This window comes from Moschus berezovskii, chromosome 8 (assembly GCF_049115385.1).
Source record: "Moschus berezovskii isolate FMDL1 chromosome 8, NW_MosBer_1.0, whole genome shotgun sequence".
Lineage (NCBI taxonomy): Eukaryota > Metazoa > Chordata > Mammalia > Artiodactyla > Moschidae > Moschus > Moschus berezovskii.
Window position 1 is genome coordinate 107153214 of NC_142467.1, and position 141986 is coordinate 107295199.

At 49.9% G+C, this 141986-nt stretch overlaps 5 protein-coding genes, 1 non-coding gene and 1 pseudogene across 7 annotated transcripts in view; 4 read left to right on the forward strand and 3 right to left on the reverse strand.

Annotated features, from left to right (window-relative positions):
- Positions 1-11562: 11562 nt before the first annotated feature.
- Positions 11563-13423, reverse strand: JUND (JunD proto-oncogene, AP-1 transcription factor subunit). Its single transcript, XM_055430685.2, has one exon. The coding sequence runs from the start codon at positions 13273-13275 to the stop codon at positions 12232-12234; it is 1044 nt and encodes a 347-aa protein (XP_055286660.2). The 5' UTR covers positions 13276-13423; the 3' UTR covers positions 11563-12231.
- A 16295-nt stretch (positions 13424-29718) lies between these two features.
- Positions 29719-41966, reverse strand: LSM4 (LSM4 homolog, U6 small nuclear RNA and mRNA degradation associated). Its single transcript, XM_055430703.2, has 5 exons — positions 41792-41966; positions 37471-37512; positions 34869-34967; positions 32160-32343; positions 29719-30350 (listed from the first exon to the last, which is right to left on the reverse strand). The coding sequence occupies exons 1-5, from the start codon at positions 41792-41794 to the stop codon at positions 30259-30261; spliced, it is 420 nt and encodes a 139-aa protein (XP_055286678.1). The 5' UTR covers positions 41795-41966; the 3' UTR covers positions 29719-30258.
- A 16278-nt stretch (positions 41967-58244) lies between these two features.
- PGPEP1 (pyroglutamyl-peptidase I) lies at positions 58245-94739 on the forward strand. Its single transcript, XM_055430702.2, is given in 6 exon segments — positions 58245-58360; positions 60359-60411; positions 80518-80634; positions 85719-85951; positions 90192-90372; positions 90374-94739. Coding segments are annotated over 6 exon segments (735 nt in total). The 5' UTR covers positions 58245-58326; the 3' UTR covers positions 90491-94739.
- Positions 69359-69465, forward strand: LOC129559637 (U6 spliceosomal RNA). The gene has a single exon (XR_008686589.1). It is a non-coding gene; the product is annotated as a U6 spliceosomal RNA (small nuclear RNA).
- LOC148777188 (coiled-coil-helix-coiled-coil-helix domain-containing protein 2 pseudogene) lies at positions 70781-77216 on the forward strand (annotated as a pseudogene).
- A 39744-nt stretch (positions 94740-134483) lies between the features above and the next one.
- GDF15 (growth differentiation factor 15) lies at positions 134484-139223 on the forward strand. Its single transcript, XM_055430690.2, has 2 exons — positions 134484-136928; positions 137977-139223. Exons 1-2 carry the CDS (start codon positions 136646-136648, stop codon positions 138618-138620), a joined length of 927 nt encoding a protein of 308 aa, XP_055286665.2. The 5' UTR covers positions 134484-136645; the 3' UTR covers positions 138621-139223.
- A 2363-nt stretch (positions 139224-141586) lies between these two features.
- LRRC25 (leucine rich repeat containing 25) overlaps positions 141587-141986 on the reverse strand; it is a 4019-nt gene continuing 3619 nt past the window's right edge. For both annotated transcript variants that reach the window (XM_055430691.2, XM_055430693.2), the window contains exon 3: positions 141587-141986. This exon is cut by the window's right edge and continues 38 nt beyond it. In XM_055430691.2, coding sequence (XP_055286666.1) covers positions 141886-141986 — 101 coding nt within the window. In that variant the 3' untranslated portion in view covers positions 141587-141885.

Consider the following 141986-nt stretch of genomic DNA (forward strand, 5'->3'; position numbering starts at 1 on the left):
ACGGCATGTGGGTTAAGTAGCTGCGGTGTGCCGCCTTAGGGGCCCCCATGGCATATGGGATCTTAATTCCCCGATCAGGAGCAAACCCACATCCTCTGCATTGGAAGGTGGATTCTTAACCCTGGACCACCGGGGAGGTCCCAGGACTTGACTTTTAAAAAAATAGCCCATACAAACACACACAACATACACACACTGGAACAGGCATAAAAAAATCTGGAGGGATAAACATTAAATTGACAAGTGATTGTGTGTGTGTGTGTGTGTGTGTGTGTGTGTGTAAGGAGTAGGCTCGAGGGGTACTTTAATAAACAGAATTTCACTTAAAAAATTAGAATTTGGCCTTTTAGTCAAGGTGGCAGAAGAATATGATGTGGGAACCTGGCCTCCTTCATTCCTTCACTCAAACATAGAAAGAATGATGGAATATTTTAAAACAATGTTACATGGTGATCATTGCTTAATGCAGAGAAACATCAGATCACTAAGTTGTAAACCAGTAACTAACTTAACACTGTGTGTCAATTACACTTCAAAAACAAACAAACATGGACTTCTCTGGTGGTCCAGTGGTTAAGACTCCACACTTCCACTGCAGGGATCTCAGTTTCAATCCCTGGTCAGGAAACTAAAATCCCACATGCCTAGTGGTGCAGCCAAAAAAAACCCAACAACAAACAAGTAAACTCATAAGAAGAGAGGTCAGATTTGTGGTTACCTGAGGGAGTAGGGTAGGGAGAGGGGGAAGTGGATGAAGACAGTCAAAAGGTACATACTTCCAGCTATAAGATAAATAAATATTAGGGGTGTAATGTATAACATGATTTAAAAATACTGTTGTATGTTGTATATGAAAGATTTAAGAGCGTGAATTCTGAGTTATCATCACAAGAGAAAATAATTTTTTCTTTTATTTTGTATCTATATGAGATGATGGATGTTAACTAAACATTTTTTAAAAATACATTTATTTATTTAAGGCCATGACTTGTAGCATGTGGGATTAATTCTCGAAGTGAAAGTGAAAGTCGCTCAGTTGTGTCCAAATCTTTGCAACCCCATGTTCTATACAGTCCATGGGATTCTCCAGGCCAGGATACTGGAGTGGGTAGCCCTTCCCTTCTCCAGTGGATCTTCCCAACCCATGAATGGAACCGGGGTCTCCTGCACTGCAGGTGGATTCTCTACCAGCTGAGCTATAACCAGAGATCAAACCAGCCCTCCCTGCACTGGGGGCTCAGAGACCTAACTGCTGGACCACCAGGGATGTCCCAATGCTCACTAAACTTCTTGTGATCATTGTTTCATGATGTATGTAAGTCATTATGCCATACACCTTAAATTTACACAGTGCTGTATGTCAGTTATATTTCAATAAAACGGGGGAAAACTTTTCTTTAAAAAGAAAACTATACCTCAAAAACAAAACAACTCACAAAAAAAGAAAGAAAGAAAGTGAAGTTGCTCAGTCGTGTCCAACTCTTTGCGACCCCATGGACTGTAGCCCACCAGGCTCCTCCATCCATGGAATTTTCTAGGCAAGAATACTGGAGTGGGTTGCCATTTCCTTCTCCAGGGGATCTTCCTGACTCAGGGATCGGACCAGGGTCTTCTGCATTGAAGGTAGATGCTTTACCGTCTGAGCCACCAGTTACCATAAAAAAAGGAAAATAAAAACTTTGTAATGTCTTTTAAAAAAGAAGAAAAAAGAAAAACATTACCAAAATATAGCTCTCACCAACAGATATTATGCAAATACTTTAAAAAAAGACCAGTTATCAGAAGAATACTACTATACCCAAGTAGGATTTATTCTAAAGATGTAACAATAGTTCAGTATCTTTAGATTCCCAAGGTAATTCATTACATCTAGGAATTTAAAAGATAGCCATATGGTTTTCCAAATAGCACCCCAAAGCATTTTCCCAAATCCATAGCTATTTATAATAAATATTTTTTAAATAGATAAGATAGTACCTAAAAATGGTAAGTCTAACCACAAAACCATAACAAATACCATTATAAAATTGAAATTCTGAAGTCATTTTTGGTAAAGGAAGGAGAAAGATGTTGCCCACCCTTGCTGTGGGCATTATTATTTTTGGTAATTACAGAAAAAGGACGATAACAAGGACTTGAACAATCAGTGTAAATGTTTGAAAAGAGAGCTTAGCAGGAACTATCAACTTAGAAGATCCAAGAGATTCTAATTTTTAAAAGCATATATGTATACACATACAGAGCACATGTATGTGTATACATATCCCATCGTTCCTAAGGCACATGGCTGCATCCAAAAAAAACAAGCTGAAAATGGAAATGAGAAAAAAAATTCATAGCAATGTCCAAAACTATACATTCCACAGGAACAAATATTACACAAAAGCCAAAAGAGTTACGTGAAGGCTAGGAAAAGAGACAAAAGATCTCTTGGAGGCTTTTCTCTCTGCATCACCTTCATATAGAGGCCAAAATACTCTTAAGTGATTTTGAGGAATATGTAAAGAGGTAAGCAAATAATCAGAGCATACATTAAATGAAAAATGCAAGTTACAGACTCTGGTCACCCTAGCACCTGATGTACCACCAGTTTCAGAGAAAGAAATAATTCCTATAACCATTATTACAGAATGTCACAATTCTCAGACTATAATTCATGTCCAATTAGAATCTCAATGTGGAGTTTTTTGGAAATACTGAAATAATTTCAGTATTCAGATGGAAGAGTAAGTGAGAGAAGCCAAAAAGATCATAAGAAATAACAGTAATAAGAGAACTTTGACTCGCCAGATGCACAGACTTAAAAGCCACCATCATCACAGTATGGTTCACACCCATGACTAGAAAAATAGACCAGTGGGACAGAAAAGTGAAACCAGAAATGAATACCAATGTACCAATGTACCAATGATAGTTCAGTTCAGGAGAGGGAAATTCTGTGTTTTTATAAATGGCACAAGGCAATCTATCTGCAAGAACATATGCTTGGGCCTCTACCTTATACCATATTCTAAAAATTTCAGATGGATTGAAAAATTATAAGAACATTTATTATGTGTGTATAATCAGTGAGATGTTATGAAACTAAACAGGAAACCCAAAAGCTTCAAAAAAGATAAACATATTTGACATCATAAAGACAAAAAAAAAAGTGTATGACTAATGATGCCATAAATAAGGCCAAAGTACAACAGACTAGGAAAAAAGTTTGCAATGCATGTGGTAAAGAGTCCAAGTTACTATTCTGCTAAAACAGAAATACCCATACTTTTGGAAGACTATGACAGTATCCAGAGTCTCTGCAACTTAACATTTGCAATGTCTGGGATATAATCCAAAATGACAAGAAATTTGAATAAACTAAAAAAAATGAAACATTCTCATGAGAAAAGTTTATCAATGGAGTGTAACCCCAAGAGGCCCAGTTCTTGTAATTATCAGACAAGGATTTTAGAGTAGCTATTGTAATTATACTTAATAGGAAGACATGCTCATAAGGAATGGAGGAGGGGGATCTCAGTAAACAGAAAAAGGAAGATATTATAAGAGAACCAGGTAGAAATCCTAAAATTAAAAATATAAAATACCTGGAATTCAAAAAGTATCTGGATGGGCTAAAAAGCAGAGTGCAGATGATAGAAGAGTCAGTGAGTTTGAATATAAATAGATAGAAATTATCCAGCTTGAAGAACACAGAAGGGATAAAGAATGGGCCGTAGAGCAAGCCTTAGGGACCTATGGGACAATAGCAAATAAATGTAATTGGGGTCCCAGCAAAAAGGAGGAGGGTATAAAAATATGTAAAGAAATAGTGGCCAAAAATCTGTTGACAAAAAATGTATAGGTTTAAAAAGCTCAGTAAACCCTAAACAAGATAAGCACAAAGAAACATACCTGGGCTCAACACAATCAACATCCTGAAGATCAAATCTTGAAATCAGTCACAGAAAAATAACAGATTACAGTGGAGCCATGATTCAGCCAACTTCTCATCTGAAACTATGGAAGCCAGAAGACAGTGGAACCATATTGAAGCAAGTCTGGGCCCAATCAGGAGATCAAAACCAACCATAGATTAAATGAGGGAAGGTTAGTGTAAAGTACTGTTTATGACAATAAAACAGTAACTATAAGGTAAAAAGAAACTCTAATGTGGTTTCCTAGGGTTGAGCTATATCTCCAAAGAAAGGCAAATTATGGAGAAATTCAGACTTCCTTGGAGAAGATGTGGTATGACTCACCAGGCAGCAGAGATACCAGCCGGTTTGGCCAGACTGAAGCAGGTCTGGAGTTTCCAAGCAAGCAAAAGCACCCTCCCCCGTGAAGTGCAGATGGGGGAGCCGGTGATGAGTGACTGGTGATGTGAGCACATATCAGGAGTCCCGTCGCTGGTGGAGGCAGAAGGTCTGCAGAGCGTGTGGGCTACCATGAGGACTTTGATGTCAAGAAGGCTACAGAAGGGTTTTCACCAGGCCAAGCCAGCAAAAATCTCAGAAGTGAGGCAGATTCACCAGGAATCTTCACACTTCTACTACTGACCCATCCTGCAACGTCTCACCAGCACCCTCTACTAAGAAAGATTAATATTACACTCACTTGAGACAATGAAAGGAACTCCTTTATTACAGATAAGGTACATAGTGAAAGGTACATTTGGAGGTAAGAGGTAATAGATTGAGGATTGACATGCACATAATTAAAGAGCTGAAAGAACAACAACGAAACACTGCCAACTGATAATTCTATACCTAGTGAAAATGTCCTTTGGGAATAAAGTTAAAGACATTTTCAGGTAAAATAAAACTAAAAGAATTTGTCACCTGTACATCTGCATTATAAGAAATGCTAAGAAACTTCTTCAAGTTGAAGGAAAATTATACTTGAGGGAGATATATCTGGGGAGAAATGAAGAATACATAAGGGATGATGGATACCCACATAAAGAGGAAAGACTATTATTTTCATCTTTAAAAAAACACATATGGCAGTATAAGCAAAGATTAACACATGGTCTTATGGCATCTATAATCTATGTAGATGTATTTCACATGAAAAATAGAGAATAAACAACAATGTTGAGGGTAAAAGGACCTATATGGTTGGAAGATTTTTACATTTTAGATGAAGTAGAACAACAGTAACTCTAATTCAGTTATGACTTAAGGATGTTTGTCAAGGATTACAATTCCTTAAGCAGCCCCTAAAAAGAAAAAAAAAAAAAAGGCAGTAGAATTTAAAACAGAATTCTAAAAATGATTAAAAAAAAAAAAAGGCAGAAGGGGGGATGGAGGAATAAAATTCAGAGACCACAGAAAGAACACTAGTAAAATGGTATATTTAAATTCAATCATATTAATCACTGATATCGTAATGGACTAAATACCTTAAGACAGAGATGATCACAATCAATTTGTTTTCAAAGACCCAAGCACCACCTCCTTTCGCATTAGACATTTTGAGTTCACTTGTGTGATGGTCTGAATATCTGGCCCCAAGATGGGCCAGGCCCAGGCACAATGGGCATCAATGGGAACTGACTCATAACAGTGAACTGGCCTGAGGCTGGTTCCCCTGGGGGTCTGCAGAGTCACTGTCTCCATGTCACAGAGGAGGAAACGAAGGTCCAGAGAAGCCAACATACCATGTCTTACTTCCTTATATCGTTTCTTATTTGCCTCCCCTATTAGACTGTGAGCTGACCACCAGGTAGGACCCTTTGTCTGCTTTTGAGTCCCAGTGTCTAGAACAGTACATATATATAGTAGGTGTCCAAGATATATTTATGGGGACACTTCCCTGGTGGTGCAGTGACTGAGACTCTGTGCTCCCAACGCAGAGGGCCCGGGAATTGATCCCTGTTTGAGAAACTAGATCCCACATGCCACAACCATGAGTGTGCTTGCCTCAACTAAAGATCCTGCATGCCACAAGGACGATCGAAGATCTCGAGTGCCGCAACTGAGGCCCAGCACAGCCAAATAAATATTTTTTTAAAACAGAGAGATTTACGGATAAATGGAAGAATGAATGGAAGGATGGATACATGGATGGACCAACAGATGGATGGATGAATGTGGCCCAGCATTCAGAACTTGGAGACAGCAACTTCAGGATCTGAATTGGTCCATCTCAGGTTCCGAGGTTTCCTCAAGCACATGATTCAGCTGCTCCATAAATCAATCAGAATGAGACAAAGGAAGGACAGGGTGACAGAAACAGGATGTCGAGAAATGAGAAGAAGGAGTAAGAGCCGCAGACACGTGAGCTGAGTGGCCAGTTGGGCAGTTTTGAGTAAACCCCTCTGGCTCTCCATTTAATGCCACGTGAGCAAAGACCACCTTCCCAGGTTCCCAAGAAAATGTGACAGGCTCTCCAGGCTGGGTCCCCAAGGCAAACAAACTCAACATCAGGCCTTTGGGGGCCCCTTGCACCTTTGCTGTGAGGGGCTGTGGGGCTGTCCCACCTCTCAGAGCAACCTGGAAGGCCCAGGAGAGCCCTGAAGGCCGTGGGGGCCCTGGGAGAATGACCAGGTCTCCACGTACCCACCCTTACCAAGCCCACCACCAGCCTCACTCACCTGCCCGTGAAGCTGAACCCACCAGCCCGAGTGGCCAGCCTTGGGGCGCTGGTACCACAGTGGCTTTGTGACTCACAGCCAGGTTCCGGCCAATCCCCACCAGTTCCTGATGGGAGGGGGTTCTAGAAGGCTGACTCAGGGGGATGGGGGAGGGGGCAGGACCCAGGTCAGGGCTGAAGGGTATGGTGGTTGCTACATCTTGCCTGCCTGTCCCAAATAGAAAAGTTAGGGCTCTGAGCACAGAGGGGACCCCAAACTCTCCCCCTTCATGTGTCCGGAGATGGCCTCAGTCTGTCTCATCCCTTGGACATTTGCTAAACACCTACTCTGGGCTGGGACATTTGTGCTGGGGACACAAACAACTCAAATAATTTAGGGGTGTGAAACTGTTAGGAAGGAACCTGTTGACTAAAAAATAGTCACAACCTGTAAATAGAGAATTGTTCTATTTGGTAGGAATGTTAAGGACACCGAGCCCGGGAGCCAGCTTCTCAGTAGCACTGAGAAACTGCTCCAAGGAGGCGGGAGGGGGAGTCAGGTTATATCCAAGGTTGCGACAAAGGGAGCAAGTAGTCAGAGCATCAAAGATTATTGTGAAGTAAGAAAAATCAGGTGTCAAGTTAAGGAATTTAGCACACTATGTAAAAGATGTAAGCCTGTGGGCTCACTGAAATGATTTCTTTCCTATGCACCCCAGCCATCTGGGGCCAAATCCTGTTTCCTTGTTCACTGTAAGGGGTGGCAGGTGTGGCAAATGGCTGCTTCTTACATTCCCCCCCCAACCCCCCACCACCCAGCTCCTCAGCAATCACCATGGGGGAAAGTTGCTGGATTGCAGGGATCTTGTTCCCTTCTGGGGGCCCTCAATTACATTTAGAAGCCAGAAATTGCTGATGGCTGTGACATTTCTTGCCCACTGGATTCAGAAGGAAATATTTCATTTCACAAACCAAAGAGCGGGTGGGATGGGCTGAACCCCACAGAGAGAGAAAAAGAGTTGACTGGGGGCCTGCTGGGAGAACGGCATCCCAGATGGATGGCAGGGCACAGGCAAAGGCCCTGAGGTGAGAACAAGCTGGTCACGTTTAGGGAACATGGTAAAAGCGTTAGTTGTTCAGTTTTGTTAGACTCTGCCACACTCCTGGACTGTATCCCACCAGGCTCCTCTGTCCATGAATTCTCCAGGCAAGAATACTGGAGTGGGTTGTCATTTCCTACTCCAGGGGATCTTCCTGACCCAAGGATCAAACCCAGGTGTCCCGAACGGCAGGAAGAATTCTTTACTGTCTGAGCCACCAGGGAAGACCATAGAGAACTGGAGGAGGCTAAAGCTGTTGAGGGAGGGAAAGGAGGGTAGGGAGGGTGATATATAGGTGGGGCTTCAGAGAGGAGGATAGCAGCTTTCGTTTTGTTGAGAAGGGGCAGGGAAGCCATGAGACGGTTTAAAGCAAAGGAGCACAGGCTCTGGGCTCCTGCTGTTGAGGATGGGGGCTCCTTAGGGGAGTGCCAGGTCCAGGGCCCCTTGGGAACTTACCATTGCTTGGCAAAAGTGGGCACTGATCCTGAGCCACAGTCCTGGAAGGGGAAGTGAGGCCACCGTCCCCAGTCACCACCTGGGGCTGGGCCAAGGCCTGGTGTGAATCACTGCTGGCTGGGTCCCGGCTGACACACACTTTGGCCTCAGCTCAGCAAAGTCCTGCCAAAGCCACACAGCCTGGCCCACAGGCCTCTGGCTGGCCTCCCTGGGGAGCCTGCAGGGTGGGGGAGACATCCAAGCAAGAGGCCATCAGGGATGCTCAGCCTTCCTCTGCAAAGACCCTGTCTTTTCCATGCTGTGGGTGTGGTTCTGGGCAAAACCAGGGACATGGCAGTTGGACAAAACTTCGGTCTTTTGTTTCAGCAGTCACCAGGATAGCTCCTATCCAGGCCCTAAGAGAGCCAAACACAAATCCAGGGTGATCAGGGCAATAATAATAGAAGTACAGAGCACCAATGGAGCCCCATAAGGGCACCTGCAGCAGAGGCTGAAAAGTGGAGAGGAGCTGTGTGGCTGAGGGAAGAGGTATATCAGGCCCTGCAGTTGTGCAAAGGCCCTGAGGCCAGAAGGAAAGGCAATAGTTTGGGTGGGGAGGTGGAGCCTGGAAAGAGACACCTGCCCAGAGCCAAGGGCAGTCAAAGCCTTTTTTTCCAGAAAAGTATCAAGTAGGGGTCAGACCTGTGGCTTCCAAAAAGCTCTTCACGGCAGGTGCTAGTGAAAAGTCTGGGCTTCCCCCGAGCCCCAAGGTCCTTCAAGGGAGGTAAAAGGCGCTGCCATTTAGCAGGGAGGTGTAAGACACACCTGATCCTTTTTTGGCTGTGCTGGGTCTTAGTTGCAGCCTGCAAACTTTCAGTTCTCACATGTGGGATCTAGCTCCCTGACCAGGAATCCAACTTGGGTTCCCTGCCCTCTGAGCATGGAGTCTTTATCCACTGGACCACCAGGTAAGTCCCAAGATACATCCGGTCTGTGTCCTTGGTTTTTAGCACACAGCTTCTAAAAGTTTGGTGAACTCCCGGAGTGATGTGTCTTTTGTATGCTAATAAGAAAAGCAGTGGCCCAAGGCACTAAAAGAGCTTCAGAATGGGGGCTGGTCTCCAAAAAGACCAAGGTATGATTGTGCTGTGCGAAGTCTTACAGTGCAACCTCATGGACCTTAGCCCACTGGCTCCTCTGTCCACGGGATTCTTCAGGCAAGAATACTGGAATGGGTTGCCACTTCCTACTCCAGGGAAAGCATGATTAGGTGGTTTTAAGTTTCAGACCCCACTTCCCAGACCTCCTGGGAAGGGAGATGGCTGGATTTTGTGGTAATCCCCAAATGCCAGTGATTTCATCCCATTGGTGAACACATGGGATGCTCAGATGAGGTGCCTAGAGAGGGCAGGGAAGCTCCCCGCCCTTCCCCCATGCCTTGCCCTGCTCATCTCTTCCGTGTGCTTGTCCCCGAGTTGTTTTCTTTATAATCAACTGGGAATAGTCTGTGAGCTGGGGTCTGTGAGCTGTTTCAGCAAATTACTGAAACTGAGGAATGGGTAGTGGAAACTCTCGGGTTTATAATCAGTCGTTAAGAAGTATAGGGGGCAGAGAACTTCTTAGCATCCAGTGGTTAGGGTGCTGCACTTCCACTGCAGGGGGCACAGGTTCAAATCCTGGTTAGCATGCTCGGTGAGGCCAAAAATAAATAAATAAGTAATTTTTTTAATTAAAAAATAAAGGAGTATAGGTAGTAATCTAGGACTGATCTGAAGTGGGGCAGTCTTGAACTTGTCACCTGTGCGGTCTCTTCTAACTCCAGTAGAGAATTGTAGGATAACCAGTTGGTGTCTGGAGTTGGAGAACTGGTTGGTGTGGGGAAAAATAAAACAAACATGCATTTGATGTCAGAAGTGCTGTGAGTAAAAGCATTTCAGGGGGCGTCAGCAGATCTTGTAACCTCCGTGGGGTCCCCCTCCTCTCTAGATTTGGGGCTGCACAGGGTGCACCTTGCCTGACAACTTTTTCTCTACTGTTTGTCTCCTGACCACTTCCAACTTCTGACCTGAGACATGTTACCTGGACACAGGAACACATCCTTTTTCACAGCATAGGAGGTACAGGCCAGAGCAGGGAGGGAGCTTGGCAGAGGGTTACAGTGGCACTCTGGCATTCAAGCTGGGACCCAAGTCTCCTGAAGAGTGAGGCTCTGCCCTCCAAGCATGTTTCTTCTTGGTCCCCTTTGTGTGGACACTCCAAGCTCCGTTATCAGCCCTCTTCTCGCTCCAGGCCCCTCTCCTGAAACGTCGGCCTGAAGGTGGCACCAAGGAGAGGTCACATGGTAAACAAACCCCAAAGCAGCTCGCAAAGCCTTGAAAAGTGGGCAGCCAGGGTGAGCTGGAGGAAAAATGCGCTTGCAGGTGGAGGCCCCTCTCTGCTGATGGCCAAGGGGGACTGTGGGCACAAGGCCTTCCTTCTCTGCCCCTGTTTCCTCATCTCTAACACAGGCATGATTTGCCCACCTTCCCTAGCAGGGTTGGGCACACAACTGGAGTTCAAAGCTCACTTGCCCTGTGTCCTTGGCCACCAAAGCTCAAGTCCCTAGGGACCCCAAGTGAGGCAGAAGCCCAAGGTCTGGGGTCTTTTGCCCCCACAATAGGAAAGGTCAAAGCAGTCAGGGGAAGAGGGGAACCTGGCAGTCAAGGCTCCAGAGATGAGAGGTCCAAGATCCATACATCCCGGATGTGACCTCAAGCCAGTCACTCAACCTCTCTGAACCTTAGTTTCTTCAAAACGGGAGAGTAGGATGTTGGGGGAGGGGTGTTTCAGAAAGTACTTGAAAAATCCTGGATTTCAAGTTAGTGCTCTAACAGGGAGGTCTCACAGAACCTACCCACAACCCAGGCCTGGAGGAAGACAGCCTGGGTCTGAGGTACCTGTGTCAGCCTTTCTTCTGGTCCTGAGATTCAGGTTCCCATCCAACAAATGATAACACAAGCTTAGATTGAGCACCACCTGTAAGCCAAGACCGGTTCTGTAAACAAACTCTCTTAATCCTCACGACTTTATGGGACAAGTTTACGATTGCTCTGCCCATCTTAGAGACAAGCAGACAGCAGCCCGGAAAGTTCAAGTTTCTGCCTTTCACTCAGTCTCGGGCTGGAGTTGAACCCCGCTTCCCTCTCGCAGTCCCTCCTACGCAAAGGGGACACCCGCGGGCTGGCTATTTCCAAAGGCAGGTTGCAAACCCCAGTGTCCCCCACCCAAGCCGACAGGAGTCGGCCCGGCGCCCAGGGGCGCCTAGATGGCGCTCGCTGAGCGCCAGATGTGCAGGCTTTTCCCGGACGCCGAGGCCGGCCTCCTCCGAGCAGAGGCGGAGGGAGGAGAAGGAGGCAGGAGCGGATGGGACCCGGCCAGGCCCCGCCCACCCCGTCAGGCCCCTGCAAGAGAAGAAGGAGGCGAAGAGCCGAGCTGGCGTTAACGAGACTTTACTGAAAACAGAACACCGGGCGAACCAAGGATTACAAACAGGAATGTGGACTCGTAGCAAAACAAAACAAAAAAACAGAGGAAAAAGGGCGGGAGGAGGGGGTGTCGGAGGGATGGAAGGGGAGGGGAAGCGAGAGCGAGGAAAGGGGAGGAGAGAGGGTTTTTTTTTTTTCTTCTTCCCATTTCCTTAAAAAACCAACACAGGAGAACACACACACACACAACCAACGTTTGTTCCCGAGTAGAAACATAAATAGGGCAGAATCGAACACTCTGTTCTTCTCTCTTCCAAAGTCAAAAAAAAAAGGTAAAAGAAAAAGGAAGCGCAGGGCTTGAGGCTGCGCCCCCTCGGAGCCTCCTTCGGCGGCGGTGTGTACAAAGGGGCGGCCAGGACGCGCGGGTTTGTGCAATACGGGGTGACCGCGCGCCCGGGATAAAGGCAGCGCAAGAGCGGGGCAGGGGAGGTCATGCGCTCACCCCCCCGGGAGCAGGGGGTCCAGCTTGTCGAGTCTGAGGCGCCCTCTCCGAGTCCTGGCACCCTGCGGGGGGGGTCCCCGGGGCCGCGCCCTCTCCGAGTCCGGGGCGCCCACGCCCCCCCCCACGCGAGCCCGCCTCTCTGGGAGGGGGCCGCGCATGCGCCCCGTGCGCGGGCTCAGTACGCGGGCACCTGGTGCTGGGGCAGCAGCTGGCAGCCGCTGTTGACGTGGCTGAGGACCTTCTGCTTGAGCTGCGCCACCTGCTCGCGCAGCAGGCTCGCCGTGGACGCCAGCTCCGTGTTCTGGCTCTTGAGCGTCTTCACTTTCTCCTCGAGGCGCGAGATGCGCTCCAGCTTGCGCTTGCGGCACTTGGAGGCAGCGATGCGGTTGCGCAGCCGCTTGCGCTCTGCCTTAATGCGCTCTTGCGTGTCCATGTCGATGGGCGACAGCGGCGGGCTTTCGCCGAAGCTCGGCACGTCGGGAACCGTCTGCGGTTCATCCTTGAGCGCGGCCAGGCGCGGCGGCCCCAATGTGCCTGGGGGTGGCGGCGGTGGGAAGGGCACAGGCTCCGCGGCGAAGGCGACCGTCGCAGCACCCCCAGCACTCCCGGTGCCGCCCGCGTAGCTGCTCAGGTTCGCGTAGACGGGCGCCTCGGGCGTGGCCGCTGCTGGGGCCAGCTCGCTGGGAGGCGCGGCGCCCGCAGCCGTGCCCGAAGGTCCCCCGGCGGCGGCTGCAGCGGAGGCCGCGCCCGCGCCCAGCTGGTTTTGCTTGTGTAAGTCCTCTAGGGCCTTGACGAAGCCCTCGGCGAACTCCTGCTCCTCGCTGGCCGCCACCTTGGGATAGAGGAACTGCGTGCTCGTCGGCGTGGTGGTAACCAGCCCGTTGGACTGGATGATGAGGCGCTCGAGCTCGGGCGAGGCGAGCTTGAGCAGCCCCAGGTCGGGCGAAGCAAGCAGACCGTCGGGGGGCGCCGTGCCCGGGGCGCCGTCGGTGCGCAAGGGGCCCGGGGGCGGCGCGGCCGCAGGCTTGAGCGCTGCTGCCACCTGTTCGCTCAAGCTCAGCGTCAGCGCGTCCTTCTTCATCATGCTGCCGGCCGCCGCCGTCGGGGGCGCCCCGGGGAACAGACGACCCGGGGACGCGAAGCTGCCACCGCTGCCACTGCTACTGCCGCCGCCGCCCAGGCCGCTCAGCGCCTCATCGCCGTAGAAGGGTGTTTCCATCCTCCGCCTCCCCCGCCGCGCCGGCCCGGGGGGGGGGAGTGGCCGCGGCCGCCCGGGGGCCCGCACCCCCCCCGTCCGCTCGGCCCTGCGCCCGCCCCGGCCGCGGCCGCTGCGCCCGGCCCTCCACTGGCGGCGGCTCCTGCGCCGCGCAACCCGCGCGCCCCCTTATAGCCTCGGCCCGGCGCGATGAGCTCACTGTCCCCGCTCGCCATTGGGCACGAGTGACGTCTCTAATTTGCATGATGGGGTGGGGCCAAGTCAATGACGCCCCCCTTATCCCCCACCGACTGCCGTTGTCCGGGTGACGCGCGGTAAACGGCACAACAGCGCGCTGCCTTGTGGGTTGACGTCATGGGGGCGGGCCGAGCACCAGGCCTGGTCACTCCGCCCCAGGAGTGCTGTGTACGACCAATGCCCCCAGCGCCGCCTCCCGCCAAGGCACGTCCCGGGTGGCGTGATGGGCCCGGCCACCCGGGGCCCGGCCTCCCAGAAGCCCCGCCCCGCGTCCGCGCGTGGGGCCCCGGGCGGGACGGGGGCGGTGCCGGCCTCCGGGGACCGGAGGGGGATGGGGCTCCGGATGGATAAATAACTCCCTGGCGCCTCCTGCTCCACTATGCTGTGTTTCCCTTATCGCGCCTAACCCTGGGCATTGTGCGGACCTAAGGGAGCTGTGCCCGGCAGCTCGCCCGGAGAGTGGGCCAGGTCTGTTTCCAGCTTACTCCCATCCCGGTGTATTTGCCCCAGAAAGACTGGGGAGGGGAGAAGAGGTTCCAGCCAAAAGTTGTTGGAAACGCTTTGATCCTGCTACTTTTCATAGGGTGGGGTCTAAATCACGGAGTCCGACTGCCTGACTTTACAGACGGGAAATTGAGGCTCTGCGAGGTGGAGTGACCTGCCTTCGAGGCCAGAGCGTGACCAAGCCTGAGCTCTTATCCATCCAGTAGAACCCGGGCATCCATGCCCCTGGGCAGCGGCTTACGTTTTCACCTCTGCGTCTGCCAGAGCCTCCTGTGGGTACCCCGGTGGCTCCCGGACTGGGCTGTTAAGTCAGGAATCCCAGCTGGTAATTATTACCTGTTAATTACTACTATGAAGGCTTCCCTGGTGGCTCAGAGGTTAAAGCGTCTGTCTGCAATGCAGGAGACCTGGGTTCGATCCCTGGGTCGGGAAGATCCCTTGGAGAAGGAAATGGCAACCCACTCCAATATTCTTTCCTGGAGAATCCCATGGACGGAGGAGCCTGGTGGGCTACAGTCCATGGGGTCGCAAAGAGTCGGACACGACTGAGTGACTTCACTTCACTTCACTTCACTACTATGATTGTCAGGTCAGGCTTAATGGGCCTCCATAAAGACTGGCTGGGGATGGGAATATGAGGGGGGTGGGAGGGGCCCTCCACCACATCCCAGGAGATCCTTGGGACATCTGGGTCTGACCTACGACCCCTGCACAGAATCCCTCCATGGCTCTCATCATACACTGGATGGCGCCCAGTCCATCACCAGTTGGTGGAGGGCTCATACATTCTTTTGTTCTTTCCAATGACACCCTCTAACCTTTCACTCGCACCCTTTCTGAGCTTTGTCTTCCCAACTCCTTGCTGCCCTCAGGGCCCTAACAGGTGCTGGCTCCCTTCCCCCAGTGCCAACGGCTGGTCCTCAGAGAGGCCCCTCCCACTCACCTTGTTTCCATTATACCTAGAACCATCCACAATGCTAGGGTGGACCATAAGTCCCAGGAGGGCAGGCTATCTTGGGCCTGCTGGGTCTCCAGCTTCCTGCATGGGGCCTAGCATCCAATAGCCAGTGTTAAAGGAGAGGGCTGGTGGGGTTGCTGTGGCACTTTCTGGCCTCAGTTTGTCTGATTGGCCTACGGACACGAACACCTGGTCTTCTGTTTCCCTTCCTCACCTGGCCTTGCCCCTAACTGGGCTGTGGAGCAAGAAGGCCTTGAGGGAGGCTGTCACCGTGAGCAAGAGGCCTGGCCTGGCTGGTGGAGAGTTGGGGGTATGGATGTGTGTCTGTGTACCCACAAATGTCTGTCTGTGCCCACATGTGCCTGTATGTGTTCGTGTATGAACCCAGGTGTGTTCACACACAGGAGTGGGTGTCTGTGCTTGTGTGAATCCATACATATGTGTATGTGTGTGTGTGTGTGTGTGTGACTGTGTATGTGTATGTGTTTCCAGGCATGTGGGTTTCTTATCCTCCAGTCGTGTCCTCTCGGGTCCCAGTCTGGCCAAAGGGACCCCTAAATCAAGGGGCTGCAGCCCCTAACCTATAACCAGCCCCACCCTAGGACTCTTCTCTGGGCCTATGCAGTGGGGCTAGATTGAAGGGGATGGGGCCATGCTTCTCCCCAAGGCAGGAGGGTGAGTGGGTAGCCTAAGGAGGCTCCCCGCTGACCTTGGGCCTTGACTTTGATAGGTAAGAATGGTCTGGTGAGCTGCGGGCAGGTAGCTGAGAGGGTGACCAGCAGACAGGCTTTGGAAAATGGAGCAAAGGAAGGCCAAGGCATATTACCTCTCTGTATTTACTGCTTATGAAAATGGAGCAAATAATCCCACCTACTTCATAGAGTATTGTGAGTTCTATTGGAAGTATTTGAACAAACAGTAAGAGCTAAATAAATGTTTTCTGTAATTGTTTTATTATCATTTGGCCAAAGTTAACTGCAGTTCTTTGGAGTACCCTCAGCCTGGACTGCCCTTTCTTAGCCTCCTGGCAAACTCCTACTCATCCTTCAAAACCCACCTCCAGTGTCCCCTCCTCCAAGAAGTCTTCCATCACCATGCCTACAGGGATTTCCCTAGACCCTTCTATCTGACTGAGTCCTGCCCACTCTCTATGTCTAATTTACTCTGCCCCAGGAGGGTCCTTGAGGCTAGATGGGCTGTCTTAGCTGCGCTTGGCAGCCTCTGCCATCCTTACTCTCCAATACCTACCCCATTAGGCTCCTGTGCTGTGACTTGCCATTCCTTGTGACCCAGTGTCCTTCCTCATCCTCTCCTTTTTCCCTCTGGGACACCCCAGTCCTGATCCTCCTTTTGGGCCAGGGATTGACCCCCCAGAGCTGGGGTGCAGCTGTTTCCAGCTTAGTCTTCCCAGACTAGGGGCTCCTCGGGCAGGTCAAAGAGGGCCTGAAATCCATCAACCAGTCCCAGGCAGTGAACATGGGCTATCTCCCATTCATTCATTCATTCCACATACACTGACTGAGCACTCACTGTGAGCCTAGTGATGGGGGAACACATGAATGACATAAACGCCAGCAACCGCTCAGGCACAGTCTGAGGGAGGAACCTGACAAGCACAGCTTCAAGAAGAATAAATGGTCCCTCCTTCCTGCAGGATGCAGGGGGAAGTGGTTTTAGAGTTGAGTACTCTGGGAGGGTCACCCCAGGAGATGATGCTGAATTCAGGAGGAGCTGGAGCAAATCATGAGATGATTCATTTGAGGGCAGTGTCCCAGGGAGAGCAGCAAGTGCAAAGGTCCAGGGGCAGAAACCTGCTGGCCACATCTGTGCAGGGTAGAGAGGGAAGTGAGGCTGGATTCACTGAGCCAGGGAAAGCCAGAGGGAGAGATGGTAAGGGTGGCGGTGACAGATGAAAGTGCTTCCACTGAAACCCAGGTGCTATTTGAACTTTGGGAAGTGGTAAAAGATAGGGAAGCCTGGCATGCAGTCCACGGGGTCCCTAAGATTCGGACACGGCTGAGCGCCTGTCTCAAGGGCAGAAGTGGCAGATGGAATTGAGGGACTAGACAGTAAAAGGGCTAGGTTGGGACACTTCATTTTCCCGTTTATTCTCCCTGCAGTGTCTTAAGTCTTGGGAATTATCCCACCCCACCCCCCACCCCCAGCAGGGTCCAGAGAGGATGCGTGACCTGCCCTGGGTCACAAAGCCGAAGCTGAAGCCCCATCCCCACCCTAGCCTTCCAAAGGGAGGCTGGCTGATCTTAACGGCCCCCTCGCCCGTTTTCAAATCTCCCGGCTCTGGCTTCTCCCCAGCGCGAAGAGATTCCTCTCTTGTTTAAAGGAACCTACAATTCGATTTAATGTTTAGTGTTCATTTGAAGATCGAGACCTAAAATCTACTTAATAAAACACAAAGCCCCAAAGAAAGAGAGTTAAGGAGGAAGCCGAAAGGAGTGAAGCGGAGGGGTCCTGGGGCAGAGGGTCTTGCCAAAGACAGCCCCCAGGCGCTCGGGACCCCGTGGGGGCGGGTGGGCCTCCTGCCTACAGAGTCCCCGGTGCTTAGGACCCAAGGGCTGGTGGGGGTGGAGCTTGAGGAGATCTTCCCCAGTGACAGGACCCGTGGATCGGCCGGGGGAAGGGCGCCGGGCTCGGGCTGGGGGCGCGTCTGGCCCCGGCGCATTCCAGAGGATCGGGTTACTGGTGCAGGCGGCGGCCCCTCCCCTCCTGCCCCGCTTCCGCCCTCGCCTGGAGCGGGAACGGCAGTCATCTCCCTCGTCCAGTGCAGGTGTTTGTCCGGTAGCTGGGTGAGGACCCAGCCCCAGCCCTCTGGCTCTTTCCAGTCTCACAAGACCATTTTACAGGCGAGGAAACTGATGCGCCGCCGGCCCCCTTCAGCACCAGAAAGACATCGTAAAGACCGGCGACCCTGTTGACTGTTCCCCGAAATTGTGATGTCCCTAGGCTCCCAGAAGGGCCGCTAAGTCCAATATATGTTGATTGATTGCCCGTACCAAGTGAGCCCTGAAGGACTATGGGACAAGAATAAAATAACTTAGGCCACGCTGACCCCCAGGACAGGCAAGGACTCCTGCATTCATCCAGTGAACATTTTATATACATTTGCTGAATACCCATGCCCAGGTTCCCAGGTGGCTCAGTTGTAAAGAATCTACTTGCCATTGCAGGAGACAGAAAGAGATTCCTGTTAGATCCCTGGGTGGGGAAGATCCCCTGGAGTAGAACATGGCAACCTGCCCCAGTATTCTTGCCTGGAAAATTCCATGGACAGAGGAGTCTGGCGGGCTACAGTCCATGGGGTCACAAAGAGTCGGACACAATTAAGCACAAAGCACAGGCCTAGGTGAGTGCACTTGCTGTATACACAGGCCAGGCCCAATGTATTCACAGGTGGACACTGGAGAAACAGATTTAAGGGTCAGATGTCACAAGACCAACTTCAGAAGTTGATTTTTGCTTTCGGCCAAGCTGAAGCATCATCACTCACCTACCACCCTCTACTGAACAATTGCTGTCTGCCAAGGCCTGTGCGCTGGGGGAAGGTTTAGGGCCTTCCCTTATCACCTCTAAGCTGACTAGAATCTCACGGGGGATGGGAAAGCACCACCGTAGCAGAGAAGCTCACTCTAGGCCAGTGTCACCATTTTTGTTCCTTTAAGTCGACCCCTTTTCAGCTTTTACTTCAGTAAATACAGTTCAAAAGGGAAACTTCGAGTCACCACCAGGAATGTAAAACCAGTTTCTCTTGCCATAAATAGAAGGAAACCGAAAAACGAAGAAATGAGAGCAAAACTCAGGCATTCCCTCCTCGGGGACACTCTGGGTCGATTCCAGACCCCAATTGTTCCAGTATCCAAAAAATATTAAAGGCTGGGAAGCCCCAAACCAAGAAGACAGGCATGTGTGTTCACAGGGCAGGAAGGGCTGCAGGGACCCACACAGCAGTCTCCAAGAGGGGGGTCAGCACACAGTAGCAGCTCAATAATGTGCCCAGCCTGGGTGACAAGCACCCACTATAATATGTGTGGGGTTTGCCTGCATCAGCCGGAATCCTCCCAAGGTCCTTCGAGGTACTGAGCTGTTTGGGGGGCAGGCGGGACAGATGGCAGTGGCAGGCAGAGGCCTCTTGGGTGTGTGTTGTCAGGGGTCTCTCTGAGGAGGCTTCAGGTTGGTTAAGTGGAAGCTCTCATTTCTGCCTAAAGACCTTGGGGTTGCCCCACCCACAATACCGTGGGACCCACATCCTTCCCAAACTACCTGGGGTTGGGGAGGGGGGATGTCAGGCCTGTCTGACTCTGTGACCCCATGGACTGCAGCCTGCCAGGCTCCTGTCCTTGGAATTCTCCAGGCAAGAATACTAGAGTGGGTAGCCATTCCCTGCTCGTGGGGATCTTCCCGACCCAGGGATCAAACCCAGGTCTCCGGCATGGCAGGTGGCTTCTTTACCATCTGAGCCACCAGGGAAGTTGGGAATAAATGGATACAGTAACAAATAATTGAACGAGTAAGTGTATAATTTAGTGAAGTAATGAGCAGATGCTTCCAGGAGGCCAAGATGGGAAACCCACTCTTGACATTGTTCTTTAAGAGCCCCACAGAGGCACCGCGAAGAGGGACACCTGTCCCCATTTTTCACATAAGTAAACTGAGGCTCTGAGCAAAGCATAGGTCCAGACTTTGGAGGAAGACTGGAATCCAGGTGAATTTCTACGGGCAGACAAGGCTCAGGGAGCTGGGCATCTTGGGGAGATGAGGCTGGACGTGGGGCTGTAGGGGCCTTTGGGGGAAGGCACCACGTCGGCAGCTCTACAGGATCCTGGCCCCTGTAGGGGAGCAGATCCAACGGGGGTGAGGCAGCAGGGAGGAGGCGGCGGGGCCCCCAGGATGGGGAGGAGCAGGCGGAGTCAGCGTAGCTTAAGAAGAGGCCCCAAGAAAGGAGCAGATTGGGGGCGAGGGCCTACATATGGCGTATGTATAACGCCAGTCCTGCCCTTAATGGGCGAGGGGGCAGGACGACCCTTCCTCTGAACCTGAGGACGTTCTTCCGAACCCCCTCGCCCGTCGCCTCCTACCCCTCCCCCCAGGCCCCGCCGCCGCCGCCTCTCCCCGGGAGGAAGTGGTGAGGATGCGGGGGAGGGCCCCCCATTCTCACTTCCCCTGGGGCAGGGCGGGGCCTGCAGGGTTCCCTTCCCCGCAGCAGGAATCGAGGGCCCCCCACCCCCGCAGACACACAGGGCTGGGGGCCAAAGTGGGGCTGCCCGAGCTGGGACTGGGCCAGGGTTGCACGCCCGCCACGCCCCCACCCCACCCCGGTAACATGAGTTCTCTAGGCTTTGACGGCTCTCCTCTTAAATATGGGGGTAAGAAGCTCGACCTTGAAATACTGAATTGCTGGGTGAGAGGTCCCCGCCCCGGACCTGACGAGTCCCCCCGCCCTATCCATTCCCCACCCCCACCCCCGGCCCGGGGCGGGAAAACCCAGCCGGACAAGGACACGCCCAGCCTTGGAAGGGTCAGGGCCGGGCCGGAGGGAGCGACGTCGCAGTAAACACGGACTTGGAGGGAGGAGGCAGGCGCATTCCGCGGCGCAGGCAGAGACCTGATCCCGAAGGGGCCTCTCGGCTGGCCTCGCGGCTGCGCGGCCCAAAACCTGCCTCACGTCGGTCCCCGCAGCCTGGCCCCGCCTCTGGCCGGGATCGGGGAGAGAAAGGTGGTGGGGCGTGGAGGCTCGGCGCAGCGGGCGGCAGTGCAAGGGTTAAGCCCTGCGGCGACCGGACTCAGGCGTGGGGGTGGGTGGCGTCAGCGCCGACGTCAAGGCTGGAGGAGCGGCATAGCCGCCGACGCTCCGGCCGCCCGGCCCGCGCCCCCGCCGCTCGGGAGGCGGCGGGTGTGGCTGGCGGGGGAGGCATACCCCCGCAGTTTCCCCCACGCGGTGCAAAAAGACTGGACAACTGAGGCGCGAGAAGGGGCGTGGCCTCCCTGGCATCGCCGCGGGTCCCTGGGCTCCGGGCCCCCGCCCGCCCCTGTCCCCCCGCATCCAAACCGCGACTCCCCCGCTTCGTCCCCCGACCCGGGGTCGCCTGGCTGGCACGGACTGATATTTTAGTTTTGTTCTCCAGCACGCGGACAAAACCGCCTAAATACTCGCCGGGCGGCCCCGGGCGGTGCCGTGCTTAGTCGCCACTTCAACGTGGGCCTCATTTCTCTCCACCCGACAATGGGGAGCGAGCTGACGTTTACGGCGAGTGCCCGCTCGGCCTCAGGGAGGGGGTTGGGAGGGGATTCCCACCCCGAGGGGCGGGGACGGGAACCGAGAGCCCAGAGGTACGAGTTGGGGACACTAGCCAGGCGAGATTCGAATCCCCCACTGGCTCCCGGCCCCCCCTCCTTACCTCCAGCCCTCTCTGGTCCCTCTCCCTCCGATCTCTTCCTCCCTTCCACTTCTCCCCCCTCTTCTCCTCCTTCCCATCGCCCCGCCACCCCCGGGCTGGCTTGGCCTCCCCGCGGGGCCGCTAATTAAATGCAGGGCTGGGGAAGGGAGGACCGCACGCCTTAACCCCTTCCATGCCGGGCCTTGGAGCGCCTTTACTGCCCGGGAAGGAGGGAGAATGTCAGCTGCCAAACTCCCCTCCGCACAGAACTTCAGGCCCCGGGACGAGCCCATCTGATCAATGGGCTGTTGTTGTTTAGTCTCTAAGTCAAGTCTGACTCTTGCGACCCCATGGACAGTAGCCCGCCAGGCTCCTCTGTCCATGGGATTTGCCAGGCAAGAATGCTAGAGTGAGTTGCCCTTTCCTTCTCTAGGGGATCTTTCCCACCCGGGGATGGAACCCGAGTCTCTTGCATTGGCAGACAGGTTCTTTACCACTGAGCCACCAGGAAAAACTGATGAATGGATCAATCAAGGCTTAGGGGCTGGCCCCAAGATTCTCGACAAGGCAGACTCTTCATGGCCTCCTAACAGGAGGGCTGGAGCCGACAAATAGTTGGGAGGGGAAAAGGACTTACAGTGACTGTGAAATAAACAAAGGGAGAAAGGCAGAGATGGAGGAAGAGCAGGAGAGGGAGGGAGGCAAAGTCTGGTGGAGACAGAGACCAGAGAGAAAGGAGGCGGGAAGAGAGACCCGTTACAGAAGGCAGAAGACACAGCAAGAGGCACTTGATTGTTATAAAATCAGGCCAGTTTTCACTGGGATGCGTGGTTCTTGGCTGGGGATTGGAACCAGCCTTCAGCCTTGTTGGCATGATGAGAAGGTGACATTATAAAACTGTACAAGAAAGATACTATCCGAAGTGACTGTCCGAGGGCAGCCTAGTTGGAGCTAGTGAGGACATGGTGGCCCTAGCGATGCTCAGTGTATGTGGTGATAAGGGATTCAGGAGGCCACCTTGCGAGCTGGACGCCTCAGCTACCCTGGAGACTCACAGGGCAAGATCCCTGATGCTGGCTTCTGGCTGCGGCCTGGCTGTTCAGTGACCTCAGACAGTGCTTTGTGGCCTGAACCACCCAGGGAGCTGTAACTCTCTCTCCCAAGTCCCCAGCCTGGCCCTGCAGCTCTGGGTCAGGTGGAGAGGACCCAGATACTGGCATTTCATGGCCTGGCTTCCCCTTCCCTCGGCACACTGGCTACTGCCATCGTTGGATAGACCGACACTCTGAGAGGGGCCTGCATTCTTGGGGTGGGAATATCTGAAAAGATAGGTAATATAATATCTGGCAAGAGCTGTGAAGAAATCTCACCAGGAGTAGGGGAGTGGGGAATACAGAGGGTCCATGACATCTGCAAGGAGGCACCAGGGAAGGATGTTCCTAAACGCTAAGTTAGCAAGTGCAAAGGCCCTGAGGTAGGGATACAGGGTGTGTTGGAAGACAGTCAAGGAAGAGGCTGGAGTGGGGTCAGGAAAGGGGAGATGGGGGAAGGTAAGGGCAGGGGCGAATCACAGGGGCATCCATGTTGTCGGCAGCTGGGGTGGGGGTAGGTGGAGTCCTTGCCAGCTCAGGTGGAGCCTGTGACTACCCTCCCTGCCTCCATTTCCCCACCGGTGCCCATGTTCCTGAGGATGCAGGGGAGACACAGGGAGCACAGAGGCTGCCCAGGGTCACAGGGGTCCATCTGCTCTCTGTGAGTGCCCCCTGGCCTCTTCACATGCCCTGCGGCTCCCTGCTCAGCCCATCTCCCTGTCACCCCCTAGCTCTCTGCCCACTGCTGCCATCCAGCCACCTAACCTTTGCCCATGATGTTCCCTCACTCGTGCCCACAAAACACTCTGCAGCCCCCCTATCTAGCCAAGCCTGAAGACTTTCCCTCGGCTGGCTTCCCAACCCCACTGGGCCCCTCACTCTGCCCCCTCACCCCATGTTTGGCTGCAAGCTCTGCAGGGAGGGGGTGGCTTAAGAGACAGAGAAGCTGACAGATGGCAGGAGGTGGGCATTGGGGTCCTTGAGCTCTGCCCGCAACCTGGTTAAAAATAGCTGCCCCTCTGCCCCAGCCCCCTGTGAGGAGGTGGCAGTGACGGTGGCTGCAGTGATGGGGGATGTGCCCCGAGGAGCATCCGGCAGGGCCCGCGTTGCCATGGTGATGCTGACTCAGAGGCAGAGGCAGGTAGCGGCATCTGGTACCCGGCGGCCGCCTCTGCACGCAAGGCACCCTGCCCAGCCCCCACCCTGCAGCCTCCACTCCACTCATCTTCTGAGACTAGAGAGGAGTGGGTGAGGCCCTGTGGCAGCTGGTTAAGTTCCTCCAGAACCCCCAGCCAATCACCTACTAGCAGCGGGGAGATCATGATCTCACCGCAGTGACTGGGTACCAGCTCTTCTTCCTCCTTCCATCCACCTGTCATCCTTTCCATCTGTCTGTCTGTCCATCCATCCATGCACCACCTGTCCATCCATCCCTCTGTTCATTCATCCACCTAACGTGTATGGACCACTTCCTGTGGGGCCACACTGTTCGCCCCACAGGGCAGTTACCTCTTGTCCATGCAGTCAGTGTCAGAGAAGGGTCTGGGCTGAGAGGACGCTGGTGAAGACCCTCGGCCACTTGGTCCCAGGCCTCAAGATGCCGAGGCCCTCTTTTCTCCCGTCTGCTGTCAGTCTCCCCCTGTGCCTGTGTCTCTTTCAGTCTCTCCATCTCAAAGTACAGCCCAGACCCTTCCCCACAGCCCTCAGGCCTCACGGCTGCGCCCGCCTCGCTCTCCACTTGCCCTGCTCTAGCCGCGCCAGCCTTGCTGCCTTTCCTCCAGCGCATCAGCCCATTCCTACCTCGGGGCCTTTGCACACGCTGCTCTCTCTGCCTGCAAGACCCTTAGGGGCTTCACCCGGTATCTGTCTCGTGTAATTCTTGGTTACCCCCATCTTCAGAGTCTACAGACCTAAGAGATGGCCTGTTGTTCCTTAGGTGTAAACACAGAGGAAACACTCAACCCACAGTCCAGGAGATGATGAATAAATACAGTGTATCCGGTCATATGGCATATTATTCCGCCAAAGAGAGGAATGAAGCGCTGATACACACTGCAACACATATGAACCTTAAAAATCCTGTGCTGAGTGAAAGCAGCCAGATGCAGAAGGCTACATAGGATGTGGTTCCATTTATGTGAAATGTCCAAAACAGGTCAGCTCATAAACACGGCAAGCAGATTAGTGGCAGTCAGGGGCTGAGGAGCAGGGAGTGGGGTGATGACAATGTTCTGGAACTAGGTACAGGTGGTGGTTACACAACATCATGAATGTACTAAATACCGCTGAACTGCTCACTTTTTTGTTTGTTTGTTTGTTTTTAATTTGGCTGTGCCAGGTCTTAGATGTGGCATGCAGGATCTTTGGTTGAGGCAAGTGGGACCTAGTCCCTCCTGACCAGGGAAGGAACCCTGGCCCCCTGCACTGGGAGCACAGAGTCTTAGTCACTGGACCACCAGGGAAGTCCCTGAATTCCTCAGTTTAAAAAGGTTGATTTTATGTTACTGAATGTTACTTCAATTGTTTTTAAAGCACTTTAGGTAAAAACTGTCTCTGTGTTAGCTGCTTGGTCGTGTCCAACTCTTTGCAACCTCATGGACTATAGCCCACCAGGCTCCTCTGTCCATGGGATGTCTCAGGCAAGAATACTGGAGTGGGTTGCCATTTCCTTCTCCAGGGGACCTTCCCAATTCCAGGGATCGAACCCGGGTCTCCTGCATTGCAGGCAGATTCTTTACCTTCAGAGTCATCAAGTGTGGACTTTAGGCAATAATGCTCAACTTGCTGTGTCTCCAAGACACCCAGCATGTGCCTTCCCCAGGGCCTTTGCACCTGCTAGTCCCTCTAGCTGGAGGCTTCAGGGGATAGAGAAGCGGATCAGATCCCAGTGGGCCAAGCCACTCTCCAACTCTAATCATTCCCCTCACCTTCCTGGGGCCACAAGAAAAGTCAAGGGGCTAGGTGGTTAGGATGGAGTGTGCCCGGGACACTGAGTGATTAGGGTGATGTCAAAGATATTTGGGTGTGTTGGAGGGGGACAGCCTGCTCCCTGGGGGAGGGAGAAGGACCAATAACCTACATGGGGTCCCAAAACAAGTGGACAGGGGAGGCAACAGAATTGGATTCAGCTGGGGGCCCTGTCCTAGGAGCCTGCTTCCAGCAGCCTCGTGAACACAGACAGCAAGATCCATTTTCTAATATTGAAGGAAAACTGCTGAGTAATGAAGATCCCCCTGATCCATGTTGTTGCATCCTGGCCTCCCTCTCCAGGAATCGAGACTTCTAAGGGTTGTGGAAAAGGCTTCGCCCTTCCAGAGAGTTCTGGGGAACCTTGTGGAGTCTCTCCATGGCAACAGGGAGGAAGCAAGGCCACCTCACCACACTTGACAGGGATGTGGGCACTTGGGGACCTCCCACAGCCCTGCTGGCTGGGGAGGCGTAAGCTGCTGGAGGGGTGTAGCGTGGAGGGACGGGCCCCAGGGTGCTTACAGGGATGGTTTTCCAAGGAACAGAGAAGGGAACGAGGGAGGAGAGATGCATGCCTGTATTCCCCAAGTATTTTTAGGCACTGAATGCTGCCCTGAAATATTCCACGGCCACTCCCAAGAGTGAGCTGGGTGACTATTTTGGTGCCTGGTTCCAGCGGGCGCGGAGTGGGGGTGAGTCATCCCTGGGTGGTTGGGCCCAGACCAGGAGGGGGGTCTCAGGGCAGGACCCAGGGCCTGTAAGGTGACAGCTTACGGACCTGGGGCCAAGCATCTGGTGTCGGCCTTCAGTGCACAGAGGACAGTGGCCCAGCCCCTCCTTGTGGCGTGGCACCACTGCCCAGGTCCCCAGTCAGTCACGCTGCCCCCACAGCTAATGGAGATAAAGAGGGTCCCAGGTGAGGTTTCAGACACTCCACAGGTGCCCAGTGAGGGACTTCTCTGGTGTTTTCAAGCAGGAATGAGGGACTTCCCCAGAGGTCCAGCGGTTAAGACTCCACGCTTCCATTGCAGGGGGCACGAGTTCAATTCCTAGTATGAAAAAAAATTTTTTCTTTTTTAAAGCAATTGAGGAGCACTGGCTTATGTCTGAGGCACAGTGGGGTTACACTTCCCAGCGTGTGTCCTGGGGTAGATGGCTCACCCTCTCTGTCTTTGCACACGGACACTGCCTGTGCCCTGCTCGGCTGTTACTGGGATCAAGCCCCTGGGTCTGTTCATCCTCACTTCACTCCCTAAGCAGGCCCCAGAGTCTCAGGAGTTTTTGTGTTTACTGTTCCCTCTACCTGTTGTTCCCTGCTCTCTTCCGAAGGCCAGAGGCTTTTTTTTTTTCAGACTTTTTTGATGTGGACCATTTTTAAAGTCTTAATTGAATTTGGACAGTCTTGTCCCTGCCCCTTCCCCCACCACCTCTGTGGCCTCTCCCTTGGGCTGACCCCACCCCCACCCCAGCACTGCTTCCTCTGGTCTCTTGCCTTCCACGCTTGCCTCAGTCTGTTCTAGAACCTTCTGTGGCTTCCTATCTCACTCAGGGCCTGCACCTGCCTCATTTCCTGTCCTCTCACTTTGCTCCTGTCACCACCTGGCACAGGACCTTTGCACAGACTGTCTCCCTGTCAGGAACACTCTTCCCCCAGGGGTATGACTCCTTTGCCTCCCTCCAACCCTTTTCTCAAATGTCGCCCCTGGCCTGCCCTGACCACCTCTCTTCCCCACCCTCATTTTCTTCTTGGAATTTATGCATTTGGCCTGTTCGTTGCCAGCTCACCCTCCTGGAAGGTAAGGGTCACTGTGGTGGGGGACTCTGTTTAATTCACAGCTTAGTCTCCAGTGCCTGGGATGCGGTTGTGGCCCCAGTTCCTCCACCCCCAGCCAGACCTCTGTTCCCGTTATGGCGAACAGCTGCCCCCATTAAGACTGTCCGAGTGGACATCAGACCACCTCCCGTACCTCCCACAGACCAAGCAGCCTGGTCCACGGAGGGCCGTCAGAGGACACTGAGACAGTGAAGGGCGGGTAGGGACACACAGGCAGGACATGCAGACCCCAGGGCCCAGCTGCATGGGTGGGGAGGACACCTGCCATCAAGCCTGCCTGGAGAAGTGGGAGGCAGCCGGCTGGGGGCAGGGCTTCCAGGGCTGGTGCTGGTGGAGCAGCAGGTGAAGCCCAGTGGAGGGGGAATCAGTGCTGAGGGGCGTGCAGGCCGGACTGACAGGAAGGCAAGAGTCGCCCTCCTGCCCACTACTACCTGGGGGGGCTGCTGCTTACGGCTGCCCACTGGCTCCAGCTCCCTGAAATGGACTCATGGCCCCAGGTTGAAGCAACAGGGCAATCCAGGCGGGCCCCAAGCTGAGTCACACCTGGGTGTGTGGGCCTCCCAGCCTGACAGCTGGAACAAACTCCAAAGGGAGAAAGAAGGTCTGCTGGCGAGAAACACCTACACTTCACCACCTACACTTCAGGCAGCCCACAGGCTGCAGGTCATGCAGCAGTCAGCTGATGGGGGCCCAGCCCCCCGAGACAGGCCATCAGGAGGGCAGAAAGAAGGAGGCTGACCTGTGGGAACCAGGCCGGCACTTTTGGTTTCTCTTCTTGTTCAGGGCGTTGAGGTTGGTTTCTTGAAACCAACCAGGAAGAAGAACTGGAAAACCGGGCTATCCAACTCGGGAGGACGGAGCCTTCCGGAAGCCCCTTGGCACCTAAGCGGCCAGTGCCGGGGAGGCGGCTCACGTCACCAGGGGCTCGGAGAAAACTGGGCCGTGAGCCGGGGCTGCCCGGCTGGAAAGGTCAGGGGCGGCTGGCGCGGCTGGCGGCGCGGGGAGGAAGCCGCGATTACGCACGCCGCCGGGGATGCGCCCCTGTGTGGAGACGGGGCGCGTCGGAGACCCAAGACCTTGAGCGGCCAAGGGGCCCTTGGGAACGTCTGAACATGTTCTTCGTCCAGAGCTAAGGAAGAAAAACCAAACCGCGAACAGCAGGGAGGGGCGGGGCAGCGAAAGGGCTTCTCGTTCACAGCGAGGCAGAGCCCCCGGCTTTCATCAGAGCCTCACAAGAGACATCACACCCCTGGCAAGTGGAAAACCCAGACTCCAGGCCAAGGCCCCCAAAGGCCACTATGGTATTGTGTCCAGGGCTATGGGGGAGGGGAGTTGTGAACACAGGCCCTCCCTCCCCGCCATTCTTTTCGTGTCTTCCTACCAGCCTGGCCTGGCACCGCCCTCGTCTCTGAGGGAGGTGGGTTCCCAGGGCCCAGGTCACACTCAGACCCGGCACCCCTGTCCCCAACCTATGCCAAAACAAGGACTCAGGCAGCAGCAGGTCCCTGGAGCGGGTGCAACAGGAGAGAAGCAATGATGAGGTAGTGGCAGGGAACAGCATTCTCCAGATAGGATCAGACTGAGAAATCTTAGAGAATCTTTGAGATAGCTAGGCCAGTACTTTGCAGACCTAAGTGGAGTTTGACAGGCACCACCATCTTTTCTTCCAATCACTCTTCAGAACCGGTCTCAACACGGTATCGATGACAAGTAGAACCCCAGGCCAGGTAGACCTCACATCCATGAGTGAGTGAAGTCGCTTAGTCCAACTCTTTGCGACCCCATGGACTGTAGCCTACCAGGCTCCTCGGTCCATGGGATTTTCCAGGCAGGAATACTGGAGTGGGTTGCCATTTCCTTCTCCAGGGGATCTTTCCGACCCAGGGATCGAACCCAGGTCTCCTGCATTGTATGCAGACACTTTACCGTCTGAGCCACCAGCCTCTTAACACCAGGCTGTGCAGGAATATTGGTCAAAGGACCACACTGCCGGAAGCATTTTGCACAAGTGCTGGCTCAGCGTCTCAGGCAAATCGCTGAGTCGTGGACAGGCAAGGCCTTGACTCTAAGAGGTAAAAGGTTCACGAAACCCTTCCTTGTGTGTTCCTGGAGGCAGCTCCCTATCGCAGCTTCTCAGGGAGCTCTGGTGTGAACAGTGCTTGCAAACAGGGACAGAGGGTGAGGAGAGGCAGTGTGGGTGTCCCACTGGCTCCTGCCTAGGACTTCCCTCCCCCACCTCCCTACAAAGAGGGGAAGGGGGTCCCCTACTGCCCAGACCCCCATCTGGCCTTCCACCTTTTGTAAGAGGCTGCTGAGGGTCATGGGAACCAGTGTCCCACTGAAATGCTTCCCCTTGGTGAGAGGCCACAGGGTGCAAAAGGAAACTTCTTGCGTGGGGGCTGTGATTTCCTGAGGACACTACTACTAGATGCGCCCAGTGGTTCAAAGGAATTATGGATTTGGCAGTTTGTAGTTGTGTTTGTTTTTATTTTTGTAAGACAAAGAGGGAGAGAAGAACGGACGGAGCAGGGCCCAGCGTCATCCCCCAGACAGCTTCTGAGGCATACGTTTGCCTGGGTTCATTCTGAAAAGGCAGATTCAGGGTCCATGTTTCAGGAGACCCTCCAGGCTGTCAATCTCAGTGCAAATAGCTGAAAATAAAAACCTCCCGTGTGTTCACCACTCAGAATGCGAAACAAACCTGTTTGGAAAATGCCTGCCCTTAAAACAAGAGTGAGGGCTTTAAAGATGCATTAAACACAGAATCTTCCAGGATTCCAATTGGCTGAGGCTTCACAAAACCAGAAGCACAGAATAACATTTCCAACCATAGAACTGCTGGCTAACAAACAAGGAGGAGGATCACAAGATGACAGGCGGGGGTCCTCCCCGACCCCTGCCTCTTTTTTTTGTTCTGAACAGTCATAAACTGGAGAGCAGGAATGCAGCCTCGGGGTGGGAGCAGATGCTCGGTGCGGCAGCCCAGTCTCGGGAATGAGGGGCGGCTCACTGCTTGCCCGCCTGTCTGCCTGGCTTCTTTTCTGGTTGACCTCTGCCGGTCCCGGGGATCCCACCTCGGCCGCGGCCACCGAACACACCTGTGGGACAGAGGAAGGGGCTTCAGTAGAGCTGGGCTGGGAGGGTCTCTGTGGGCAGGGGCCAGGAACTGGAACGCTTAGACTACAACCAAGTCGTTGAACCCCTCTGAGCCTCAGCTTCCGCCTCTGTAAAGTGGAGGCAGTGACTGTACCTTCAGTGGGACGAGCAGGCTGAAAACCTGAGGTGGAGCGGCTGACCAGGGCTGGGCAGGGGTACTGCTCCACGACATTCTCAGTGTGACAAGGGATACCAGACCAGGCGCCCCAGGGGTGCGAAGGATGCCAAGGAGGACAGAGGTTGGCACCAAGTCATACTGGGGCTTGTGGCTGGGGGGGGAGGGATGATTCCTGGAAGAGAGGGCTGAGGGTCAAGATGGCGGTGGGGGATCATCAGCAGGACAAAATCAGAAGGGTTTCCAGGAGAAGCATGTAGTACAAGCAAGGATGAGGCCTGGACTCAGCCCAAGGGTGGAGCACTGATGCTCAGCTGCATGGCTGGGGCTGCACGGGGGACCCCAGCCTGCCTTGCTGTGGCACCACCCACATCTGGCCCTGGAGAGAAACAATGGCCTGGGGTGGGGTTTCTGTGTGTCCAGCCCAGAGAAGGGGTGGGGGAGCCTCCTGAGCTCTGACCTCTGCAGCCAGAGGTGGGGCTGTTTCCGAAAGACATTTTACGTGGAGCGCACAGCACTGCGGCTGGGGACGGTGAATAGCCCAAGGTGGGTGCAGCCCCTGACCAGGAAGTCACAGAAGCAGCAGCGTGGCCTTCCAGGGCCCCCTTCCTCCACACACATGCAGGGGACAGAGCCAGTGCTGCCAGGGTCTGCCTAGCCGAACCTCTAACGGAGCAAGACCCAGCTTGGCCAAGGGGAGCCCGGTCATGCAGGGGCCCCTACGCAAGCAAGCTGCTCTCCCTGTCCTCCCTGCTCCTTCAGGCAGTTTACTCGACAGTGGTGGCACCTGGGTGGAGAGCCTGGCCCTGGGGGCAGGTCCTGGGGCCCTGCTCACCCCCATCCTGGGCTCTTCTCCACCTGGTGTGCCCTCTTCTTTTTTCTGTTACTCAAGCCTCAGCTCAGGGAGGGCTCCTATGTCCTTCCTGGCTCTGCCTATAAGCCCCCAAGGTGGGTTCCCAGAATCTGGCATACAAGCCCCTCCAGGTGGGCGAGACAAAGCCAGGTCCCTCCAAGGACGGAAGTTGGGTGGGGGAGGTGGGGAAGGGTGGGGCCCACAGCTGGCCTCTGGGCTCCAGCTCTAGCTGACTGCACGTTTAGTTTTATGCTAGATTTATGATTTTAGGGTGGTGCGGGGTGATCTACCCAAAAGGCGTGACCTCAGTTTTGTCTAAAGGAGTCACAGCAGGGAAGGGTCCCAGGCTGGGCACCATGGGGATCGTCTCCACAGGGGGGGAGACTGAGCCTTGCCAAGGGGCCCAGAGCAGCTACCAGGAAACACAGGCAGGGCTCAAGTCCCAGGTCTGCGTGGGCACCGGGTGAGTCTGCCGGGCGGCACCTGGAGCTGAGGGAGCACCGAGAGCCACTGTGGGGAGGAGGGCCCATGGTGCAGGGATGGGTGCGGCGAGCACTGACCACCAGGACTCAGCTGGGCTCCTGGGGCGGGGGCCATGGGCCACACAGGCGTGAGCCACATCCCCCAGTGCCATGGAGGAGGGGCTCAGAGCCAGGCCCTCAGCAACACGGCGACAACAGTGGAGAACGTCAACACCGGGCCGGCCAGAGGCCGTGCACGGCAGCCTCCCCCCGCGGGGAGGCCCCGGCTGCCTGCCAGGGGAGAGGGGAGAGAAGGGCCTACCTCGCCCGGCACCCCCAGTCCCGCGGCCCTTCTGCTGCTTCTGCTGCTGCAGGCCGCCGCGGCCACGGCCCTTGGCCACCACCTCCTCCTTGACCATGTCGATGATCTCGTCAGGGATGCGCAGGTACTTGATGGTGCTGCCGCGGATGTAGCACTCGGGCATCCGCCAGAATTTGTCCCCATCCTGCAAGAGAGGGGAAATGTGTCAGAGCCATGGGGAAGGACGTGCAGACAGCCAGGGCAACATCCATCTTCTCGGGCTCCCTGCACCTGGCATCGACCCGCAGGGTGAGGTTCTTCCTTCTGCACAGGACATGGGAGGGGCTGCCCTCCAGCAGGCTCTCTCCAGACCCTTGGCAGCCCTTCACGCCTGAGGGCGGGCGGGGCAGGTCCACGTGAGCAGCCTGTGTCCTCAGCCTGTCCTCTGGTGGGGGATGCAGTCCAAAGCCTGGAGAGGGGTGAAGCTGCCTCACGGGCCAGGTACTGTCATAGCCCAGCTCCTCCCCCTCCTGCCCCCAGCCTTCTGAACTCTCCTGGAGTCCGCTCCACACACCGTAACTCATTCATTCACGCAGTGTCTTGTGGCAGGGTCTGAGCTGGGCATGGGCCACAGGTGAGCAGGACATGGAGCCTGTGTGGTGGGTGAAGAGGGCCAGGAGGGGGTAGAGAGGCAGCTTTGGGGCCAGCTGGGGCAGCACCCAGTGTTGCCAGTTTACAGGGGAGCTCATGGAAGCTAGAGAGACAAGGGCACTTGTATAGCTGCAGACTCTTGAGCAACGCCAACCTTGAAGTTTTCAGGATGCTGTCTCCCCCAGACCCCCAAACACCCTGTGACCAGCACAAGGCCTCGCCCCACCCTCCTGCTGCCCTTGGGCAGGAGCCCGGGACCTCGTCCATCAGATTGCTTCTCCCGCCCCACCCTTGCTGGCCCAAGCCAACCCCTCCCCCCATACCCCTAGCAATCAGACCAAGACATCTCCCTGCTCAGATCCCAATCGGGGCCCCATTGGCCAAGGACAAGGTCCAGCTCTCAGTGTGGCTCCAGAGGGCCTGGGATCCAACCCCACTCTGGCTGCCCTCTCTCGGCACTCAATGTGCCTTCCAGATGGAACATTCTGGAACACACACAGTGGGCTTCTGGCCTCCAGCATTCAGCTCATGCTGTTCCCGCCTTTTCATGTCTAGCTAACTGCAGGCCTCGCTTGCAGCCTCCTTGAAGCCCCCAGTCTTCCTGCATGACATCATCGGTGCCTGGGCCACTTGGCCCAGACCAGTGCAGGCGCTCGGTGGGGATAAGTGGAATGTCTGAGGGCCAGCTCTTCCAGGGAATACACAGAAGAGCCCCCGACCCATCCAGGAGCCCCAAGAGGCCTCAGAGCATTCCTTTCCCAGAAAGGGCAGGCGAGTGGCCAAGTCCGTGGGGATGCAGAGTAAAGTCAGGCAGAACGATCATTCTGTGGAAGCTCAGGGCTGGGACCGGGGGCAGCCATTCAGCATGAGGCTTTTCCCCAGCCAAAGGCAGGCCCAGCCCAGCGTACTCCTTGGGAGAACCAAGCTTATGTGCTTTCCACGGGGGCAGCTCGTGCCTCCAGACGCTTGCTCTCCTGCACACTCTCAGCCCCTGGGGTCTCTCTATCCGGCTGCCCGAGGGGAGAAGGGGCTGCTATCACCTGTGAGGAGGCCTAACGGCCTGCATAAGATGGTTCCTCACACCGTTTCTCCTCCCAATCGCTGGGTCCCGAGGGGAACCCTCCAGGGGGAGCCATGTGTCCAGGCTTGGCTATGGAGGCAGGACTGACCTTGCCCCAAGACCCAGTGATTGGCTCGACGTCCTCAAAGTGGACAGAAACCTATTGGCTGTGTACAGAAGGACATGTGCCCAGCTGTACACCATGGCGCCATGTGCCACAGCCACAATGGAAATCCCCAGCCACCTGCCACCTGGAGTTCAGTCCCAAGAAGTAAGTCACAGAGCTGAGGAGCTGAGGGGGAGAGGGGGTGGTCCTCCCACCTCCGTCTGCCTTCTGGGGCAGGAAAGGTCCCAGAGGATGAGAGTGGCTGCCTCGTGCTCTGCTGAATGCTGGCGGGGCGAGCCCTGGAGGTACCCTGTCCTTGGCTCAAGACAGCCTGGGCCTTCCAGCAGCTTCTTCCCCGTAATATGGGGGCTACCTTGGGCAGGTGATGGAGATGGGAATCAAGGGGAAAGGAAAGCACTAACTAGCAGAACCCAGTGCAGGAAGGGGGAGGGAGTCTGCCCTGGAGGCCACCCCCTCCTCCCTGTAGGGAACAGGTGTATAGCCAGAGGCACCCCTAGGCCCAAGTCCTTCCTGGTCAGGAGTGGCACTGGGGTTGGGGGGAGAAGGAGCAGCTCAGTACCTGCTGGGCAGCATCCACAGGTGCAAAGTCCAGAGCACCAGAGACTTGGAGCCTTGTCCCTCTGCCCAGCTCCACATCCAGCCCAGTCCCTCGGGCCCCGCCCCTGGCAGGATGACCTACAGTAGAGGCTGAGGTGTGGGCCTCAGCCTCCCAAAAGTCCAGGAAGAGGGCTTGTTACCAGACTTGGAAGTGAGAACACTGAGGTTCTGGAAGGTCATCCCAGGTCCCAGTGCACGACCCTGGCCACACAGCCTCCACTCAAGATGTCCCCCAGACCAGCACCACCTGAAGGCCCCCAGTCAGGGGTACAGGCTGAGGGCACAGGGCACTCACCCTGGACGTGCAGATCACCTCACGCAGGTTGATGTTCATCCAGTTGTCACAGCTCACCAGGTGCCCATTGTATGTCTCCCCATTTTTGAGCTCCACCAACTGGAGAGAAACAGGTCCCATATCAGTTACATTCCCTGAGGAAGGTGCAGACCTACCCTGAGGACAGGTCGCCACCATCGGGCCTTGCTCAGACACGTCCATGGCTCCTCTTGGGACCCAGCGGGCACAGCGCACGGTGCCCAGGCCCCCAGTGGCCCATCTTACAGGAGATGTGCTCTGCTTTCTCAGTACACTTTGTTGGACATTGTACACTTTCTATGATGAAACCGTTTTCCTGTGTGTGGAAGAAATGAACAATACCCACACATCTTTAAAAGAATGAGTAATGTTAGGGTAACAGGGTGGCCAGGTGCCCAGTGATGCCACATGTGTGATCTATGGTGGTCTGGAGATAGTCTTTCGTTGTAGGAATTACTTGCCTGTCTTGATGTGTTTCGGGAAAAGCACCTCATTCAGAAGACATGCTTTTGCTAGGAAAAGCCTGTCTTAAAAAAATGTCAACTCAGAGAACAAACTTATGGTTACCAGAGGGGATGGGGTCGAGGAGGGATGGTTAGGGAGTTTGGAATCGACATGCACACACAACTATATTTAAAATGGGTAACCAGGAACCTGCAGTACAGCACAGTGCTCTGTGATGACCTGGATGGATGGGACGGGGTTGGGGTGGGGCGAGGTCCAAGAGGGAGGGGATGTATGTATACATACAGCTGATTCACTTCATTGTACAGCAGAGACTAGCAGAGCACTGTAAGCCAATTACACTCCAAAACAAACAAACAAATTGAGCAAGGATCTACTCTATAGTATAGGGAATTCTTTGCCTAATATTAAGTAACAACCTAGATTGGAACAGAATTTTAAAAATAACAGATCCCTGTGTATACATAACTGAATCACTTTGCTGTACACCTGAAACTAACACAATGTTGTAGCTCAACCATATTTCAATATAAAATAAAAATTAAAAAAAAATAATCAACTTTTGGGGCTGGAGAGGCACTGGGCTGCCCAGACACCACCTCTGCACCGTTCTGTGGGCCAGGCCTGAGCACTGGCATGATGCCAGGTGCTGGCATGAGAGCCAGCGGCAGCTCAGCCCATGCCTGTGACTTCCTACTCAAGTTCCTGCTTGTGGGTGACCAGTGACGTGGACGAGGGTGAGACCCTAGTAGGCCTGTAGGACAGCTCAGCTGAGTCCCCAGATGGCCACCGCCAGTCACCACATGCTCTCCCCTGCCTTCCATGGTGCTGGAGACATTCTACAGCTACTCTGCCTGTTTCCCTTGGCAACCACATTAAGGTTTAAAACACAATTTAGAAAGTCATCACTTTCAAGTTTGAAAAAATTAAAAAAAAAAAAAATCAACTCAGCTATCTGCCCAAGAGAAATGAAAGCATACATCCACAGAAAAATGTGTACATGAATGTTCCCAGCAGCTCAAATTTTCAGTAGCCAAAAAGCAGAAACAACCCAAATGTCCATCATCAGGGAACAAATGGATGTGTGTTAGCTGCTCAGTCGTGTCTGACTCTGTGACCCCATGAACTGTAGCCTGCAGGGCTCCTCTATCCACGGAAGTCGCCAGGCAACAATACTGGAGTGGGTTGCCATTCCCTTCTCCAGAGGATCTTCCTGACCCAGGGATCAAACTCTGGTATCTGGCACTGCAGGCAGACTCTATACCATCTGAACTATCAGGGAAGCCACCAGGACAGATGGATAAAGTGTGATATATCTACACAGTGGACTATCACCTGGCCATAAGGAATGGAGCTCTGACACACGTTATAATGCGGACAAGCCCGAGAACACCATGCTGAGAGAGAGAAGCCAGACACGAAACGCCACGTGTTGTGTGACCCCATCTGTGGGAAGTGTCCAGAACAGGCGAGTCTCAGAGACAGAGAGCAGGGCAGTGGCTGCCAGGCGCGGGGGAGGGGCTGTGGGGGTGGCTGCCAGCAGGGACTCGGCCACCTGTGAGGTGACAGGATTACTCTGCAACGACACAGAGGTGATGGTTGCACAACACTGTGAACATGCTGAACGTCCCTAAACTGTCCACCCTGAAAAGGCTGAACTGCATGGTTGTGTCAATAATATCTGAATTAAAAAACGGAAAGACAACAGAATATATTGACAGATATCACACTCTATCCCAAAGGAACAAAAGCACATTAGGGAATGTGTATTGCATGAATCCACCCACATTTAAAACATTCATTCATGCTTATACACACGTTAAAAGTCAAAATGAGTAAATAGCGAAGAATACACTGTTGGAAGATTAACGAAGAGGGGCTTCCACTTCCTCCGAATCTCTAGTATTTGACAGTTTTAATAAATATGTATGACTTGGAACAGGAGCAGAAATGACACAGGCCCTGGCGTGTGGGAAGGAGAAAAGGACAAGCTGCTGCTTCGTGGAAAGGCAGGAGGCGGGCTTGGCTGGAAGCACCTCACCCTTTGCCCAGTGTCACTGTCCCTGTGCTGAGGCCGGACCCTGATGAAAGGCACCACTCCAGAGTGGCACATACTCACCATTGGGTGATTCTGAGCCGTTTTCAGCAGTGACAAGGGAAGCTGAAAGGCAAACAAAAGCGCATGACTTGTCTGGCTCATCAGCACCGTGGAGCCCCGGCCTCTAGGCAGGGCTGGCATATCCCTCAACAGAAACACAGCCTCTGAACTCTGCCCAACCCCAGGACACATAACCAGTGGCCTCCCAGTTTAGCACCGAAGTCTAGAAAAAACCTCATTTCAAAAATTCTGCAGCTGGGAAGACCCTGGCCAGAAGGATATTAGATCTTTGTCCTCCCTGCCTTTTGACCCTCCCCTGAAGTCTTTCAATAAAATAGCTGGATCTCTCCCCTGACAATCTCAGCAGCAGCTGCCCTCTGGTGCTGGGGCTGATCATTCTGGGTATTTCTCTGTAGCTCATGTTGTATGTAGTCACACCTGACAGGACCAGGCACAGCCCTCCAAGTTTATCACCAGCATCATGGCACACGGGTCCTGCTGCTGCTTGCGTGTTTTGCTCTGCTGATGTCTCAGAGATACGTCCAGGTTAACATGTGCAGCTCTACCTAAGTCTTTCATTTTCAGTATGGTAGATGGTTATCATCACACCCACTTTACAGATGGGGATGATGAGCTTAGAGACTGAGGAACTTGCCCAGCACTAGAGACCTAGTGAGAGATGGAATCTGGATCGACCCTATCTGTCAGAAGTCAGCTCATGCTAGGCCCACACCTTGGGGGGCAGCCCTGACTGTCCCCTGGCAGAGTGATCCATCAGGCTCGGCTGGCCTCTTGATCTAAAGAGGCGACATCTGAGCTGGATATTCGGGTGGAATTTACCAGGTGAGAAGAAACATTTCAGAAAAAAGTCTGTGGTTACTGCAAGGGACAGCAGATAAACAATGGGATTTAAAAACTCACCCAGATAAGGGAAACTTTCAAGATAGTTCTGTTTCCTTTATTACTGAATTTTTTTCATTAAAAAAAACCATATAGTGTTAACTGGGGGGAAAAAAAATCAGTTTTCATTTTGGAACACAAATCTTGAGCCTTACTCTGGGGCCTGTCTCTGGGCCTCCAGAAGGGTGACTCAAGGGGCAGTGCTTGGGTTCAGGGTCCAATGGCAGCCTATCCAGCATAGGCAGGTGAAAGTTCTAGAGCAAGGGTCCCCCCAGACAGGAAATCACCTCAGGGAAAACCATATCATGCTCCAGTAACTGGGGAACTCTAAGTTGGCCTGACCCGTAGGAGTTCTTTGCTGGAGAGTCCCAGCCTACCCTCAGGCTCCATCCAACAGGGGGCAGCTGTTTCTCCAGGTGCTGGGAGCTGAGCCTCTCTTTCAGGAGGCCACAAATGGCCCTCAATCTCCAGAGGAGGGCTCCCTGTGGAAGGGCTTGGAGGGAGGGGAATTCCACATCCCATGGGTCTTCCCTACAAGCCACCCGGGGGAGGTCCAGCGGCGGCAGGAAGCTAGGCCCAGGCCCACTTCCTGCACAGGCTTCCTGGAAGAGCAAGATAAGAAGGAAGAAAGGGCCATGTGGAAAGGAGGTGGTTGTTCCCAGAAGGGCGGGTGGGTGGCCAACCTGCCCTCTGCTCTGGAATGAATCTGTGTGAGGCTGCCCGAGTGCAGTGAGTCGGAGGCTCAGACACACATGCAGCAGCCACACACCCACATGGTATTTACAGCGGCAAAACCTTGCACTCTTCCTGGGCAAGCCTGTTCTCTTGTGTCCACAATGGGAATCTGGACTGGGGCACACCTAGGTCCTCCTCCCAGATCGCCAGGTTAGCCCCGGAAGGCGAGAATGAAGATGGACCCTGAGAGGTGGAGGGAGGGTCAGAACAGTCCAATCAAGGAGCCTCTACATGAGACAGCAGCGGCGACAACAGGAGGAACCTGCCCAGGGCCACAGAGCAAGGTCCTGGTAAAGCTGGGCAGAGTAGGCTGATGCCTGTCAGCAGGGAACCCACAGATGTCCTTTTATGGCACACAGAGCCTGTAAGCTGGTCCCTCTCAGGCTGCCACCCTGTCCCAGCTACCAGCAGTGCAGACCTGCAGGACCCACAGCCTCCGCAGCTGTTGCTGGCAGTGTGCCCTTGGAGGATGGCTGCAACACAGATGGGACCAGCACCTGCTCACAACCCTCCCCTGTGCACCCGCTCCCTAGGCAGCCCACTGAGCCAGACCCGATCCAACTCCAGCAAACCGGCCCACTCTGCGCCTCACACACCACGCCTGGTGCTGCTGGCAACCTTTGTTCCGAGGTTCCCTCTGAGTGGGGTGCCCCGCCCCCAGCTGGTGACTGTTCCCTCAACCAGGTCCTCATTATAACCCTGTGGAGGGAAGAAAGGAGGCTTCCACCTGGGTCACCCTCTGCTGCTTCTATTACAGGACATAGCTAGTCTCTAATTAACTTGTTTATTTATTATGTCTCCCTGGCTAGACTGGAAACGCCAAGCCTCCTGCTAGACTGGAAAATTCAGAGGGTGTGGACTTTGTCCAGCACTGAACACCCAGTCAGGCACACGAGAAGGTCTCAGTAAATATTTGCTGAACAAATACAGCACACACCACCCCCCGGAGGCACGTGGGGCGGGGGGATTCCTGCTCCACCCTGCAAAGAAAGGGGAGGCTTAGATAGGGAGAGGTGGAGCTGGGACAGCCCAGGGCCTGGAGCCACAGTCACATCTTACCATCTTCTACAACCCCAAACTGTGCTAAAGACAGGGGTGAGGGGAAGGGGACGATCCTGATGAATCTGAAAGTCAAGGGGAAGGGAGGCAGCATGGGTGGGGGATGGGAGATGCTTGAAGGTGCCAGGGAGACAGAAGAGGACTGAACACTAGGTTCTGGGGGAGATACAGTCCTCTGGAGTCAGGGAAAAAAGGCTGAGGAAAGAAAGGCCTTTCTTTGGCCTTTCTCAGAATGCCTGGGGCCTGGTTCTCAGGCCTAGACCTAACAGTATCCTGAGGCTCCCAATTCAGGAAGTTGTTGTAGAAAACCCACTCCTTCACCCAGACCTCTGCTTCTGGCCCTGCAGGGACCACAGGGAAAAAGCCTTGTGGACAGCCTCAACACTCCCCAGAAGGCAGGAACAGGCTGAATGACTCTGCCCTTCACGCAGGCACTTCTCTAGCCTCTGGGACTCCCATGAGAAGAAAAAGCAAAAACCCAGTCTCCATAGAGCTTAACACATGGATTTTTCCAGTTTTGCTCATTCCCTGAGACCAACTCTACCCTTGAGCAGAGAGGAACCAGCTCCCTTCTCTCCAGCCTTACAGTGACCAGGAGAAATTTAATGAGCCCTCATCATAGTCTCAGAGAAATGTGCAGCGACCATCTTAGAGCAACCTGGGTGCTGACAGGCCAGGTACTCTCTCAGGAAGCCCTCAGTTCTCAATTCCATTGTGGGGCCACAGTTTCCCTGTCATACACTGGGGGGTACATGCACTCTCTGGTTTAGATCTAGAACTTGTCCACAACTTGTGAATAGTATGCCTTTGGAGAGGTTTCCTGTCAGGGTCTCAGTTTTTCCCTCTGTGAACTGGGAGAATAGCCCATTTTGGCTCAAAATGACCCTTCTTCCTAAGAACCGCATCCTGTGTGACCCTGGGAAAAGCAAACCCATCTCTGGATGTTTCTCACCCTGAAAAGGAGAGGCACAGGAGATTGTGCGGCTAGCATCCTAAGGGACTTGTTGTTCAGTAGCTAAGTCGGTCCGACTCTTGCGATCCCATGGACTGTATCCCGCCAGACCCAACGGTTCACGGGATTTCTCTGGCAAGATACTGCCATTTCCTTCTCCAGGGGATCTTCCTGACCCCGGGATGGAACTCGCGTCTCCTACACTGACAGGAGGGTTCTTCACCACGGAGCCACGAGGGAAGCCCTTACAAGCTCTGAAATTCCCCAAGTTGGCTTAATCTGAGAACGCACAACGGGTGTCTACTTCCTGGAGCTCTAGCTTTACATTCTACGAGGTCAGACTGGGTCTGATGCACTCGGAGCCACTTCCCTAACTGAGAAGTCATTCTGTTTCATTCACTGGCGTTCTGGGAGCGGGGGGGTTCCCCTTCCTCTCCGGCCTCATTTTTCCCACCCAAAAACTGAGAAGACTGCGGCTAGATTGCTATGCTACGATTACACGTTCGTCCAATCCTCTATTCCCCTGAGACCGACGTGCCGGGTGTCTTGAGAGAAACTCCTGCATTTTTCGGCCTGTTTCCCCCGCTCCGACCGGGTGGCAGGACTCGAGGCCCGGATAACACACTCGCTTTGCATCGCCCCTGCCCCAGCACCCGCCCCGAGAGCCCTTGGCGGCCGGCTCCCCCGTCGCCTCACCATGGTGTCGGCAGGGACCGGCCTCCCCGGCCACTTCCGCCACCGCCGCCGCCGCTCACGTTCCCGCCGGTAGCCGCTGCTGCGCGCCACTAGGCTGAAATAAAGTGGCAGCGACGCGAGCCAGTCAGAGCGGGGCTCGTGGGAAGGACAACCAATCCACTCAGAGTAAGGCGGGGCCTACTAAGCCCGAGGGGCGGGCCGGGCCGTGTTCTCACCAGTGAAATAAGGCCCAGAGTCGTAAAGTGCCGCCGTGAGTGCTGCAAAAGGGGGCGGAACAATATGTGCCCGAGCAGGAGGCATTGTGGGTAAAGGCGCTTGCGCAGGTCAAGCGCTCGAGAATCTCATCGGCTCCGCGCTGTGGGCAAAGCCGGTTATTACTTCCAATTTCCTTGAGAAATGGAGGCTCTTCGGTTATTATCGGTTATTATTGGAATGTGCTTAATGTCTGCCTTCCCGCCCCTTTTCTGATTCTCATTATTGTTGTTCAGTCGCTGAGTGTGTCGGATGCTTTGCGACTTCCATGGACAAACTCATGTCCATCGAGTCGGTGATGCCATTCAACGATCTCATCCTCTGTCGTCCCCTTCTCCTGCCTTCAGTCTTTCCCAGCATCAGGGTCTTTTCCAGTGAGTCGGCTCCTCGCATCAGGTGGCCAAAGTACTGAATCTGAAGCTTCAGTATCAGTCCTTCAAATGAGTACTCAGGGTTGAGGATTGACTGCTTTGATCTCTGCTGTCCCAGGTGCTCTCAATAGTCTTCTCCAGCACCACAGTTCAAAAGCATCAATTCTTCCGGTGCTCAGCCTTCTTTATGGTTTAATCCTCACATCTGTACATAACTACTGGAAAAATAGCTTAGACTATACGGGCTTATGTCGCCAAAGTGAAGTCTCAGTTTTTTAATACGCTCTCTGGGTTCGTCATAGCTTTTCTTCCAAGGAGCAAGTGCCTTTTAATTTCATGGCTACAGTCACCATCTTTTGGTAGGCTGGAATCCTGGCTTTGTCCCTCGGAGCCTTAGTTCACCTCCCTTTAGAATGGGCATAACGAGTTAACTCACTGGAAAAGACTCTGATGCTGGGAAAGGTTGGGGGCGGGAGGAGAAGGGGACGACAGAGAATGACATGGCTGGATGGCATCACCGACTCTGTGGACATGAGTTTGAGTGTACTCGGGAGTTGGTGATGGATAGGGAGGCCTGGCGTGCTGTGATTCTTGGGGTCGCGGAGAGTCGGACACGACTGAGCGACTGAACTGAACTGAACTGAACTGAATGAGTGCTGTAGAAGGTTGCAGTGAGGAGGAAATGAGGTAAGCCATGGGAAAGCACATAGAACAGGGTCTGCTTGATACATACAGATGCACAGTATTTATTGAGCACCTCCTAGGGGCCTGCTCTGGGAAAAACAAAGTGAATAAACCAGACAAAACTCCTGGCCCTCCCAAGACTTAGGAGGGGTGATAGCTGGTAAACAATACAGATTGGCAAATATATTAGTTCCCTTGGGCTGCCATAACAGAGCAATCAAACTGGGTGGCATAAACCACAGAACTTGATCGAGAAGTCTGAACTCAAGATGTGGGCAGGATTGGTTTCTTCTAAAGGATCTGAGGGACAATTCATCCCAAGCCTCTCCCCCAGCAATCCGCAATCCTTGTAGTTCTTGGTTATAAACATGTCACTCCAGTCTCTGCCTCTGTCATCACATTGGCTTTTCTCTTTCCTCTTCTTTTCTTATGAGGACATTCCTTTCTCTTATTGTGTGCTGTGCATGCTAAGTTGCTTCAGTCGTGTCTGACTCTTTGCCACCCTATTGACTGTAGCCCTCCAGGCTCCTCAGTCCATGGTATTCTCCAGGCAAGAATACTGGAGTGGGTTGCCATGTCCTCCTCCAGGGGATCTTCCCGACCCAGGGAATCGAACCTGCGTCTCTTATGTCTCCTGCATTGGCAGGTGGGTTCTTTACCACTAGCGCCACCTCGGAAGCCTATCCACCCTAAATCCAGGATAAATTTCACCTTGAGATCTTGATTAAATCTGCAAAGAATGTATTTCGAATAAGGTCATATTCACAGATATGGGGGCTAGAATTTATCTATGTTATCTAAGATATGTTAGAATGTATCTTTTTAAGGCCAATTCTCAACCCACTACATCAAGTATTAGATATGATTCCTTTGAACATTGACATTTATTTGAATAGTTGCATATACTTTCACGTGCATATACTTTCAGTATACATACTCGTGAAATAGGTGACCGTGCATATACTTTCACACACTCGTGAGCATGTCTGCAGCCTGAATTTCCAAGAGAGATCCAGCTGAGTGACCATCGAGTATTCCTTTCTCTGTTTGGCTTCCACACTTGCCTTGACTCAGGTTTACAAAGGAGACATAGGTGTCCTTCTCCAGGACTACCCTTTTCCAGGCCTCCTTAGTGTCAGCATTGACCTGAGAGATTTTTCCTTTCTTTTTTTTGGGCAGCGTTGCATGGCTTGTGGAGTCTTAGTTTCCCAATCAGAATTTGAAACCAGACCCTGAAATGAAAGCATCAGGTCCTAACCACTGGACTACCAGGGAAGTCCCGAGAGCCCAAAGCCAAGCTCTTCCAGCTGAACAGACCCTCTCAAAGCTGGCTCAGGGAGCCCCTGATGCTCAGCTTCTCAATAAAAGATTCCCCTGCATCAGGTATCAGAGACCTGGGCAGAAGAGGATGAGAACTGCCCAGCCACTCCCACCGGGCAGGGCACGGTCTGGGGGTCAGTTTTGTTATGAAGGGACTGAGCGGCTCAGGCTTGTTCCCTCCCTTTCTTCTCACCAAAAACAAGAATACAGATTTCATTTGTGATAGGGTGGTTGTTGTTTAGTCACTGAGTCGTGTCCGACTCTTTTTGCGACCCCATGGGCTGTAGCCCACCAGGCTTCTTTGTCCATGGGATTTCCCAGGCAAGAATACTGGAGTGGGTTGCCATTTCCTTCTCCAGGGGATCTTCCTGATCCAGGGATTGAACCCAGGTCTCCTTCATTGGCAGGTGGGTTCTTTACCACTGAGCCACCAGGGAAGCCCTATGGTGGGGTTACATCCCAATAAACCCATCGTAAGTTGAAAATATAATAAATTGAAAATATATTTAATACATTTAGCCTACTAAACATTGTAGCTTAGTTTAGCCTAACCTATCTTAAATGTGCTCAGAACACTCACATAAACCTACAGTTGAGCAAAATCATCAAACACAAGCCTATGATAATAGTGTTGAATGCCTTATATAATGTATTGAACACTGTGCTGAAAGTTAAAAAAAAAAAGGTCAGTGTATCAGTTGTTTATCGCTGTAACCACATGACTGACTGGGAGTGGAGGCTCGTTGCTAGCTGCTGAGAATCACGAGAGAGCATCTTACCACTTATCGCTAGTCCAGGAAAAGATCAAAATTCAAAGTTTGGCTTCTATGGAATGATTGCTTGCCCACATCATGAAGCTGAAAATTCTGAAGTCAAACTATCACAAGTTGGGGACTGTCTATGATCATCTCTACCAATCAGGGTTACTGTGTGGAGTGATCAAATGTGAAACCCATATAAAGATTGAAGCAGCAGATAGCCCTGGACCCACAATTGTCTTTCATGTCTTTGTTTGGGGTCTTCCCTCCCTCAGAAGCTGACCCTGAGATAGAGTACTCAAGGGATGACCCTAGGAAATCCACACTGGGGGTGGAGCCCTGAGACAGGGAGGGAAGGATCCCTGCAGTGGACGCCAGTGAGCAGATGACAAAGGGGGCACCTGAAGGTTAGTCCAGCTGTGGACCTTAGGGAGACTACATAAGAGCTTATGTCTCAAAGAGGTCCCACCCAGGTCAGGGCAGTTTTTCTTTTCCTCTCTATCTCGGGCTTGGGGGTGGTCCCAGGGGTGCTGGTGAGGTCTGGGACGTGTTTAGGACATTAGTAGTGGGCAACAGTGATAAGTTACTGGGTCAGAGGGATCGGCGTGACCAGCCAAGCTGTTTGGCAAGGGCAAAGGCCGCTTTGATGCAAACAACAGAAACTGGGTCACATGATGTGCTCCAACGTCAACATGGTGCTGGCAGAAAATTGTATGGTCATTCACCTCTTCCTGACTTTTCTAGATCTTTCTATGTGCAGTCGTTCTCCTTTTGCGCAATTGATAAACTCCTATTCATCCTTGAAAACTCTGCTTGGGTGACCCCTTGTGGCAGACTATGGTTACTACAGTCTTGCTCAGCTTTTTCAACATCAGTTCAGTTCAGTTCAGTTCAGTCGCTCAGTTGTGTTCGGCTCTTTGCGACCCCATGAACCGCAGCACGCCAGGCCTCCCTGTCCATCACCAACTCCCGGAGTTCACTCAAACTCATGTCCATCGAGTCGGTGATGCCATCCAGCCATCTCATTCTCTGTTGTCCCCTTCTCCTCCCACCCCCAATCCCTCCCAGCATCAGACTCTTCCAGTGAGTCAACTTGTCGCATGAGGTGGCCAAAGTATTGGAGTTTCACCTTTAGCATCTGTTCTTCCAATGAACACCCAGGATTGATCTCCTTTAGAATGGACTGGTTGGATTTCCTTGCAGTCCAAGGGACTCTCAAGAGTCTTCTCCAGCACCACAGTTCAAAAGCATCAATTCTTTGGCAATCAGCTTTCTTCACAGTCCAACTCTCACATCCATACATGACCACGGGAAAAACCATAGCCTTGACTAGACGGACCTTGGTTGGCAAAGTAATGTCTCTGCTTTTTAATATGCTGTCTAGGTTGGTCATAACTTTCCTTGCAAGGAGTAAGCGTCTTTTAATTGCATGGCTGCAATCAGCATCAACATAGTGGTGGCCAATAAGAATTCAACCCTAAAGGAAATCAGTCAGTCCTAAAGGAAATCAACCCTGAATATTCACTGGAAGGACTGATGCTGAAGCTGAAGCTCCAACACTTTGGCCACCTATTGCAAAGAGCCAGCTCATTGGGAAAGACCCTGATGTTAGGAAAGACTGAGGGCAGGAGAAAGGGGCGGTGACAGAGGATGAGATGGTTGGATGACATCACTGACTCAATGGGCTTGAGTTTGAGCAAATTCCAGGAGATAGTGAAGGACAGGGAAGCCTAGTATACTGCAGTCCATGTGGTCACAAAGAGTCAGACACGACTTAGCAACTGAACAACACCACCAAATCAGTTCTCTGTCCACCTGGGCAAAGTGATTGGTTTAGTAGGAGCAAGTGACCAACCAAGGCCAATTAGACTCTCCCTTGAAAGCGATACTGAGGGCTAGAAGGGAGAAAAGCACTTTCTATAGAGGTTTTTGAAAGTGCAATAGTGAAAACCCGGGGCTATTATGACTGATCTTCTGGAAGAAGCTCTCTACTGATTGAATCTAACACGCACAAGAACTTCTCTGTGGAAAAGAGGCATGTTCTCAGCTCCTGGATCCAGCTACACCTGAAGTCACAGGTATACTTTCTACATATATGAATACAAGTAGTTGTCCTTTGTTGCTTAATCCACTTGGAGTTTAGACTTTGTCCCTAGCAATTGGCAAACCCTCCACTAATGCATAGCTGCTCTGAATTCTTGAGTGACTGTCCCCCAAAATCTAACCATTCCGTTTCTTATACTTTGAACTTCAGCACCTTGTATTGATTGAAAATCAGTCTGGTTTGGCCCAGGTTGTAATTGCTTGTTTGCACAGTTAATCTTTCTTGATCCTGACTTATAGGGACAACATGAGAGTTTGCATGGGCCACTGTTTGAGGCTGTCAGCACAGTTTTCCCTTCCCCTTTATCATGGACACATGACACAGGTTCAGCCAATCAGAGGTCTTCCCTGGGAAGCTTCTGGAATCGCAGAGCTAGAGTAACATGAGTCAGGTACAGACATACCCATCTTTCCACTTTGGCATCTTGGCCCTGTTTAATCCTAGATCCAGCTGTAGCTGAGACTTCATAAATTGTAATCTTTTCCTATCCCTTGAAAATACTCCTCCATTTTTTGCGGTCCAGTTTAAATTATATTTCTGACAGTAGAAACCTAAAGAGTTTCTGCTAAACCTGTCAAATTAAAAAAGATACACTAGAGACTTCCTAGGTGGTCCAGCAGTTAAGAATCCACCATTCAATACAGGGGACAGGGTTTCAGTCGCTGGATCTGGGAACTAGGATCCCACATGCAGCAGGGCAGCTAAGCCTGAGTGTGCAACCAAGACCCCACGCAGCCAAAAATAAATAGATAAGCTAATTAACCACCCTCCACTTTAAAAATGAGGGGAGGAGGATTGTAAAACTCAGTGCTGACAAAGTGAAACTGGTAGACATATATTTTCTTTTAAGTGGAAGAAAATGGCATTATGTTTCAAAATCCATAAAAGTGTCACACCCTGCAACTCAGTAAGTCATTTCTGGAAACTTACACTAAGGAGGTCCTGCAAATGAAGGGAACTGCTCTGTGCCAAGGCCTTGCAGCAATGTCACCAATTTTAAAATAGCAGAAAGAATATAAATATCTAACAACAGTGGACTAGTTGAGTAAGCTATATTTCTTCCACTAGACAGAATATTTTCCATTCATTAAAAAATTATATTTTAATCCTCCCCACCCCTACCCTGGGGTGGGTGCAGTGGGCTGAACTTAGTGGTTAGATTTTAAACAATAGAGAAAAGGGAAAATAGAAACTCAACAGCAAAAATACTAGCAACGCCTCCTGTAGTGGGCTGAATGTGTGGTGTGCATGTGCTCGCGAGCTTGGTCATGTCCGACTCTCTGTGACCTTATGAACAGACTTGCTCGCCAGGCTCCTCTGTCCATGGATTCTTCCAGGCAAGAATACTGGAGTGGGTTGCCATTTCCTTCCAGAGGATCTTCTCCACCCAGGGGTCAAACCCATGTCTCCTGTATTGGTAGGTGGATTCTTTACCAAGGAGCCACCTGGGAAGTCAGTGGGTTGAATGGTGGCCCCCTAAACACATGTCCAAGTCCTGACCCCAGTACCAGTGAAAGTGACCTTATTTGAATAAAGAGTCTTTTCAGATGTAATTCAGCTAAGGAGCCTGGGGTCGTCTGGGATTTAGGTTGGAGCTGGAACCCAGTGACTGATATACTTCTAAGAAAACGCAGAGGGAGATTTGAGACACAGACAGAGAAAACAGAGGTGGAGGCCGGAGTGATGTGGCCACAAGCCAAGGGATACCTGGAGCCCCCAGAAACAGGGCGTGACAAAGAAGCATTCTTCCCTACAGCCTCTAGAGGGAATGTGGCCCTGTCAACACCTTGCTTTCAGACTTCTGGCCTCCAGGAGTGCAAGAGAAAAAATGTGTGTTATTTAAGCCAGAGTTTGTGGTCATTTGATATAGCAATCATGAGAATCTCATACACTGCCTTAATCAAGTAATTCAGATTATATCACTATGACAAGTCATGTGGAAGTTAGGGATCCCTGATATGGCGAGAGGAGAAGGGTGCCTCAACTCTGTGGTTTTCCTCAAACTCCCATTCTAATCATGACAAGGACATCAGACAGACCCAGATCGGGGGCAGCCTGAAGGATGCCTGGCCTGTCCTCCCCAAGACTTCAAAGGTCATGAGCAACAAGGAAAGCTCAAGGAGCCGTCCCAGCCAGAGGAAACTGGGGAGGTGTGATGACTTAATGGAACAAGGTTCCCTGGCCAGGGTCCTGGACATGAATGGAAGAACTGGTGACACCTGAATGAGGTCAGATGGCTGGTGGACAGCAGTGCGCTGGTGTCGGTTCCTTAGTTGTACAAACATTAGAACTGATCATCTAAGCTGTTCCTATGTGGTGACTACGGGTGAAGAGATAGGGAACTTGCTGTGTTGTCTTTGCAACTTTTCTGTAGATCCGAACTTACTCCAGTATAAACAACTTATTTAAAAAGTCACATAGGGGACTTTCCTGGCAGTCCGAGCTCCTAATGCAGGGCACACGGGTTCAATCCCTGGTCTGCATCCCTGGTTCAATCCCTAAGATCCTGCATGCTGCATGCCTCAGGGTGCAAAAAGACCAAAAACCGAAACAAAATTTCAAAATCATATGACCAAAACATGGAAGCAATCTAAATGTCCATCAACAGATGAATGGATAGAGATGTGATATATTGGATATATAAATAAATAAATAAAATGGATATGACTCAGCCATGAAAAGGGCTTCCCTGGTAGCTCAGCTGGTAAAGAATCCATCTGTAATGCAGGAGACCCCAGTTCAATTCCTGGGTCGGGAAGATCTGCTAGAGAAAGGATAAGCTACCCACTCCAGTATTCTTGGGCTTCCCTGGTGGCTCAGCTGTAAAGAATTCGCCTGCAATGTGGGAGACCTGGGTTTGATCCCTGGGTTGGGAAGATCTCCTGGAGAAGGGAAAAGCTACCCCCTCCAGTATTCTGGCCTGGAGAATTCCACGGACTGTATAGTCCATGGGGTCGCAAAGATTTGAACACGACTGAGCAACTTTCACTTTCAGCCATGAAAAAGAATGAAATAACACCATTTGTAGCAACACGGATGGACTAGATATTATCATATTAAGTGAAGTAAGGCAGATCAAGACAGATATCATATGATATCACTTGTATGTAGAATCTAAAAAAAAAGATACAGAGGACCTTATTTTCAAAACAGAAATAGACTAATAGACATTGAAAACAACTTATGCTTACCGAAGGGGATAGCGGTAGTCGGGGGAAGAGATAAATTAGAAGTTCGAGATTAACATATACACACTACTATATATAAAACAAGAAAACAACAAGGACCTCCCATACAGCACAGGGAACTATACTCAACATCTTGTAATAACCTATAATGGAAAAGAGTCTGAAAAAGAATGCGTGTCTATGTATAACTGAATCACTTCACTGTATACCTGAAATACACAGAACATGTTAAACGAAGCACACTTCAGTTTAAAAAGGCAGCTGTGCGGTGCATGCTGCGCGCAGGGCAGGTTGTGACGTTATGCTGAGATGCGCTGTGTAGGGGAGCTGTGATGAAGAGGAGGAGCTCTTCTGCGAGTTCGGGTCATTGAGCGCAAGCCACTGGAGCCCCCACTCTCCTTCATGGTGCCTCGCCATAACGGTTTCACTCGCCTTCCCCACAAACCCCTATCAGTAGATTGACTCTACTGTGTGCATGCGAGCAGACCCAAGCTTGGTTCACTAACAAAAGCGCCCCTTCCACTTTCTAGCCTGCGACCCCTAAAGGACTCACAGGTATCAAGACCACCTGGAGTAAAAAAAAGCATTCACCTTTTTAAATGTGCATAGCCACCCACTGTCCCTCTGCCTAATTTCAAAAGGCCATCCACGTCCCTGAACAGGGCCCAGTCTGCCCTTGACAGAGTCTAAAGAAAGGAGCCCCAAGGAGGAGTCATGGGGTCCTTTGGGCTTCCGCTCTCTCCCTTCTCCCCCAAGGCCACACCCAGCAGGAGCTGGCACCATGAAGAGTCTTAAAGATCCCGGGGGTAGGATCTGAACCCAGGTCCAGTCCCAACCTCCCCAGCCTGGCTGGCTGTGGCCGTGTGTCTCTAATCTCCCAGTGTTGTCACAGTGGGAGTACACAGGAAAATGCAGCTTCCTTCCCAAGCCAGCCTCCAGCGTGGTGGGTTCTGTTCTACTTAGCACATTTATTGAGCATCTACTGCGTGCTGGGCCCTCTGTACAGCGGTGACCAAGTCACACCAGGTCCCCGCCCTCCCGGGCTCACAGTCCAGAGGGAAAGACAGCCTGTAGCTGCATAATCGTATGAATAAGCGTGAAATTACAGTAGTGACACATGTTAAGAGAGATTGGAGATGGTATCTGGAGTGAGGGCATGTGGAAAACACTGGATAGGCTGTGGGTTTGTTGATCAACTAAGCAATACACCACACTCATCTTTCCATATTCAAATGCTCAGACCATTCTATTAAAAAAACACTGTATAGTACAGGGTACTATATTCAATATCTTGTGATAAATCATAATGGAAAAGATATGAAAAAGAATGTATTATATATATGTATGTATAACTGAAATCATTTTGCTGTACAGTAGAGATTAACACAACATTGTCAATCAACTATACTAAAATACATTAAAAAAAAAAATATGTCCCACAAAGACACACTGACCACATTTTTATCTACGCTGCTGTTGCTGCTGCTGCTAAGTCACTTCAGTCGTGTTCGACTCTATGCGACCCAATGGACAGCAGCCCACCAGGCTCCTCTGTCCACGGGATTCTCCAAGCAAGAACACTCCTATTAGAGACTTTACCTTCCTTCCCAGGACTCACTGGGGCCTTGGCACTCTTTGATCCTCATTTTACAGATGAGGAAACAGGTTTGAAATGTGAAAATAATTCACCCAAGAGTGCACACCATGTTAGGAGCCAGGAAGAATTTGAACCCAGGACAGTTTGCTCTAGCCACTATACTTCTTGCCCTCTGTTCTCTCCCTAAAAAAAAAATGCATAATAGTTTTAAGAGGGACAGTTCTCTTTTTTAGGAATAATTCTTGACAAAAGAACTCTTTTTGTTTGTATTGTGACTCTGTGGCATTTGGGATCTTAGTTTCCAGACCAGGGATGGAACCCATACCCCCTACATTGGAAGTGCAGTCTTAAACAATGAACTGGCAGAGAAGTTCCTGAAATGTTTTGTTGTTGTTTTTCTTTTTTAACAACTTTGGGGAATAAGATGTGGGCCCTGAGTCTATTGGGCTTTCCAGGTGGTGTGAGTGGTAAAAAACCCACCTGCCTATGCTGGAGACATAAGAGATGTGGGTTTGATCTCTGAGTCAGGAAGATCCTCCCTGGAGGAGGAAATGGCAACCCACTCCAGAATCCTTTCTTGGAGAATCCCATGGAGAGAGGAGCCTGGTGGGCTACAGTCCACAGGGTCACAATGAGTCAGACACGACTGAGCGACTACTATTTGGGGGCTTCCCTGGTGGCTCAGAAGGTAAAGAATCTGCCTGCAATATGGGAGATTTGAGTTTGATCTCTCAGTCAGGAAGGTCCACTGGAGAAGGGAATGGCACCCCACTCCAGTATTCTTACTTGGAGAATTCCATGGACAGAGGAGCCTGCTGGGCTACAGTCCGTGGGGCCGCCAAGAGTCGGACACGACTGAGCGACTCCACTTAACAAGGAAGATTGTTCTGACACATGCTTCAGTTTGGAAGAACCTTGAGGACATTATGCTAAGTGAAATAAGCCAGGCACAGAAGGACACATACTGTATGATTCTGCTCTTACGAGTTTGCTGCTGCTGCTGCTGCTAAGTCACTTCAGTCGTGTCCGACTCTGTGCGACCCCATAGACGGCAGCCCACCAGGCTCCCCCGTCCCTGGGATTCTCCAGGCAAGTAGTCAAACTCACAAAGAAAGTAGAATGGTAGGTGCCAGGCACTGGGGAGGGGAGAATGGGGAGTTGTTGCTTTTTTATGGATACAATTTCAGTTTTGCAAGATGAAAAGAGCTCTGGGCCTTCCCTGGTGTTGCAGTGGGTAAGAATCTGCCTGCCAATGCAGAGGACACAGCTTCAATCCCTGGGAAGATTTCACATGCTGCGAGCAACTAAGCCCGTGCACCACAACTACTCAGTCCATGCACTGCATGCAACTACTGAAGCCCGCCTGCCCAGAGCCCGAGTGCCACAGCAAAGAGCAGTCCGGCTCGCTGCGGCCAGGGAGAGCGCCCAAGCAAAGCGATGAAGACTCAGTGCAGGCAAGCAATAAGAGTTCTGAAGACTGGTTGCACAACAATGTGAAGAATGTTCTTTTAAACATTGCTGAAACGTACACTTGAAAATGGTCAATTTTATGTGTGTTTTACCACAATAAAAAAAAAAAAAATCTAGGACTTCCCTGGTGGTCCAGTGGTTAAGACTCCACACTTCCATTGCAGGGGGCATGAGTTCAATCCCTGGTCAGGGAACTAAGATCCCATATGCCATGTGGCATGGCCAAAAAAAAAAAAAAATCTAGTGGTCTTTTTCAAAGAAGAGTGTCCATATCATCTTTATTTCTGAGTAGTACAGTTCACTTGCTCTTTGTGACCCTATGGACTGTGGCACGCCAGGCTTCCCTGTCCATCACTAACTCCCAGAACTTGCTCAAACTCATGTCCACCGAGTCAGTGATACCAGTGAAAGAAATGTGGCGGGGTCTCCCTTCCACCCCCACTTTCACCTCCCCCACATCTTGGTTCCCTCCCCAAAGTCCCCACTGTTATCAGTTTCCTACTCTTCCTTCCTCAGATGCTTTCTGCATTTGCAAGCGAATCTTTTCTCTGACATTTGTATTTCACTCCAACAATGCTTCCACACTTTAAAAAAAAATCATGATGACAAAATACACGTAACACTTCAACCACTTTAAAATGTATAACCCAGTGGTATCAAAGACATTCACCATGTTGCACAACCATCGCCCCTTATCTAGTTTCAGAATGCTTCATCTCCCTCAGAAGAAACCCTGTTCCCATTAGCACTAGCTCCTGACCACTGCTAATCCACTATCTGCCTCCATGGATCTCCCTGCTCTGGACATTTTGTATACTTAGAATCATACACTGTGTGACCTTTGCTGTCTGACTTCTTTAACTCAGCATGATGTTTTCAAGGTTCCTCCAGGCAGCAGCATGTGTCCTTGCTCCATTTACTGTTGAGCAGTATTCCACTGTTTAGAATGATGGAAAGTAAACAGTTTTTGTTTTAATCTGCTAATGAGCATTTGTTTTCTTTTCTCCCTTTTGGCGATCCTGAACTGTACTGTCATGAACATTCAAAAACTTTCACAGTATTTGGACACTTATTTGTAATTATTTTGGGAGCATCCCTAGGAGTAGAATTGCTGGGGCCTTCAGTAACTATGTTTAACCTCTTAAAGAACTGCCAAACTTTTCCACAGTAGCTATGACTTTGCAGGAGTGGCTTTCCAATGTAACCATCTTTTTTTTTAAAAAAGCTCTCCATCACTCCCCTTCCCTTTACCTAGGGGTGTCACAGGCACTGTGCTGCTGGTTACACTGTTGCTAAGCCAGACTGTGAACTCACAATTTGGCTCTTCCAGCCAACTTTCTTTCACTCTGCTTGTCCCTCTCTAAGGACTCAGTTATTCCTGATCCAAGTCCCAGCCCCTTCCACGTATGACGGGACAAGTGACTTAGCGGCTCTAGATTCCTTTTCCTCACTTGCAAAATGGGCTAAGAACAGTTCCTCCCTCCAGGGGTTTGTGATATTAAGAACAAACACACACTAGGGACTTCCCTGGTGGTCCAGTGGCTAAGACTTCGTATTCCCAATGCAGGGGGCCTGTGTTTGATCCTTGGTCGGGGAACTAGATCCCACATGCTGCAACTAAGTGTTTGAATGCCACAGCTAAATATCCTGAATGCCACAACTAAAAGCTCCACGTGCCACAACAAAGATTGGAGATCCTGAGTGCCGCAACTAAAATCCAGCACAGCCAAATACATAATTTTTTTTTAAGACCTTCAGTTCAGTTCAGTTGCTCAGTCGTGTCCGACTCTTTGCGACCCCATGAATCACAGCATGACAGGCCTCCCTGTCCATCACCAACTCCTGGAGTTCACTCAAACCCATGTCCATCGAGTCGGTGATGCCATCCAGCCATCTCATTCTCCGTCATCCCCTTCTCCTCCTGCCCCCAATCCCTCCCAGCATCAGAGTCTTTTCCAGTGAGTCAACTCGTCGCATGAGGTGGCCAAAGTATTGGAGTTTCAGCTTTAGCATCAGTCCTTCCAATGAACACCCAGGATTGATCTCCTTTAGAATGGACTGGTTGGATCTCCTTGCAGTCCAAGGGACTCTCAAGAGTCTTCTCCAGCACCACAGTTCAAAAGATCAATTCTTCAGCGATCAGCTTTCTTCACAGTCCAACTCTCACATCCATACATGACCACGGGAAAAACCATAGCCATGACTAGACGGACCTTTGCTGGCAAAGTAATGTCTCTGCTTTTTAATATGCTGTCTAGGTTGGTCATAACTTTCCTTCCAAGGAGTATGCGTCTTTTAATTTCATGGCTGCAATCAGCATCTGCAGTGATTTTGGAGCCCCCAAAAATAAAGTCTGACACTGTTTCTACTGTTTCCCCATCTATTTCCCATGAAGTGATGGGACCAGATGCCATGATCTTTGTTTTCTGAATGTTGAGCTTCAAGCCAACCTTTTCACTCTCCTTTCACTTTCATCAAGAGGCTTTTTAGATCCTCTTCACTTTCTGCCATAAGGGTGGTGTCATCTGCATATCTGAGGTTATTGATATTTCTCCAGGCAATCTTGATTCCAGCTTGTGCTTCTTCCAGCCCAGCGTTCCTCATGATGTACTCTGCATATAAGTTAAATAAGCAAGGTGATAATATACAACCTTGACGCACTCCTTTTCCTATTTGGAACCAGTCTGTTGTTCCATGTTCGGTTCTGACTGTCGCTTCCTGACCTGCATACAGGTTTCTCAAGAAGCAGGTCAGGTGGTCTGGCATTCCCATCTCTTTCAGAATTTTCCACAGTTTATTGTGATCCACACAGTCAAAGGCTTTGACATAGTTAATGAAGCAGAAATAGATGTTTTTCTGGAACTCTCTTGCTTTCTCCATGATCCAGCGGATGTTGGCAATTTGATCTCTAGTTCCTCTGCCTTTTCTAAATCCAGCTTGAGCATCTGAAAGTTCACGGTTCACATATTGCTGAAGCCTGGCTTGGAGAATTTTGAGCATGACTTTACTAGCGTGTGAGATGAGTGCAATTGTGCGGTAGTTTGAGCATTCTTTGGTATTGCCTTTCTTTGGGATTGGAATGAAGACTGACCTTCTCCAGTCCTTAAAAAGAAAAAAAGAACACTAGTGATATGCTTAAACGGGGACTGCACCCAGTGAACACGAACTTCTATCCCCAGTCACTCGCGACAGTAGCATGTGACTCAGTTTCTCTGATCACCATTAACTCTGAGTGTTAACAGTGTCCCTTTATTTCCCCAGTGCAATGGGGGGAAAATGACACCCATTGTGGTTTCTCTCTTTCCACAGCCCCGGCTTCTAGCAATGCATGCACTTCATCCCAGACACTTATTACACGTTTGAATGATAAAATCTGAAAGATTTTAGTTCTGTTCTCTTCTTCCCATTGGCTGAGGTCTCACTCCCAAGCCAGCCCAGGCAAGATCTCAGATTTTCTGAATTCTACCTGAAGCTGCCAGAGACTAAAATAGCCACTAAATATGTGATCTCGGGCTTGAGCTTGCAAACAAGGCTTCGGGCAGTTCAGAGAATGCTGCATTGGGTATTCTGAGGCCTGGGTCAGAGACAGACAGTCCTTGGTCAGCACCCTGGTTAATCCAGGCCAAGGCTGCTTGGAATGAGAGGTCAGTGACCCAACTCCAAGGTCCAGCCCTGTTTCTAAGGATGTGGCCAGAAACTCAGCATTATTTTTCTGGCTATCTTGGGAGGAATTCTGACCTCTGATGAACGTGGACTAGGGACCTACTGTGTGCCAGGCACAAGGCTGTAATGGAGACATGCCCCTGCTCTGGAATTTAGGGCAGGAAGTGGGAAATAAACCAGAACAGCAGTGCCTCTAAAGGGATGATTTCTGAATGTGATTGCTGCTCTGAAGAGAGTGAAACAAGGAAATGAGATGGACCTACTAGGGTGGTGGTGAAGTGGGGTAGGGATTTCAGCCGAGGTGAGGCGGACACCTAGGAGGAGTTTATGTTCCAGCTGAGTTCTGAAGGAGAAGCATTCAGTTTCGCAGGAATCTTCAGAACACGTTCCAGGCTGAGGGGAGCAGCAAGTGCAAAGGCCCTGAGGTTGGGCCCTTGGAGGATTGCTGGGGTTAGAGCAGCTGTGTACTGGAGAAATAAGCAGGGGAAGGCCTGGTCTCCCGGGTCACATCAGCCTCCTTAGCAACGTAGGAGCCTGCTTTAGGCACCACCCAGTTGTGCCGTGTTTTCCCTTTATTTCGTTCTCCCCCTCAAACTCCTGGCCTGAATGCCGCATCTGTGGCCACAGGAGGCTTTAGGTGAGTGGCTTTCCGAACTATGCCTCAGTTTTCTCTGTCAAAGGGACGGAGAAAAGGAGCCTTACTCACAGGGAGATGGGAGGCGGGCTCAGATACAATTCACAGCAAGCGATCAGTGAACATTTGTGGACGAAATGATCAGCTCGTCCCCAAGGCATGACTCAGTGAGTTCGAGAGGCCACAGCCTGCGAGACGAACCGTCCGAATCCTGCAGGTGGGGAAACAGGTTGGGGACCAAGAAGAGCCACTCACTTCTCAGCGGAGAGTTACGGACGCGGTGCGCGCGCTGCGTCTCGGGCCCGGGCACGCGCACGCCCCGCGGCCCGGACGGGGGCGGGGCCTGGGGCGGGGCGGGGCCGGGCTCGGGGCGGGGCCGGGGCCGGGGCCTGGGGCGGGGCCGGGCTCGGGGGCGGGGCTGCGCGGGCTCGAGCGGCGGCAGCTGACTCGCCAGCGCGGACCGGGAACCGGTCAGAGGCGCAGCCTGAGCCGCCATGGAGCAGCCCAGGAAGGCGGTGGTGGTGACGGGTACGCGGGCATCGCGCGGATGGCGGCCGCGGCGGCGGCGGCCCGGGGCAGGGCTGGGTGGGGCGGCTCGGGAGGCGGCGGGGCGCGTCGCGGGGAGGGACGCGGCGGCCCGGGTGGGGCAGGTGCTAGAAGTCGCCTCAGGTTTGGAAGGTGTCATCGCCCGCGGGAGCCCAGCGCAGTCCGCGCGAATCGGAGAACGTGGAGAAGGGGGCGCCCCTGTGGTCCCGCTGTCAGGGGTCGGGGCAGCCAAGGACGTGGGGGTCCTGGCAAACGCCCCGCACGGAGCAGGCCCCTGGGCGTCCTTCCTTCACCCGTTGGGGACAGCCACCCTCCGGACACCTGTTTGTTGTGTCTGCGCTCCCGAGGTCGGGTTTGTCACCGCCCCCGGTCCCAGGGGACAAAGGCCGATTTGCGGGCAGGAAGTGCCCTGGTGACACATGAACGTCTTGTCAGACACTGCTCCCCGAACCCTGCGCTAATAAGGGGCTGCGCCCCCGAGGCAGGGGCAGGCGGAGTTCGGGGGACCTCGGGTGCCTGCCGTTCTTCCGGTTGTTTCAGGGACTGTCTTGATCAAAATCTTTCCTGACCGGGCTGTTTGTGGATAAGCCTGCTCCCCCTACGCCCCCCCACCCCCGACTCCTCTGTCACCAACTCCCCGAAACTAACTGCGCCTCCCCCTCTGGGAGACTCCGCCTCGGAGCCTCGTGGGCGTCAACTTCCGCCGGGCCTCTGCGGAGGCTGGGAGGGGGGACCGTCATGAGGGGTGAGAGGGAGAAATCCGGCCAAGATTCAAACAGGTGCTGTGTGGCCCAGGAAGGTCCGGGCTGGTCCTGGAATTCCTAGGAAGATGGAAGGAGCCACTTACCTGGCAGGTGTGTCGTTGCCAGAGGGTCACTTTCCCCTGCAGCCCTCCTGTCTGTGCTTGTTTATTACTTTAGGGCTGACTCTGCCGGCGGCCCCGGGAGGGACCGAGGTTATTACATCTTTACTGTCTCATTTTGCAGAAGGGGAAACCGAGGCTCACAGAGGTGCCCTTGTTTGTCAGTGTCTGAGCTGGGACCCATATTTGGTCCATGCAGGAGGAGGAAAGGGGTAGAGAGATTCTGACCCTACTTGCGGGCCCCCTGCTGTTCCAGGGCACAGTATTCCTCCCAGGGCCTTGGTACCACTTGGGGCACACTGCCCAGCTGGAGTGACCCATGACATGTGATCAAGGACAGCCTCTCTTCAAGAGATTTCTTTTTTAGATAGTGTGTTTGGGTTGGTCAGAAGAGGCAGGCCACAGACTCTGCTGGGTCAGGGTTTGAATCCGTGCGCTTCCGTCTTCTCCCTGTGTGGCCTTGAACAGCTAGCTGGTCTCAACTCTGTGTGCTTCAGTCAGGAAACGCCCTTGCCTGAAAGGGCGGCACAGGGGGCTGAAGGCCACAGGGCATGCAGAGCACCCGGCTCACCCTCAGGTACAGTCTGGTTTGTAAACAAACGGGCCCAGTGACTAGGGAGGAGGAGGATGGGATGGTGCCTGGACAGCCTGATCTGGGAGATACCCACGTACATTCCTTAGGGGCCATTCCTTATCAGACTGTGAATCATGGAGCACCTCCAGCCCTGTAATTCCAGAGTCCAGGAAAGGTGCACAAAGACAGTGATGAAATAGTTATATTTGGGGGTCAAGGATAGGGGAAGAAACTGAGAGGGGAGCACAGTCAGCCTTTTCTGGAGCGAAAAGGGGGCACCGGCCCCTTGCCGGCAGAAGGTCAGGTGAGAGTGAGAACAAGCAAGGACTCACAACTTCAGTTAAGAACAGTTCTGTGGCAGGGCGCTCTGAAGGCACCACCGGGTGCACCCCAGAACTCGGACCAGGCCCCTGACATTGTCCCAGGGGCTTGCTGCTCCCGAAGCTCCATGCTCCGCTCTTGTGGATACATGCAGCCACCTGGCCCTGGGCAGGCCAGGAGGGGCCACTGTGTGGTGATGTGCTGCTTTGACTTTTTTTTTCAGGATTCGGCCCTTTTGGGGAACACACTGTGAATGCCAGCTGGATTGCAGTCCAGGTAACTGAATCCAGAGGGGAGGAATCAGGCTGGGCTTTCCCTGGCAATATTTGGTGCCAAAGAAATCAAGAAACCCACGAAGACAGCGTCTCCCATGAAGCTTCCTGGAGAGAGATGTTACCAGTCTGATAGATATTCCTGCTCATATAGTTACTGCTGTAATGTTTGTTGAGTGCTTGCTCTGCGCAAGGCATTTTTTCTGCTGAGAGCACTGAGTTCTTCCAACAACCCTTCAGTTCAGTTCAGTCGCTCAGTCGTGTCCGACTCTGCGACCCCACGAATCACAGCACGCCAGGCCTCCCTGTCCATCACCAACTCCCGGAGTTCACTCAAACTCATGTCCATCGAGTCAGTGATGCCATCCAGCCATCTCATTCTCTGTCATCCCCTTCTCCTCCCGCCCCCAATCCTTCCCAGCATCAGAGTCTTTTCCAGTGAGTCAACTCGTCACATGAGGTGGCCAAAGTATTGGAGTTTCAGCTTTAGCATCAGTCCTTCCAATGAACACCCAGGATTGATCTCCTTTAGGATGGACTGGTTGGATCTCCTTGCAGTCCAAGGGACTCTCAAGAGTCTTCTCCAGCACCACAGTTCAAAAGCATCAATTCTTCAGCCATCAGCTTTCTTCACAGTCCAACTGTCACATCCATATGTGACCACTGAAAAAACCAACACTTAGGTGTGTTTATTCTTGTAACCACTTTACAGATGAGGAAACTGAGGCCCACAGAGAGTTATTTGAGGTCATCCAGCTCAGAAACCAGAATGGTCTTTCTTGAAAAGTGTCCCATGCCCCAGCCAGGTTTAGGGGGGACCAGGCACGGACATTGGGAATTGTGGCAACCTTGTCCAGGGGATTGCAGTGATCCTCTGTGTTGCCTCCTGGCAGCTGAAGGAAGCAAAGGCTGCATGTTGAGGGCGGGGAGGGGGGAGTCCTCCCCGTTGTCCCAAGCCTTCTAGTTTCTTTGTCAGCTGGGGCATTTGGAGAGACAGACTGGGGGACAATGGGCAGAGAGGAAGAGAAACGTCTTCTCCGTATATAAATCAGATCTGCAGAGACCGGAGCCAAACTAGTGCTAATCCAGCCCATTAGCTGCTTGATTTAAAGCACCCCCCGCCCTGGCTTTCCACTCCAGAGCCCTGAATTTGGAGAAAAAGCCAAGTTGAAACCTCAGTGTGTCAACACCTAGTTGGGAAACCCCCGCGTTTTTTTTATCACCCTTTTTCCAGACCTCAAAATCTCAGCCACATTCATCTCTCTTTTTTAAAAAATTTTCACCCCACCTTGGAAGCAGGACAGAGGGATGGGATCCCAGGGACTCCACAGATGGGAGCGTGTCTGAGGCCCTGGTTGTTGCACCCGCTCCCTGGAGCCCCAGACAAAAAGGAAACAGCGTGTTTCTCAAGGCGTGTGTGTCTGGCTTTGTGCAAGTTTCAGACAGGAGCCTTCACGGGGCTGAGTGGATACAAAGCCGTGTGTCTGAATTCCCGGGCCCCCAGACACTATGATCTGCATCTAAATAGGAGAAAAATCAATTAAACAATCTTTGGAAATCCCTCGGAGCATCAGGATGGTGAAGGATGGCAGCTTCTCCTCCTGCTGCCAGAGGGGAGATCCACTTTCTATTTCAGTCAACCCTGTCTCCAGACCTCGCCTCTAGAAGTCTTTCAGTTTTCTTCCTTTACTTTATGAGACAGCAAAGAGGGTTCTCCACCATTGCCCAGCTAAAAAGATGCCAACCTTCCCAGACCTGATCGTTTCCCTTTTAAAAAGCTGGAGCCACCCCTATGTACCCTGAGTGCATGCAGCTGTCTAACTCCATGACGTTTGACACCTGTGCACCTCTGTGGCGCCTGAGTCCAGATTGAAATCTAGAACATTCTCAGCCCCTTCTCTGTTCTTCTGCATTGAAGAAGCCCCTTATGTCCTTTCCCAGCTACTCCCACCACCCCCTGCCCCCCACCCGGGTGCAGACCTCTCTGCAGACTTGATGGCCACCATACGTGCGTTCTGCCTATTCTAGAACTTGGTGTCAATGCAGTTGCAGTTGGGGCCCATGCCTTTGCACTCCAGTATTCTTGCCTGGAAAGTCCCATGGACAGAGGAGCCTGGTGGGCTGCAGTCCATGGGGTCACAAAGGGTCGGCCATGACTGAGCAACTAAACAGCCACCCACACCTTCTGTGCAGCAGGACATCTGCAGCATCCACCCATGGGGTGACTTGGAGCTGCTGGTGGTGCTTTTCAGTTACTCTGATGGAACGGATGTGCCCGTGGGAGGCGTGTGGCCACTGGATGGGTTGAACCCATTCCTCAAGAAAATATGCCTAGGAGTGCTCTTGCTGTGGTTCAGACATTAGCTGTGGGCAGCCACTGATGTCATCACCTCGAGCTGAAGATGGGTGTTGGGTGAGGCGGGGTGAGCAGCACTCACCTCCTGTCCCAACTGCTTTTCCCTGAAGCCTGAGCTGCCGCCTGGGGAGGGAACTCATCCTCCTCTGTCAGGGACCAGATCACTCCTCTCGGTCTTTGTCTTCCACGGCTCTCTGTCGGCTTCTCTCTGGGCGTCTCTCTCTCTGTTTCTCGCTCTCTGGACCTCTGTCTCCCCCCCTCTCTTCACGGCTCTCCTCCCTTCTGTCTCTCCCTTCCAGTTTCCTGTGGCCCCTCTGGTCTCTGTCTCCCCCATCTCCCCCTTCTCCCCCATCTCTGATTCTGCGCCCTCCTTTCTCTCTCCCTCCCTCTGCTTCTCTCTCATCTGACCTTCCTTCTTCATGCCCTGGGTGAAGTTGTGCCCCAGCAGAGAGTGACTTGTTTCCCACCAGCTCCATGGGGGAGGTTCCGGGGACAGAGGGGCGCCGCCCCCTTTCCTCTGGCCCAAGATGCCGCTGCCTCTCAGCACCTCAGGCAGGAGGGGAGTGCATTTCCCAAGTGTCACATCTCCTCGCAGGTCTTGGGTGGTTAGCGTGGGATGCTGGCTGTGGCTGTGTCTCTCCCTAGGAGGCTCAGATGGGTGTCAAGGGCTGGGACCCCTTAGCTTGGGGATGTCTGGAGCCTTCCCTGACAAGGAGGAACTGGGTCACAGGTCCTAGTGATGTCACGGGACAATTACTCCCACAGTAAGTCTAGACAGACCTGCTAAGGATATTAACCAGGGAACAAAGGGGGTCTTTGTTGTGGGGTCAAGGGAATCAGTCAGACGCGGCCGAGCAGCGGGGTCTTGTGAGGTAGATGTGGTGTAGACAATGTGTTGTCTGGGGCGCCCAAGTCCCTTTCCGTTCACGGTATGTGCCTGGCTGACTCGGGGTGCACTGCTACCCTCCCCGCCAGGAGAACCCTCCAGACCTTTTGGAGCAGAAAGTATTCAGAGGCCAAGAATTTAGCTTTTCCTAACTTTTCCTAACTTCAGATGAAAAGTGTAGCTATTCCTCTCCCACCCTTGCCCTTCTTAAAATTGGGGAATCATTTGTGTAAAGTCATGTGCCCATGTCTTCAATGCCCCCATCACTTTGGTGAAAAGTACTTATACCTAGGACTTCCCTGATGGTCCAATGGTTAAGACACTGCGCTTCCACTGCAGGGGACTTGGCTTCAATTCCTGGCCAGGAAGATCCCCATATACCGTGCTGTGTGGCAAAAAAATTAAAATAATAAAGTATCTATGCCCATGTCACTAATGCTTTGAGCAAGATAGTTGTTTGATTCCCATCAACCCAGAACACTGTTTCCTGCTCAGTACCCTCCCCCTGCCCCATCTCCTCACCCTGCCCTGTAGGCAGCTGCTTCCTGAGCTCTGTCACCACAGATGGGTGTTGCCTGCTCTCAAGCTGCAAGCAAAGGAGGTGGTCCGTGCAGCAGGCTCCGTGGTCCTCTCGCACTGGCTGCTTTTGCTCAGCCTGCACTGGTGTGTCTGTGGGGGCAGGGACAGCTGTCTTCTCTCCAGAATCCCCCCCTTCCCCTTGGCACTGGCACTGGGGCCTTCAGAGTTTGTTCCCCAAGAATAAAGCAGCAAGGATGCCCCTCTCAGGGCCTTTGATGAGCATGTGGATGCCTCTCTGGGGATGCTGGCCAGGTGAGGTGGTGTATCTTCAATGATGATTTTCTTTCCTTTTTAAATTTCAGCTGCGCTGGGTCTTCGCTGCAGTGAGGAGGCTTCTCTAGTTTCAGCGCAGGGGCTTAGTTGCCCTGAGGCATGTGGAATCTAGTTCCCCAACCGGGGATCAGAGCCTTGCTTTGGAAGGCAATTCTGAACCACTGGACCAGCAGGGAAGTCCCAGGGATGGTTTTCTTAGTTTATTTTACCCCCAGCTGGGGAGGGGTAGGTGGGGACCCAGAGGAGATGAGGAGAAAAGGTTAGAACAAGAAGGTGACCCACTCCGCGACACCCTGCTGGCACCAGGCGGGCTTTGAATCACCAGCAGTCGTTCCCACTAATGCTCGGTAAACACCACCCAGTGGGAGTGACCCTTGAGTTCCTCTGTGTGGATGAGGGTGATCAGCATGCAGGAACCAGTCTGCTAGGTGAAGGGAGAGGGGCAAAGAGAGGAGCCATAGGGTGGGGCTGCTGCGTGTCTGTCCGGCACATCACATCATGGTGGCCACTGAGAGGGTTCCTGTGCCCTCTAGAGTTTCCCTGGCTGGGTTCCTCACCGAGTCAGCAGCATCTTCGGTCTCCCAGCCCCCCACCCACCAGCTGACTTGCCCGCACATTGGGTGGCCTGTCGCGTGGACAGCAGTCTCGCTTTGAGGACAAGTCCCCAAGCGAAACTCTAAATGAATAAAGGTAATCCTTTGAAGTCCTCACTTAACCTGGGGGATGGATTTTTTCCTTTAGGATCCTTTTAAAAAATTATTTATTTTCGGCCGCACTGGGTCCTCTTTGCTGCGCGTGGGCTTTCTCTGGTTGTGGAGAGTGGGGCGCCCTGCTGGCTGTGGTGTGCGGGCCTCTCACTGCAGTGCTTCTCTTGTCGCCAAGCACAGGCTCTCGGGCTCAGTCTTCAGTAGTCACGGCACACGGGCTTAGTTGCTCTGCTCCATGTGGATTCTTCCCAGACCAGGGATTGAACTGGTGTCCCCTGCATTGGCAGGCGGATTCTTTCTTAACCATGGGACCACCAGGGAAGTCGTGGATTTTTTAAATTACTGGCCTTTCATCTTTTGTTGCCAGAAAGGGCTGCCAGGTCCATTTCTGCAAAAAAAAGCCAGAGAGGGGACAGGAAAATTTCAAGCTGTAAGGGGCAGGAAGGTAAGGAAAAATAAGGTTGTTGTTGACAGGATATAAAGATAGATGAAATTACTTACCTTATGTTGAGAGAAGGTCTTTGCTGGAGATTTCTCCTCTCAGCAGTGGTGGGAGAGAAAGCCATCTTTAACCCCATTCATTAAAAAAAAAATTATTTTTTGACAGGTTATAAGGATAGTGCAAAGAAGTCTTTTCACACCCAGAGTCCCCAAATGTTAACATTACATTGCATTTCTCTATAGATAATTCAACCCACTCCAGTATTCTTGCCTGGAAAATCCCATGGACAGAGGAGCCTGGTAGGCACAAAGAGTCAGACACGACTGAGCGACTTCACTTTCACTTTCATGCACTGGAGAAGGAAATGGCAACCCACTCCAGTGTTCTTGCCTGGAGAATCCCAGGGACGGGGGAGCCTGGTGGGCTGCCGTCTATGGGGTCGCACAGAGTCGGACACGACTGAAGCGACTTAGCAGCAGCAGCATGGATAATTAGGGGCTTCCCAGGTGGCTCAGTGGTAAAGAATCTGTCTACCTATGTAGGAGACTTGGGTTAGATCCTTGGGTTGGAAAGATCCCTTGGAGAATGAAATGGCAACCCACTCCAGTATTCTTGCTTGAAAAATTCTGTGGACAGAGGAGCCTGGCAGGCTACAGTCCACGGGGTCACACAGAGTTAGACATGACTAAGCACATAGATAAATAGGTTAGGTAGATAAATATAGTTTAAAATATTTTCTTACTGCTAAGTAATTTTTTAAGTTGTGGTAAAATACATATAACATAAACTTTACCACATTAACTGTTATTAAGTGTGCAGTTCAGTGGCATTAAGTACATTCACATTGTTTTGCATCCATCACCATCATTCATTTCCAGAACTTTTTCATCTTCCATATTGAAACTCCGTTGCCATTAAACCCTAACTCCCCATTCTCCCCTCTCCCCACAGCCCCTGGCAGCTATCATTGTACTTTCTGTCGCTAAGACTCTGACTACACTAGGGACTTCATATAAGTTGAACAATCCAGTTCTTTCCTTTTGTGTCTGGCTTATTTCATTTAGCGTAATGTTTTCAAGGTTCACGCATACAGTAACGTGTCAGAATTTCCTTCCTCTTTAAGGCTGATTAATAGTCCATTGCATGTATATACCACATTTTGCTTGTCCGTTAATGGGTCAGTAGACACTCGGGTTGCTTCTAAATTTTAGCTCCTGTGAGTAACACAGCTATGAACATGAACAGGGGGTACCTCTTCAAGACCCTGCCTTCAGTTTCCGTGGGCACACACCCTGAAGTGGCATGGTTGCATCACAAGACAATTCTGTGTTTCATGCTTCGTGTTATTTAGGAGTCAGTTGCAGACACGAGACCCCTCTATCTTTAAATATGTCACTGTGTATTTCCTCAAACACAACCTCAGCACAGTGATAGAAATCAGACTCCTTGAACACTGATACAATTCTATAATATACAGTTCTGATTCAGATTTTGCCCACCATCCTATTAAAATTCTTCATGGCAAAAGAGAATTCTGGATTGTGCATAGGGTTCAGTCGTCCCATTTCTTTAATCCCTTGTGATCTGGAAAGTTCCTCAGTCTTCCTTTGGGTCTCACGGATGATGTTGTTGGCTAAGAATGTCCCTCGGGGTGGTGTTTCCTCAAGACTAGACCAGAGGCTGTGTGTTTGGGGCAAGAATCCCACAGAAGTGATGTTGTGTCCTTCTGCAAGGATGGTATCAGGAGGCCCTGGATATTCTGATGACTTGTTACAGGTGAGAGCTGATGGGTTTATTCTCTGCAAAGTTACTTTCTTGCCCTTTGTAATGAAAAAGTATCCCATAGAGAGTTACATCGAGATCATATTAGGATCTCCTGGGGAGTCTCACCTCAATTAGTTATTATTTTCCTATGATGGTTACCAAATGATGGTTTTCTAATTCCTTCTTTCCTTTGATACTTTTTAAGGCTTTCTACTGGAAGTGTATTTGTATCTGTGTGAATTCATGGGTACTGACTGTCCTTCACAGATGATAATCTCTTACTCTCTTAATTTTTAAAATTATTTTTTCTTTGACTATGCCCCGTCTTAATTGCGGCACATGGATCTTTGTTGCAGTATGCAGGATTTTTAGTTGTGGCAAACAGGATCTAGTGCCCTGACCAGGGATGGAACCTGAGCCTCCTGCATTTGGAGCACAGAGTCTTAACCACTGGATCACCAGGGAAGTCCCTCTCAATGTTTTAAAAATTTTTTATTTTATACTGGATTAGAATTGATTGACAGTGTGTTAGTTTCTGGTGTACAGCAAACTGATTCAGTTATATATATATATATATATATATATATACACACTCTTTTCCAGATTCTTTTCTTACTGTCTTAATTTTGATGTTCAAATTGTCCCACATTTGGCCCAGGGCAGCCTGTTCAGGCTGGCTGCTGTGTCTGTAGTCCATGTCCCTATCATTCTTGTGTTGTGTTATGTCGCTTCAGTCGTGTCCAACTCTTTTCGACCCCGTGGACTGTAGCCCACCAGGCTCCTCTGACCATGGGATTTTCTAGGCGAGCATACTGGAGTGGCTGCCATTTCCTCCTCCAGGGGATCCTCCTCATCCAGGGACTGAACCCGAGTCTCTTACATCGCCTACATTCTCAGGTGGGTTCTTTACCACTAGTGCCACCTGGGAAGCCCATTATTTTTGAGCGCTTTCTTCTTTTTTTGGTTCCATGCCCAGTTTTTGAAAATACACTTTTTTTCTAAAATAATAATTTATTTAATCTATTTTTGGCTGCACTGGGTCTTCATTGCTGCATGCAGGTTTCTCACTGTGATGGCTTCTCTTGTTGCAGAGCACAGGTTCAGTAGTTGTCACATACAGGTTTCTTTGCTCTGGGGCATGTGGAATCTTCCTGGACCAGGGATTGAACCTGTGTCCCCTGCACCAGGATTGTGGAGTCTTTAGTCACTGGACCACCAGTGAAGTCCCTGGAAATACATATTTAATTTCCCAGTAATTTTAGATTTACTGATTTCTGCCTGAGTGTTGCATGTCAGATGCTTTATGTGCTTTTTTAAAATTGAGATATAATCATGTACCATAAATTTCACCCTCTTAAAGTGTATAATTCAGTGATTTATTGATTATAGTCACAGAGTTTTACAACCGTCACCTCTAAGTCCAAGACGTTTTCATCATTCAGACAATGCCTCTTACCCATTGTGCATCACGCCCATTCCTCCTTTTCCTCGGGTCACCTCTCATTTACCTGCTGTCTCTGTGGATCTGCCATTTCTGGACACTTCATGAAAATGGACTCACACAAGATGTGGCCTTTCACGCCTCCTCTCATGCAATCCAAACAGTTTTGAGACCCATTCCTGTTGTAGCATGAATCGGTGCCTCACTCCTTTTCATGGCTGAGTAATATTTCACGGTGTGGATGAGATCGTGTTTCATTGATTTGTTCACCTGTTGGTGGCCATGTGGGTTATCTCTGCCTTTGGGTTATAGGAGTAATGCTGGATGGATGTTCACATACAAGTGTTTGTGTGGACGAGGGTCTTCGTGTATCTTAGGTGTGTATGTTTGTATCAGAAGGGAAACTACTGGGTCATATCATAACTCCAGGTCCACCTTCATGCTCCCCCTGCCCCATCCCTGAAATGAGCCACCTCTCCAAGAAAGCCTTCACCCTTGTAGTGGAGCTCGCTTCTGTAGCACATAGACTAAAATTGGAATGATACAGAGAAGATTAGCGTGGCCTCCACCCAAGGATAACAGGCACATTCATTAAGCGCTCCATACTCTTAGCATCAACGTATGTCCGCTACCGTGTGTAAAGCAGACAGCGAGGGGGAAGTCCCTGTGTCACACAGGGAGCTCTGTCCACTGCTCTGCAATGACCTCGAGGGGTGAGATGGGCGAGGGCTGCGAGGGAGGCTCAAGAGGGAGGGCACATGTGTGTATGTATGGCTGACTCACATCGATGCTGGCAGGAGGCAACACAACAGTGTAAAGCATAATGAAATCCCCCAATTAAAAATTTAAAAAAATCATACATCGGGGAGCTGGGTGTGCTCACTGCTACTAGGATGTCATTGTTTCTGAGCTCTGTCAATGGACAGAGCCGGAAAGTGGAGGTGTGTACATTCATACCCACTCACCCGCCCCTGCGCCTCTTTGTTTAAAAAAAAAAGCCACTTTTTATTTTATATTGGAGTACAGTTGATTAGGGCTTCCCTGGTGGCTCAGTGGTAAAGAATCTGCCTGGCGATGCAGAAAACGTAGGTTCGATCCCTGGGTTGGAAAGATCCCTTGGATAAGGAAAGGCAACCCACTCCAGTATTCTTGATGGGGAAATCCCACAGACAGAGGAGCCTGGCGGGCTGGAGTCCATGGGGTCGCAGAACTGGACACAACTGAGCAACTAAACACCACCACCACCAACGTAGTTGATTAACGATTGGTTTCAGGTGTCCTGCAAAGTGGCTTAGTTATACATAGATCTACTTTTTTTCAAATTCTTTCCTCATTTAGGTTGTTATATAATATGGAGTAAAGTTCCCTGTGCTATACAGTAGGTCCTTGTTGGTTATCCATTTTAAAAATAGTGGTATTTTGAGAGCGCCCAAACTCACATCCATTTCTGTATCAAAACCCTGAAAATTGGCACGGATACCTCCAAATTGGATCCAGCATCACAGACATATAGCTCCTTCTTCCGACAGTGTGGACCTACCCCCCACCCCATGATCCCCAGTGTGTTCACTTCTTTGATCAATCCTAGAATAAACAGAAAGGAACTTCAGAATTGCTAACCCACACTTCCCCCAAAGAAAACCTACTCACTAGAATTTAGTATTTAGTGATGGTTCTTTTTGTCTTTAACCTGAGGGCAGAGTCCAAACATGTTCAAAAAAATTACTTCAGTTAGTTTTTTATTTATTTATTTATTTTTAGTAGAAATATAGTTGATTTACAATGTTGTGTTAGTTGTATAGCAAAATTATATATATATACATATACAATATTATATACATGTATATATTATTTTTCAAATTATTTTCCATTATAGTTTATTACAAGATATTGACTATAGTTTCCTGTGCTATACAGTGGGACTTTGTTGTTTATCTACTTGAGTTAGTTTTCTTTTTTTTTTAACTTGAGTTAATTTTTAAAGGAATAACTTGAAAATACTTTTGGGGGAAGAGAGAAGTGCTTTAAATTATTTTTGAAATATTTCTTTTATGAAAAGTATACGCACACTGTATATAAGGCAATCGTGAAATTATGGTGGCCACGTCTTTAATAATGCACAACTGGTCAACTAAGCACACGTCTTTAATATAATGTATTTTATATTAAAGTTACCCTGTAACTCATGGGTATTGTCACCTAGTATTTGTGTGTGTGTGTGTGTGTGCGTGCTCAGTCACTCAGTCGTGTCTGACTCTTTGTGACCCCATGGACTGTAGCCCGCCAGGTTCCTCTGTCCTTGGAATTTCCCAGGAAAGAATACTGGAGGGGGCTGCCATTTCCTTCTCCAGGGGATCTTCCCGACATAGGGATCAAACCCATAATTCTTGTGTCTCCTGCATTGGCAGGTGGACTCTTTACCACTGTGCCACCTGGGCACCTAGGGATAAGGCTAAATTTATTTAAGGGAAAAAAATTAAATGATTGAGCTTGAGGAAAATATTAAGTAGTATTAGCTCCACTGGGGAAAAGGAACTGAACATGATGGACTGTCCAGCCTGAAGCCTGGGCAAAGGTGTACTGTGCTCTGAACTCATGACTTTCAGGGAAATTCACATTTCTTGAAAAGTTTGTACATCCCCATTTCCCCTACATGTTCAAGATCCTGATAAAGGGATGCAATTCATCATTTAAGGAAACTGAGGAGGACTCCACACTGGGTGCCTTCACATGTCTGGGTCCTTCCTGTTGGGAGAGTGAAATTCCTGCAAATCGTGAGTGTGTGGAGGGCTTGGAAGTGGATATTTACTCTGCGGTGGCAGTCTATCCCTCAGTCGTGTCTGACTCTTTGTGACCCCATGGCTCCTCTGTCCCTGGGATTTCCCAGGCAAGATTACTGGAGGGGGTTGCCATGCCCTCCTCCAGGGGTTCTTCCTGACCCAGGGATCAAACCTGGGACCCCTGCGTTGCAGATGGATTCTTTACTAACTGAGCCACCAGGGAAGCCCATTTACTCTGTAGATTTCATTTTGTTTATTTGGCCATGCTGTGCGGCATGTGGGACCTTAGTTCCCCCTCGCCCCCTGCAGTGGAAGCTCGGAGTCTTCACCACTGGACAGCCAGGGAAGTCCCATCCTGTGTAGATTTTAGATTTTTCCATTGAGATTGAGAGAAAAAGCAGGAAGGAATTCCAGAAAGTTCTGGAGGATTTATAATTGGAATCTAATAGTTCTCAGCTTTCAACAAATGAAGTATAGTTGGTAAAGAGCCAAATTCGAAATCTCCAACGTGGAGAGTCCGGTGCGCAGGGAACAGCTCACAGGGAATCATGTGCTAAAATCCCATAGTTAGGAAAAGAGGCCTGATGGAAGCTGTTTGTCTTCCTGATAACAAGTGCCTGAGAGTCCTTGGTGTCAGCACTTCAGCAGATGTCTTTAGTGTCCCTGCTCAGTAAGGTGATTGGTACAGACTGTAGCTTCCGGCTTTTTCTTTTTCAAATTGCAGTAAAATATACATAACATAAAATTTGCCATTTGAACCGTTTGCAGGTGTACAAATCAGTGGCACTAAGTCTGTTCACACGGTTGTGTAGCCATCCTTACCATGGGCTTTCCAGGTGGCGCTACTGGGAAAGAACCTGCCCGCCACTGCAGAACACTCCAGAGATGCAGGTTTGATCTTCCCTGGTTGGGAAAGATCCCCTGGAGGAGGAAATGGTACCCCACTCCAGTATCCTTGCCTGGGAAATCCCATTGGCAGAGGAGCCTGGCAGGCTACAGTCCATGGGGTAGCAAGAGTCAGACAGGACTGAGCACCACACCATCACCACCATTCATCTCCAGAACTTTTTCATCTTCACAGCTGGAACCCTGCCCACATTAAACACTCATTCCCCATCTTCCCCTCGCCCCAGTCTCTGACACCCATCATTTCAAATACTTTCTGTCTCTATGACTCTGACTGCTCTGTGCAGGCTCAGCTGCTTCAGTCATGCCTGACTCTTTGCAACCCCATGAACTGTACTATGACATTCTCCAGGCAAGAATACTGGGATAGGTTTCTATTTCCTACTCCAGGGGATCTTCCTGATTCAGGGATTGATCCCAGGTCTCCCTCACTGCAGGCAGGTTCTTTACCATCTGAGCCACCTGGGAAGCCCTAGGTGGCTCACATGGTAATAGGGACCTCATGTAAGTGAAATCATTCCGTTTTTGTCCTTTTGTGTCTGGTTTCTTTCATTCAGAGTAATTTTTTCTTTTTCTTCTCTCTGGTCATTCCCCATGGCATGTGGGATCCTTATTCCCTGACCAGGGATCAAATCTGGGCCCTCTGCATTGGAAGCATGGAATCTTAGCCACTGGACCACCAGAGAAGTCCCTGGTTTTTTTTTTTAAAGGAAACACATTAATGTTTTAAAATATAATTTAACATGGTTTGAGCCCTTTTCAGCACTAGGCCTTTCATGTGTATTGTTTTATTATTATTTTTCCCCTATGATATGGGTACCACTGTTCATCCATTTACAGATGAGGGAACTAAAGTACTCAGAGTGGGAGTGACTTGCCTGGAGTCACCCAGCCAGGAAGCAGGGGGAGGGGAGGGAGAACAAAACCAGGTCCCCTGGCTCTGGAGGCTCTGCCCCAACTCCCACCCTCCACCATCTGTGCAATGAAGAGCTGCTTTTCCTTTCTTAAAAAAAAAAATTGAGATGAACTTACATAATATAAAATTAACCCTTTTAAAGTATACAAACCAGGGGCATTTATTACATTCACCTTGCTGTCCAACCACTGCCTCTAATTCCAGGATGTTTTTTATCATCCAGAGAGGGAATGCTGTCCCCATTAGCAGTCACTCCCCATCCCTAGGCCCCAAACCCCTGGCCACCACTGATCTGCTTTCTGTCTCTCTGGATTTGCCTGCCCTGGATGTTTCGAGTAAGTGGAATCGTGTAACACGTGAGCTTTTGCGTCTGCCTTCTCTCACACAGCATGGTTCTCAGAGTTCATCCATGGTTTAGCTTGAGTCCGTGTTTCCTTCCCTTTCATGGCTCAGTAAAATTCCACTATGTGGATGGACTGTGTTTTGTTTACATCCTTTTATCCGTTAATGAACACTCAGGCTGTTTCTGCCTTTCAGCTGTTGTGAGTAGGGAGGCTCCTTTTATTTTATTTTTAATGTTTGTTTATTTAGCTCTGCCAAGTCTTAGTTGTGGCCATGGGACCCAGATCTAGCTCCTGCTCAAGGGTCAGATTCGGGCCCCACTGCACTGGGAGTGCACAGTCTTAGCCACCGCACCACCGGGGAAGTCCTGAGGCTACTTTTTTTAAAAAAATTATTTATTCTTAATTGGAGGATAATTGCTTTACAAGATTGTGTTGGTTTCTGCCATCCATCAGCACGGATCACCCATAGGTATATATATGTCCCCTCCCTCTCGAACCTCCCTTCAACCTCCCACCCCAGCCCACCCCTCTAGATTGTCACAGGGCACTGGTTTGAGCTCCCTGAGTCACACAGAAAGCTCCCACTGGCTGGCTGCTTTACATACAGTAGTGTGTGTGTTTCCATGCTGCTCTCAAGTCCTCCCGCCCGCTCCTTCCCCCGCTGCGTCCACAGGTCTGTTCTCTGTGTCTGCGTCTCCACTGCTGCCCTGCAAGTAGGGTCATCAGTACCATCTTTCTAGGTTATGGAATATATACACATTAATATATGATATTTGTCTTTCTCTTTCTGACTTACTTCACTCTGTATAATAGGCTTAAGGTTCATCCACCTCATTAGAACTGACTCAGAGGTGTTCCTTTTTAGGGCTGAGTAATATTCCATTGTGTATATGTACCACAGCTTCTTTATCCATTTACCTGTCGATGGCCATCTAGGCTGCTTCTATGTCCTAGCTATTGTAAACAGTGCAGCAGTGAACACTGGAGTACATGTGTCTTTTTCAAGTATGGTTTCCTCAGGATTTATGACCAGTTGTGGGATTTCTGGGTCACATGGATGAGGCTACTTTTAGATGTAAGAAAGGATAAAAAGGAAAGAAAGGTCTTAGCCAACAGCGAGTCCAAACCCATTTACATTTAAGGAGAGCAAGTCACCCTCAGGAGCACCAAGTACTTGCCTAGGCTCGGCTAGATCTGTGCTTGTTCTCAGCCCATGCTTGAGCTCGGAGAAGGCAATGGCACCCCACTCCAGTACTCTTGCCTGGAAAATCCCATGGACGGAGGAGCCTGGTGGGCTGCAGTCCATGGGGTCGCTAAGAGTCGGACACAACTGAGCGACTTCACTTTCACTTTTCACTTTCATGCATTGGAGAAGGGAATGGCAACCCACTCCAGTGTTCTTGCCTGGAGAATTCCATGGACAGAGGAGGGGCAATTCAGGAGAGGAGATGAGGTTTGGTCTCCAATCAACTTGCCCAACAAAACCTGTGCTGTGCTGTGCATAGTCATTCAGTCATGTCTGACTCTTTGTGACCCCATAGACTGTAGTCCACCAGACTCCTCTGTCCATGCGATTCTCCAGGCAGGAATACTAGAGTGGGCTTAGCAGTGCAGTCAAGATGCCTCGTGGAAGCCAAGGCCACACTTCCTGCATGGCCCCTCCTGCCAGCCTCAGATGAGAGCAGCGTGCAGGCCAGTGCCCACAGCTCAGCCACCAGCAGCAGCTCCCCCGTCTGCCGCTGGCTCCCCTGCTGCTGCTTCCCAGCAGTCAGGTCTGATGGCCCAGCTGGCAACCACTGCTGCCGGCATGGCTGTGGGTTCTGCCGTGGGCCACACTCTGGGTCACACCATCACGGGGGGCTTCAGTGGAGGAAGCAGTGCTGAGCTCTCAAGGCCTGAGTCACTTAGCAGGAGCCTCAGGGAACCCAGCCAGCACAGCTGCAGCAGAATGGCCCCTGCTTCTATGAGGCGAAACAGTTTTTAGAGTGTGCACAGAGCCAGGGTGATCTTAAACCTTGCAAGGGTTTCGCTGAGGTGCTGAAACAGTGCAAACTGGCCAACAGATTAGCTTAATCAAGAAGTGCCAATTGAAGACATGAAAAATCACCTCTCATGACCATGTTGATTTAGCAATTAAAGTAAAATTAATAGTGAAGATATGAAGTGTGAGACCATCTGTTAAACTTCTCCTTAACCATTATTAGCTTTTGTGCTTCAGGATTGCAGTGGAAGAGGGCGTTGTCACTATATAGAAGAGTTTGGGGTTTGGCAGAAGAAGCAGTTGTGGCCTCTTAAACGTGCTTTTCTGATGTTATTGTTTGTGAACTAATTAGAATAAAGTGATTTGCTTTCTAAAAAAAATACTAGAGTGGATTGCCATGCCCTCCTCCAGGGAATCTTCCCAACCCAGGGATCAAACCCTGGTCTCCCTCATTACAGGCAGATTCTTTACCATCTCTGAGCCACCAGGGAAGCCCAAACAAAACTTGGGTGTATCCAATAAGCCTCAAGCAAAGTGGTCTGTAAAGTCTTTTTTTTGTTTTTTTGCCCACACCAAGCAGCATGTGGAATCTTAGTTCCCGAACCAAAGATTGAACCCAAGCCCCCTTCAGTGGAAGCACAGGGTTTTAACCCCTGGACCTCCAGGGAAATCCCAAATCTTGTTATTTTTAATGTGTGGCCATTCAGAATAATTGCCTTGGGTGTGCAGTGTGCAGAAACAGGGTGAATATTGATAAAATCATGGGAATGGGAACAGGGAGCACAGAGCTAAAACTTCCAGCTCTTCTCAGGGGTTCGATGGAATAAAAAACAGTATGTTCAGGTAGAGATCGTGGCTGTCTGCCAGGAGCACCAGGCCTGTCTCATCTCTGGATGTGCAAACCTTTCAGGAAAATCCCCCCTGATTCCCACCTCCACAGGCGGGGAGTTGAGAGGACGAGGGAGCATGAAGAATAAAAGTATTAGTGACCAAGAAAAATGACTGTGCAAGAAATTACATATCTTACAAAGTTTTCTTGTTAGTGTGTTTTAAAATAAATTTCACATAAAATATAACCCCCTGGCCCCCAGGCATCTACCCACCAGTGTCTGCAGCTCACCGTGCACCACGTTTGCATTCTGCCCTCATCTCTCTGGCTGTGAAATTTCTTGGGGGGCTCCTCCTGATCTTACACATCACTGGGCTTGGCAAGAGGGTTGGGGTCCTAGTTCCTGGTGTTGGCATTTGAGACTCCCCCCACTACCCTCCAGATGTCCTTGTCTCCAGTTGACCTTGACACACCGTCTTTGGGGAGCAATTTGGAGTTATTTATCACTGAGGGGGAGCTTCCCAGGTGATGCTAGTGGTACTGTAAAGAACCTGCCTGTCAACGCAGGAGACCTAAGAGATGTGGGTTCGATTGGGTTGGGAGGATCCCCTGGAGGAGGGCATGGCAACCCACTCCAGCTTGCCTGGAGAATCCCATGGACAGAGGAGCCTGGAGGCCTACAGTCTATGGGATCTCAAAGAGTCGGACACGACTGAGGTGACTTCACACACATCAGTGAGGAGAGACCCGCCTTTCCTGGACACACTCTAGAGCAACTGCAGTCGATGGGGCAGGGAGTTGGAATAGTGTGGGTAGCAAGGTCAAGGTGACTGGAGAAGGAAATCCTGCAGCCGCTGCAGGAGAGGCAAGAACTCACCTCTGGGATCTTCCCCTGGTGCTCCTGGAACCGTTCACCTCTGACTGGGGCTTGAACCCATGTGCTGCAACTTGAATCAGGCCAGAACTCATGGTCTTCCAACTGAGATCACAACACCTGGTTTTAAGGATTTAACGAAGCTCAGGTTCTTGAAGTCTCATCACAGAAAGAATTCAGTGAGAGACAAAGTGAGGCAGGATGTAGCTTTATTAATACAGGATGCTTGGAAGAGATGCAAGCAGGCAAGCGAGGGAGCTTTGCCCTGAGGATTAACTGGGCTACAATTTTATAGTCAAAGGAAAGGGGGAGGGGAAGACTGTCTCCCTCGAGTAGATGTGAGGCTTACATCACTAGCTCTTCCTTCATTTCGGGCAGGAGAATATCTGACCCTATAAGGTCAACTCAGAATACTGTGATGCTTCTTCAAATCAGTGGAAGGGTGGTGGGGCTTCCCAGGTGGCACTCAGTTCAATTCAATCGCTTAGTCTTGTCAGGTTTCCCTGTCCATCAGCAACTCCCAGGTGGCGCTAGTGGTAAAGAATCCGCCTACCAATGCCGGAGACTCCAGAGACACTCTTTCAGTCCCTGGGTAAGGAAAATTCCCTGGAGGAGGAAATAGCAACCTACTTTGATATTCTTGCCTGGAAAATTCCATGGGCAGAGGAGCCTGGAGGGCTACAGTCCATGGGGTCACAGAGTCCGACGTGACTGAGTATGTATACATAGATAAAAGGCGGTGGCATTTTTCTTCCACCTAATGGCCTGGGGCATATCTCATGCTTTTATTTTTGGCTTTATAGTTAAGCATGTTGTTTCATTCCACGACATTCCAATAGCTTACATGAGTGATCATTAACTTACAGTAATCTCCCAAAAGTTCCTAGGTTTCCCTCTCTACTCTCTATCCATTGTCCCCTCCTGGAACTTCCATAGTCACCTATATAACTATCCTATCCTGTCCCTACCAGTCCAGTGGTTAGGACGCCACAATTTCACTGCCATGGGCCTGGGTTCGATTCCTGGTCGGGGAACTAAGATCCCAGAAGCCATGTGGCATGGCAAAAAAAAAAAAAAAACATAAAAACTCACCTCTAGTGAATCCCACAAGTGTGAGATATCCAACTCTTTGTGACACTTTGGACCACAGCCCACCAAGCTTCTCTGTCCATGAAATTCTCCAGGCAAGAATATTGGAGTGGGTTGCCATCCACTTCTCCAGGAAAATTTTCTGGGTCTGCAGTGCACTGGACCTTGCGCCAATCTGGGGGAAGAAGCCCAGTCATGAGCCCTGCCACACTGAATCTGAAGAAAACACCTATTTCCCCAGAAAAGTACACCTGTGGTGGCCCATCAGTAGCCCCTTTTCCCAGATATATATCTATATGCATGCGTGTGTGCTCAGTCAATGCCTGACTCTTTGCAACCCCATGGACTGTAGCCCACCAGGCTTCTCTATCCGTGGGATTCTCCAGGCAAGAATACTGGAGTGGGTTGCCATTTCCTCCTCCAGGGGATCTTCCCGACCCAGGGATCGAAACTGCATCTCTTGTGCCTTCTGAATTCGCAGGTGGATTCTTTACCACTGAGCTACCTGGAAAGCCCCATTTATTTATGTAAATATATATATATATATAATATATATGTATATCCATATGTGTATATATGCATATAGCTTTTTTCCATTATGGGTTGTTACGGGATATTGATTATCGTTTTCTGTGCTATACAGTAGGTCCTTATTGTTTGCCTGTTTAATATATAGTAGTTTGTGTATGTTAATCCCAAACTCCTAATTTATCTTTTTCCTTGACACCCCCCTATCCCCTTTGGTAACCATAAGTTTTTATCTATGTCTGTGAGTCTGTTCCTGTTTTGTAAATAAGTTCATTTGTGTAATTTTTTTAGTGTCCAGATAAGTGATAAGGATAATATCACCTATATCATACAAATTTGTATTTCTCTGACTTACTTCACTTAACATAATCTCTAGGTCCATCTACATTGCTGCAAATGACGTTATTTCATTCTTTTTTATGGCTGACTAGTGTTCCATATATATGCATATATAACACACACATCTTTATCCATTCACCTGTTGATGGACATTTGGATTGCTCCTATGTCTTAGCTATTGTGAATAGTGCTGCTATGAACATTGGGGTCATCACAGCCCATTTTTGTTTATAATCCATGATGTTCTTACACCTCTTCATTCCTGAGATGGTTAGAGACTCTCTAATGAGTTGGGTCCATCTGTAAATATGTTGGACCCTGCTATGTACCATGCACCAAAATCATAAATAAAACAGGTATAACAAAGGAAGACCATAATAACAAACAGCAGAAATAACAGTAGTAATGGTAGCCAATATTATTTGAGCACTTATAATATGCTAAGCATTGCAGCATTGCTTGAAACTCTTTAGTGTGAATTAGTTCCTTCAATTATTACAACTGCCTTGTGAAGAAAATACGTCATTATCCCAATTTTACAGACGAGAGAACTGAGTCAAAGAGAGGTTAAGTGACTTCCCCAAGGTCACACATGTGTTTAGTCACTTCAGTCCTGTCTGACTCTTCATGACCCCATGGACTGTAGCCTGCTAAGCTCCCCTGACCATGGGATTCTCCAGGCAAGAATACTGGAGTGGGTTGCCATGCCCTCCTCCAGGGGAATCTTCCCGACCCGGGGATTGAACCTGCGTCTCTTGAGTCTCCTGCTTTGGCAGGCAGGTTCTTTACCACTAATACCACCTGGGAAGTCCAAGGTCACACAGGGAGGGTTCAAATCCAGGAGCCTAGCTTCAGAGGCCACAGCACCGTGCTGCCGCCCACAGAGATGCTGAGAGAATGGGTGGGGAAGGGGCTGAGGGAGGAGCTTTGAGGGATGAGCACGGGCGCCTTCCTGCTCCGCCATGAGTCAGGAGTCCTGCTTGTTTTCTGAGGACAGGTCAGCTTATCCCCAGAGATTGTGTTATCCCTGCAACCTGGACCTAAGACCACAGCATTTCCTCTGCTTTTGCTTTCAGGAGCTGGAGAAACTAGGGCTTGGGGACAGCGTGGATCTTCATGTGTATGAGATTCCAGTGGAGTATCAGACAGTCCAGAGGCTCATCCCTGCCCTGTGGGAGAAGCACAGTCCACAGGTAAGTGGGGCAAAGGTGAGTGGGGTAAAGGTAGGTGCTTCCCTATCAGGATCTGCAGGCGGTTGCCCCAGGCACGGTTGGTTTGTGTGGCTTTGTTCCTGCTCTGATCACATGGTTGATGCCACAGTCTTATCCCCCGCAAGTGCCACACTTTTCTGGGTTACCCTTGGAGGTGAGAGAGGAAAGCAAACATCTGAAACTTCAAAGAGGCTGATTCTGTCCCACTAGAGTTCTGTATCAGTCACAACATGTTTTGTTATAAGTGACAGTCAAAACACACCTCAACCCAGCTCGAGCAGCAACGTTTGTATGCTTCAGGTATAGCTTGATCCAGGTGCTCACCCAATGTCATCGGCCTCCTCTCTTGGCCACTCTGCTTTGCACTTTACTTTTGTTTTGGCAATGATAGGTGGCTGCTGACTGATATCCTCTCAACTCAACCCCTCAGCAAAAAGAGAACACCTGTCTTCCAAATAATTCCCCAAACTCTATAGCTGATTCTCATTGGCCAGCTTGGGTCACAGTCCAGTCCCTGAGCCAATCACTATGGCTGGGGAAGAAGGAACACTGTAATTTGTGAAGCCTGGATCCCACATGCCCATTCTGGTGGCCAGGGGATGGTGTCACATCTCTCCAAACCTCCTAGAATGAGCGGGAGTCAGGGGAGGGGGTGGTGTTTCACAAAGGGAGAATGGCTGTGGGAGGGAGTTGTGGTTTTTAACCACATGTGATGGATTGGAGGCCGGACAAGCAGGATCACACCCTCCTACCTGAGGTAGTTGTGGCCCAGCCAAGACCTTGGGCACGAACTGTGTAGGAACTTGGCTGGTATCTCTGACAAGTGAGGTCCCAATCTCCTATGGGGGCCCCAGTTTTCCACTCTAGCCTGTTATTTCAGATTCTCCAGGGCTGGCTAGAGGCATCTTCCTTTCTAAGGAGCCCTCTCATTGCCCCTCAGTGGAATTTGCCTGTTTTTACAGAGGCGGGCCTGGAGGCTTAGTGAGAATTGGCTGAAGTTTCTTTGAATGAGCTTTTTCCTCTACTGTGTCAATGCAGCCCTGCCTTATTCTAGTTAAAAAGAAAACCTCATGCATGAAAATGTTTTTAGGAAACTTCTCACCGTACAGAAAGGCTTCCACATGCCTCAGTTTCCTTCTGTGACAGGTAGAAATAATAATAGTCAAGATTCAACCCAGCACAGATCAAAAATATTTTTTTAAAAATTCCAGGGAATTTCCTGGTAATCCAGTGGTGAGGACTCTATGCTTCCGCACCCTGGGCTCCATCCCTGGTTGAGGAACTAAGATCCTACAAGCAGTGCAGTGCAGAAAAAAGAAAAATTCCTGAAAGTTCCAAAAGGCAAAATTAGAATTTCCTTGAGCGGGAAGCTGTTTATTTACATAGCGTTTGCAATCTGTTAGGTATTATACGTAATCTGGAGGTGATTTCATGTATACAGGGAGATATAAGTAGGTTATGCAAACACTAGACCATTTTAGATAAGCAACTCGAGCACCCCCAGATGTTGGTATCCAAGGGAGGAGGGGAGGCCTGGAAGCTATCACTGGTGGATACCAAGCCAGGGGGTGACTGTAGTACTGAAATGCTACCACCCAGTTCCGCGTGTGTAGGGGAGTATCCACACACCATGAAATTCCTGGACAGCAGCTGGGCGTCCTACAATTCAGCTCAGTTCTCACACTCCAGGACTTCCCTGGCTCTCTAGTGGTTAAGACTCCACCCTTCCACCACGGGGGTGTGTGGGTTAGATTCCTGGTTAGGGAACTGATCCCACATGCCTCAGGTGTGGCCAAAAATATAAAAAATAAAAAGAATCAAATTCCACAGGTTAAGGACTGCCCTCCAGATTCCAATCTTTTTTTTAAATTGAAGTACAGTTGATTGACAATGTTGTTAATTTCTTCTGTATAGCAAAGTGATTCAGTTACATACACACATACACACACACACACACTTCTTTTTAAAGCTATTCTCCATTATGGTTTATTATAGGATATTGAATATAGACCTTGTTGTTTATGCATTTTTTATAGAATAGTTTGCAGATGGCAGTCTTAAGTCCAGGTTGTTACCTGTGCTTCTGTCCAGTTGACTGTAGATCAGATCCCTTCTTTGGGTTCAGTTAATTTTGCTGAAGTGGCTCACTACTCAGGAACCCATTTACTCACTGGATTACCAGTTTATCATAAGAGCACGTAACTCAGGAATAACCACTCAGATGAAAGAGATGCATAGAGCAAGTATGGGAGGAGGTGTGTAGCGCTTCCACGCCCTCTCTGAGTGCCCCACTCGCCCCAAATCTTCATTTGTTCAGTAAATTAGAAGCTCTCCCAACCCTGTTTTTTAAGCGTTTTATGGAGGCTTCATGACATAGGCATGACTGATTAATTATTTGGCCACTGACATCTGGACTCTACGTCTGGGGCCTCTCCCTTCCTCTGAGGTTTGGGGGACGGGGTTGGAGTTGAAAGTTTCAGTGTTCTAATCATGTGGCTGGTTCCCCTGGCACCTCGCCCCCATACTAAGGTGCTTTCCAGAAGTTATCTCATTGGCCTTCCTTGGTGGCTCGATGGGTAGGAATCTGCCTGCCAGTGCAGGGACACGGGTTTGATCCTTGGTCCAGGAAGATTTCACGTGCGGCAGAGCAACCACTCTCATGCACGCAACCACTGAGGCCCGTGCACCTAGAGCCTGTGCTCCACAAGAGAAGCCAGCGCAGTGAGAAGCCTGAGCTCTGCAGCCAGAGGGTAGCCCCGTCTCTGCAATTAGAGAAAAGGCCCACAGCAGTGAAGGTCCAGTACAACCAGAAATAAGTTAAAAAATTAATTACCTCATTAACAAAACAGGGGATTTCCTTGGCAGTCCAGTGGTTAAGATTTTGCACTTCCCTTGCATGAGGCATGGGTTTGATCCCTGGTCGGGAAACTAAGATCTTGATGCCATGCGACCTCCAAAAAAAGATGACAGGACACCTTTATTGCTTTCATCACTTAGGGGAACTCTAGGGGTTTTAAGAGCTCTGTGCCTGAAATAGTAGACTAAGAACAAATATTTTTTTTAAGATTTTTTTTTTGGATGTAGACCATTTTTAAAAGCTTCATTGAATTTGTTACAGTATGATTTCTGTTTTATGCTTGGCTTTTTGGCCACAAGGCATGTAGGATCTCAGCTCCCTGAACAGGGATCAAACCCGCACCCCCTGCATTGGAAGGCGAAGTCTTAACCACCGGATCGCCGGGGAAGTCCCTATATTTCTTATTATAGATCAGAATATCACCAGTACCAACATCCTGAGTTTGTGGTGGTGATGAGGGAGATGAGGCCAGAAGGGTGATAAACGGTTCCTTAGCCTCCCCCAGGATTTCTCGGCCTCGCTGGGGCCAGAGCCTTCCCTGTGATGGGCCGTGCTGTGCCCTGTAAAGGGCGCTGAGCACCTTACTTGGCCACCACCCATGAGATGCCAGGAGGTCTCTGTCTCCAGTCTGATACCCCGTGATGTCTCCAGATACTGCCAGACCCCTGGTTGAGAACCCCTGGCCTATAATAGGCTCTCAATAATGGTTGACTGGTACCATGGTTGTTGCCATCACTCACATCTTCACACACACGCATCTGCACATACAAATGTGCCCGTCTCCAAGTACTATTTAAGCAGTGTGCTTCACCGTTAGGGCTTTCCGGGTGGCGCGGTGGTAAAGAATCCGCCTGTAGCGCAGGAGATGCAAGAGATGAGGGTTTGATTCCTGGATCGGGAAGATCCCCTGGAGTAGAAAACGGCAACCCACTCCAGTATTCTTGCCTGGAAAATTCCACGGACAGAGGAGCCTGGTGGGCTACAATCTATGGGGTCGAAAAGAGTCGGACGCCACTGAGCAACTGAGCATGCGCTACATGGATTAGCGTGACTGCTATAACAGTTGACTGCCAACAAGGTGTCTTAAAACAGCAGAAATTTATCTGCACACAGTCCTGGGGGGCAGAAGCCCACAATGCCAGCGGAGCTGTGGCTCCCTCTAAAGGCTCTAGGGGAGGATCCTGCCTGTCTCTTCCAGCTCCTGGGGGCTCCATGCATTCCTTGGCTTGCGACTGCATCACTCTATCCTCTGCCACTGTCTTCACATGGCGTTCTCCTTCCCTCTCCCTCTGTCCCTCCTCTGTGTGTCTCTTTTAAGGGCATTGGTCAATGGAGTTCAGGTCCATCCAGATAATCCTGGAGTACTTCATCTTGAGATCCTTTACGTAATTGTGTCTGGCATGATGCCCCTTTTCCCAAATAAGGTCCCAGTCACAATTTCTAGGTGTTAGCACAGGGACATAACCTTTTCTGTGTGTGTGTGATGGTGGCAGAGTCACCACTGAGCCCTGTGAAGTACAGACTACAGCCGCTAGATTGTTTCACATTCACAGGAGATCACCGTGTTATCTGGTGCCCCTGGTTTATGCAGCACCAGGTAACGGTGTTGGTGCCAGGGATCCAGTAGGAGATAAAGCAGCCCAGGAGCTTTTAATCGCACAGGTCATTAAATGTTCTCCCTCAACATTATTTTAATAGCTGGGTAATATTTAGTAATTGATATAACCATTCTTCTATTATTGGGCTTGCTATTCATTTCCATGTTCTTTTCGCATTTTTACAAATTACACTGAAGTGACCTTTGGCAGATTATTATCTCTTTGACTATTTTTAGGTTAGATTCTTAGAAATTATACCTTGCCTTTTGCATCTGGCAGTGTGTCTTGAAGATTATTCCATGCAAATTGCCTTGAGCATAGTAGCTCGTAATTTATTTAGTAAACCCCCCTCCCCATGAATGGCCAATTAGATTGTTTCCAGTATTGTAATGACAAAGCTCCTATGAACATCTTGGCATATTTCACATTCTTGCATGTTTCAACTGGCACACCTTTCTGTAAGAGTGATTGTGGGATCTATTCCAGCAGCAAGATGTCAGAAAGCACCTAACCACCAGCAGAACTCTGTGAGAACACTGTCCACTCCTTGGCCTGGGGGGATTCCCCAGCCCACGACCAGCCCTTATCAAGCTGTACCCCTCTGTCTGCAGCTGGTGGTGCACGTAGGCGTGTCAGGCATGGCGACCGCAGTCACACTGGAGAAGTGTGGACACAACAAGGGCTACAGGGGCCTGGACAACTGCCGCTTCTGCCCCGGCTCCCAGTGCTGCGTGGAGGGCGGGCCTGAGAGCATTGACTCCATCATCGACATGGATGCTGTATGTGAGAGGGTCGCCACCCTGGGCCTAGATGTCTCAGTGGCCATTTCACAAGATGCAGGCAGGTAAGGCACCGTGGGCCCCCATGGTGTAGGTGTGAATGGGGTTTCCCTCCTATCAGCCCAGGCTGAGTGTTGACTAAGCCAAGTGTGCTTGACTGTGACCTCTTTGGGCCAAGTGCTAACTTATTTCTTTATTTACTTTTGGAAAGGTCATTGATTTACCACTTGATGGACTATTTATTTATTTTAAATTTTTTTTTAATTATGAAAGTGTGAAACACATTTACAGGAGACTTGGAAGATACAGAGCAAGGTTACACATAGTTCCACCATGTGTTAGTCACTCATTTGTGTCCGACTCTTTGGGATCTCATGGACTGTAGCCTGCCGGGTTCCTTTGTCCATGGAATTCTCCAGCCAACAATACTGGAGTGGCTTGCCATTACCTTCTCCAGGGGATTTTCCCAATCCAAGGATCGAACCCAGGTCTCCTGCATTGCAGGCAGATTCTTTACCACCTGAGCCACTAGAGGAGCCCAGTTCCTCTGTATATTACAACTATTAAGTAGATAAATTAAGATTTTTAGTTGGAATTTTAATATCAAATCTTCAAAAATTAATTGAATGTACAGAGAAGTAGAAGGATATAGCACTGAACTGAAAAGCACTGTGAACCAATTCAACATGATTAAGATTTATACAGTTTTCACAGAGCAGTAGGATGCAAATTCTGTTCAAGTTCCCATAGACTGCAAACTAGGAGACATTGGAACATGTCCAGGGACAAAACAAGGTACAAAAATGTCATGGTCTAAAGGTATTGAAATCAAAGCCTGGGCTATGTAAATAGTATGGTCGAGAAGAGTCTGACATGACTGGAGCGACTTAACATACACACATGCTAAGGCGCTTTAGTCATGCCCAACTCTTTGTGACCCCCCCTGGACTGAAGCCCGCCAGGCTCCTCTGTCCATGGGATTCTCCAGGCAAGAGTACTGGAGTGGGTTGCCATGGCCTCCTCCAGGTTTATTCCCGACCCAGGGATCGAACCAGCATCTCCTACATCTCCTGCACTGGCAGGCAGATTCTTTGCCATGGAGCCACCAGGCAAGCCCAGCGCACACACACATAATATTTTACACAGTAAACTTTACATAGGATTTCACGGTATATAATTCTCAACGTGCATAAGGCACACAGCTAAGTATATATTCATAACAGGTCCCATCTGCAACTCATTATGTGTGGCTCTGCCCACTTTTCCCAACCCAGGCCCCTGGCGTCTCCTGGCCGCGGCTCCGGCTGCCTCCCTCCTGTTCCTCCTGCCTCCTCTGCTCCAACCCTGATGGTCCTTCTCCCCTAGGCAGTCAGTTTCTATATTAGCTTCCTGTGGCTGCTGTAACCAATTACCATGTTGGTGGCTTAGAACAACAAACATTTATTCTCTCCCAGTTTGGAGGCTAGGAGTTCAAAATCAAGGTGTCAGCAGGGCTGGTTCCTTCTGGAGGGCCTGAGGGGGATCTCAGACCCTCTCCTGGCTTCTGGTGGCTTCTGACAACCCTGAATGTTCCATGGCTTGAGGTACTTTACCCCAAATCGCTGCCTTCATCTCCACATGGCTTCCTCCTGGTATGTGCCTCCACATGGCCTTCTTACAAGGACACCAGTCATTGGATAGAAGACTTACCCTCATCCAGTGTGACCTCATCTTAACCAATTATGTCTGCAAAACTCTATCTCCAAATCAGGCCACATTTTGATGTTCTAGGTGAACAGAAATTTGGAGGAGAAATTAACTATTCAGCCTATTAGAAAGTCTTTTATTAATTTAAGGCAGATGAAGTCCCTAACTTGCTTAATTCTTCCTGCAGTTCCCACTGCACCTCAAATAAAACCCCAACTCTCCGCCAGCCACAGGTCCTGTGTGGTCTGGCCGCTGTCCACCTCTCCAGCCTCCTCTGCCTCCACTGTCCCCTCATCCATTGCCTTCCACACCCACAAACCACTCTCCTGCTCCTCACACGCCCCAAGCTCACTGTAGCCTCAGGTCCTTTGCACGTGCTATGGCCTCCGCTCAGAACTCACTTCCCGCTGATCAGACTGTTTCGGGTCTTAACTCCACATGTTGGCTCTTTGGGAAGGCCTCCCCCGCCTCCCAGACTTGTCTGCTCTATGCCCTCTCAACACCAAGCCTCAGTTTCTCAACACTGTGTACACCTCACCAGCCCACAGGCAGCAGGTAGCAAGTTCAGTTGATGGGATGAAGAAGTAACTGAATTTACCATCAGTCTTTTTTTTTCTTTTTTTAACTGACGTGTAGTTGACATACAATATTATACATTACAGATGTACAGTACAGTGATTCACAATTTTAAAGGTGTATAGACTCCATTTATAGTTATTATAAAATATTGGCTATATTCCCTGTGTTGTACAATATACCCTCTATTTGTGTAGCCTATTTTATACCTAATAGCTTGTACCTCTTAATTCCCTACTCTTGCATTGTCCCTCCCTTCTCCCATCAGTCTTTTTTTAAAACATTTTTTTTTGACTGGGCCACACACATTGTGGGCCCTGTCAGTGAAAGCATGGAACCCTAACCACTAGGCCACCAGGAAACTCTCCTGAAGCTAATTTTAAGTTACTCAGATAACTCTGAAATATAGTGTTCCCATTGTGAAAGATTCTCTTGAACTCCCTCTCTCCCCACCTCATCCCCTGCCAGGGATCCCTCTGTTAAGTCAGAGACTTAAATCGTGACACTTCCTTCTTAGCCACACGTTTCTGTACACGTATAGGACACCTCGTGTGCTGTGTTTGCATTTTGTCTGTTTGGCTTTGCTTTTCCGTGGATGAGGTTACATGGTGTGGATTCCATGAGAGTCCCCTTCCTTGGTTTCATTGGTGGGCATGTGCTGAGGTCTTGCTGAGGTCTTGCTGAGTTCTGGCTTCCTATGGATCTACCACATGCCCTGTAAACCACTGCATGGTATTCCACTGTGCAGATGAACCAGTTTATTAGTCATTCCTCCGTCAGTGGACCGGCTTCCCTGGTGGCTCAGCTGGTAAGGAATCAGCCTGCACTGTGGGAGACTGGGTTGGGAAGATCCCCTGGAGAAGGGAGCGGCTACCCACTCCAGTGTTCTGGCCTGGAGAACCCCATGGGCTGTGTGGTCCATGGAGTCCCAAAGGGCCGGACACAGCTGGGCCTCTTTCACGTTCACTGTCAGCGGGCATCTAGGCGGTATCTTATTCTATTCAGGCCTCTATGACCAAAAAATCCCAACTGGATAGCTTGTAAACAGCAGAAAGTTATCACTTAGAATCCTGGAGGCAGGGAAGTTCAAGATCAAGGTGGCAGCCCAGTGACGTTCTGATGGAGGCCTTCCTACAGGTTGCAGACTGCTGACTGGCTGTGTCCTCCACAGGGTGGGAGGCGTTTGGGAGGGGACTGCCAGTGTTCACATTCTAGCAGTTTGCTTCCTGCTTTTCTGCTTTTACACATCATGCTGCAACAGATACCTTGTTCATCATTCTGCTGCCCTGGTGCACATGGTTCCTGAGATAGATTCTAAAATCTGGAAACATCAGGTCATAAAGTCTGTGCATTTGTAATTTTTTAAAAAATTGATTTACAATATTGTATTCATTTCTGCTGTACAGCAAAGTGATTCAGTTATATATATATCATATCTCTGTGTGTGTATGTATGCGTGAAAGTCTATCGGTTGTGTCCAACTCTTTGCCACCCCATGGACTGTAGCCTGCCAGGCTCTTCTGTCCATGGGATTCTCCAGGCCAGAATACTGGAGTGGGTAGCTGTTTCCTCCTCCAGGGGATCTTCCCAACCCAGTAACTGAAGCCAGGTCTCCCACATTGCAGGTGGCTCCTTTCCCCTCTGAGCCACCAGGGAAGCCCGTATCTATGTGTATGTGTATATATACATGGTATATATATATACATGTACATTCTTTTTTGTATTCTTTTCCATCACGGTTTATCACAGGACACTGAATATTGTCCACCTGTAATTTAACTGGCCTGCCAGATTGCCCTCCCCGGGGCAGTCTGCATCCCAACCAACAGCATCGCGTATTGCTTCTCTCTCCACATAGACACCAGCACTGGGAGTTATTGTTTTTGTTTTTTTCACTTTTGCTGCCTGGGGAGGGAGGGGCAGTATTCCATCTTGCAGATGACTGGTGAGGTTGAGGGGCTGTCTTACAATGGATTTGGATGGAACATTCACTCTCTAACCCCATTTTGGTCTCCCTCCTATCCCCCACGCCCTATGGCTTAGGTACCTCTGCGACTTCACCTACTATACCTCTCTGTACCAGAGTCACGGCCGCTCAGCCTTTGTTCATGTGCCCCCTCTGGGCAAGCCGTACAATGCAGACCAGTTGGGCCGGGCGCTTCGGGTCATCATTGAGGAGATGCTGGACCTCCTAGAGCAGTCAGAAGGCAAAATCAACTGTTGCCATGAACACTGATTGCTGCTCAGGCCTCCTGAGACCTCATCCTGCCAAGGACGCTGAGAGAGACATCTGCCCTCCGGGCCTGACCAGGGAAGACAAGCCCATCCAGCTGGGGGTCTGATTTGGATCAAATATGCCAGCTTGCACACCTCCTCTCCCTTTTTCTCTGCGTAAGCGCTGGTTGGTTTGAAGGCAGCAACTGAAGACTTTTTTTTTCTATTTCTCTTTGCACCTGGGGATACAGCTGGGGCAGTCAGAAAGCTGGGAAGTCCTGATCTCTACAGAGAACCCGGATCAGGTAGATCTCTACTCTGCAATCCCATGGCTGGGGACACCTGCTTTTCTAAGTCTATGGTGGAAGGATTCCAGAATTCCCTCTGTCCGTGACTGGTTTTTTCCCGAACTGAAAATCCTCACGAAGACCCTTTGCCCTGATCCATGTCCCAACAGCCTGGACAACTCCGGCAAGGACCAGCTTGGGATCTGGCATGGGTTCTTTTTCTTTCTTTCTTATTCTGTTTTTAAAAGCAATAGTGCCAGTTTGGGCGCAGAGTTATTTATATTCCCTTTGGTTAAAATGCGGGCTTTAGCCGAACACAAAAGTGTCTTCTCTCTTTCCTGGAGTGCAGCTGCTTCTGCCTCTGGCTTTGAACACTGCACCTACATTTTTTGTTTTTGGGGTGACATTAAGATCCCCTTGTTCAGCGGGGGTGGAGGCTAGGCCCTTGGCCAGACCACGGGGAGAGGGAGTTGCTGCTGCCCCAGGAGACTGAAAGGGTTGGCTAATCCTTTCAACACCTGAGCTGTGAACTGTTCCCACAGGACCTCCAGAGCCGGGCCACTGGTGGGAAAGCAGACTGTCATTTCAACACACACACTTTTATTTTTTTAATATGTAAAAATGTGTGGCAACTACAAACCTACACCACATCTGGCCTGGATTTTCAGTCTTGGTCTTGGGGACCAGCTTCTTGTTTTCCTTAAGAGGGGGACAGAATGGAGTCTGGGGGCTGAGCTCTGTGTGTGCTGGTGTGTTTGGCCAGAAGGGCTGCAGGGCAGCCAGTGAGCTTTTGTGTAGCTGGGTTTTGGACATGCCTTGGACTTGGTAAATTTTTATCTTACTCCCTGATGACTTTGAACTGACCAGCCAGGGATGCACATCTCCCAGGAGGCAACTAAATTCAGCTGGACCTTGACACCCATCAGAGAGAGAGGGTTGGCAGCAGCAACCATAAGGAAAACAACCGTTTGGAAAGTATTCTTCTATTTCTTTGGAGAACACGCAGCTTTATCACTACCCTATGTGTGAAGCGTGCTGGTGACTGATGTGGTGTTAGATCATGTTGGTATTTCCCAGCAGGTGGTTCTTTTGAAAACAGCTGAGCTTTTTGTTTTGTTTTCTTAAATGTTCACCCTCTCTCCCTCCTGTTCCGATGCCCAAGGTAGTTGCTGCCTCTGCTGAGCTGCTGTGTCACTCGGAAACCAGGTTGATGGGTTTCTGAGTGCAATGCATTTTCTGAGTCCTGTGTTTTCTCTGGAAGGGAAGAGTGATGTGGGGTCAGCATATGGCAGTGGGTGTGGACCATGCCTTGTGGGGTGAAATGGTCAGGACCTTCTCCCTCCTCCATCCAGCCCTCCCTCCTCTGCACCCCAAGTCTGTGTCTGCAATCTCCCGAGGAATCTGGAGTGCAGGACGTCGTTGCATCTACTCAGTCAGCCAGCTTCTGTGAGCAGAGCTTGTGGCTCTTTTAAATGAGGGTCTCCCAGAGGTCTCATTCAGAATGGCATTAAACTCTAACGAGCTCTGTTCTCTAAAGGTCTGATCTGGGGGACTCTGAGGAAAAAGTGGATCTAGGCAAGCTGGAGAGGGAGGGGGGGCTGGAAGTGAGTCAGGTTTGAGCTAAGCAGGGTACCCACTGGAACCCAGACACACCATCCCCAGGTTCTGCATTTTCATCTTTCTTTTGTCCTCATTTCTTCTCTCTGTTTAAAGCAACATGAGATTTAACCACTTAGAGATATAACTTAATGTCCGATCATTATCGAGTGTGTGTGTGTCATTTTTGTGTTCCTGCAACAGTGTTAGATTTCCTCATCGAGTCAAGCCAAAACCTTGTCCTTGTTCACGATGCAGAGCATATAGCTCATTTTTATTTAATCAGACAGCCATTAAATATTTCACTCGCTCCCTGCCAGCTTTTTAATGTTCCTGTTTTAATTATTTTTATCTTTTTCTTTTTGGGCAAATTCATCCATTTACTTCATGGCGTATCTGTCTGCATTTGTTGGGTCCTGGACTGAAATTTCCTTGTATAAGACAGGCGGGCCAAGTCCCATTACTTCTCCCTTGTCATTTCAGAGTCTCAGATTGTGGGGGCGGGGGGCGCAGAAGAGGCAAAGGGAAGGTTCTGTGAAGTGAGTGCAGTCTGGCAGGTATGAAGGTGAGCAATGCAAGAAGGGGCGGGTGCAGTGAGCGTTAACGTGAAAAGGTGGGCTGAGCAATGTCGTGGGAAGGCTGGTGGAGGAAAGGTGAAAAGTGATGCTGAAAGATGGAGGGGGTCCTGCCTCTGATAAGCTCCTGAGGGGGGTGCAGAGGTGGGGGATGGCGTCAGGTAATGGCCTCTCCCTTAAGATGCCAGAACCTCGGCCCCTTATAACTTTATTCTTTTCTCAGACCCTTTGCTTCCCTCCTTCCCACCAAAGAGAAGGTCGGTGGTCTGTGCATGAGTATGTAGTTTGAAAAAGAAATTTCAACGAGTGGATAGAAAGCAAGCAAGGTGGGAAGAAGCAGCAATCCCAGTGGGTGAACTGGGCTTGCTGCCACCCAGCTCATGTGGTCCAGTCAAGAAACAGTCAAGGTCCCCGGCCACTGAGAGACACAGGGCCACGTGGCAGTGGGGGGAGGTGGGAACCCCCAGTCAGTGCCACGTCTTTGGGGGAAAGGTCAGACTCTGACCTCTCTGATAGTTTCAGCAAGAAAAATAGTTTTTAGCTACCCTGCTCTTTGCTGGTGTGAAAACTTCTCGAACAGAAAGGACCTGCTCAGGGGGATGACTCGAAAAGTATGGGTGTGATGCCTTTTTGTCATCTTGGAAGTTTCTGCCAAGAAGCCAGGCCAGAGATTGTGCCTGTGCACCCCCCAGGCCTGTGCTCCCCGCCCCCTTCCTGACTCAGGGGTACCCGGGAGGGGGAGGGGAGCTGCTCCTGGAAACTGACCCACCACACAGGCCTCTTTTTTCTCTGCTGCTGTCTAGACTGTTGACCTTTGACCTCCCCGCCCCTTGGAGTGTCTGAACCCAGAAGTCCCTTGTCGGGGTTGGTGGAACAAAGCCTCATTCATCTCTGTGGCCCCAGCCTCCCCACTGAGACCACTGAGAGCTCTCCTGAGCCTGCAGCCAGCATGGGGCACTGATGGAGGTGCCTCCTTTCGTGGCCACGAGCCCCATGGCCTTCATCCACAGGCTTCTGTGGAGCTGCAAAGGGCTTTGGTTTTATATCCCCAATTAAATTTCCCTTCTCCTGGAACAAGTGCCTGGTAAAGGGCCTGGGGCTGCCACCCGGAGGAGAAGCGTCTCCATTTCTGCAGAAAGGAAGTGTGTTAGAGGCCAGAATCCCCCTCACAACTCCACGGCTTGTGAGTCACTTCTTGGATGAACGCCACCCAGAGACCCCATCCTCCAATTCGGGGGCAGTGGTCGCAGCTGAGTTTCAGGAGCTCCCAGACCTGCAGGGGCTCCAGTCCAGCCTGAGCTGCTTCCTGCACTTGAAATCCGTTTCCCCTCCTCCCTCTCCTCACCCAAGCCTTCCCTTCAGCTGCTGAGATCCACAGAAGCACCTCCCCCGCAGCACACTCGGGGCACGGAGAGGGGAGACAGGACGGGAAACAGAGAGACACCCCAGGCCCCGGCTCCCGCTTCCCTGGGTGGGGCTCACCCAGGCCCTTCACGGGGGCGGGACCCTGGCCAGGGGTTTTCGTGGAAGCCCCAGGGAAGGCTTGGGGAATCAGGCTCTCTGCCCGCAGGGCGTGGCTGGAGCCACAGGAGGTCCATCTGGGTCTTGGGGGGTGCCCGGCATGTTTCCAGGGCTCCCTCCACATCTCAGGTTTCTGTCTTGTCTTAAATGTCTCTCCAGGAAGAACCCTGCCTCCTGGGGGTGACCCTGTGTCCTGTCCCCAAAGGAGAGTCCAGCCCCTGCAGCCTTGCGGTGGCCTCTCCCCGACCCCAGGGAGACCCCTTGAGTGCCTTGTCTGAAAGCCCCACGTCTGGGACTCCAGGCCGGGCAAGGGTCTGCCGGACTTTGCTAAGGGCTGGGCCCCGGGAGACAGTAAACTTGCCATCCCAGAAAGCAAATAAAACAATTAAAATCTGCCATCTCTTGTGTGTCTTTATGAGCAGCTGGCGTCCACTAGGGTCACCTCAGCCCGGGGTTGCTGTCTGGCAGGGGGGCCTGAAGCACCAGGGTTTCTGTCCTCGGCGTGTGGCCTGTGCTTGGTTTGTAGGGGCTGCTACGAGTGTGCCGAACGGACAATGAGGAGAGCGATTCTGTACTGAGTGTTCTTCCTCCTACAACCAACCCCCTGCCTTTGTTTTGATGCCCAGAGAGGTGTGACTTGCCTACGGTCACACAGTGGGGGTGGGGGGCGTGCAGGAATTTTAATCGTGATCACCTTGATCCCTAGGGTGTGTGGAATCCCGCTGTGGAGATGCCATTACCACTTTTTACAGATGAGGAAACGAGCCTTTGTCAGTTTAAACCCAGATCCCAGGGAGAGAAGGAGTGAGAATGGGAACCCAAGCTGGCTTCCCTGGAGCTGAGAAACTTAAATTCTAGAAACAGGATTCGGTCATCCCCCTGTGTCTGTCCTCAGCCAGAAGGGGGATATTCCAGGGCCAATGGCCTTCTAAGAAGAAAGGGCTTCAGCAATAAGGAAATGGCTTGTCTTTGGGAACATGGGTCCCAGGGGATGGGGTACCAGCTCCAAGTCCCTGAGGTCCCAGGGTCTACACACCTCCCAGTGCATAAGTAAGGTACGGGAGGTAGGGGACAATCTGAGTCCCACTTCTCTGAGCCTCAGTTTCCCCATACTCAGGTGTGTTGTGTGAGCTCTGGCACATAGCAGTTACTTAATAAGTACAGATATTATTACTTCCTCCTCTAGGAAGCCCTCCTGGCTGTCTAGGTGCCTCCTCTGCCTCCCATAGCTGCCTGCCCCCCACCCCATCCCCATGCCACCATGCTCTGGGTAGTAACTGACAGGTCCTGTGGGAGCCCTGAGGACAGTCAGATCTGTCTGAGGTCCCCTGTTGTGTGGCACCCAGCAGAGCACAGGGTATGTAATGGTGGTGATGGTTTAGTCACTAAGTCCTGTCTGACTCTTGCGACTGTAACCCTCCAGGCTCTTCTGTCCATGAGATTCTTCCAGCAAGAATACAGGAGTGGGTTGCCATTTCCTTCTTCAGGGGATCTTCCCAAACCAGAGATAAAGCCCATGTCTCCTGTGGCTCCTGCACTGGAGAGCCAGTGCCACTGAGCCAACTGGGAAGGCCTTTGTGTACATATAAGCCCATATACATGTATGTATGTATATATGTGTGTGTGTTAAGTCGCTTCAGTCACGTCTGACTCTGTGTGACCCCATGGACTGTAGCCTGCCAGGCTCTTCTGTCCATTGGATTTGCCAGGTAAGAATACTGTAGGGGGTTGCCATTTCCTTCCCTCGGGGAACTTCCCTACCCAGGGATCAAATCTGTGTCTCCTGCATTTGCAGGCAGATTCTTTACCGACTGAGCCACCAGGGAAGCCCTGGGTATGGAATAGCCGTGCAATAAACGCCTGGGAAACCCCAAATCAGTGTGGAAGGATTTCCGATGAAATGTCTCTTTCCCATTGCCCACTCTGGAAACCAGGTCTTTATCTCAGAGGTAACCCCCTGTCAGCAGTTTCCTGGGTATCACTGGGTTGCCATTTCCTCCTCCTGGGGGATCTTCCCAATCCAGGGATCCAACACGCGTTGCTTTTCTGTCTCCTGCTTTGGCAGGCGGATTCTTTACCACTGAGCTACCTGTGAAGCCACTCGCGAGGTTCGATCCCTGGTTCGGGAAAAAACCCCTGAAGGAGGAAATGGCAACCCACTTCAGTATTCTTGCCTGGAAAATTCCATGAGCAGAGGAGTCTGGCGGGCTTCAGTCCGTGGGGCTCGCAAAGAGTCGGACACGGCTGAGTGAGCGCACACTCAACTATCCGAGAGAGGAGAGGCGGGAGTGCTGGGTGTTCCGTCCCTCCGCCAGCAGGGGGCGCGGGGAGGCGCGGAGCCTGGGGAAGGGGGAGGGGGTGTCGAGCTCCTGAAGGTCAGGCACCGCCTCCAGCTGAGGCCCCATCCTGCCAGTTCTCTGCCCCGAGAGCCCTGTCTTTACTTGGCTGAGTCACCTAAGAATTGCCTACTGTGCGCTGGGCTTTGGACTGGAGACACACCAGGAAACCAACAGCTCCTGGTCTCGGAGTACAGTACAGGGGGTCCCAGCGGTGATGGACAGACAGGCAGCTGAAGGGTCCGGGGCATATTCAGGGAGGCTCATTCAAGGGTCGGGCTTAGCCCCTTCAACAGCGTTTCCCTCAGCTCTCGCCTGGATATTCTCCGTCTTAAGGTGAGGGTCTCAGACCAGCGTCCTCCCAGCCCTTCCGACCTGCCTGGGCCCGCGCCGCCTCTCATGCTCCCAGTGGCCCACCGGAGAGAGCTAGACTCTCATGCCGGACATCTGGACCCTTTTCCCTGGTCTCTGCTGACCCCAGTTTGTCTTTTCTGCCTGGAAGTCCCCCCTCTTCCATTTACACCTAGAGAACTCCTATGCATTCCTCAAAACCCTAAGTTTTGGGGGAAGATGCTGAGGTCACCTTGGGACACTTTGAGTGGGATGGGTCTGGGAAGGGGTAAGAAGGGCAAAGTACCACACCGGAAACCCCAAGCTAGTCCTTCTCCCACACCCTCTCTAACCTTCCTACGGGTGCCTTCCTGCCCTGGCACCTTGCCAGGCATTCAGCAATTTCTGCAAGTGCCCAGATCTGCCTGGACATGTCCTGGTCCCCCAGAAGACAAAAAGGGTGGGTTCAGGCTGCCCCCCAAACCCCACACATACGCGCACACACACACACATACACACACTGTGGTATTGGTGGCGAGAAAACGGAAACAGAAATGCAGTGAGGTCCAGGTAGGGCAGAGGGAGTGAGGGAGGCAGAAGAGATGTGGACATTCCCTAGCTGTTTTTTCTTCTAAGCTGCCGTGTTTAGGGTGAGGACACCCAGAGACAGAGAGGTCCCCACACAGCCAAGGAGGAGGACTTGGGGTACTGGGTGGCTGGACCTCTACTCTGAGTGACCCACAGGGCTGCCCCATCCTGGGCTTCAGTTTCCCCTGTGTCAGGGAGCTGACTTCCACATGCTCACACAGCAAGTGCTCCATAAATGCCCATGGTCTGTGGAACCATTACAGGAACTGGCATGCAAACCAGGGTGCTGGAGCAGGCCGTGTGGGGGCGGCTTGGGGTTCCGGGCAGTGAGCATGTGGGGCCTCAAGCCCGAGGCCTCAGCTGACCCACTTCCTGCCTGGCCTGGGCTGTCTTGGTGACCCCTGCCCCCCGTGGCCAGGAACCCACACAGCTGGTCCCAGGGTCTGAGCTGACCACTTCCGTCCCCCTTTCCTCCTGCAGTCCAGCGCGCCCTGCTGACTCATACTCAGCTGGCCTCATCCTTCCCCAACTAAGCGTTGATTTGGGGGGTCTGGCAGAGCCCCAAACCCGGAAGGCAGGGAAGTCACGGCTGATTGGAAGCATCACAGAGGAGAACCATACCCCAGACTTAACTGCCTGACAAATGAAAAGCTGCCCTTGATAAGGAAACAAATGAATACTTTAGGGATAGTCCATTAGGGTCCATTTCAAACTTTCCAGCCACCAAAGAAATCCATTAAAACAAACAAACAAAAAAAGATAATCCAGGGACAGAGAGGTTGATATCTGTGATGCATTTAACTAACCAAGAAATGACCCAGGACATATGAGCCCCCCGCCCCCACGAGAAACACTAGACAGAAAAATGGGTAAATGGTAGGAATTCCCTGGCAGCCCAGTGGTTAGGACTCAGTGCTTTCTCTGCCAGGGCACAGGTTTGATCCCTGGTCAGGGAACTAAGATCCCACAAGCTGTGTGATGCAGCTAAAAAAAAAAAAGAAAAGAAAGAGAAATGGGCAAATGGTATTTTTTTTGCCATAACAACAACCACAAATTGGGTGGCTTACAACACCAGAAACTTTATTCCTTCACAGTTCTGGAGGCTGGACGTCCCAAATCAAAGTGTCAGCACAACTGAAGGCTGTGAAAAAGAATTGGTCTCAGGCCTCTCTGCTGGCTTCTGATGGCTTCCGGCACTGCTCATCAGGGTCTCTTGGCTAGTGGCTGCATCACTCCAATCTCTGCCTCCACCTTCATGTGGCCTCTTGCAAGGAAATCAGTCTTGTAGGGGGCGTTTAGGGCCTACCCTACTCCAGTATCACCTCATCTTAACATAATTACATCGACAAAGACCCTCACAGTCACAGTCTGAGGTTCCGGGTGGACATGAATTTAGGGACTCATTGTGCTTCCCTGGCGGCACAGTGGTAAAGAATCCACCTGCCAATGCAGGAGACACAAGAGATGTGGGTTTGAGCCTTGAACTGGGGAGATCCCCTGGAATAGGAAACAGCAGACTGCTCCAGTATTCTTTCCTGGAAAATTCCATGGACAGAAGACCCTGGTGGGCCACCATCCATGTGGACACAAAGACTCGGATACAACAGAGTGACTAAGCACACACATGCACACGTTCAGTGCAGTACAGGAATGAACAGGTAATTCCAGGAAGATGAACCCAGGACAACCAATAACTAGAAACTCAATCTAGTCATCAGTGAACAAAAATCACTGAAATGTCTCTTCACTCTTAGGAAGGGGACAGAGTCACTGGTGATTAGGCCTGAGAATTGACCATTGAGAAGAACAATTTGCTCATGCCAGTATAGCTGAGAATGGCTTGAGTCTCTCTCCTGGCCAGTCTTGATGTGAACCCCAGAGAAATCTACATGTGCATGCCTTCCCAGCAGCATGGTTCATAATAAGAAGGATCTGGAAACTAGGGAAAGGTTAGAGTGTGTTCCTATGAACAGAGTGCTATACAGCAGTGAAAAAGGATGAGCCACACTTACAGGCAAAAATCTCCAACTCAGATCATTCAGTGAAAATAATTGTAAGAGTGTGATACCATTTTTATAAAGTTTTTTTATTTGCATTTTTGTATTGTGAAAAAATGTGTATAACATACGTTGAATTTGCTATTTTAAAGTGGACTGTGAAGTCAAGTGGGCCTTAGAAAGCATCACTATGAACAAAGCTAGTGGAGGTGATGGAATTCCAGTTGAGCTATTTCAAATCCTGAAACATGATGCTGTGAAAGTGCTGCACTCAATATGTCAGCAAATCTGGAAAACTCAGCAATGGCTACAGGACTGGAAAAGGTCGGTTTTCATTCCAATCCCAAAGAAAGGCAATGCCAAAGAATGCTCAAACTACCACACAATTGCACTCATCTCACACGCTAGTAAAGTCATGCTCAAAATTCTCCAAGGCAGGCTTCAGCAATACGTGAAGCGTGAAATTCCAGATGTTCAAGCTGGTTTTAGAAAAGGCAGAGGAACCAGAGATCAAATAGCCAACATCCGCTGGATCATTGAAAAAGCCAGAGAGTTCCAGAAAAACATCTACTTTTATTTTATTGATTATGCCAAAGCCTTTGACTGTGTGGATCACAGCAAACTGTGGAAAATTCTGAAAGAGATGGGAATACCAGACCACCTGACCTGCCTCTTGAGAAACCTGTATGCAGGTCAGGAAGCTACAGTTAGAACTGGACATGGAACAACAGACTGGTTTCAAAGAGGGAAAGGAGTACGTCAAGGCTGTATATTGTCACCCTGCTTATTTAACTTATATGAAGAGTTCATCATGAGAAACGCTGGGCTGGAAGAAGCACAAGCTGGAATCAAGACTGCCTGGAGAAATATCAATAACCTCAGATATGCAGATGACACTACCCTTATGGCAGAAAGTGAAGAAGAACTAAAAAGCCTCTTGATGAAAATGAAAGAGGAAAATGAAAAAGTTGGCTTGAAGCTCAACATTCAGAAAACAAAGATCATGGCATCTGGTTCCATCACTTCATGGGAAATAGATGGGGAAACAGTGGCTGACTTTATTTTTTGGGCTCCGAAATCACTGCAGATGCTGATTGCAGCCATGAAATTAAAAGACGCTTGCTCCTTGGAAGGAAAGTTATGACCAACCTAGACAGTATATTAAAAAGCAGAGACATTACTTTGCCAACAAAGGTCCGTTTAGTCAAGGCTATGGTTTTTCCCGTGGTCATGTATGGATGTGAGAGTTGGAATGTGAAGAGAGCTGATCGCCGAAGAATTGATGCTTTTGATGCTTTTGAACTGTGGTGCTGGAGAAGACTCTTGAGAGTCCCTTGGACTGCTAGGAAATCCAACAAGTCCATCCTAAAGGAAATTAGTCCTGGGTGTTTATTGGAAGGACTGATGCTGAAGCTGAAGCTCCAATACTTTGGCCACCTGATGTAAAGAACTGACTCACTGGAAAGACCCTGATGCTGGGAAAGATTGAAGGCGGAAGGAGAATGGGACGACAGAGGATGAAATGGCTGGATGGAATCACCGACTCGATGGACATGAGTTTGAGTGAACTCCGGGAGTTGGTGATGGACAGGGAGACCTGGCATGCTGCAATTTATGGGGTCGCAAAGAGTCGGACATGACTGAGCGACTGAACTGAACTGAACTGTGAGTGACTTAAGTATGTTCCCAGTGTTGAGCACACACATAACATAACCACTGGGGGCCTCCCTGGTGTCCAGTGGGTCAGGGAACGAGATCCCACACGCTGCCACTAAGACCTGGTGAAGCCAAATAAATAAACAAATGTTTTTTTAAAAAAGCACAAAACATCACTACTATCTACTTCCAAAACTTTTCCATCACACCTAAACAGAAACTCTGTAACCACTAAGCAATAATTCCTCATTTCTCCCCCTCCTCCTCCAGCTGCTGGGAACCTCAAATCCACTTTGTCTTTATGAATTTGCATATTCTAGATATTTCATACCAGTGGAACCATATGATGTTTGTCCTTCTGTGACTGATATTTCACTCAGCATAATTTTCAAGGTTCATTTGCATTGTGGCACAGATCAGAATGTCATTCCATTTTTATGACTGAGTAATATTCCATTGTGAGGATACACCAAATTGTATTTACCCATTTGGCTCTTGGTGGACATTTGCATTGCTTTCACCTTTTGGGTATTGTGAATAGTGCTGCTGTGGACATTGGTGTACAAGCTCAGTTTGAGTCCCTGCTTTTCAATCCTTTTAGAAAAATATCCAGAAGTGGAATCGCTGGATTATATGGTCAGCAGCAGCAGCAGCATTGTCATCCTATGTTTAGATTTTGAGGAATGCCAAACCATTTTCCACAGCAGCTGCGCCATTTCACATTCCCCCAGAGGCACAGGAGGGCTTCAGTGTCTTCACACCAACACTTGCTATTGTCCTGACAGCCATGCTAGTGGGTATAAAGTGATATCTCACTGTACTCTTGATTTGCATTTCCCTACGGATGGGGAAACAGTGGAAACAGTGTCAGACTTTATTTTCCTGGGCTCCGAAATCACTGCAGATGCTGATTGCAGCCATGAAATTAAAACACACTTACTCCTTGGAAAGAAAGTTATGACCAACCTACACAACATATTAAAAAGCAGAGACATTACTTTGCCAACAAAGGTCTGTCTAGTCAAGGCTATGGTTTTTCCCGTGGTCATGTATGGATGTGAGAGTTGGACTGTGAAGAAAGCTGATCGCCAAAGAATTGATGCTTTTGAACTGTGGTGCTGGAGAAGACTCTTGAGAGTCCCTTGGACTGCAAGGAGATCCAACCAGTCCATCCTCAAGGGGATCAGTCCTGGGTGTTCATTGGAAGGACTGATGCTGAAGCTGAAACTCCAATACTTTGGCCACCTCATGCGACGAGTTGACTCACTGGAAAAGACTCTGATGCTGGGAGGGATTGGGGGCGGGAGGAGAAGGGGACGACAGAGAATGAGATGGCTGGATGGCATCACCAACTCAATGGACATGAGTTTGGGTGAAACCTGGGAGTTGGTGATGGAGAGGGAGGCCTGGCGTGCTGTGATTCATGGGGTCGCGGAGAGTCGGACACGACTGAGCGACTGAACTGAACTGAACTGAACTGAATGATTAACGATGTGAGCATCTTTTGACCTACTTCATGGCCATTTGTATATTTTCCTTGGATGTAAAATTCTTTGCTCATTTTTAAATTGGATATCTGTTGTTGAGTTGTAGGACTTCTTTATATATTTTGGATAATGAACCCTCATGAGACATGTAATATATAAATATTTTATAGCTTTCTTGTAAATTCATTGAGGTCTTCTATGACATAGGGTCATGTCATCTGTGAATAGAGATACTCTTACTTCTTCCTTTCCAATTTAGATGTCTGTTATTTATTTTTCTTGTCTTATTGCTCTCATTGAAACTTCCAAATATCACGTTGAAATAGCAGGGGTAAAAGTATACATTCTTGGTTTGTTCCTTGTCCTAGGGGGAAAGCTTTCAGCCTCTCCCTATTGATGATGAAGTTAGCTGTGGCATTTTCATAAATGTGTTTTATCATGTGTAAGAATTTTTCTATTCTTCTGAGGGTTTTTATCATAAAAGGATATTGGATTTTTTTCAAGTGCCTTAGATGCATCAATTGAGATGATCATGTGGATTTTTTTCTCTTCATTTTATTAACAGGATGTGTTACATTGGTTGGTTTTCTTATGTTGAGACATGCTAACCTTCCTGAGTTCAATCCCACTTGGTTATGATATGTAGCTCTTAATATGCCTTTGGGTTCAGTTTGGGTTTGCTAGCGGTCTGTCTGGCAGTGTTCCATCTTCATTTGTGAGGGATACCGACCCGCATCTGAAGGAGAACCTCAGTCCACCTCCTTTCTTTCTCACTCTTTGTTTTCAGTCTCAGCGCACAGCAGGCCAGCACATGGGATCTCAGCTCCCCAAGCAGGGCTCAGACCACAGCCCCTGCATCCCTGCACCGGAAGTTCAAGGTCTTGACCACTGGCTCACCAGGCAAACCCTCTGTGCTGCTCCTTTACTCTTACCACTGTCCCCCTCACAACACATCTGACCCAAAAATGCTTCTGTAGTTTCCCCACAATGAGCAATTCTCAAGCAACTCACCTGGTGATCATTTAACTCCATTCTGATACTTTCTACCTGGAGATAGCATCAGATTCCACAGGTTAAGGGCTCAGTCTTGCAAGACGGGCCCCACTTGAGATGCCAGTCACAGGTCCAGATGGTCACCTGTGCTTCTGACCACTGGTCATAAACTAAAGTTTCCCACAGTCCCATGTCCGGGCTATGTTAGTTAGAGCAGATCACAGAACTCAGTACAACAGTTTACTTAGTGTCTCTGACTTTTTGTGACCCTGTGAACTGTAGCCTGCCAGGCTTCTCTGTCCATGGAATTCTCCAAGCAGGAATACTGGAGAATACCGTTCCCTTCTCCAGGGGATCTTCCCAACCCAAGGATGGACCTGGGTCTCCTGCATTGCAGGCAGATTCTTTATCACCTGAGCCACCAGGGAAACCCTTTACTTAGTATAGATCTGTTTATTATATTAATAAAAGAACGTGATAAGAGCTGAAGGCTCACAGAAATTCACAACCCTAAGGCCACACAGTCCAAAGTAAATTGCTTACTCATTTGGCGAAAATAAGAGAAAAATTGGAATGACTTCATTGGAATGGTAGATTTATGGAGGGTAACGCGGACGTGCTCTTTCAGCTCTTCTCTTTTCTTTTCGGGAAGGACTTGTGAAAGGCCCCATGGGGAGGACCCACTGAAGAGCTTATTGACAGGTGATATCAAGTTATAATGAAGTCATACTGCAGTAGCACGGACCACTATTCCAATGTGACACAGAGATAGGTACACGCAGGAAGAAGAAAGCCATGTGACAATGGAGGCAGAAACAATCTGGGGGGGGGGGGATAGGCAACACACCTTGTGGCATGTGGGATCTCGATTTCCACACCAAAGGTCGAAACTTCCACCCCTGCAGTGGAAGTCAGGAGTCTTAACCACTGGACAGCCAGGGCAGTTCCTGGAGGCAGAAACTGGAGTGAGACATCTACCAGCCTGGCAGGAATACACAGAGGAACTGTACAAAAATGTCTGCATGACCCATAACCACGATGGTGTGATCGCTCACCTAGAGCCAGACACCCTGGAGTGTCAAGTCAAGTGTGCTTAGGAAGCATCACTACGAACAAAGCTAGTGGAGGCGATGGAATTCCAATTGAGCTATTTCAAATCCTGAAGGATGATGCTGTGAAAATGCTGCACTCAAATGCCAGCAAATCTGGAAAACTCAGCAGTGGCCACAGGACTGGAAAAGATCAGTTTTCATTCCAATCCCGAAGAAAGGCAGTGCCAGAGAATGTTCAAACTACCACACAATTGCACTCGTCTCACACGCTAGTAAAGTCATGCTCAAAATTCTCCAAGGCAGGCTTCAGCAATACGTGAAGCGTGAACTTCCAGATGTTCAAGCTGGTTTTAGAAAAGGCAGAGGAACCAGAGACCAAATTGCCAACATCCACTGGATCATTGAAAAAGCAAGAGAGTTCCAGAAAAACATCTACTTTTATTTTATTGATTATGCCAAAGCCTTTGACTGTGTGGATCACAGCAAACTGTGGAAAATTCTGAAAGAGATGGGAATACCAGACCACCTGACCTGCCTCTTGAGAAACCTGTATGCAGGTCAGGAAGCTACAGTTAGAACTGGACATGGAACAACAGACTGGTTCCAAAGAGGGAAAGGAGTACGTCAAGGCTGTATATTGTCACCCTGCTTATTTAACTTATATGCAGAGTTCATCATGCAAAATGCCAATCTGGATGAATCACAAGCCGGAATCAAGATTGCCTGGAGAAATATCAATAACCTCCGATATGCAGATGACACCACCCTTATGGCAGAAAGTGAAGAAGAACTAAAGAGCCTCTTGATGAAAGTGAAAGAGGAGAGTGAAGAAGTTGGCTTAAAACTAAACATTCAGAAAACTAAGATCATGGCATCTGGTTCCATCACTTCATGGCAGATAGATGGGTAAACAATGGAAACATTGAAAGACTTTATTTTGGGGGGCTTCAAAATCACTGTAGATGGTGACTGCAGCCATGAAATTAAAAGACACTTGCTCCTTGGAAGGAAAGCTATGACCAACCTAGACAGCATATTAAAATGCAGAGACATTACTTTATCAACAAAAGTCTGTCTAGTCAAAGCTACGGTTTTTCCAATGGTCATGTATGGATGTAAGAATTGGACTATAAAGAAAGCTGAACGCTGAAGAACTGATGCTTTTGAACTGTGGTGCTGGAGAAGACTCTTGAGAGTCCCTTGGACTGCAAGGAGATCCAACCAGTCCATCCTAAAGGAAATCAGACCTGGGTGTTTATTGGAAGGCCTGATGCTGAAGCTGAAGCTCCAATATTTTGGCCACCTGATGTGAAGAACTGACTTGCTGGAAAGACCCTGATGCTGGGAAAGATTGAAGGTGGAAGGAGAAGGGGACGACAGAGGATGAGATGGTTGGATGGTATCACCGACTCAATGGACATGAGTTTGAGCAGGCTCCGGGAGTTGGTGATGGACAGGGAGGCCTGGTGTTCTGCAGTCCATGGGGTCGCAGAGTTGGACGGGACTGAGCACTGAACTGAACTGAACTGATCTACCAGCCTAGGAGCACCAAGGATTGGCAGCAAATGCCTGAAGTTAGAAGATACAAGGAAGGATTCTTCTCTATAGATGTCAGAAGGCCCTATCAATACCATGATTGCAGACTTGTATCCTCCAGAAATATGAAAACATTAACTGTTACTTGTTGTTTTTCAGTTGCTAAGTTGGGTCCGACTCTTTGCCACCCCATGGGCTGCAGTGCACCAGGCTTCCCTGTCTTTCACTGTCTCCCAGAGTTTGCTCAAAGTCATGTACATCGAGTCAGTGCTGCCATCCAATCATCTCATCTTCTGTCGCCCTCTTCTCCTTTTGCCTTCAGTCTTTCCCAGCATTGGGGTCTTTTCCAATGAGTCGGTTCTTCCCATCAGGTGGCCAAAGTATTGGAGTTTCAGCTTCCGCATTAGTCCTTCTAATGAAATTGCTACCTTTTTAAGCAAAAAAAAAAAAAAAAAAGATACAGAGATGTAGAAGGCAAGGCATGCAGGAAGAGGCTCAGGGGTTCCATGCCATTTCCCAGCACCTCCACATGGTCACCAGCCCGGAGGCTCTCTGAACCTGGTACTTTGGGGATTTTTATGGTGGCGTCATCACATCAGCATGATCAATCATTAACTCCATTAACAGGCCATCTCCTCTCTCTGGAGAATGGAGGGAGGGGGCAGGGAATGGGGCTGAAAATTCCAATCTCCTAATCATGGCTTGGCCCCTGTGGTGACAAGCTCCCATCCAAGGGCCATCCACATGCCCTGCCAGAGTCACCTCATTACAATGAAAGACACTTCTGTCACCCAGGAAATTCCAGAGGATCTAGGAAATCTGTGCGGGGAATGAGGGTTAAAGACCAAATATAAGTATAAAAAATGCTCATAGTAGGAAGTCACAAGGGTTTCAGGAGTTCTGTGCTGGGAACCTAGGTGGCAGAGACCAATATAGATATACACACATATATATATTTTCTATTATCTCATGGTGTATAATTTTATTTTCTGGTGGCATGTTTATCTGTCATTATTATCAGAGTAATTCTAGCATTGTTAGAACTGTTGCTTCCCCTTCCATTTTTTTTGGAGAATATGACAAGAATTGGGAGAATTGGTCTTATTCCATAAATGACTCAGAATTCACCAGTGAAGCCATCTGGTCTTGGACTTCTCTGTTGGAAAGTTTATTATTATTATTAGCCTCACCTCAAGGAATATGGGATCCTAGTTCCCCAGCCAGGGCTCAAACTTGTGTCCCTAGTATTGGAATCTGGGAGTCTTAACCACCGGACCACCAGGGAAGTCCCAGGAGGTTTTTGACTTTTGATTCCATCTCATTATTTGTTATGGGTCTATCTACCCCTGTATTCTTGCCTGGAGAATTCCATGGACAGAGGAGCCTGGAGGGCAAGAGTCCATGGGATCACAAAGTGTCGGACATGACTGAGGGACTAACATTTTCACTTTCCAGATTTTCTATTTCTTCCCTTTAAAAAATATATTTTACTATTCACTTTGGCTGTGCTGGGTCTTTGTTGCTGTACACAGGCTTGCTCTCGTTGTGCTGAGTAGGGGCTACTCTCTTGAGAAACATGAGCTCAGTAGTTGTGGCTCTTGGGCTTCGTTGCTCCAAGGGATGTGGGATCTTCCTGGACCAGGGATTGAACTGGTGTCCCTTGCATTGCCAGGCAGGGTCTTAACCACTAGACCACCAGGGACACCCTCTATTTCTTCTTGAGTCAGTTTAGGTAATTTGGTGTTCTTAGGAATTTGTCCATCTCATCTAGGTTATCTAATTTGGCATACAATTTTCTATGATATTCTCTTACCATTTTGTTTTCTTTTTCTTTTCTCTATTTATTTTGGCTGTGCTGAGTGGCATGGCATATGGGATCTTAGTTCCCTGACCAGGGATTGAACCCATGTACCCTACATTGGAAGCACGGAGTCTTAACCACTGGACCACCTGGGAAGTCCCTTATCTTTTTTATTTCTTTTGAGTCAGTAGTTATGCCCCACTTTTATTTCTGATTTTAGTTTTCTGAGTCTTCTCTCTTTTTTCTTTGTCAACCTAGCTAAAAGTGTGTTGATGCTGTTAATCGTTTCAAAGAAGCACTTTTTGGTTTCATTAATTCCTGTGATTCTATTATTTCTTTATTCTCTACTTAATTTGTCTCTGTTCTAATCTTTATTATTTCCTTCCTTCTACTAGCTTTGACTTTAGTTTATTCTTTTTCTACTTCCTCAAAGTATAAATTTAGGCTATGGATTTGAGTTTTTTTCTTTCTCAATGTAGGCATTTAAAGATGTCAGTTTCCCTGTGAGCACTGACTTTGCTGCACCCCATAACTTTCAGTAGGTTTGTAATTGATCAGGACTCTATGGGGCTTCCTGGGACAGAAACCCACCCCCTGCCGCCACGCCTTCACCATATCTTCTGCCTGCATTTTGTCAATAGGAAAACATTAGCCTCCCAGCCCTTCCTCAAGTTCCAAAGACCAAATTTAATCAGAGATGTGAGAAAAGGCAGAAAGAAGGAAAAATAGCCAAGCAAGACAAAATAATAATAGTTTAGCCATTAACAAAGTCAAGGATCTTTAGTTCCATCTCAAAGGCTATAAATAATATTCTGAGTCATGTCCTCTGAGCTGGTTTTTAGATAGTGAAACCCCTACCAGGTGGAAGAAGTTAACCTTATGATGTCCCCAAGCACAGAGACCTCAGAACAGTTGGAACAAGAAAGTCGATGATGTTGACTCCTGATTACCTCACCACCAGCCGTGAGCAGGTCACAAACCCACAGTCCCTTTCCCTCACCTTGTCCTTAAACACCTCTCCCTGAAAGCTACCGGGGAGTTCAGGGGTACTGAAGACTAGCTTGGTATGCTGCAGTAAATGCTGCATTTTCCTTCACTACAACAGGTGTCAATAGATTGACTTTACTGCGTGAGGGTGAGTGGACCCAAGTTGGGTTCGTTAGCATGTGGTATTTTTAGGTATTTTAGGTATTCTTAGGTATTTTCCAATTCCTTTCATGATTTCTTCTTTAATACATTGTTTTCAACTTGCCACCTTTCCTTCTGTTACTGACTTCTAGTTTTATTCCTTTGCTGTTGGCAATGATTTCAGCATTTTAAAATTTACTGAGTACACCTGCAACATACAATATTTAATACCAGCTATGCGTCAATAAAAATAAAATTTTAAATGCCCAAAAATGTATTGAGAGTTTCTTTTTGCTGAATAACTCCTCTGTACTGGAGCATGTTCTAGATGCATTTGATAGGGATATGTGTGTGCTGTTGAAGTAATGTTCTTTCTATAGATGTCAACTTGGGCTAGTTAGAGTGTTGCTCAATCCTCATATCTTTAATCTTCTGTCTAGATGTTCTATCCATTATTAAAAGTAGAGCATCTTCAACTATTATCATAGAACTATTTACTTCTCCCCTCAATTCTTAAATTGAGTAACAGCTCTGAGTTACTATTTAGGGTAACTTTCAACCAGCCAAACTCCTTTTAGCATTTCTTGCATTGCAGATATAATGGTAACAAACTCCCTCAATTTTTGCTTACCCAAGAATGTCTTGATTTCTCCCTTTTATTTCTTTCTTTCTTATTTTTTGGCCATGCCACACAGCTTGCAGAATATTAGTTTCCTGACTAGGAACTGAACCAAGGTCCTGGCAGTGAAAGCACCAAGTCTTAACCACTGGACCACAAGGGAATTTCCTCTCCCTTATTTTTGAGAAACTGTTTTGCTGGATATAGAATTCTTGATCAACAGTTTTTCTTTCAGCAGTTTAAATATGTCATTTCATTGCCTTCTGGACTCTAGGGTTTCTGATAAGAAATTGGTTTTGATCTTACAGAGGATCCCTTGACAAGTAGCTTTCGTTTGCTACTTTCAAAGTTCATTTTTCTCTTTGGGTTTCAACAGTTTGATTACAATGTGTCTCAGTGTGGGTCTGTTTGAGTATACTCTACTTGGAGTTCATTGAGCCTCTGAGATATGTAGATTTGTTGTTGTTTAGTGAATATTCTAAAGGAAATCAGTCCCTTAGAATGGACTGGTTGGATTTCCTTGCAGTTCAAGGGACTCTCAAGAGTCTTCTCCAACACCACATTTCAAAAGCATCAGTTCTTCGGCACTCAGCTTTCTTTATAGTCCAACTCTCACATCCACACATGACTGCTGGAAAAACCATAGCTTTGACTAGGAGGACCTTTGTTGGCAAAGTAATGTCTCTGCTTTTTAATATGTGTCTACTGGAGAAGGAAATGGCAACCCACTCCAGTGTTCTTGCCTGGAGAATCCCAGGGACGGGGGAGCCTGGTGGACTTCCGTCTATGGGGTCACACAGAGTCGGACACGACTGAAGTGACTTAGCAGCAGCAGCAGCAGCAGCAGCCATGAAGTTGTATCCAACTCTTTTGTGACCTCATGGACTGTAGCCTGCCAGGCTCCTCTTTCCCAGGCAAGAATACTGGAGTAGGTTGCATTTCCTTCTCCAGGGGATCTTTCCAACCCAGAGATTGAGCCTGCTCTCTTACATCTCCTGCACTGGCAGGAGGATTCTTTACCAATGAACCACCAGGGAAGCTCACTAGGGTGGTTTTGTACCTTTCATCTAATCTGGGAAGTTTGGGCTATTATTTCTTCAAATATTATTTCTGACCTTCCTCTCTCTCTTTGCTCTGGAACTCCCATAATGTACATGATGGTCCTCTTGATGCTGCCCTACAGGTCTTTTAGACTCAGTTCACCTTTCCTCATTCTTTTTATTTCTGCTCTTCAACTGACCATTGATCTTCAACTTGACCATTTCAATCAGATTTGCTGATTCTTTCTTCTGTCTGCTCAAATCTTCTATTGAATGCCTCTAGTGAATTTTTCACTTCAGTCATTGCATTTTTCAGATTCAAAATTTCTGTTTGGTTTCTTTTTATCATTTGTATCTCTTTATTAATGATCTCAGTATTGACCATCTGGTGATGTCCATGTGTGGAGTTCATCTCTTGTGTTGTTGGAAGAGGGTGTTTGCCATGACCAGTATGTTCTCTTGACAAAACTCTGTTAGCCTTTGCCCTGCTTCATTTGATACCCCAAGGCCAAATTTGTCTGTTACTCCAGGTATCTCTTGACTTTGTACTTTTGCGTTCCAGTTCCCTATGATGAAAAGGATATCTTTTTTTTTTTGGTGTTAGTTCTAGAAGGTCTTGTAGGTCTTCATAGAACCACTGAACTTCAACTTCTTTGGCATTAGTGGGGCAAGTTGGGGCAAGACCTGGAGCTGAGATCATGAACTCCTTATTGGAAAACTCAACTTATATGGAAGGAAGTAAGAAAACCACTGGGACATTCAGGTATGACCTAAATCAAATCCCTTGTGATTACACAGTGGAGGTGAAGAATCAAGAGATAAGATCTGGTAGACAAAAGTGCCTGAAGAACTATGAATGGAGGTTCATAATATTGTACAAGAGGCAGTGACAAAAACCATCCCAAAGAAGTGCAAGAAGGCAGAGAAAGTGGTTGTCTGAAGAGATCTTACAAATATCTGAGAAAAGAAGAGAAACAAAAAGCAAAGGAGAAAGGAAAAGATGTACCCAACTAAATGCAGAGTTCCAGAGAACAGCAGGGAGAGATTAAAAAAAAAAAAAAGCCTTCTTAATTGAGCAAAGCAAAGAAATGGAGGAAAACAGTAGAATGGGAAAGACTAGAGATTTCTTCAAGAAAACCAAGGGACTATTTCTTGCAAAGATAGGCACAATAAAGGACAGAAATGGCAAGGACCTAACAGAAGCTGAAAAGATTAAGAAGATGTGGCAAGAATACACAGAAGAACTATACAAAAATAGATCTTAATAACCCAGATAACTATGATGGTGTGATAGACCTAGAGCTAGACATTCTGGAGTGAAAGTCAAGTGGGTTTTAGGAAGCATCACTATGAACAAAGCTAGTGGAGGTGATGGAATATTCCTACTGAGCTATTTAAAATCCTAAAGATTGTACTGTCAAAGTGATGCACTCGATGTGTCGGCAAACTTGGAAGACTCGGCAATGGCCACTGGACTGGAAAAGGTCAGTTTTCATTTCAATCCCAAAGAAATGCAATGTCAAAGAATGTTCCAACTACCATACAATTGCACTCATTTCACATGCTAGCAAGATAATGCTCAAAATCCTTCAAGCTATGCTTCAATAATACAAGAGCCAAGAACTTCCAGATGTTCAATCTGGATTTTGAAAAGGCAGAGGAACCAGAGATCAAATTACCAACATCCACTGGATCATAGAAATGCAAAGGAATTCCAGAAAAACATCTCCTTCTGCTTCATTGACTGCGCTAAAACTTTTGACTGTGTGGATCACAACAGACTGGAAAATTCTTAAAGAGAATGGGAATACCAGACCACCTTACCTGTCTCCTGATTGACCTGTATGCAGATAAAGAAGCAACAGTTAAAACTGGACATGAAACAACAGACTGGTTCAAAACTGGAAAAAGAGTACACCAAGGCTGTATGTTATCACCCTGTTTATTTACCTTACATGCAAAGTACATCATGCAAAATGCTGGGCTGGATGAATCACAAGCTGAATTCAAGATTGCCAGGAAAAATATCAGCAACCTCAAATATGCACATGATGCCACTCCAGTGGCAGAAAGTGAAGAGGAATTAAAGAGTCTCTTGATGAGGGTGAAAATGGAGAGTGAAAAAGCTGGCTTGAAACTCAACATTCAAAAACAAAGATCATGGCATCCAGTCCCTTTACTTCATGGCAAATAGATGAAGGAAAAGTGGAAACAGTGAGAGCTTTTATTTTCCTGGGCTCCAAAATCACTGTAGATGGTGACTGCAGCCATGAAATTAAAAGACACTTGCTCCTTGGAAGAAAAGCCATGACAAACCTAGAGACATCATTTTGCCATCGAGTGTCTGTATAGTCACAGCTATGGTTTTTCTAGTAGTGATGTACCAATGTGAGAGTTGGACTGTAAAGAAGGCTGAGCACCGAAGAATTGATGCTTTCAAACTGTGGTGCCAGAGAAGACTTTTAAAAGGAAAGCAGGGAGATCAAAAAAGTCAGTCTTAAAGGAAATCAATCCTGAATATTCGTTGGAAGAACTGATGCTAAAGCTGAAACTGCAATACTTTGGCCATCTGATGCAAAAGGTGATCTTCTCATTGGAAAAAGACCCTGATGTTTGGAAAGATTGAAGGCAGGAGGAGAAAGGGGAGGCAGAGGATGAGATGGTTGGATGGCATCACTGACTCAATGGGCATGAGTTTGAGCAAACTCTAGGAGGTTGTGAAGGACAGGGAAGCCTGGCTTGCTGCAGTGTGTGCGGTTGCAAAGAGTCAGACACGACTACATGACTGAATAACTGATGATCTCATTCTGTTCACACACTATTTATGGCTGCACTGGGCCTGCGATGCTGCACTGGACTTCCTCTAGTTGTGCTGTGCAGGTTTCTTGTTGTGGTGGCTTCTCTTGTTTCAGAGCATGGGCTCCGTAGTTGTGGTGCTTGGACTTCGTTACCCTGTGGCAAGTGGGGTCATCCCAGTGTGTGTATGTTTAGTCACTCAGTTGTGTCCGGCTCTGTGTGACCCATGGACTCTAGCCTGCCAGGCTCCTCTGTCTATGGGATTTTTCAGGCAAGAATACTGGAGTGGGTTGCCATTTCCTTCTCCAGGGGGTCTTCCCAACCCAGGGATCAAACCTGCATTTCCCGAGTGTCCTGTGTGCAGGTGGATTCTTCACCACTGAGCCATCGGGGAAGCCCGGTCCAGGGATCAAACCTATGTCCCCTGCTTTGGCAGGTGAATTCTTATCCACTCTGCCACCAGGGAAGTCCCATATATACACATGCTTTTGAATGGCCTAATTTCCTAAAGAATATCCCCCCAGCTTTTCCTCCCAGGGATTAAGTGCCTGTTAATATGCTTTGCCATAACTTTTTATCCTAGGTGTCTGTGTGTGGTTGGTTCAGCTTGAAGTGCTTTTGAGCAATGCCCACCACTTTTCCAGCCTGAGCCTCAAGTTAGGCAGTTCAGAAGTGAGCACCCATTCCAGTCCTTCAAGAAGTTTCCAGACAGGTTAGAATAGACCTACAAAATAGTCTGTGAATGAGATCTGCACTGCTCCCTCCAGATCCGGGGACCAGGTTCCTGTTCTGGGAAACAGGGGTAACCGAACCCACAGCCAAGCTGCAGAGTGTGTGGGGTGAGGGCAAGTGGAATTGCCACAAAGCTTTCCTACCATTTTCAAGTTGCCTCTTTCTTGTTTCAACATTCGCTTTGTTGCTGCAAACTTCTGTTTTCCAGAGCTCTAACAAAGCGGACTCTGAGGGGTTTTGCTCGATGGTCCGGTAGGGAGAAGAGGCTTGATCTTCCTTGTTGTTATCACAGTGGCTCAGTTGCATCCGACTCTCCGCGACCCCATGGACCGCAGCTCGCCAGGCCTCCCTGTCCATCACCAACTCCCAGAGCTCACTCAAACTCACGTCCATCGAGTTGGTGATGCCATCCAGCCATCTCATCCTCTGTCACCCCCTTCTCCTCATGCCCCCAATTTTTCCCAGCATCACGGTCTTTTCCAGTGAGTCAGTTCTTTTCATCAGGAGGCCAAAGTATTGGAGCTTCAGCTTCAGCATCAGTCCTTCCAATGAATATTTAGTATTGATTTCCTTTAGGATTTACTGGTTGGATCTCCTTGCTGTCCAAGGGACTCTCAAGAGTCTTTTCCAACACCATAGTTCAAAAACATCAATTCTTTGGCACTCAACTTTCTTTATGGTCCAACTCTCACATCCACACATGACTACTGTAAAAGTTATAACTGACTACACGGACCTTTGTCGGCAAAGTGATATCTCTGCTTTTTAATATGCTGTCTAGTTTGGTCATAGCTTTTCTTTCAGGAGCAAACATCTTTTAATTTCATGACTGCAGCTACCATCTGAATTGATTCTGGAACCCAAGAAAACAGTCACTGTTTCCATTGTTTCCCCAGCTTGCCATGATGTGATGGGGCCAGATGCCATCATCTTTGTTTTTTGAATATTGAGTTTTTAAGTCAGTTTTTTTATTCTACTCTTTAACCTTTTATCAAGAGGCTCTTTAGTTACTCTTTGCTCTCTGCCATAAGGTGGTGTCAGCTGCATGTCTGAGGTTGTTAACATTTCTCCCAGCAATCTTGTTTCCAGCTTGCACTTCAACCAGCCCAGCATTTCTCATGATATACACTGCATATAAGTTGAATAAGCAGGGTAACAATATACAGCCTTGATATACTCCTTTCCCAATTTTGAATCAGTCCACTGTTTCATGGCTGGTTCTAACTGTTGTTTCTTGACCTGAATACAGGTTTCCCAGGAGGTAGGTAAGGTGGTCTGGTATTCCCATCTCTTCACTGCACCATTTTGATGATAAAGTTTTAAATACACTTACCATGTTTGTATGTATGTATATATATATATATATATATAGGCTTCCCAGGTGGCGCTAGTGGTAAAGAACCCAACTGCCAATGCAGGAGACATAAGAAACTCATGTTCAAACCCTGGGTTGGGAAAATCTCCTGGAGGAGGGCATGGCAATCCACTCCAGTTTTCTTGCCTGTAAATTCTGTGGACAGACAAGCCTGGTGGGCTACAGTCCATAGAGTTGCAAAAAGTCAGATGTGGCTGAAGCAATGTAACACACACATACATACATAGATACATACATATATATGTAATTCTATGTACACACGCACTTCCCAGGTGGCTCAGAGATAAAGAACACACCTACCAGTGCAGGAGTCTCAGAAGACGTGGGTTCCATCTCTGGGTTAAGAAGATCCCCTGGAGGAGGAAATGGCAACTCACTCCCATATTCTTGCCAGGAGAATTCCATGGACAGAAGGGCTACAGTTCATGGGGTCACAAAAAAGTCAGACATGACTAAGCAACTGAGCATGCAGGTATATATATATATATATATATATATATATATATCCATGTATATGGGGATGACCAAATCCCAATTTTAGACAAGGGCTTGATGAGGGGTAGGGGTGTACAGTGTCTTCAGCTGTCTTGGGAATGTTTTTTCATCAGGGCACCAGGTACATGGGTGTTTGTTATTTTATTATTGATACCTTTCTGTATGCTTGGAATATTTCATAATGAAAGATAAAACTGACAAGAGAAGGCTTGGTGATTTCTCAACAAGTTAAACATAAAATTACTACATGACCCAGCAATTCCATGCTTTGGTATATTCCCAAGAGAACTGAAGACAGGTGTTCAAACAGAAACTTGTACACGCATGTTGATCCCAGAGTCACAGAACTGGGTCCATTTGCCTGGCACGCAGCAAGCCAAATGCTGAAATCCTGAAGTTTGCAGCAGAGAAAGAATTTATTCACCAGGCAGTCAAGCGAGGAGATGGAGGAACAAGGTGAGGGGGCTGGGATATTTACAGGATAAGCAGCACGGTCTTGGGCATGGGGACAGGTTTGGAGGTAGAAGAAAAGGTGACGTCATTGGTGTTCTGCACAGGTGTATATGGGTTACACGCTTCCGCATCTTCAAACGTGGAGGTACTTAGCATGACCTGAGGGTGGACTTTTCTGACCCTCTGACGTCAAAAGGTCATTCATCCAACACCTACACGGGCCCAGTTTTAGGGTCAGTGGTCCTCATCAGCCTTAGTTGGACAAGCGCTGACTGCAAGTTCCTGTAAAACAACCGGGCTACGTGACACTGGGGAAGGCAGGCAGTCAAAGAGAGGAAGAAAAGAGTGAAAGGGAAAAAAAGAACTAAAGCAAGCTTAATCAGTGAAAGCAGTTTACAACCAGAGGGATATCAGCAAGCTGCTCCCCTGTGTGTTGCGCGGCAAGACAAACTCAAGAATCCCTGCTCTTCATCTGCCTCTGTCATCTCTCTGGTGTCTAAGGCCGTTTCAGTGGTTGCCAAGGGCTGGGGGAGGGTCATGGGGAGTGACCACTAGTGGGGACACGGTTTCCTTTTTGTGCTGATGGAAAGTTTCTGGAAATAGACAGTGGTGATGGTTACACCACACTGCTGCTACTGCTGCTAAGTCACTTCAGTCATGTCTGACTCTGTGCGACCCCATAGAGGGCAGCCCACCAGGCTCCCCCGTCCCTGGGATTCTCCAGGCAAGAACACTGGAGTGGGTTGCCATTTCCTTCTCCAATGTGTGAAAGTGAAAAGTGAAAGTGAAGTCGCTCAGTCGCGTCCGACTCTTCACGGCCCCGTGGACTGCAGCCTACCAGGCTCCTCCGTCCATGGGATTTTCTAGGCAAGAGTACTGGAGTGGCTTGCCATTGCCTTCTCCGACTGAGAAGGTACTAAATGCCGCTAAGGTGCGCATGTTTAAACGGTTAAAAGGATACACTTCATGTTGTGTGTATTTTGTGTGTGTGTGGTCAGTCACTCAGTTATGTTGGACCCTGTGCGACCCCATGGACTGTGGGGGCCCACCAGACTCCTCCGTCCATGGAATTTTCCCAGCAAGAATACTGGAGTGAGTTTCCATTTCTTGCTTCAGGGGATCTTCCTGACCCAGGGATCGAACCCTTATCTCTTGCATCTCCTACATTGGCAGGCAGGTTCTTTACCACTGGGAAACCCCTGTGTGTATTTTACCATAATTAAAAAAATTTTTTTAAAGACAAGTTCCTATTGAAACTTCCAAGGAGGTCCAGTGGTTAAGACTTGGTGCTTCCACTGTTCAGTTCAGTTTAGTTCAGTCTCTCAGTCGTGTCTGACTCTTTGCAACCCCATGAACTGCAGCACACCAGGCCTCCCTGTCCATCACCAACTCCCGGAGTTCACCTAAACGCATGTCCATTGAGTCGGTGTTGCCATCCAACCATCTCGTCCTCTATCGTCCCCTTCTCCTCCTGCCCCCAATCCCTCCCAGCATCAGGGTCTTTTCAAATGAGTCAGCTCTTCGCATCAGGTGGCCAAAGTAGTGCAGCTTCAACATCAGTCCTTCCAATGAACACTAAGGAGATCAGTCCTTAGGATGGACTGGTTGGATCTCCTTGCAGTCCAAGGGAATCTCAAGAGTCTTCTCCAGCACCACAGTTCAAAAGCATCAATTCTTCGGTGATCAGCTTTCTTTATAGTCCAACTCTCACATCCATACATGACCACTGGAAAAACCATAGCCTTGACTAGAAGGACCTTGGTTGGCAAAGTAATGTCTCTACTTTTTAATATGCTGTCTAGGTTGGTCATAACTTTCCTTCCAAGGAGTAAGTGTCTTTTAATTTCATGGCTGCAATCAGCATCTGCAGTGATTTTGTAGCCCCCCAAAATAAAAGTCTGACACTGTTTCCACTGTTTCCCCATCTATTTCCCATGAAGTGATGGGACCAGATGCCATGATCTTCGTTTTCTGAATGTTGAGCTTCCACTGTAGGGGACATGAGTTCAATCCCTGGTCCAGGAACTAAAATCCCACACACCTTACAATGCAGCCAAAAAAAAACCAAAACCAAAAACCAAGGTCCTATTGTATAGCATAGAGAACGATATTCAATATTAATATCAATAATGTAATTTTAAAAAATTATTCTCCATTATGGTTCATTATTGATATCACTATAGTTATTAATTAACATAATTCATAATTAATACATCAATAATACATTGATTATTAACTATGACTTTGTTCACGTGACCCTGGCCATCAATTGGGCACTTTTGGGGGTGCATTCACATACTCACAGATTTTTTTAAAGCTTACCTTGACTAGGAATAGATTAAAAAAAAAAAAAAAACTGCTCCAGGTGAGGAAAACTACCTTTGAAAAGCAAAAGATTACAGAATATGAACTGCTTGCTTGCCCAGGTCACAGAGCCAAGGAGAAGTCAGACTGGGATTTGAACCAGGCCTGCTTGCTGTGAATGGCCTCATAAGCCTGGGTCAACTTTCAAGTTCCTTTGCCAGCCTGGTGCCTGGCATTGCCTGTCTGACCTCAGGGCCTTTTAGCATGCTGTGCTTCCCTGCCAGAATCACCCTTTCCTCTCCCTCTCCCATGCCTAGAGCCTTTCTTTCGCTACTTGAAAGGAGTCCAGGCACATAATAGAGGTGAAAGAAATATTGGTGGACTGAGCAAATGAAGGAGTGAGTGGATAAATGAGCAGACGTGTTCCTTTAAAACACCTCCCTGGCGAGCACAAGGAGAAAGACCTGGGGCTCCTCACAGCTGCGCCCAGCCCAGGGCCCAGGCAGTGAAGCAGGAGTGGCACACAGAGGCCAAGCCACCTGCTCAAGGTCACACAGCCTGTCGGAATCAGGATTCGAACCTGGATCTCCCTTCCCTGCACCTGGGTTCTTCCCACAGCGCCCATTCTATGCCTGTCTGAAGGCAGCAGAAGATGCCTCTACAGCATAAGGATTCTTTTGAAAAACTGCAGATACTGGAGAAGCTCTGAAAACCGAGTAGAATTTATGGTTTTGTAATACTTTGGCCACCTCATGCGACGAGTTGACTCACTGGTAAAGACTCTGATGCTGGGAAAGGTTGGGGGCGGGAGGAGAAGGGAACGACAGAGAATGAGATGGCTGGATGGCATCACCGACTCTGTGGACATGAATTTGAGTGAACTCTGGGAGTTGGTGATGGACAGGGAGGCCTGGCGTGCTGTTATTCATGGGGTCGCGGAGAGTCGGACACGACTGAGCGACTGAACTGAACTGAACTGAACTGAAGAGCTATTTCCATTTCCATTTATAAAGGACATCTCCATTTGTAAGTGTGGGTCCCTTTGTGTACCTGGAGGAGAAGCATGGCTCTAAATGACTGGAGAATCTTCTGCATGGAGAAAGCATGAATTAAAACGTGAAGATCCAGGGGTTAGGACTCCATGTTTTCACTGCAAGGGGCCCAGGTTCAGTTCCTGGTTGGGAAACTAAGATCCTGCAAGTTGCACGATGCAGTAAAAAAAATAATAATAATAAATTAAACACACACACACAAAATCCCCAAAACCTGCAGAAAAAATCCTTGTTTACTCTGCTTTTCCTGCTCACTTTCCAGAATTGGCCTCAATAGCCCCCACCAACACCTTTTGAGAAAAAAGAAAAAAATGTGTTTTTATTCTGATAAAAGTCACATAAAACATACTGTTTTAACCATATTTAACCATACAGTTCAGCGGCACTAAATACATTCACATTGTTGTCCAACTCTCACCATCATCCGTCTCCCGAAATTTTTACCTTCTTAAACTGAAATTCTGTTCCCATTAAACACTAACTCCCCTCCTCCACCCGCCAGTCCCTGGCATCCACCAATGTACTTTCTGACTCTGTGAATTTGACTATTCTAGGTACTTCCCACAAGTGCAATCAATCCCAGGTGGCACAGTGGTAAGGAATTTGCCTGCAATGTAGGAGACACAAGAGACTCGGGTTCGATCTCTGCATCAGGAAGATTCCCTGGAGGAGGAAATGCCCACCTACTCCAGTATTCTTGCCTGAAGACTCTCATGGACAGAGGAGTCTGGTGGGCTACAGTCCCTGGGGTCGCAAAGAGATGGACATGACTGAACACACACACACACACTGTATATTGGAATGCATTTTTAAGGTTAACTTAATATAGGCCCTGCAAACAGATCATACCTGTTGAGGCAGTCCAAGAGCAGGTTGGAGAAGAATTTCCAGACACAGAGCATTTCAGAAGGGAGTGAGTTTATTAAGAACAAGGAACAGAGATAAAGTGGGCACTGCGAGTGCAGCGCCGACCTCCTGACCAGGGAGAGTCAACAATTTTCGTGGGTTAACAGCCAATTTTTATAGCCTCAAGACAAAGAAAATTCCTGCCAGATGGTTGGCATTGGATGATTGGTTGGGGCGCTATCGGGTATTTGCTGGAGTGGCCATCTTCACCTAACTGGGAGTCAGGAAGCTTGTTAGTGATCATCAGGGACTTTTGACAACAGTTACAAAGGGGCTCAGTCAGCTTCAAAGGTGACTTCGGTTCTGGGCTCCGCTTCTGAGGCCTGGGTGCAAGGCCTCACACCTGTGGCCCTGGGGCAGGACTCAACAAGGCCTGCTTATGTTTTCCCCTGTGCTATATAGGAGGTTCTCCTTAGTTATCTATTTTATATATAGCAGCCAACACCCTTCTTTAGTCTTTAGGTAAAAACTCTTAAGAGTCTCTTGGACTGCAAGGAGATCAAACCAGTCCATCCTAAAGGAAATCAGTCCTGACTGATTGGAAGGACTGATGCTGAAGCTGAAACTCCAATACTTAGTCCACCTGATGCAAAGAACTGACACATTGGAAAGACCCTGACGCTGGGAAAGATTGAAGGCAGGAAGAGAAGGGCACGACAGAGGATGAGATGGTTGGATGGCATCACCCACTCGATGGACATGAGTCTGAGCAAGCTCTGGGAGTTGGTGATGGACAGGGAAGCCTGGCGTGCTGCAGTCCATGGGGTCGCAAAGAGTCAGACACAACTGAGCGACTGAACCAAACTGAAAGATGGTATTTAAGGGAGTGGCTTAGGCACTTTTGGGGAGCTTTACTCATTTCCGTCTGAAGTACACGTGTCAAACTTCTGTGTGTTTCTCTCTTGCCAGTCTATTTTTATTAGGGGTTCTCAGCCAGTAACTCGGAAGGGAGGAGGGCAAATTCGTCTCCTTCCCCACCCTCCCATTGCATGCTCATCCCTGAGGGCTGCCGTATTCCCTGTTTTAAAGGCTCTAGTAAGCTGACTGCCCGGGGCTCCAAGCCCAGCTTCACTGACTTCTAGCCTTGGCACACCCTCCTCTCTGGCCTCAATTTGTCATCCTTGAAATGAAGACACTGATTCCACCTTATCAGGTCTTACAAGGATTATGTCTTACCTGCTGGATTGAGCCCCCCCCCAAAAAAAGAGTTCCCTTACCAAGTTTATGATTAATTCATCTGTCCCAAACTTTATTCCCTTTCTTGTCCCGTGTGACCTCAATCTTGTGCTACCTGAACACTAATCAACCAGTCAGATGATTACAATTGCTGATGTCGATAACAGCATTAATGTACCAAAATGATCGTTGGAGATAATATCGCTAATGTACAAACTCAGGTTGTTTCTCCAGGGCAACATGAACTCACAGATCCTGGAGGCATGGAGCACCTGGCCAGAAAATCATAAACCAGAGACATCTGATGCTTGGAACTATGATTAAGAAATGTCATAGCGGAACTTGCCTAGTGAAACAGTGGATAAGAATCTGCCTGCCAATGCAGGGGACACGGGTTTGATCCCTGGTCCAGGAAGAGTCCACATGCCTCGGAGCAACTAAACCCGTACACCATAACTACTGTGTTCACAAGCTGCAGCTACTGAAGCCTAGAATCTGCGCTCCACAACGAGAGAGAAGCCCCTGCCCTCTGCAACTAGAGAAAGCCGAGGACAGCAACAAAGACCCAGGGCAACCAAAAATAGAATAAAATAAATAGGGCTTCCCAGGTGGCACGGGGTAAAGAATCCACCTGCCAATGCAGGAGACACACGCGACGCAGGTTTGATTCCTGAGTCAGGAAGGTCACTGGCATAGGAACTGGTAACCCACTTCAGTATTCTTGCTTGGAAAACTCCATGGACAGAGGAGCCTGGCAGGATAGAGTCCATGGGGTGGCAAAGAGTCAGACACAACTGAGCGACTGAGCACACAAAAATAAATAAATAATAAAAGAAAGGAAGAAATGTCATAGCGGGACTTCCCTGGGATTCAATGCCTGATCAGGGAACTAAGATCCTACATACAGCAGGGCAGCTGAGCCCCCGCACTGCAACTAAAGAGAAGCCCACACTCGCCAACAGAGAAAAGATTTAAATTTTTTAAAAGTCACAACAGTGCCACAGGATGGTTAATTTCGGCCTCTTTGTTATCCCCCTTAAAAAAAAAAAAAAAACACTCCTAACTCAAGGTCCAAGGCGCAGTGGTCTGGAGGCTTGTCTTCCCGTCCCTTGCTCGGAGCCCTGCAGTGAATGTTGTACTTCCCTTCAGTACAGCCACATTGCGGGCAGAGTGAACTGACCTGAGTTCACTTTGGCAACAGTCTGTGTTCAAAACTGTTTCCCCTGGTATTTATTTCTTTGCTCCACACTCTGCTGCTGATCTAGGCATCCCTACAGCGTCACCACCATTCACTGCTGTGATGTCTCTCAGGGAGTTTCATGGCCTTCTCTGGACCACATCTATCTTGAAGATCCATACCTAACCTCAGTCCCTGTGAATGTGACTTTATTTGAAGAAAAAAAAAAAAAGGTCTTTGCAGATGTAGTTAAATTAAAGATCTTGAAATGAGGTTGTTTTGTTCCGGATTTACACTGGGCCCTAAATATACTGACAGATTATCCTTAGAAAAGAGGGGAGATAAGGACTTTCTTGGTGGTCCAGTGGCTAAGACTCCGAGCTCGGGGTGCAGGGGGGTGCATGTCCCATCACTGCTCGGGCAAGTAGATTCCACATGCTGAAACTAAGAGTTCACACACCAGATCTAAAGACCTGGCATAGCCAAATAAGTAAACACAAATTTTTTTAAAAAGAAAACAAGGGACTTCCCTGGTGGTGATGTGGACAAGAATCCACCTGCCAGAGCAGGGGACACGGGTTCAATCCCTGGTTCAGGAGGATCCCACAAGCAGAGGAACAGCTGAGCCCATGTAACATATCTACTAAGCCTGCATGCTGCGACTACTAAAGGCCGCGCACCTGGAGCCCGTGCTCTGCAACAAGAGAAGCCCCCGCAATGAGAAGCCCGTGTGCCGCAACGAAAAGCAGTCCCCTCTCGCCGCAACTAGAGAAAGCCTTTGAAGACCCAGCACGACCCAAAACAAAAATGAGTAGCTAAAAATAGGTCAATAAAGAAAGTTATTTTAAAAAGAAAAGAGGAAAGATAGAGAAGACGGGAAGGACATGGGGAATCAGAGGCAGAGACCGAAGTGAAGGACCACAAGCCAAGAAATGCCTGGAGCCCCGGAAGCTGAAAGAGACAAGGAAGCTTCCTCTCCTAGAGCCTCTGGAGGGAGCACGGCCCTGCTGACACCTTCGTTTCAAACTTCTGCCTTCCAGAACTGTGAGAGAATAAATTCCTGTTGTTTTGAAGCCACCCAGTTTACGGTGACTTGTCACGGGAGCCACAGGAAACTAACATAGTGACCGAGGGGCTTGGTCCTTGAGAAAGCTCTGGTCTGGCAGGACGCAGAGCCAGACTCAGGCACTCCAGCTCTGTGTGGTCAGAATGGAGCCAGATGGAGGCCCCTTAGCCTGAGGGAACCGGGACAGAGAAGAAGGAAGACTTATTGGAAGATGGGGCATCAAAGCTGGGGCTGAAGAGATAAATAGGAGTTTGCCAGTGCGGGCTATTCTTTGTAAGCAAACGTACCCAGGCTTGTCTGAACCCAACTCTGGCTGAAGCGGAGACATGACTGATTGGCCAGCTACCCAAAATAATGAGTTATTAGTTCTAAAACATTGGGATTACACTTCAGCCAATCTGACCAGCACTACCCTATAAGGGAGTAACGCAGAGAAGCAGGTTGTACTGAGAAACTGAGGTTTGGAGAGGAACTGAGGTTCCCTAATCTGCTTGACATTTCAAGGACTAAGCCAGGATTTGAACCCAGGCTGCCCATGGACTCCCCTAGATGACACATAGGCATATTGGCCTGGAGGTGTGTTTACAGTGACTCGACAGTGATTATCCTTGCCTGTTGAACTCAGAGATTTTTAAATAACCTGCTTTTCCACCTCTTCCAGATTTCGTATCATGACTATGTTTGCCTTACATCATGAGAAACAAACAACTGGGTTTGGGTTGTTTCTTGTGTGGGGAGTGTGTTTGATGAAGGTGCCTATGGCCCACAGTAGGTAGTGGGGAAAATTCTAGGCGGTTGGGAGCTAAGCCAAGTGGAGGGAACAGCATGACCGGTCTCTGTGCCCTGTTCATACCACTGCCCTGGCTTGGCCACTGGAACCCATGGAAGCTGCCAGTGAAGATTACAGAGCTCATCACTGGATGGCTGCCTGCAGTCTGCCCCACCACTCCTCCCAGCTTGGCCAAGTGGATGGGCTGTGAGGTCATCGGCTAAAGATGCTGTGAAGGGGAGCCAAATTGGCCTGGTTGCCAGCATTCCAGAATGTGATAAAGTGGAAACACCATGGAGCTAATGTTCCCTTTTCCTGTCCCTGGGGACCACCCATGGGCTGTGTCCCCTTGAGAAGTTCCAGGAATAAAGGGAACTAATTACTGTCCTGCTTGTAAAGTGACAGACACCCACTCATGAGTCATCAGCTCCACTCCTGGACATGCCCGGTGGAATACTATACAGCAAGGAAAAGGAATGAGCCACATGACAGATGAGGAACACAGCCATTCACAGACATGGTATTTAGTGAAAGTCACCAGACCGAAAAGAGGGTGTGCCGGCTGGCTCTGTTTCTATCAAGTTAGAAAATGGGAAAACTTGCCCATGGTGACAGCGGTGGGCACAGTTGCAGGAGGTAGGGAGAATGGTGAAGCTGGGAATGTCCTGGAAATGCATTTTGGGAAGTGGTTATGTGAAATGTCATCAGGCTGAACAGCTAGGATTAGTCCTTTTTTCTTTCCATAACTTATATCTTGATAAATGTTTAAAACTAAAAGGCATACGGGAGCTACCCTGGTGGTCCAGTGGCTAAGACTCCATGCTCCCAATGCAGGGGGCCTGGGTTCAATCCCTGGTCAGGGAACTAAGACCTGGCACTTTGGAGTAAATAAAAATACTAAAAAATAAATAATAATAAAAGACAGAGGGCTATAGAAAACATTCTGGTCATGCCTCAGAAAGTTAAACATAGAATGACTATGCTGCTGCTGCTGCTTAGTCACTTCAGTCGTGTCCGACTCTGTGTGACCCCATAGACGGAAGCCCACCAGGCTCCGCCATCCCTGGGATTCTCCAGGCAAGAACACTGGAGTGGGTTGCCATTTCCTTCTCCAATGTGTGAAAGTGAAAAGTGAAAGTAAAGTCGCTCAGTCGTGTCCGACCCCTAGCAACCCCACGGACTGCAGCCTACCAGGCTCCTCCATCCATGGGATTTTCTAGGCAAGAGTACTGGAGTGGCTTGCTATTGCCTTCTCCGATAGAATGACTATGAGCCAGCAATTCCATTTGTGGGTACAACCTCATGAGAATTAAAAACAGATCCTCAAATCTTCATGTATGAAGTAGTGCTCAAGAAAGCACTACTCAACAGCAGTTCAAAAGGTGGAAACAGCCCAAATGATCATCAGTGGATGAATTGATGAACAAAGCATGGTGTCTTCACACACTGGAATATTATTCAGTCATAAAAAGGAATAAAGCACAGATAGTCCAACAGAGATGAACCATGAAAACATGCTGAGTGAAAGAAGCCAGATTCAAAAGGTCACATGCTGTGTGATTCCATTTATATGTGTATATTGTGACTTATGGGCTTCCCTGGTGACTCAGCTGGTAAAGAATTCATCTGCAATGCGGGAGACCCCAGTTAGATTCCTGGGTCAGGAAGATCCCCTGCAGGAGGGCATGGCAATGCACTCCAGTATTCTTGCCTAGAGAATCCCCATGGACAGAGGAGCCTGGGGGGCTGCAGTCCATGGGGTCGCAGAGAGTCGGACACGACTGAGCCACGAAGCACAGCACAAAGCACAGCACGATGTGACTTACAAAATGATAGTTTTTGTCCTCTACCCATTTCTGGCACAGAACTCCTAAAATCCTTGGGGTTTTCTGTGATGAGACAAAGCTGTCTTTTGTTATAACATAGAGGTGACATTGGGGAAACAACCCAAGGGTGGGGGTTGGTTGCTAAGAGCACAAACCAAGTGATCAGAGGGTTGGAACATTCAGCTCTACCCCCTCCTGCCAATTTCAGGGACGGGAAAGGGGCTAGAGATAGATTTCAGTCACCAACAAACAATGACTTAATCAACTGTGCCTGTGGAATGAAGACTCCAAAAAGCCCCAAAAGATGGGCTTTGGAGAGTTTCTGGGTTGATGAACATACAGAGGTCCTGGGAGAGTAGTGCGCTTGGGGAGGGCATAGAAACCCATGCCCTTCCTACCCATGCCCTTGGTCTATGCTTCTCTTCCATCTGCCGGTTGATCCATTTCCTTTAATATCCTTTGTAATAAACCTGTGGTCTAGTGAGGAAATGGGTTGCTTGAGTTCTCTGACTTGCCCTAGTGAATTAATCAAGCACAAAAAGCAGATGGTGGAAACCTTTGATACAGCCATCTGGTCAGAAGTACAGGTGACAATCTGGACTTCTGACGGACATCTGAAGACAGGTGGTGATGGAGGCAGTCTGTGGGACTGAGCCCTTAAGCTGTGGGATCTGATGTTATCTCTGGGTGTTGCTGTTTAGTCACCAAGTCGTGGACTGTAGCCGGCCAGGCTCCTCTGGCCAGTGAGATTCTCCCAGGCAAGAATACTGCGGTGGGTAGCCATTCCCTTCTCGAGGGGATCTTCCTGACCCAGAGATCAAACCCAGGTCTCCCACACTGCAGGCAGATTCTTCACCGTCTGAGCCACCGGGAAACCCTAATTGAGTTGAATTAGAAGGCACCCAGCTGGCATCAGAGAACTGTTCACGTGGGGAAAGAATGTTTAATGTGAAATGTCCAGAACAGGCAAATCCATAGAGATAAAAAGCTGACTAGGGGTTGCCGGGGGCTAGGGGCGGGAGGATGGGGAGCGACTGCTAACGGGGGTGGGGTTTCCTTTTACGGTGATGGGAATCTTTCAGAACTATAGGGTGGTGGTAGTACAGCATTGTGAATGTACTAAAAGTCACTCAATTGTTCATTTTAAAAGGTGAATTTCCTGTTAATTTTCTGGGGAGGTGCATACCTTTGAGGCATGAGAAGTCCTGTGAAAGTTTCCCAGGAGAGGTTGGGAGGGGAGCAGAGATGACTTCCAAAAAATTCCTCCCAGGCCTCCAAGCTCTGGGTTCCCAGGGAACCCAGACGTTCTGAGAAGACTCAGATGAAGTCATGGCCTGTGTGGACACATGCACGATCCCAGAGTGGAACTGTCCCTGACAACTCTACCCACCTTACTCACCCCAGAGTCTTGGTTTCCTTATCCCTAGAGAGGGAATGAGTCATACGGGAAGACTGGTCCAGGCTCCTGAACAGCTGCAATCACACGGACGTGATGGCGACGGTGAGCAGACAGATGTCTGACGGTGCACGTGATGAGCACCTGGGGCATCACCGGGAGAGCCTCCCCACTCCCCCCGCCGCCCCCTGCTGTAGTGCAGTCCCACTGCACGCAATCCGAGGCTAAGACCAAGTGCAGCCTGAGGTTTGGTGGGGCTTACACAGCTGTAGGTGGGGAGGGCCTGGATGTCATTCCTCCAGTGAGAGAGCCTTGCTGTGCCCCCGCCATGTACCCGTAACATGCACACACCCTATCACACTTTACATACCCCTACACTCTGCCTCCCACAGCTGCCCATTCTCTGTGAAGCCCAGAAGCTGGATGCAGGTGCAGGGATGGATGGCTGGGGCCAGGAGTTCTGAGCAACAGAGCACAGACTGGGTACCACTCGGGAAAGGATGCTCCTGGGGCACCCTCCACCCCTCCGCCCTCTGGTGACTGGACCTGATATCAGTCTTCCCTGTCCCAGGCTCCAGCACCCCCAACTCTCTGCCACTTCCTCTTCAGTCTCAGCCAAAGGATTAGGGTCCAAAGTAGCATCATCTGACTTATTTACAAAACAGAAACAGACTCACAGGGACTTCCCTGGTGGTCGATTGGTTGAGACTGCACTTCCAATGCAGGGGGCCAGTGTTCAATCCCTGGCTGGGGAACTAAGATCCCACATGCCTAAGATGCCACATTATGGCCATGGTGTGGCCAAAAAATAAAATAAAACATTAAAAAAAAAAAAGAAACAGACTCACAGACTTAGGGGGCTTGGGATCAATGTGTACACACTGCTATATTTAAAATGGATAAATTATCACAACATTGCTAACTGGCTATACTCCAATACAAAATAAAGTTTTGTTTTAAAGTTTTTAAATAAAATAGATAACAAACAAGACCCTACCATATGGCACAGGGAACTCTGGACAATGTTATGTGGCAGCCTGAATGGGAGGGGTGTTAGGGGCAGACTGGATACATGTAATATGTATGGCCGAGTCCCTTTGCTGTCTGCCTATCATGACATTGTGAATCTGCTATGATTCACAAAACATAGCAAAACAAAACAAAACTTTTTGTTTTGCTAATACAAAACAAAAAGTTAAAAACAAAAAACCAAAAAAGCTTCATCCCTAAGCCTTCAAGATGCTCCCAGTCTGGAGCAGACAGGGCAAAGAACACACATTCCCAGTGCTGCGGGGGTCAGGGCCGGCTGGGCTGGAGAAAGGGATGGGGTTGGAAACACACTGCTGAGCCTGGAAAAGTAATGTCAGAGGTGGGAGGGGCTTTTTGAGTAGAGTTTTGAGGAATCTATAGGAGTTCCCTAGCTGAAGATGAGTAACTGCAAAAATAGCCAGCCAGTTAAGCACCTGCTATGTGCCTGACCCTGTCCTTTATGCCACATTTGCTCTTCTCTCAAGTGAAAATCTCAATCTTTATTTTCCAGGTGAAGAAATAGAGGTGTGACAGAGAAGTATGACTTACTCCAGAACATCCTTTCTGACTCTTTCTGGTCACTTTTTCCTCTGCTTCCTGTTTTTTTAACATCTTCAGGTTTTGATCCTAACCAGAGGGAAGAGAGGGGGAATCCCATGGGTGAAGAAAGCCACCTCTTAAAATCCTGTTATGGAATTTAGCACAGCATAAAGTTGGCTTTTTATTTTGTTTTTTGACAAAATCATTCTTTCCCCAAGCCCATCAGGCTGGAATGATGTTCTCAGTTAATGGAGGAAGATACTGAGATTCTGAGTGGTGCCTCAGCTTCCCTAGGAGCACATCCCTGGTACCAGGCCCAACTTGGACCTCTTGAGTATTTATTCTTCACACAAGGGCAAGGCTAGAGTGGATAAGCTCAGACTATGCAGGAGGTCCAAAGGTGTCAGTTCTGGCTCAGAGCACTCCGAGCACAGACACGCCTGGGCTTATCACCAACCTGCTCTCTGATGCTGCTGATGCTCTTGGAGTGATGGCTGGGGTGCACCCGACACTGGCTGAGGGGGGCCTGCTGGCTTTCTCAGGACCCTCAGAAGGGCCATCCGGTCCAGACAGCCCCAGGTTCCAGGAGCTGCAGAAGTTTTACTGACTAAGCTGCGAATGAAGGGGAACTCAAAAGACTGTAACCCAGACCTCAGACTAAAGCCCAAGCAGAAGTGCTGGGATCCCCCTGGGAAGCCCCCACATCTGACCAGTGGCTCCGTGTCATAGAGACTCAGAGCTGTCACTCAGCCTCAGTTTCCCCATCTGCGAATTCTGCGGGAACCTCCCACTCATGTTTGGGACTGGCGGGGGAATCAGCGGTCTCCTTTGTGGCCAGACAGGGTGGGACTCGGCCACTCTAGGATTGTAGTGACCCCTCCTCGGATCACAGAGGGGGATACTGAGGCCCAGAAAGCCCAGTGACTCTCCTGAAGGAGCACAGCACCTGAAGAACTCAAAGGCAGAGTCTCCAGGAGGGTACAGTTCCTAGCCCTCGGTTTCGGGGAGGAGGGAATTCAGGAGCAGGGATCTGGGTAAGCTTATGGGGGGCGGGGGTGGGTAGAGCTTGCCCAGACTAGCTCTGGATTTGAAGCAATCGCGTGTCAAAGACCACTGAAGCTGCCAGCAGCAGGAGCCCTCGCAATTTCCCCTCATTCCTCACATTCCAGGGAGGCTGGGGGGAGGGGTGGAAGGAGATATGGGCTACACCAGGAACTGGAAGGACTTCCTGTGTGTGTGTGTGTGTGTGTGTGCGCGCGACTTGATGCGGGGAGGGGCCGTCACACCTCAGAAAGTGCTTTCGCCCCTCTGTAACCTCACCTGTGCTGTGTGACTCCGAGCAAACCCCCGTCCTCTCTGGGTCTAGTGACGACACTGAGGGCCCGAGACCCACAGCCCCACCCCACACTTTACTCCAAGATCTGGACCACTCTGGGGGGTGGGGGTGGTCCATGGATTCTGGAAACCAGGTGACCAGTGTGGTCTGCATGCATGCTAAGTCGCTTCAGTTGTGTCTGACTCTCTGTGACCCCATGGACTGTAGCCCGCTGGGCTCCCCCACCCATGGGATTCTCCAGGCAAGAATACTAGAGGGGGTTGCCATGCCCTCCTCCAAGGGATCTTCCCGACTCAGGGATTGAACCCACGTCTCTTATGCTTCCTGGATTGGCAGCCATGTTCTTTACCACTAGCACTGCCTGGGAAGCCAAGGTGTGTGGTCTGGTACCCTGCATTTCTCAGCTATGGAATCTGAGACCCAGAGAGCTGAAAACACAGTAGCTGCTTACTGCATCCTCAGCCCCAGGCACTTAGTAGACCTTCAGTAAAAACTATTCTGGCTATCAGAAGGAGGCACAGCCAGTGCTGGAATCTCTCTGTCTAAAGATCAGACATCCATTCAATAGTCCTGCAAGTATTAACTAAGCACCTACTGTGTGCCAGGCACAGTGACAACCAAGCAGACAGAAATCCCTGCTCTGACTCTGGTGGGGGAGGCAAATGATGGACAATCAGGTAAAACAGGGTTGTGTCTATTTTAGGAAGGCTGGAGGGACATGTAAGCAGCCATGCTTAGGTTCAGGGGAAGAGTGTAACTGGTAGAGGAACTAGCTTGTGCAAAGGCCGTGAGGTAGGACCCAGCTTGGGATGCTGGAGGAAATGGGCGCACACACCTGGCGCACACAGACCCATGAGTCTGTTGTGTGCCTTCCTCTCTGCCCCCCAGGGAACTTCCAGCCCAGCATCCCCCATGCCCATGAGAAATTCCAGTTTCTGGACCCTGCCTTCTCTGTCTCCAGTGGCACCAAGTCCACTGGGAGTGTTGGGGGAAGGACACTGACTGAAACCGCCCACCCTGGCCAGGCACTCTCGCAACCATCTGTGGGAGCTGTTTTACGACAGGAGGTCCTGGTGAGGAACACAGAACTAATAAGCCACCACCAACCGGAAGAGTTAGGGAAAGGTCAAAAGGAGACACCATGTGTCCGACCACCTCCCAGAGTCCTTCTTGCTGGCATCCATCTTGGCTGAGCGATGCCTGTGCCACCAGGAAGGACTCTGAGTCAGAATGATTGGCCAAACACAACCTGGAAACTAACCCCATCACCATAAAACCCGAGACTGCGAGCCAAGTGGCAGAGCAGTCCTCCTGGGTTCCCTTACCCTGCTGCTCTCCACCCGGGTGCCCTTCCCAATAATATCTCTTGCTTTGTCAGCACATGTGTCTCCTCGGACAATTCATTTCCGAGTGTTAGACAAGAGCCCACTTTCGGGCCCTGGAAGGGGTCCCCCTTTCCGCAACAGGAATCTGAGGGTCCCTACAGTACCAGGTGGGGGTCACTCATCGCCCAGTCCTGTATCCAGGCCCCTGAGGCACTGGATCTGCCAGACAGGGTACCCGTCACCCAGTCTGGGATTCCTGTCAGCCCCTTGTCTGACCACAACCATGATGCTGGCCAAGAGTCTGAGTCCATGCTAGGCCCACAGGTCAGAATGGCAGCATTTAAAGTGAGGAGATACTGGCCAGGGTACATGCCTTGAAGCTTAATTCTTTTCTTTTCTTTTTTTGGCTCAAGGCTTGTGGGATCTTAGTTCCCCAACCAGGGATCAAACCTGTGCCCCTGGCATTGGAAGGCACAGAGTCCTAACCACTGGACCGCTAGAGAATTCCTGACATTTAATTCTGATGGATGCCAAGTAAACATTCCAACAGACCCTGTCCCATGACTTAGTCCCTGTGAGAGCTCCCACAGCCCGGTCTGGGGTAACATTAACTAACATCTTTTACTGATGAGGAATCTGAGGTTCAGTGGTCGCAGCTGAGTTTCAGGAGCTCCCAGACCTCCAGGGGCTCCAGTCCAGCCTGAGCTGCTTCCCGCACTTGAAATCCGTTTCCCCTCCTCCCTCTCCTCACCCAAGCCTTCCCTTCAGCTGCTGAGATCCACAGAAGCGCCTCCCCCGCAGCACACTCGGGGCACGGAGAGGGGAGACAGGACGGGAAACAGAGAGACACCCCAGGCCCCGGCTCCCGCTTCCCTGGATGGGGCTCACCCAGGCCCTTCACGGGGGTGGGACCCAGGCCAGGGTCTTTCGTGTCCTGCACGCTTTGAGGAAGCCCCAGGGAAAGCTTGGGGAATCGGGCTCTCTGCCCGCAGGGCCTGGCTGGAGCCACAGGAGGTCCGTCTGGGTCTTGGGGGGTGCCCGGCATGTTTCCAGGGCTCCCTCCACATCTCAGGTTTCTGTCTTGTCCTAAATGTCTCTCCAGGAAGAACCCTGCCTCCTGGGGGTGACCCTGTGTCCTGTCCCCAAAGGAGAGACCAGTCCCTGCAGCCTTGCGGTGGCCTCTCCCCGACCCCAGGGAGACCCCTTGAGTGCCTTGTCTGAAAGCCCCACGTCTGGGACCCCAGGCCAGGCAAGGGTCTGCCGGACTTTGCTGAGGGCTGGGCCCCAGGAGACACTAAACTTGACATCCCAGAAAGCAAGTAAAGCATTGAAATATCAGCTTTCCGGCATGTCTTTTTGAGAAGTTTGAGTCCACCAAGGTCCTCCTCAACCTGGGGTCATTTGTGGGAAGAGGCGGGCCCACGTCACCAGGGTTTCTGTCTTGGTGTGTGACCTGATAGTGGATCTGCAGCAGCTGCTATAGGTGCCCTGGGTAAAAACTATACAAGGGTTTCTCTAATGATTGTTCTCTCTCCTACAACCACCCCCCTGTCTTTGTTCTGATGCACAGAGAGGCTAAGTAACTTGCCTACAGTCACACAGCAAGGTGGTGGGGCTGAGGCGGGGGGCAGGTGCTGAGATTTGAATCCTGACCATGCTGACCCCAGCGTTCCCTGAAGGCTCAGCAGTAAATAATCTGCCTGCAATGCAGGAGACATGGGTTCAATCCCTAAGTAGGGAAGAGCCCCTGGAGGAGGAAATGGCAACCCATTACAGTATTCTTGGCTGGAAAATTCCGTGGACAGAGGAGCCTGGCGGGCTACAGTCCATGGCGGGGTAAAGAGTTGGACACGACTGAGCGACTAAGCATGCACACGCACACACTGATACCCAGTGTGTGCAAAATTCCCACTCACACACAACCCTGTGTGTATGTGGAGGGGGTGCTCTCACACCTTTTACAGGTGGGGAAACTGAGGTTGAAATCCTTTGTTGCAGGTGTCACAGTCAGGGAGAAGGGGGACAGGAACATGAACCCAGACTCACCTCTCTGAAGCCAAGAGCTGTCCAGATTGTTGGATCAAGGATCAGGGCAAACTCTTCACGAGGCTTTTAAACTGGGAGGAAAACCAGTCACAAACGGAGGAATCTCAGAATCCCCTCACAAGCCTAGAAATGACAGGTAACAGATGGCCCAGACGAAGGCTTCATGAGTCCAAGCCCATTGTGGAGTCCAACCTTTCAGCCCTAGACACACACCAGTCCCCCGAGGCTTAGTTCCTTTATCCATTAACGGGAGTGCGTGTGAACTGTGCCCACAGCCTGGAGTCCAGTAAATGTTGGCTTCTCACCATTATTGACCTTGCAGTGATGCCATCCCAGACAGCGCCCCCTCTGCCCCACCCACCCCTAGTCAAGCCTGGGCATGATGATCCTGGCTGAATAGCCCCTGCCGTGTTAAGCATTACTCAGCGTTCTGCCTTGCTTCCAGGGTTTGGCCTCTGCAGGGGGGTGGGGTGGCTGTGGAGCATCCCTGTCTCTGCACCCTTTACCAAGCACTTACTCTGTGTGCCAAGATGTGAGTGCAGAAGACCCTGCCTCCCAAACAGCCACAGTCAGGATGGTAGCGCGTTTACTCAAGTGTGTTTATTAAGCCCAGAGGATCGCCAGGGGAACCTCTGAACCCCTGCACAGAGGCTGACACTGAGCCTCAGGGGGTGCCGGAGGCAAAGCTGGGCTCACACAGCAAGTGGGTGTGTGCCAGGGGTGGGAGACACTTGGGACTCCATTCTTTCACAGGGATCCTTTCTGTGTGACCCCTAATAAGTCCTTGAGCCCCTTCCCTACACATATCCTTTTCACACTTTACACACCCCCATGATCTGCTTTGAACACCTGCCCACCCTCTCTGAGGCCAGGAAGCTGGGAGCAGGCATAGGGAAGGATGCCTGGGGCCAGGAGTCCCAAGCAGTAGAACAAGATCTGGGTGCCCCAGGAAGAAGGGTATTCTTGGAGTACCTGCTGCCCCTCCATTATCTAGCAGCTAGACTTGACACCAGCCCTCCCTGCCCTAAGCCTCACCACCTTAATTCCCTGCCATCTCCTCTTCAGGCCCAGCCAAAGGATCAGGGCCCAGATCCATTGTCCCTGTCCAAGCCTTCAAGAAGCTGCCAGTCTGGAGCAGACAGGGCCAAGTACATGCACTCCCAGTACTGTGCGGTCAGGGCTGGGCTGGAGGAAGGGATGGGGTTGGAAGCACCCTGCTGAACCTGGAAAAGTAATGTCAGAGAAGACTTCCTGGAGGAGGGGCTTTTTGAGTAGGGTTTTGAGGAATGGCTAGGAGTTTCCCAGCTGAGGATGAGTAACTGCAAAAACACCCAGTTTATCAAGCACCTGTTCTGTGCCTGGCCCTGTCCTTTACACCTTGTTTGACCTTCTCTCAAGTGAAAGTCTCAATCTTTATTTTCCAGGTGAAGGAATGGAGATGTGATGGATAGGAATGATATGCCCCTGTTTGCACTTTCTGGCTATTTCTGGCCCTTTCCCCCCTCTTTTTCTTTATTTTTCACTATCTTCAGCCTTTGACCTGAGCATAGAGGAGAGGGGGAATCTCATCAGAGAAGAAAGCCACCTCTTAAACCCCTGCTATGGGGTTTAGCACATAGTAAGTAATAAATCTTTTTTGAGAAAATTATTCTTCCCACTAACTCAGGTGGGATGATGACCCCATTTCACAGTAGAGAATACTGAGGCTCAGAGGGCTCTTGAGGGGGGTTCCCCAGCATACCTAGGAGCAACCCCCCCCCATCAAAAGCACCGCCTTCTGAAAAGCAGCGGAAGACCCCGCCCAGTTTTGGTCCCTGGAGTGTTTACTCTGCACCCACGGCGGGCGGGACCAGGCAGGCGGGGGCGGACAAAGTCCGGGGAATATAAAGGCCGGTCTAGCAGCGACCGGTCAGTCCTCGTTTAGAACTTAACTAACACAGCCATGCGTGGTCAGCGACCGGCAGCACCTCATCGCTCTCCGATGTTGCTGATGCTGCTCATGTTCTCCTGGCTGCGGTTGGGAGGCGCCCTGTCTCTGACCCAGGAGCACCTCCAGACTTTCCAGGGACCCTCAAACGTGCACTCCAGCCTGGACATCTCCAGATTCCGGGAGTTGCGGAAACGCTACGAAGATCTGCTGACACGGCTTCGAGCGAACCAGACCTGGGAAGACTCGAACCCAAACCTCATCCCCCCTCCTCAAGTCCGGATAGTCACTCCAAAACGTGAGTAAAATCTCGGAGATCCAATCATCTAACTGGTGGTTCTTAGACCTACCGCCGAGCCTCAGTTTTCCCATCCGTGAACCAGGCGAGAAAGATGCCCCTTGGGGGAGCAAAAGACCGGATGTGCAGCGGAAGCAGGCGAGGCTTAGCCCATCTGAGATGTTACAACACCTCCCGCGGTCGCAGATGGGGAAACTAAGGCCAGAGAATCCAGCGACTCCACTAAAGACTCAAAGAACCCAGGAGAACCCAGAGACAAGGTCGGGCGAGGGGGTGTGGTCCCTGCCCTTGGATATAAGGAAAGGGCTGTTTGTACGGGGGATTTCCCGGGGGAAAGATCCAGGTGTCCCGCGGAAGGAAGGGAAGCGGGAAGGACTAAGCGGTGCGCTGAGATGCGCTAAACCTCCTTGGGCTGGTTCCGAATCTGATGCAATCGCGCGCCAAGACTCTGCTAAAGGTGCATGTGACTGGTGTCTTAGGGAGGGAGTGGAGTATATTCACTCTCTCCACCGAGCCTCCAGCAGGCGGAGCAGGCGCAAGATCTGGGCTGCGTTAGGAACTCGGAGGAGTCAAGTCAGAGGCGAGAGAGTTTATCCCACCTTAATCCCACTTGTGCCGTGGGACTGCAGGAGAAAGAAGGAGGCAGAGACAGTGTTGGAATCACAGATTCTCTAAAGATCAGATATACATTCATTCCCGCGGGTACTAACTAAGCATCTACTGTGTGCCAGGCACAGTGGTGACCAAGGAGACAGAAGTCCCTGCTGTGATTCTCATTTAGGGGAGGCAAATGATAGACAACCAAATGAAATCGATCGATGACAACTTTAGTCAGGCTGGAGTGGTGTGTAACCAGCCACGCTGAGATTCAGGGCAAGACTGTGGCCGGTAGACAAAGTAGCCTGTGCAAAGGCCCTGAGGTAGGATCCAGCTTGGGGTGTTGGAGGAAATGGCACAAACACCACCACCACCGACAACAACAACACGATCCCGCGCTCAGCACACAGTAAGCCTGTGAGTGACTAGCTTTCCTTCCTCTTTTCCATAGTGCGACTTGGACCAGGCGGCCACCTGCACCTGCGCATCCCCCGGGTCAACTTAACTGAGGGGCTCCCTGCAGCCTCCCGCCTGCATCGGGCCCTTCTCCGGCTGTCCCCGAAGGCGTGGAGCTCATGGGACGTGACGCGGCCACTACGGCGACAGCTCAGACTTGGAGGCTCCCGGGGTCCCGCAATACGCCTGCGACTGTTAGCAAGACCGGACCAGTTGCAGGAGGCGTTGCCTTCTGCACCGCCCCAGCTTGAGCTGCACTGGCGGCCGAGCGCCACCAGGGGGCGCCGTCACGCGCATGCTCACACTCGGGACGGCTGCCCGCTCGGGGAAGGGCGCTGCTGTCATTTGCAGAGCCTGCGCGCGTCGCTTGAGGACCTGGGCTGGGCCGACTGGGTGCTGGCGCCGCGGGAGCTGGACGTGCGCATGTGCGTCGGCGCGTGCCCGAGCCACTTCCGCTCTGCTAACACGCACGCGCAGATGCAGGCGCGCTTGCACGGCCTGAACCCAGACGCTGCGCCGGCGCCCTGCTGCGTGCCTGCCAGCTACGAGCCGGTGGTGCTCATGCACCAAGACAGCGACGGCCGCGTGTCCCTCACGCCCTTTGACGACCTCGTGGCCAAGGACTGCCACTGCGTGTGAGCGGCCCTGGTCCTTCATTTATGGCACGGACCCACTGGAAAGACTTCAGTTGTCCTTGCCTGTCTAGTAGGCTCCTGGAACCTGAAACACCCTATTCGTAATCGTTGCTGTCTGCTCCCTCCCCCGCAAACCTATGTATTTATATTTCTATTTATTATTAATTTATTGGGGTCGTCTCCCTGGGGACTAGAGGGCTGGGGAGGGGTGGTCTGACAGGGTGTGTGTTTCTGAAAAGCCCTGGTAATAAACGTGAAGCTGTCTGACCAGCCCTCTGTGGTGTCCAGGATGCAGCCGGGGACCTTGGGAAACGCCCTCCCCCACCCCCAGCCCCGTTGGCCTCAGTTCCCCCAGGGGATCTGATATGGGGTGATTGAAACAGGCCAGGGAATGGGCGGCAGGACGTTCTTTGGGAATGCCAGGAAACTGGATGATGCTCAAGATGTCAGTGGGCTTCCCTGGTGGCTCAGACGGTTAAGAATCTGTTTGCAATTCAGGAGGGGGGCGGGATTCGATCCTTGGATCAGGAAGATCCTCTGGAGAAGGGAATAGCTACCCACTCCAGTATTCTTTGTGTGTGTGTGTGTGATTTTGTTTTTTAAAATTTATTTATCTTTTAATTGAAGGATAATTGCTTTATAAAATTCTGTTGTTTTCTGTCAACACTCCCAACACTCCAGTATTCTTGCCTGCAGACAAGGACAGAGGAGCCTGGTGGGCTATACATTTCATGGGGTGGCAAAGAGTCAGACACGACTGAGCGACTGACACTTTCTTTTCCCTGTCAGGACGTCCACGGGACCCACAGGCAGCCAGGGACATCCTTCTCGCTGTTCTGTGTTTCTCTGCCTCCCTGTCCTCTGCTTGTTTCTGAGACACTTTTGGATCTTAGTCTCCCTCCATGACTTCTCATCTCTTGGTACTCCTGTCTCTGTAGGTATCTGGCCCCGTCTTGATCACCATCCTGCAGTCTCTCCCGCCATGGGGGTCCCCTTTCCAGACATGGGCAGCCCAGAGTCACGTCCATCCGCCATCAGGAGCACTGTGTGTAAATCTACCACCGACCTAGAGGAGTCCCCTTCCCTCTGCTGTTTGTGGCACCTCCCTTCATGTTAATGGTGCATCTATCCTTTCATGTAAAAAGAGCACGGAGGGACTTCCCTGGTGGTCCAATGGTTAAGATTCCATGCTTTCACTGCAGGGGACATGGGTTCGACCCCTGGTCAGGGAGGCTCATGCCTCATGCCAGTGTCAAAAAAAAAAAAGAGTAGGGAAAAAAAAGGTGTGAACATTTTCAGGCACGTCACATCTCCCAGGTTATATCCTTTATTGCTTAGGGTCGTGGAATTGCTGAGATGTGCCAAGTCCAGCCCCTCCTCACTGGCCTGTTCACCCTGAGGAGCTGGAACAGGGGGCCTGGAGGAGACAGTTCCAGCTCCAGCTGTGAGTGCAATGTGTCCCCTGTGAATCCCCCCACCCAGAGGCAGACTGGAGTGACTGTAGGTGCCCCTGAATGTATTCAATGAGTACCCACTTTGTGCCAGGCCCTGGCTGCGCCCTGAGGAGATGAAGTGACAAGGTAGGCAAAAACCAGTCCATTCCAGCTCGGTCAAGTGCAGGAGACAAATAAGTACAAGATTGATGAGTGAAAGAGGAGCCACAGGGAAGCGGCTGCTGTGCGGTGAGGACGGCGCCAAGAAGCCAGCCCAGGCAATGCGTTAGTGAACGGAGGGAGACACGTGACTGCAGGCAGGAGTGGGAGATTGAGCCACGTAGCACCGGGGTGCAGGGCTGCACGGAAGCTGAAGACCCTCATAGGTCCCCTCTCCCACTTTGGGTCGCTCCCAGGTGGTGTGAGTCAATGAAACTCAACATCAGGATGACCCAAAGGCAGCAGATGCTGTATGGAGTCTGTCCCCAAACACCGGCTGTTGCCTTTGCTGGACGCCGCTGCCCATGTGTCTTTTCACGCCTGCCCAGTGCTCCTTGTCCTTTCTACGTCTCAAACACCTATGCATCCTGCAAAAACCCACTCCAGATGCCCCTCTTACAGACAGCCTTTTAAAAACGCCTTCATTCATCTCCCTCTGGGCATCCTGGCTCTATCTTTCCCTCTGGTCCAGGCTTGACCTCCCAGGACTGGGATGTCTGTGTCCAGCTTTGTCTCCCGTAGTTTGAGGGCTTGACAGAAGCCAGGCTGGGGGCAGCTGACCGGAAACCCAGCTGAGGCATGAGCTTAAACAAACTCTAGAAATGCCTTGCGCTCTGGCAGTGATGAACTCTACCTGAGGAAGAACCAGGAATGGCTTCTTGGAGCAGCACTGGTGCTTCACCTAGACCCGGAAGGATGAGTTAAGGTGTCTCAACATATTAGCGCTCAAACAACCTTAGAGACCAATTCTAATCACCCTGTTTTACACGTGGGGGAACTGAAGCCCAGAGATTTCAGGACGGGGTCAGGAATTGGACCCATGCCTCCCGATGCCCAGGCCAGAGTTTTACACCTGCATACAGATGCTTAAGAGTGAGAAGATATGGAAGGGGATGGCAATCTGGGCAGACAGATGGCATACATAAGTGGTGTCAGGAAACAAAAGCTTTAGGAGGGAAGTGAGTTTGATGGGAGAGGAGGCCCAGCTCAGAAGGGCAGAGGAATGGGAGAGGATGGTGAGTTGGACAGGGCTGGGTCCACGCAGGTCTCAACCACCAGACTGAGAATCTGGCGGCACTGGGGAGCCATAGAGGGTGTGTGAGCAGGGGAGAAGCACAGTCCTATTCTTGAGTTATAAAGACCCTCTGAGGCTGGTGTGGGCTGTCTTGGGGGCCAAGACTGGATACCAGGCATCTGAGAAAGGGGCCTGAGAGGGACAGAGGGGAAAGACGGGGTTGGGAGCAATTGAGGAGTCTCAGAGTTCTTGTCTTGGGAGCTCAAGAAATCCGCACCCTGAGGAACCCACTCACCAGCAGCCTCGTCTGTCCTGTAGAATTTATTTGGGCAATGCTTGCACACTGACAGGGAATGCCAACAGAGTTCACACATTGACTCTCCCGTCCCCATCCACGTTGGGGCCTCTCCTCCCCTTCTAGCAGCCGAGTGGACGGCGGGCAGAGTGGGCTAGGGATGGGGCTCCAGAGCTGCTCTGGGGCCTCAAGGATGACTCTCCCCTGGTCCCGTTCCTCAGACAGGAGGACTGAAGCCAGGGAGGAGCCAGAATGCCCCATCACCTGGAAGGGGACAGGCTGGAGTTTGAGATGGTGAATATGTTGCTCAGCGCCCGGGGACCACATACTCCTCGTCATCCAGTGGGACCTGGCCCAGCGACTGCAGGTTGCAATAGACAGGCTGGGATTCGTGCTGGAGGCCCTCAT

What these genes read in the sequence shown, in the direction of transcription:
- JUND (XM_055430685.2), bottom strand. Translation starts at nt 13,275, where the DNA reads ATGGAAACACCCTTCTACGGCGATGAGGCGCTGAGCGGCCTGGGCGGC.
- GDF15 (XM_055430690.2), top strand. Translation starts at nt 136,646, where the DNA reads ATGCGTGGTCAGCGACCGGCAGCACCTCATCGCTCTCCGATGTTGCTG. An exon ending in CCGGATAGTCACTCCAAAAC is followed by an intron (nt 136,929 to 137,976) that starts GTGAGTAAAATC and finishes TCTTTTCCATAG; the next exon opens with TGCGACTTGGACCAGGCGGC.
- LSM4 (XM_055430703.2), bottom strand. An exon ending in CGGCTCAGAATCACCCAATG is followed by an intron (nt 34,968 to 37,470) that starts GTGAGTATGTGC and finishes GTTTCTCTCCAG; the next exon opens with TTGGTGGAGCTCAAAAATGG. An exon ending in AGGTGATCTGCACGTCCAGG is followed by an intron (nt 32,344 to 34,868) that starts GTGAGTGCCCTG and finishes CCTCTCTTGCAG; the next exon opens with GATGGGGACAAATTCTGGCG.